Genomic DNA, 144,179 nt, shown 5'->3' on the forward strand with positions numbered 1-144,179 from the left:
TAATTGATACTTAATATACTTAATATAAATTAAAAGCTTATAATAAGTTTAAGCCTAAATGACAAATTAATCATGACTAATATTATTTTACATTGTTATAAAAATTAAATATAATAAACTAGCTTTTTCCATGTTGCGAGGGAGCTAGCTTGCACCTGAATTTTTAAAAGTAACCTATATTCTTCCTCAAGCTTTTGAATATCTGTGTAAGATATTTTATTTAAATTAATTCAGTAGTTTTGGCGTAAAAGCGTAGGAAATAGACAGTCTGACAGACAAAGGTACTCTTGCATTTAAGTATAATATTGCAAAAAATCGAGTATACTATGTTCATTATAATTTTTATGAAACAAAATTTCTCGACAAGATTTGTACGAAAAATATAATATCGAATCAAATGTCTAACTTCGATAATGCAAAGTTATTTTGTAGTTCCAGCCGTGAAATTGCAGCCCGTCGGTTAAATCGGTGATTTGACCTGTCATGAGACCTTATCCTAACAAATATACAAAAAAACTATTTAGTACTTAACTAAGGCCCAAGTACATCGACAATATTAACGTCTGCTCTTCCTAGCAACTATAGATACTTTGACAATTGAACGTGAAAACTCGTACTATGGTCTGACCTTTTGTACATAATATCGATGGACCGTTTTTTACACACAGTTGACGACTTTATCAGTCAATACAAAAACATCAATTTTCTTGAAAATTGACACCTGTCATCTCACAAAAAAATCCGTACGGTACCATCATTGTAAACAGTTGTTTTAAGAAAACTGACGATTATATTGCTAGAACTTGAGTCTCAATACATTATATATTACAATTACCTACTCAATACACAAACAGGTCAGGTCACGTTAATTTCTTCATCGCTCGCGCTAGCATCGCTGTCAAAATCATCTTCGTCCATATTCTGATACGTCACTTCGCGCGCAAACAGTTGCCCGCCCGCCATTTTGTCTTCGTAGCTACGGAACTCATTCGAAGTTGTTGCGAAGACCTTCTTCATTTCTTCGTTTTGTTCTTCGTTGGGGGAGAGTGGAGATAGTTTCTGTTTGTCAGCTTCGGCGTCTGATAGGTCTGGGTGTGGGTTGTTCTTGTTTGGTAGAGTTTGTTCACGGGATCCGCCTGAGGCTAGGAGTTCCCGCTCTTTCGAGTTGCGCCATTTCATGCGGCGGTTTTGAAACCATATTTTTACCTGTAGAAGAGAGGATAAAGGTTAGATTTTTGTTCAAATAGTTCACACGACTTCTGAACCGTGTTTTGAGGGTAAGACTTCCCGCATTGGGATAAAGGCTCTGAAACCACTCAACTGATCTGAAAAATTCTAAAAAGCTCTTAGACTAGTATCCCTCAATAACGTATGCTATCTATCGGGTGCGGGAAGAAGTTGCCCCGGGACGTGAGTAAAACAGCTTATCCTCACTAATAGAATAAAGAGGATTTTTTTTGTTTGTACCCTGAAGGCTTAAAAACTACTGACTGAATCGATTTGAAAAATTCTTTCACTCTTTTAAAGCTAGACTATCCCCGATTAACATAGTCTATATTTTATCCGGATACGGTAAAAAGTTCCTCCTGACACGGGTAAATCCGTGGGATATAGCTAGTTTTATATAAAACCACATCGATAGCAAAACATAAAAATATTGCACACATTTTCGAAAATAGAATCACAACAAAACAAAAATCGCGCGCGCGGTCAAACGTCAACGTTTTTTTTTTCTAAACAACGCAACGCAAAGGAACACCCGCGAACAGCCCCGCCTCCGACCATCAATAACATGCCACGTCAGACACAATGCACCGTTACTCGCTGTTTATTCCGTAAAACTGTTAGAATTTCTGCCCCAAAAATAATATAATAAAACCTTTTTTACGAAACAAATGAGAAATCGATTTGTGAAAAAAAAATTTTGACGGTAGCGTTGCATTTCGCGCCCTTTTCGCTGTCAATGTCAATAATGATAATTGTCAAAATTATGTGTTTTTTCGCGATTTGGCGGCAATATAAAACTATGATGGTTTTTTAATGCTATTGAGGGAAATGAATGATCGTCATTTGTATTAAATGGACGTATTTATGAGTTGGTTATCGCCCTTTTTGTATGGGGTAGGGCTTGCTGTTAATATTAGCAAAGCTTAGTGGATTTGTCAAACAATTGTTTTTTACACTCATGTTTCTGATGTTTCTAGAGAGAATTCTAGTTTTAAGTAAATTAGAACTTTCATTTTCCTTGAAATATCGATAAATAAGTTTATCGACTCCTGTCGTACATATATGTTAATTCGATTAAAATGACCATTGCACAATTTAATCACTACCACAAAATAAAATAAGGCCACGACAACGGTAGCCACAAAATACAATGAATTATCGAAATCTTTTCAACAATTGGTTAAAATACTGATCCGTCATTGCAATGATGATGTGTAGGCGGGTAGTTCTGGATATTAACGGGTATTTTATTGAAATGTTATCGTTTTGTGGGTACATTTAAACATTTGCTTTTTGCTATTATTACTTATTTTTGATGGACGCATGAAATCAAAAATACATCTGGATTCTCGTATCTTATTCATTCTTGACTAGTTTTTACGGTAAAAGGGGTAAAACAGGACCTTATTACTAAAATTTCGCTGTTCGTCTGTCACCAATCTGCATCTCAAGAACTCCGAAGGGGGTGCTATACAAAAAATGAGATTTTTGGAGAAGAAGAAGAAAGAAATAGATAACCCATAAAAATATCTATCTTAGACAAGTTCTTTAAGATTGTAAAGTGATTAATCACGCTACGAAAAATATTCACAAGGCAACATCTTAGCAGCCAAAATCAATTACCAAGAACACCGTTAAATTAAAAAATGAAACGATTTAAAAATCGCAAAAAAAAATCGTACCTATCACATTTTTTTCAAAAAAAAAAAAAAAAAACAAATTTCTTTAACTCAATGACAAATGGGATCCGCCGATTGGCCGTAACCAATCAAACTGATCGATGTTCGCGCCCGATTCAAATATCGAATCATTTGTCAAACTTTTTAAATATGGCCGTGCTTTTTTGCGCGCGCTTTTCATTGTGTCGGATTGAATCGTTAAAAATCTTGACGTTTTTTGATTCGATTTCAGAATGTAACAGATGCTGTTTGTAAGTAATGATTGTCGATTTTCATGGTTTTAATTTTGTCTAATTGAAGTGAGAATCGATGGGTAACTGTCAGTTTAAAATTACAATGGAGTAATGGTCTTGTCTTTTTACCAACTGTCTTCATCTGCCTAGCCGTTTCTCAACTATGTTGGGGTCGGCTTCCAATCTAACTGCATGCAGCTGAGTACTAGTGTTTTAAAAGACCACACCAACCCAGTAACCTAGGCAATTTAACCCTAAACCCCTAGGTAATACTACTTGCCCGACTTTCTAGCTTCTAACCACCCGTAACAACTGCCAATGATTTTCGATGACAACAGGGACCTGCCATGTAAAGAGCCCTCCGAAGCACATATATTGTTGTCCAAGATATATGTACTTAGAAAGTACATGCGCCTGACCTGGAATCGGACACACACCCGTACTTGAGAGGTTGGTTCTGTAGGTACTCACTAGGCCACCACGACTTTTTCTTTTAATTATAATTTACTTTTGTATTATAATGATGTCTTATAACTAAAAATGTCAGTAATTTACCTAACTAAATTACTACAACTACTACGGAACCCGTCCAAATTGGGGGCCTACAGATAACACCGTGAGTTACGGGTCCGTGAGTCTGAGCAAAAGATCTGTAAGTGACCCCCCTCTCTCCCTCCGGACCGTGGCGTGAAGGGTGGCGACAATATGCCGCGAGCAGATGACGCCGGCCCTTCTGGGGTTAGTGATGGGAAATGGTGAAGGGTTGTCGATAGATATTTTTTTGGATTTTGTGTAGTTTGTAGTGTAATAGTAGCGTTAAGAGACGCATCTGTTATCTGTTGTCTGTTACAGCCTTTTTATCGTCCCACTGCTGGGCACAGGCCTCCTCTCACACGGAGAAGGATTTTAGGATCTTTCCAGAATTAAGAGACGCATAGTGACTACAAAATAAGAAATTAATTAAATAATATTCTTATGACGCACGATTAAAGAAATCACTGCAAAAAAACTACACCTAACCTGTTTTTACAGCAAGCTTTAGTTCTATTGAGGCGTTATGACTAACAACAGAAGATCTAAAAGGCCGTCAAATTCACGATAAACATAGAAGTATACCTCAAATATATTTTACCAAATAAAATAGGTTTTAATCAATCCCATTAAATAAAAAATAATTAATAGAAAAACCCACCGATACAACTTAACATTCTTTTTGTTACGTTGTATCGCAGTACCTTTGTACTGTATACATCAACTGCTAAATATAACTCATCAAAACTATCGACTATCGACACAATTTCATCGACACTGCCCCCTCACTACAAGAGACAGGGGTTCACCGGCTAAGTATTAATTACTTTTAGACATATTCACTTTTATTACAATTTATACTGAATAGAGATGTAACGTGTGGCACTGACATAAACGGACCAAGGCGGATTATAGTTTATTACTTTGTTTTCATGTGATTGATATATATTCCTTCATATATAGATTTGTTTTTAACCGACTTAGAAAAAAGGAGGTTCGCAGTCCTGATCTAACGTTTGGTTAAACCTGTTTTGATATTGTTTTCAACTTGACATTTTTCAGACTTAGGAAAAGGTTATATTATTGTTACAGTTACAGCCTTTGTATCGTCTCACTGCTGGGCTGCGGCCTCCTCTCACACGGAGAAGGATTGAGCGTTAATCACCACGCTTGCTCAATGCGGGTTGGGGATTTCAGACTTTATAGTCCAGGTTTCCTCAAGATGGTTTCCTTCACCTTATTATCAGCCATTGGTGTTCAAGATATACCTTAGAAAGTACATACAAACCTAGAAAAGTTGCATTGGTACTTGCCTGAACTGCAATTGAACCCACACCCTCATACTCGAGAGGTTGGTTCTTTACCCACTAAGCCACCACGACTTATATTATTGAAGGCGGTTTTTTTATGAGTTCTTGTGGCTATCATTAAACATATTTGGCTGTCGTTATGGGTAGTCAGAAGCCTGTAAGTCTGATTTCAGTGTTACCTAGGGTATGGTAGGGGTATTATAAGGTAGCTATGTTGAGGAGGTTAGACAGTCAGTCGCTCCTTGTTCCACCCTGATATTGAGCTGCACCAGGTAGATTAGAAGCCGATCTCAATGTACCTACATATGTAGTAGGGAAAAGGCTAGGACGATTATTAAAGAATTTTGTAGGGTCCGGTTGACGGCAACCGGCCCTTTCTCATATAGGTAACAGTATTTCGCATCATTTAAACTCAAACTCTCAAACTCAAATTTTTTTATTTCAAATAGGCCTATAAAAGCTCTTTCGAAACGTCAAAGTTAGGTGTTTAAATTTTTTCTTACTCTACTCATTACTTATTTTTTTGTATCATAGACACTTACTTTTGACTCTATGTTTGCACTCATTTGCAAACATTTTTAATTTATTCAATAAAGCCCAAAATACTTTTAAAATCTTTTGTACAAAAATAAAACCACACTATTTGCTTTAAAAGTCATATTTGCAAAGGGTTAACAAAACATTTACAATATTATTTGAATACAGTTAAATTTAAATAATAGACATTACAAAAACATGACATCTGTCAATCAAAACGTCAAATTGTAAAAAGAGATGAACTTATGTCGTTTTTAAAAGAGTGAATGAGATAGCGGTTAATCATGTTGAAAAAGATCCAAGTTTAAAATTCGAAATTAGAATACCAAAACAGAGACAGAACATTTTTACTCAAAGAATGATAAGGACGCCAACATAGCAACGAAAAAAAAATGTTTTTGCAAACGGAACTCAGCAAAAAGTCCGAACAAAAAGGTCCCGTATCGTATCCATAAATAAATAAATGCAAATATTTGAAATTGGAACGCCGTGAATGTAAACAGAGAGCAGTTTGAATATTCATTCGAAATATGAATATTTCAAATATGGCGCGGTCCGAGAATGGAAAATCAGATTCATTGGTTATAGGTACCTATCTATTATACGTTTGATTAACAATACTTATACCTGAATGGGCATCTGTTGACATAGCCGTGAGTTAGTAATAGTAATTTTGATGATTATGCTGAAGTTCGGCGGATCGTAAAACTTATTTTTTTTTCAGTACTTGCTTACATGCAATATATAATCACCAAGCAATTGCTCAGACACTAGCGCCTCATATGGTACGAACTGTACATATTTCGATTTGAAGAGATAGGTAAAAGTCATTTTAATCAAATTAGGCTGAAAATCAGCACTTTTTGAAAATCAGATTTACAAAAGACAGCCCCCAAAACCTTCACCACTTCCTATGTGTTTTTGCTGGGAAGAAGAAGTGGTGGAACAAACTCCTCAGCAACACAATTCACCGACAACATCAACGGCAACGACATAAAAAAAATCATAGTAAACAGTTGTTTTACCAAAAAAGTACGTTTATAAACCTAGGGCCTTAAAGAATTATTTTAGTAAATTATTAAACCAGAAAATCGAAATTTTGGTTCTCTTCTCTCTTTAACTAAGCTCAAAACCGGTCGGTTAAGACACGGATAAAGTAATTCCATAGATAAACTTAGCGTAGGAAGCGAGTAAACCCACGAACAACAAAATTACACATATGTAAGTAAGACAAATAAATTAATCCCTGCAAACGCACCCACATATTAACCAAATTAATTACAAAACCATATTGTTTTTAACGCAAAATTAATAATTTCAGCAGATAAACCTTCCAAGGAGATCAAAAGCGTTTAAATTATAATCTATTGTTATACCATAGACGATTAATTAAGTCTAACAATGGCGGCGATAAGATGGCGCGTAGGGAAATGGCGGGAATCCGTCGATTCAAAATTATGTTGGATTTTGTTCTTAGTATTGAGTGGGTGATATGGTTTTGGTATATTTTGGGTGATTTGGAAGATTATTAAATTGATTCTTACTGGCAGAGATAAAGTTAACAATATGTAGGAGGTTCTTGGCCATTTTCAAATTAATATTTGGGTTGGTTTGGTTATGACCATATACTTGTTAGACTCATCATCATCTCCCGAGCCTTTTCCCAACCATGTTGGGGTCGGCTTCCAGTCTAACCGGATTCAGCTGAGTACCAGTGTTTTACTATAAGAATATTACTTGTTGGACTATAAGAATCATAGATATTTAATACTTAAATTACTTAAATATGGCTATATTAGTCAGGTCCATCTAGATAGGTCCGCCATTTTATTTCTGACCTTAGTATTTGACATTTAATGGTTACTTAAGCCATTCCTTAGTGAAGGATTTGTATGACATTCCGTCACTAAAGATTGACCTAAGTAGGTAATCATTAAAATGTCTCTGAGTGGGGAGGTAAATAATGTAAGTTTAATTATATGTGTATGAAACTAGCACACTAATATAGCAAGCCCAATGATAAATAGTAAATAGTCATTAGGCTTTTTATTCTCCTATTGACCACACAGGCCTCCGCTCAAAATAATAGTACAACAACATAATATGTAGTACCTAATACCATCAAATCAAAAACCAAACGCAACTCAAGCCCCTTCAGACGATCAAATATAAAAATCCTTCACCATCATTCAACATTCTTATAAATAAAGGTATGCTCCGGTATCGTATACAATCTTGGGCGCTGCTTGCAACTGACGTTAAATAATTGTTGGCGGTATTTCCGTATCCGCTCTATGAACGGATAGAGGCGGATATTATGGTATGATTGTGTTTTTTTTCTGTGTGGATATCCGAACGTGTTTTGTGTGGGAGGCCGTTTTGTTTATGGTTGGGCGGGAAATGTTTGAATTTGGAATGTCTTTTGTTTGAGTTAATTTTGATCTATGTATACTCCATTTGAGTAGGCTCTTATCTAAAAATAAATGATACGTATTTTTATTTCATAGTTTAAAAATAAATTATGGCAATTTTATGTCAATAAATACAATAATAACGATTACCTAAGTACTTACTAGTTCATTTTTTAAATATGTAGATATGTGTTTGTATAAAGAAATATAAAATAACCAATTCAATATTACAAGAACCTCAAGCATTCTCCTACATTTGACAAATATGATGTCGAAACCGCATGAAAATCAGTTCAATCAAACGTGAGATAATCGCTCACCAACATACATACACAGGTACAAAATAGTTCAAACTGAAAACCACCTTTTTTGAAGCTGGTTAAAACCTAATTGAGCCAAATAGGCCCAGTTAAATATTATCCCACAATAAACGAGTCTTGTCTGTTCGTAATAGATCTATGGCGAGGGGGAGGCGTCGTGGAAATTTATTTAATGATGACCAAACGTCGGTATTTTTGTTGGATTATGAAGACATTTCGTAAGAGTTTGTATTTTAGACGTATTTTTAGTGAAGGATTTCTGTTGTTATTGGATTTATTTCGTAATTAGTTGTTGTTCTAGAAATTTTACCTATAGTTAGATACAGCTTAAGAATTTGAACATTAAACAATATTTGTTAAAGGTTTCCCAACATGAAAAAGTTACAACGCTATGGTAATGCTAACTTCAAAACGGCTAAGCTGATTTTTAAGCATGTATAATGCTGGAAGCTAGAGCTTTCGCCTAAAAAATCGCATTCTTTGTTCATCAGTATAAGTATTACGTTACGGCTTCAGTTATCAAATGAACGATTAGCCCACTGACCTAAAATTGTTATAGAAGGATCATAGTGTTACCTATAGAACATAAGAAACTAGCCTTAGCTATGACGGTTTACAAATGTCTATAAATATCAGTAAACATTCAGAACCCACAGAAATAAAGCCTATTCTCCAAATAATCCAACATTCAATCCCAAAAACAATCCTAGCGTATAAAAATCAAATGATTTTCAAAATAACAAGCGAACCTACTAAATTCTACTAAACCATTCGGATACACACCACAATATCTGTTTGCAAGTACGTCATAAAATTCAGTTCTCGTAAAAAAGGCCCCGGTACGAATATCCGAACGCGAACGAGTAAAAAAATAATATAACCGACCAATAGGAGCGCTTTCACACTTTTATTCGATACAAATCGGCCAATAGAACCAGCGTTTTAAGACGTCGTTGTAGTAATAGTGACGTCTCTTTCTAACTTGTACGGTTTGTATATTGCTGTTTCGCGGGAATGGGTATATTGTCTCAAGGAGTCGACGATTTAGTGAAAATGTTCTCCTTATATTATGATTTCAAGTCTTTTCATTTTATGAACGTAGATTTTCTTATAAAAAAGGGTACTATTAAGATCTTGTTATTCTTTTGATGGTTATTAAGCACTGGCCTTGAAGGGTTTTGTGAAAAACTTAACCTTTTTTATACTTTTAGAAGCTTAGGTACGTATGTTCTACCGGCGCTGCGGGATTGTTCGCGCGAGTTACCGCGGCGCTGGTACATAAAGGGCTTAAGAAGGAACATGGTGGGTTTAAGTCAGAAAGAGTCTGACACTCCCTCACGCTGACTCCTCATTTGATGATTTCCCATAAAAGAAGACAAGTAGGTAGGAAGGTATGTCCGTCGGCTTTCGGAAGTTACGTTTCCGATCGTAAATTAATATAGAATTTAATTTACCTACTCGTTAACCGTTTTCAGTGAAAATTATCGTGTCAATGACCAAGATAGAGTTAGGAAACCTACATTGGTGCTTCCTGGATTTGAAATGGAACCTGCACACTCGTAAGTACCTACCTACTTGAGAGGTTGGAACTTTACCCACTGGGCCACCACGACTTCTCATGAGACCTATTTCTGAATTTTCACTATTTTCGAATAGTCGATGAGAAATGTGTAAAAGAATCTTATGTTTAGATTATTTTAGTGTTTCGGAAGGCACGATAAACTGTAGGTTCTGGCTGTCATTTGAACATCTTTGGCAGTCGTTACGGGTAGTCAGAAGCTAGAAAGTCTGATAACTAGTTATCAAAAGGTTATCCGGCCATCTGAATTGAATAGGTCATTTGTGTGAGATTGACAATTTCAGACTTCGTAGTCCAGGTTTCCTCAAGATGTTTTCCATCACTTTTACTCTGTCATTGATATTAAATACACATTGGTAACATTGGTTAATTGATTCAATAGTTAACTACACATAACTCTACCTATAAAGCTACATTACCTACTGACGCATATGTAGTTCGTTATTTTTACGTGCCTATAGGTAAAGCATTATCAAAATCTTTTCAAGTCTTTAAAGCATGATTGATCAAAACGAAAACCCTTATTTTCTCAATTAAAATAACAGAAACATTAAAACAAGAACCCTTAACCAACCCCTAAAAATGCCGAACCTATTGAAAAATAACCAAAAAAAGCGTTCTAATGTTTAATACTTAGTGGATTGAACGCGAATCAACCGCAGAGAATTCGGAGGGGAGGGCCGTTTAACTGAATCGCTAGGGGTTGTTAGGATAATTGCTGGCGTTTATCGAATTAGGGGTGAATCTGTGTCTTAGAGTACGCGTATACTAGCAACTTTTAGTCGGCCGATAGTTGGTTTGGATGTGTGATGTTACAAGAATGGATAAAGTGAGGAATGATTACATTAGTTAGAGGAAGTCTGAAAGAAGCACCAGTTACAGAAAAGATGAGAAGTACAAGATTGTCGTGGTATGGGCATGTAATGAGGAGGGATGATACGCATGCAACAAAGTGTGTGCTAAGTATGAATGTAGATGGATGGAGAGGAAGAGGAAGACCTAAGAAAAGATGGATGGATTGCCTGAAAGATGACATGAATAGGAAGGGAGTGAGTGTCAGTATGACGAGTGACAGGGGAAAATGGAAGGAAATGACATATTGCGCTGACCCCAAGTAAAATTTGGGAACAGGGCAGGAGAAAGAAAGAAGAGTTGGTTTGAACTCATAATGATGTCCTCCTAGCCGATTATCGGCCAGGGCAACTGTGTCCTCCTAGCCGATTATCGGTCATCGCGGCTGTTCTAAGGAGATCAGCCAGCTGCGCAGGACATATTATAATGCAGGCACATTTGCTTGGACACAGGTGCACTCACTATTCCTTCACTCTCATAGCGCGATGCGACGACAATCCGACACCACCGGAGAGAGATCACAAGCACAACCGACCCTTATTTACGAGCATTTGGGCTCATAAATCAGTATAAAGATATATGCATGTAAACGTTACAACGATTAGGTGTTTGTCCATTATCAGACTGATTAAATTTTTTGATTGAATTCACATTAATTTTTTTCAACCAACAGGCAACAGTCGGCCGACTGTTTAGTTTTCAGTCTGCTTGCAGGCTTAGAGGTATGATCTTAAGGTAATATGTATGTGGATGAGGGATGATCTTGTTAGGCGTTTGAGGGTCAAAATGTAAGTGGTCCTTTTCTATTTATTTAAGGCAAGGTTTAAAGCAGTGTTCAGCAGTGGACGTCCTATGGCTGAGATGATGATGTTGAAGATTTTCAGGTTTATGAGTAGGTACCTAAGATTGTACAGTCAACTTCAGGTCAGTGGTTACAGTTTTATAGGAAAATCGTACTTATTACTATTGAGTTAAGGTGCATGACAGTTACCACTGATGTGCAGTTTACTGTACTTACTAGAATTTAAGGGGAAATTATATACAGAAAAGTGTTTAAAAAGTGGTAAGGTATGATTGTTTAACTGAATCGCTAGGGGTTGTTAGGATAATAAATTGCTGGCGTTTATCGAATTAGGGGGTGAATCTTAGAGGGATGGCTTAAGGTAATATGTTTTTGGACGTGGTATGATTTTGAAGGTGTTTGAGGGTCAAATGTGATCGGATTTTTGGATTCTAATCAAGGAAAAGGAATTTTCATGAAAATTGAGGATTTTCAGAAAAAATATTAATTATGTCCTATTATTATTCTTTCGCGAAGTTTTTAGAATGTATCCATGTACTTTATATTGCTGTAGCAAGGACTTCCCTTGTGACAAGGCTGCCAAGAAGCCAATTAACAATTTCTAAAAAAAAAATGGTATTATGGTATGTTAATGGTTACCTAAGAATGCGTAAACAAATAAGGTTTTTTTCAAGAGTAGACAAGCCAAAGCTCTACTTCCTCTATCTTATGAAACATGATCTATGTCTTAAAAAAGAAGTATTGCTAGAACGCAATGGGATCTTAGTCCATTATAACACAACTTCATCGCACCTTTATAATAAAATAAAAACCAATCAAAAATAACGAAAAACCAACCATTAAAAAAGGCAACTCTAACTACCAACAGCCAAAAAGTCTCAATACGTACTAAAATTCAAATATACCCAGTAATTGTTTTAAACGCTTACAGGGACCGAGGGGTGGGCCATCTGCAAATGACAGACCCCTAGCTTACCCTAAGGGTAACAGTTTTTTGTAACACCCCCTTCACTCCCCTCTAAGGGTGAGGCCACACGATACAGACTTTAAGTTTGGTACAAATATCTGTACGGACTTAAAGTCTGAGGAAAAATTTATGTTAAGTGTATGTTAATGTTTTCTGTTTTGGTATTACATATGTAATTATCGGATGTGTCGTGCCTAATCACATTAAATTAAATACGTTCATATACTGGTTAATGTATATCGATTAGCGCAAAGAAAAAAAAAATAACTACTTAAAAATAAAAAAAAAAGATTTTTTCTACAAAGTAAATAGGTAGAACAAAAATATGCGAAAATTAGAATATCATTCTCCCTTGAAAACTGATAGCTGTCAACTGGTCAAAACGTTTGATACTCCTAACTGTATCACTGCTTTACACATGATGTTGTAAATTATGAAAACGAAAAGTGACTCCGTGGCTAAACCACTAGCCTGAGGATTAGGTAATTTTTTTACAATTCGCCGTAGAATATCATAAAGTATATGTGATAGGATTTAGATACGATACACCCGATATACCTAATCTCAAAACCATATCTCAAACACTCAAATAAACCGACAGAATATTGGACGTGCGAACAACTGTTAGTACCTACATACTTTGCCTAATTAGGTCTTACTTAACCACGGGAGAAGGAAAGAGGTTTCTTCTTCTTCCTCCTGCCCTGTTCCCAATTTTATTTGGGGTCGGCGCAATATGTCATCCTCTTCCATTTTCCCTGTCACTCGACATACTGACACTCACTCCCTTCCTATTCATGTCATCTTTCAAGCAATCTATCCATCTTTTCTTTCTTAGGTCTTCCTCTCCATCCATCTACATTCATACTTAGCACACACTTCGATTTATCCCTGTAAAATGAACTTGAACAAACTAACCTGACTATCTTTAAGTCCGAGTTTCTCCGCCAACTTCTTCCTATCAGGCTTGGAGATGTACTTCTGAACTTGGAACCTCTTCTCCAAGCCTTTGCGTTGAAGATCCGAGAAGACTGCCCGACGCATCATTCCTCGTCGCGGTTTACCTGGGGAAAGACCAGAGGATATTAAGTTAACGTGTACTAGCTTACTAACTTCTTACCGTGCTGAGATAAAACATAGCCTGTGTTACTCGGGGAGTGTTAGTTTTTTTTTTAGTGTCAGTTCAGTAGTGTCAGAACCTTTAGGGAAAAAGTACACAAAATAATATTACATATACATACGTATGTAGACAGTAGATACTATAGACCCTGGTAGAAAGTAGTCTATAGCCTTTTTGATATATGGGCTATCTAACACTGGAATATTTATTTGCATTAGTCTTATGTTTCCTGTGTTAGCGCGTTCATATTAGCAAACTCTCGAGCTTTAAAAACTTTTTGGGAATACATATTTTCTCGTTTTCATCTGCCCACTGGATAGATTTTGATGAAACTTGGCAATCATGTAGCTTATTAAATATGTCATTCGGATCTCTTTCACGCCCGTCTCACGGGGCGTGACTCTGAATGATCTGAATTAAATATGTCATTCGGATCTCTTTCACGCCCGTCTCACGGGGCGTGACTCTGAATGATCTGAATTAAATATGTCATTCGGATCTCTTTCACGCCCGTCTCACGGGGCGTGACTCTGAATGATCTGAATTAACTGTGGTCTTATTAGAACCTACATAATGATGTAAAAAGTAAAAGTAAGTGTAAATAAATACGAACCTCTTGAACTATGCGCCCAGGGGAATCCTCCAGGCAGTGGGAACACTTGTGTATGCGCTTGCGTTGGTCTCACTGTAACAATACAAACTATTTTAGTTTTGTGCGAAAAAAAAAATAACTTGGGATCGGGGCTGGTGCTAGTGTTTTTAAGGTGAAAGTTCGTATTTCGCAATCTTGCAGTATTATCTGCATAAAGGCAGTACTAGTGCAGACTTTTCCGCCTAAAAGAAAACCCTTCTTAGATTTAACCTTCTAAGAAAAGCTTAATATCGTTTATTTAAAGTCATTGGGCAAAGCTAGACAAGGTTTTTTTTCCCTTAATTAATAACTTAAAGAACCTAGTGGTGGTCAGGCGGGAGTGTCCCCGAATGTCGCCGAGAGAACATGCGTTCTCTTATATGAATACTTTGTAGAATAGTATTTAGATAAATAATTGGCAATCTAGCGATTTAGAGCCAAAGGAGAATTAAATCAGTTCAGTGACTTTTCACGTCTGAGTATGTACCTACTGATTTGTCAAAATATCGGGCAATTTGTCGTTTCCTACTGCGCTTATAGGTACCTACATTATAACCACCTCAGACTTCCAGAGTGTCCGTTTTCGGACTCATATAATGTTACAAATTGGACATTCTTCGTATGAAGCTTATGTCCAATTGCAATCTTAAATCACGGATAGATTGGTTTATTGAAATCCACAGATCTTCGGGCATTTTAAAATGTAATAAAATCCCGCGCAATAACCTGTCAAACGTTTTTTTTAACAAACAGCAAAAAAAGCAATGGTATCGATCGTATTCAGACTAGTACGAGCAAAAAGGGCGTGTAACGTATTGTGTGACTTTTTGCAATCCATCTTCTGTTGATAGGGTAACAAAGGAATTATGGAAAAATGTATTATTTGCTGCCAATTTTATGCCCATTATCGCAGATATTGAGCTTATTAATTTCTTTTATTGATGTTTTTGGATGATGGAATGAAAGAAAACAGCTGTTGTGTAGTAGACATCCAAAGAATTGAAATTAAATAATTGTGATTGACTCTAGTGTGAAGATAAATTAGATTAATATTATAGTATTTCATATGTATTTGTTTATTAATAAAGTTGCAGATTATGTACTGTATTATCGAGCAAGTACGATAAGAAACAGGTAAAATAACGCCGTCTTTGCTTTTCGTTAAGTAGATATATCTACTTAAATAGTAGCCAATACATACAACGACAATATACATATACATTTTCACATACAAATATGACGCTTTTCTGAAACAAAACATCTTTAACTCCAAGAATAATAAATTGAGTCTTCTTTCTGACAAGACACCCACGACTATTAAAAGAAGTGAGGTGGCCCTTTCAAGTACAAAAGCAAAGGTCTTAAAATGAGCAAAATAAATCTGAACTCGTAACAAGAAGATTAAAAACATTTAATCCACAGCAAAAACATTATATCTATGTGAGAATTCGATTTTTATTGCAACAAGGAATCGTCGCCATTTTTTTGATAACCACAGACAATAAAACACTCTTAAAAGTATGCGCACACTACAATCTTTTAGTCGGCCGATAGTTTGTTTGGGCTCATAAATCAGTTTGAAGATGAATGGAAGTATACACGTAACAACGATCCGGTTTTATCCAGCTAAAAACTTTGATTGAATTCACGATTTTATCAAATCTCCCGACCTTTTCCCAACTATGTTGATGTCGACTTCCAGTCTAACTGGATGCAGCTGAGTACCAGTGATTTAAAAGGAGCGACTGCCTATCTGACCTCCTCAACCCAGTTACCCGGGCAACCCAATACCCCATGGTAAGACCGATGTCAGACTTACTGGCTTCTGACTACCCGTAACGGATGCCAAGGATGTTAAATGACAGACGGGACCTACAGTTTAACGTGCCCTCCGAAACACAGTCATTGATGTCGATTTTCTAAAAACTTTTTTTTTCTAACCGGGCCAACAGTTGGCCGACTATTTAGTCTGCAGTTTGCACATAAATCCGCGGTTTTTTATCGATCATAGACAATGGATTGTAACCTTTTTGTAAACGACCTCCCAGTGTAGACTTATTGTTGTCTATGTCAACGTATTTTTGTAATGGCTACAGTTTTTTTTGGATTATAAGCCTGACACGCCCAATTTGACCGAGTTTATATAAAAACAAATCTATTGTTAAAGTAATCTGTAAGATAAACACAGTTTTTGAAGGGTGGTTCAAGTTTAATGGTTGAAAAATTAATATTGAATACATTTGATTTGGTTTTTATTCGTTTTGGTGGTTTAATTTGTTTTGTATCGTTATGTTATTACAGCATAGTAACTTTAATTTTTTTAATGGTAAATAGTACCTATGTACATGAAAGTACATGAAAAATATTTTATTAAAAATACTTAACATTAACCACTGCTCTCAAACATCATTCTAGTTCTGTCACAATTACCTTAACTGTGGCAGAAATACAAGGTGTTGATTTGCATTTGGGCCATACTTCAGGAGGAGGACATAAAATACGTAAATAATCGATTGGAATTACAGTAGACGGGGAAATAGCTAAAATGCACTGCTTTTTTGTCATTGTAATGTCGTAGTATTTCAGAAGTAATGCAATTTTATGAATGAAAATTATGAATAATCGTTGCGTATGCTTTATGTTTGCGTTTGTGTGAGAACGCAGCACGGTTTTAAGGCCAGTAACACACGCGCCAAGTTTAAATACGGCTAGATGACATTGACGGAATTCCGAAAAAAAAATTTAAAAAAAATTTCGTACCAATTTTTTTGTTGATTTGGGTCGAGTATCATTAGCATAATTACGTCCTTGAGTATGGCATGGATGCAAAGCAACAGCTTGTTTATAACTATTTCATAGAACTCAAAGTGGTGTCAAAAACCTAAGTGCGAGTCAGATTCCCGCACAACGGTTTCGTTAAGTAGTATTTTTTAGATTAAAATAAAATCATTTGACTTTGACTTAACTATACCATAAAACGATTTTTTTTCAGTTTTCAGTATTTGTTTTGTAGTAGTAGACCGACTGTGAAGTCCCGAGGAGTAAGGTTCCGTTTTACCCTTTGGGTACCTTAAACCTTTTCAAAAAAGAATTGCTACCATATTTTTCTAAAAGAAAGAAAAGGAGGTTATTTACCTAAATAAGGATGATGACAGTGCGCCAGTAGATGCTGTAGATGCTGATGCTGCACGGGTATCGGCCGGCTGGCGATCGGCTTCGCTATCGGCCAAGGACTGCCCATCATCGGCTGCCGGTATTCTGTCAAAGAAAATATTGTTTTAGAAGAAAATAATCACATTTAATAGTTTAATAGTAACATTTAAGCATTGCCGTCCAACGTGGCAATGTTGTTATCGTTAGGTTAGGTTAGGTTATGATGAAATGATGAAATGATGATGATGCAATTTAGAGAAGTAAAAGAAATAAATAAATCTAAAAACTTAATTTGTTTGAACACGAGTTGAGGTCCAATACTTATTTGTATTTTGTTCTAGTTACCGTCAGCCGCGTATATATATCCGCGTCCCCTGTGACCTATTCCGTGCACAATTCAATTTCTAAAAGAAGTGTAGGTAAATAAGTAGTGAGTGAGAGTAGGTAATTCCTGAGATGAGCGGGTTGAAGCAAACAAACTGTTCCTCAGGTTTATCTCTATAATGACGCTGTTATTTAAACACGAGGTAAGTTACAAATTGCAGAAAAAAATTCCGTACATACCTACATGAGAGAAAACTTGATGGAAAAAACTTAACCTAAGTTAGTTTTTGGTTCACAATGCAAGGTAACCAAAAGAAGTCTAGCGTTCAATATTACCTATTATTACATCAATCTACTAGAATATTCATCTCCCACTACGTCTTGCATACTAACGCAATTTGGTCAAACCATGAAATTGACCGACATACCCATAGAGAACAAAATGACTCGCAGAGATATCATAACGGAAAATCTCCTAAGAAAGTCATCACCTCCCGAGCCTTTTCCCAACTATGTTGGGGTCGGCTTACAGTATAATCGTATACAGCTGACTACCAGTGTTTTACAGGGAGCGACTGCGTATCTGAACTCCTCACCCCAGATACCCGGGCAACCCAATAAATACCCGTAACATTGTTTGTCAGACTTACTGGCTCCTGACTACCCGTAACGACTGCCAAAAAGTTCAATGACAGCGAAAAGTCTCCTAAGAAAGTAGCGTCACCAAAATGCGGGTGAACGAGGAATGTTACTTATAGCTCCGCCCTTACACGCCTTCTATAGAATCCACCCATTATTAGGTAACAAAACAAAATCACTAATCAATCAAGACCAATCTTTGACAGATTGGTTTTGAGGTAACAAGAAAACCAAACCCCTCGTTTTTTAAAATACATATATAATAACACCTATTTAATTCACTCGTAATTGATCGCATTTCAATCGGACTAGCAAGCGCAGCGTTGGACGTCCACCAACAAGGTGGACAGACGACCTTATAAAGGTCGCCGGAAGACGCTGGATGCAGGTTGCTGTGGAGATCTAAGGGGGAGGCCTATGTTCAGCAGTAGACGTCCTATGGCTGAGATGATTATTTATGAGTATTTGACCTACAAGAAGGCTTCTGACCTACCTGGCTTATAGCATCTCCGTTCTTACCTTCCTCCGTGCACAACTGATGGGCAATATGCCTACATGGTGTCATAATCTACAATTGACTACCAGTAGTCAGTAGTTTGACATGAACTAGTCTAGCCTAGACTACTGTCTATTCTAACAGTGTTTAAGTCAGAATATTGTAGTACCTAAGTGAATTCTGGGAAGCTATGAATAGCAGTCAATTAATACATGAATATGTCGTGATCAATTTGACTCGATTGAATTTGGAGCAATATTATATTATGGCTGAGTAATAGCCATGTGGCCAACAGACAATGTATTATAATTTATTAAGGCCCTATTTGCCATAAATGAAAGAATAAATAAAAAAGATACCGCGGCCCTGGCACATAAAAGGCCTATGACGGAACACGACGATTTTTAGTCAGTAAGAGTCTGACACTCCCTCACCGCTGCTAACCCACAGCGGGAGGGGTCATTTGATGATTTTTGACATCGTTAAAAAAAAGGTCATAGGATCGTGGATGGTTGTCATGGTGATTTTCCTTTAGGTAACTTGGTTGAGGAGATCAGTCAGCTAGTCGCTCCATGGAAGAAACACTAGTACTCTGTATCCGTATAAATATTGCTCGCAAAAGGCTAGGCTACGTAAAGAGTAGGTATAATTTACTAGGGGATAAAATAATCTAGTTAACGTCAACCAGGGAATTGGTGCGAAAATAACTGTCTTTTTGCCCATCAGCATTGCACGCCAAAACTACTGAACTGAAATTACTTATGGTCGGTTATGGTATACAGATAATCCAGAGCCTGAAAAAGGACATAGGCTACTTATTTTATCCGGATACGCGAAATAGTTCCAACAGGACGCAAGCAAAACCGCTGACAGAACCTAGTATCTATATACATAAAGAAGTGTACAAACAGACAGCCGGATCGATATAAAATAATCAAAGTTCAACAGCTCAGTAATAGGATAACGATGCGATTATAATACAATGCTGGGAATGGCGGGTACTGGGGAATTTATAAACTGATAGCGATTAAGATATTTATGTATTACGATAAGTTTAGGTATTTTCATAGGTCTTTTTTTAATTATAATTTTAAAAAATACAGTACCCATATTAAGTGGTAGATAAAAAAATATGTTCATACTAACATACCACACACCCTGATAAAAAAATGCGTATTGTTCACAATACCTATTCAAGCGAATTTTCATCAAAATTGTTTAATTGTTTCACACACAATGGTATTCTGAAACTTTCACCTTTATTAAATCTTTTTATATAAAAAAAAGCTCCGTCGTTTAATAACTACTTACGTCCAGATTTTCAGTGTTTTTTTCCTTTGATTATATTTTTATGGGAAAAACTTCTTCTAGGAAACATTTTATTGTTTGTTTGTTCTTAAAGCAAACAAACAAAAACAATGCCCTCTTTATAAAATTACTTGAAATTACACCCATAATCAAATCGCTACCGCCCCCGCCTTGTACCAACAGGCACCCCGATTTCTTACCACCCTCTGTCAAAGACACGCTCTCGATTATATATCGCGGACCTTTGTGAACTCATTAATCATCGCCACGAGCTTTACATTTATATAAACACAACTATTATGTGTGTGTGTGTGTGTATGTTTTAATCAATACATAAAAGGTTTCTTACAGATTATTTCTCGCACTCGCTGCATACGCCCCGTGCCAAAATCTCTAACCCCGAGTTACCTGATACCCAATTACATTAGCCGTTGCCTTACCAGGATAAAATATAGCCTATGTTACTTGGGAAGAGTGTAGCTTTCCAACAGTGAGAGAATTTATCAAATCAGTCGTGTAGTTTCGGAGTCTTTACAAACAAAAAACCGTAAAAATATTAATTACAACAATGAATAGAAACAAAAAAATGTTTCCTCTTTAGGTGTGTGCATGACATTGTCTCCCGAGCCTTTTCCCAACTATGTTGAGTCAGCTTCCAGTCTAACCGTATGTAGCTGAGTACCAGTGTGCCACAAGGAGCGACAGCCTATTTGAGCTCCTCAACCCTGTTACCTGGGCAACGTAGGTAAGACTGGTTGTCATACTTTTTGGCTTTTGACTACCCGTAACGACTGTTAAAGATGTTTCAAATGGAAACCGTTTAACGGGCTATACATTGTTCGGTAGCAAAGTACCCATGGAATTTATTTCGGGAACAAATATAATGACCACCATAAAATGCTTTGATACCCTAAGTTTTGCAACCAGAAATATCTACTGAACACCAGAAAAATAAAGTCTAAAAATGTAATAGTACCAGCTATTTTAGTCACGACTTCACTTTAAATTGTATTCGACCACCAAATTTAGTAAATGATCACCAACTCTTGACGACCAAATTAATGTATTATTTTTGCCTAAATAAGTCACTGTGATTGCCATAAAATGTAGGCTTATTACCAAATAAAGTATTATGATGCCATATTAAGTTATGTGTCCGGCTTGCAATGCATGCGTGAGTGTCAGTATGACGAGTGACAGGGGAAAATGGAAGAAAATGACATATTGCGCCGACGCCAAGTAAAATTGGGAACAGGGCAGGAGAAAGAAGAAGAAGAAAGTGTTTCTCAATACACTCTTATCGCACTGTTTAGAGGCATGCAATAGACAATTTTCCACGCTAGTGCAGGAAAAGGGTCCCCATAATGTTATTACATTTTTATTTTATCAGGCCGAACTTATTTTTTTGGAGTCAGTTTACTTAAACAGGATAGCAAGATGTAAAAACTTTTTTGATGATCATTTACTACTTTTGGTGATCATTTACTACTTTTGGGATAACAATGATTTTTTTGGACTCATTTTGCTTAAATAGGATAGCAGAATTTAAAAACTTTGGTTATAATCTTACTTTAAAATGGTGGTTTAATTTTGGTGATCATTTACTATTTTTGGCTTACGCATGATTTATTTTGGAGTAATTTCACTTAAATAGGATAGCAAAGTGTTAAAACTTTGGTGATAGTTTTACATTAAAATGCGAGTTTCATTTTGGTGATCATTTACTATTTTTGTCTGCTGTTTGTTACTATATCTGGTGATCAGTTAAACATAAGCCATTTATTTCCCTTATATATTCTTTTCTGCTGTATCTGTACTAATATGACGGAAAAAATGGAGAGTTTGTAATGTTGTAATCTCCGGATCTACTGAACCAAGTTTGAGAATAATTTTGTCAAAGAAAGCAACGTTGCTTGTTAGTGTAGTAAGCTATATATTATCAGGATACGGGAAAGACAGGTGAAACAGCCAGTTAATAAAATTCTTAACTAATATAAACAAATGAAAATAAAACACAAACAAGGCTGTGGGCAACAGCTACCTAGTTATTTATAAATGAGCACATATTGTATGTGTATGTATCAAAAACAGTTAACAAATTATCCCCTGCATACATCACCACATTAAAAAGGGGCGGGACTATAATAAATTTAACAGAAAAAATAGCCAATAATAACATAAAATAACAAAGCAAAGAAAAGCGAGCTTAAAAAGATATTAACAAAGCCCTTTGTGAACAGATCAAAACTATCTTTTTTTTATATTTTATTATGTCTATGGATTAAAGTCTGTTTGCTTTGCATTATGGTTTTATTGCCTCTATTGTCGGTGGTCGTTTTTTTTTGTTTTCTCAAGTGTTGCCAGTATTTTGGCGAGGTTGTAAGGACGTTTTAATATGGGCTTTTTTGCAGTTAATATCGTGCGGTTTTTGGCATTTCATTATTTCTTTTGTTGGGTTACTTGGTTTGTTGAAGAGAGGTATTGGTTTAATAAAATTTTAAGCTCGATTGGTCTTGCAGAAGAAGTAGTTTGGCTAATGAAAGGTGGTACCAGAAAAAGCGGCAATTTAAGAATAAAAAAACATTCTACATAGGTACTTCATACGAATTAAGACCTGACTGTGTTACACACATTTACAAATCCGTCGGGAAAATTCCGCTACTAGCTAAACGTCCACGGTCATTTTTCAAAACGATATCCTATTACTAAGACTTCCCTTTCCGTCTGTCACCAGGCTGTATTTCACGAACCATGACAGTTAATCAGTTAACATTTTCACAGATGATGTATTATTTTAACAAATACTCAAAAGGGAAATAAATAAAAATTGAGTTTTTTGCCACTTTCATACATATGTTTCGTCTGAACTCGCATCTATCCAGTTTTTAAAACACAAAATACCAATTTAGCTTACACAGTCAAAATCAAAGGTTGTTAATACATAATTATATACCTATCACAGGTGCTTAAGAAACGTCAATAGCTAGGTATACGGTTCCTAAGTGGGTCTTATCAATAGAAGAAGAACCGACAAGAAACTCCATAGTCACTCTTTTCAAATTCTTTTCTATCAGTCTCTATTACTTAACACCCTAGACTTTATAATTCACCTATTAAACCCCCGAAAATCCTGAAATAACCTATCAAAAACATCCAGAAATCAACCCCTGTAATATTACAATAAAATAATTAAAATCACACCGGGGGCGCAACGTTTAAAATCGTTATCCCGGGGTGTTCCCGGGAAAACTTTCCCGGGGTAACGCCTCCGTGTAGAAAAGGGGGATTTTGTTCTCCTTAATCGGTTAAAATCATATTTTCTGGATACGTGCTTTTCTTGGGGGAGAAAGATTAATTACTTGTGTTTTGTATAGAAGTATGTTGTGTCTTAATTTGTTACCTAAGGATACTTATGTAGCGTTAGGTCTAGTTATGTGTAAGTGAAATATGTATTAGTAGTATTTACTAGATAACTAGATAAATAGCTTCAGTGAACTCTATTTGATGCTCAATCCTTTTCTGTGTGAGAGGAGACCTGTGCCCAGCAGTGGGACGATAAAAAGGCTGTAACAGTAACAGCCTATAAGTTCGGCCATTCAGAGAATGCGTTCCTGACACGTCGCGATTGAACTGACGACGTAACTTTGCAATGGCGTTGCAGTTACGATAAAAATATTTTTGCTGGTTGTTTACCGTTTTAACAATTGAGGAGCATTAAAACAACATTATTATATCAATAATCAATGAATGTTATAATTTTGTGCCAAACTGAGTGTCAAATAACTTGGTAAACAATATTGTTCTAAATCTATACTGCGCTATTACAAGGTTATGTCAGCGGTTTATATTTTGTAGTGCTGTGCTAAAAATAACAGGCAAGTATCGTAATCTGTTCTTATACAGTTATAATATAAAATAATACGTTTTGATTTTCTTTTTAAGAATTGGAAAATAATGGACTATAAGACTTAATTATAACTTTTATGAAATATAAAAATAAAACTATGACCAAACCGCATTTTTATACTTAGATTAAAAATGGTAACCCCAAATGGCGTTATGGGCCGCCATTTTGTGACGCTAAAACAGTCGTCCGTTGTCGTTTCGTGCGCATAGACCACGTTTTTCAAGTGTTTTCGATCTGTTTTTATTTGATTACCCGGCTTTTGTTAGACCGAGATATCAGGATTGATTCTGTTATTGATAATAATATAATTATACATGTAGGCGAAGATGATGATGAAGACACCACCTCCTCAAGCAAATCGGAGTCTGATTAATATTCTGTTCGCACATTCAATTCAATGTACTTGTAACAAAGAATAAATAAAAAAATTTTATTATATGAATATTACCTATTTTTGGTTTCCACTTAAATAACTAAAATATAAAACAAATGATTCCGCCAATTTAAAACGAAAATAATCTTAAAATAATGCGGCGGTTCATTTTGAAGGAACGGTAACGAACTCAGTGTTATGTTGTGCCCATCACTAGTCGTGACTAACTGATAGGTGTCAGGAACGCATTCTCTGAACGGCCGAAGTATAGTTACTAGATACTTTCCCGCGGTTCCATTGCCGCACAGAAAGGAATAAAATATAATTTCACTTTTGGATAATGTTGCTTCCCAACAGTGCAAGAATTTTTCAAACCATTTTAGTGGTTTCAAAACTGAACCAATTTAAACGTTTGGTAATACTTACAAATAGCTTGAGTAACGTGCTATTTCTTATCCGGATGATGGAACAGCAAAGAACAAAGAACTGGTATTTGGAACAGATATATTTTACAGAGATTTCTTTCCTTGAATAAAACTTAAAGATTATATTACTAAGAGACGAAAGTTTGTTTTATGCAGGATGTTTGTTCCTGTAAAAAAATACTGCAAGAATTTCGACGAAACTTGGCAGTAACATAGCTTAAATATCACAAAGGCTACTGTTTATCCAGATATGACAAGATTTTTCTTAACAATACAACAAACACATAAAAGTAACAACATCATCATCATCCTCCGAGCCTTTTCCCAATCATGTTGGGGTTGGCTTCCAATCTAACCGGATGCAGCTGAGTACCAGTGCTTTACAAGAAGCGACTGCCTATCTGACCTCCTCAACCCAGTTACCCGGGCAACCCGATACCCCTTGGTTAGACTGGTGTCAGACTTACTGGCTTCTGACTACCCGTAACGACTGCCAAGGATGTTCAATGACAGCCGGGACCTACAGTTTAACGTGCCATCCGAAACACAGCCAATGGTGTCTAAGATATACTTAGAAAGTACATACAGACTTAGAAAAGTTGCATTGGTACTTGCCTGACCTGGGATCGAACCCGCGCCCTCATACTTGAGAGATTGGTCCTTTACCCACTAGGCCACCACGACTTTTTATAAAAGTAACAACATAAAACCCAAAAATAACGTTACCCAATTAACCGTTGCATTACAAAAACGATTGACCAACACAGTCACACCTGAAAACGTTATTTCGCGCCAATTTTTAGATAGGAAAGTGGGAAAATAATTGATTTTGGCGTTAGGGTCGCCATTTATTGGTCCCCAGAGGACGCCATTGTTGCGTTTAATTTCTGCTTTATTATGTACCGTAGTTCATTGTTTTGTGCGTTCAAATTGCTGTGGGATTTTTTTGGGTGTCGATTGGCATTATTTTTGCTGTTGAAGTGATCTTTTAGCGTTTTGAAATGACTTTTAAAAAGAGTTCTAATGTCTTGTAGTGTAGTTTATGTATGGGTTTTTACTTATATATGTATTAGAAATTTTAATTAGATATTTACTCATTTGTAAAAGAGAACAAAAGAAAATAACTTATAAAAAATTATATTTTTGCCGTCGATAACATTAAGTCCGATAAGTCCTCGTTTCTATATGTGAACATTATAGAGAATCATCCAGGTAGTTATCTAACTTCTAAACTTACTAAGCACTTAGAATAACTGTATAATATTAATATGATAGCCCATTTACCGAGGAAGGCTATTTTTTACCGGATTGCTTTAAGTAGATCTCAATGGAAGCGGGTAAAACCGCTCTTGAAAACGTATTGATCAATTGATTCGAGAAATAAATATTTTGAGTTTGAGTTTGAAAAATTTACAAAGGATGCAATTTTTATACCAAATCAGGCCCTACCATTAAAAAAAAATATTTTTATGTAATAACGTAGATTTTTTTGCCATAAATTTTCAATTACTAAATTTCTAGATAGTTTATAAACCCCGATTATAACAGTAACCATTAACAAAGCAAGCAACATAATATGTCGGCAACAGCAACGTAACCGCAACATATTGTGACGTTTATGCTCGTTGCAAACCGTTGCAGACGGTTGCAGGTGGTTGCGTACGGTTGCAAATGGTAGCAAACTACACGTTTTACAGTTTAATATACAACGTGTCACAGGTAGTGGTTGTGTTAATTGTTTGTTAATATGGTTATGTGTTTTACACTCAGATAATCTGTTTCTATACTAATATTATAAACGTGATACTTTGTATATAGGTTTATTACTGTTCCGCGCAAAAGCTAAAGGATAGATATTGACCAAAGTACCTAGTAATGTAGATTATTTTATGAGAATAACGCAAAGACTAATTTTTATCCATGTGCGGTAAGTTCTCTGAAGAAGTGGCTAAAACTGCTTTTTAATTGTTACAATACTCATCTGCGTAGCGTTTTCCCAACTATGTTGGGGTCGGCTTCCAGTCTAACCGGATGCAGCCGAGTACCAGTATTTTACAAGCAGCTACTGGGGATCTGATCTCTTCAACCCAGACACCCGGGCAACCCAATAGGCAATACCCCTTGGTAAGACTGGTTGTAAGACTTACTGCCTCCAGGGAGGCCCACCAGGGCCAAATCCTGCCGGGGCTGCGGGATTGTTCGCGCGAGTTACCGCGGCGCTGGTACATAAAGGGCGTAAGAAAGAACATGGTGGGTTTTAGTCAGTAAGAGTCTGACATTCCCTCACGCTGCACACACAGCGGATCATTAGATGATTTCTCATAATAAAAGACTTACCATCTTCTGACTACCCGTAACGACTGCCAAAGATGTTCAAAGGACATTCGGGACCAGTTTATCGTGCCCTCCGAAACATGATTTCCATATAAATATATGGTGAATAAAATTCACCTTAACCCGAAAACCGCAATCGACAATTTCCGTGGAAACCCGAACGCGTTATCGCATTGCCATTGGCTCGTTTAAATTCAGAACGCGTCTGCGGTCGTGTGCAACGGGCGGGAAGCTTGGAGTAGTGAACCTACTGGAATGGCTAGCACAAATGTTTGTGTGGAAAAGTCTTGTAGCTGTATTTTCCTAGGCTGCGCGCCTACGGCACTACTCGGTGAACGATTTTTGTAATCTCAATACTCAAGTCCTACAAAAAGTCGGTCGGAAAATCTTATAATAATGTCCTTCAAATAATCGGCCAGATATACTGTTCTACAAAAAGTCAGACGTAGGTTCATAGCCTAACACATCACCTATGCACGTAGGCGTAGTTCGCTACACGTAACTTTGCAATTCTTTCCAAATGGAAACAAATGCTTAGAAGAATTATTTTGTAATTTTTTTCTCGACAATTATAGTTAATAGTAGCCAACTTCAGACAAACAGAGCTTCTCGATAATATCTGTACAAGGAGTCTAATGGTTAACATTAGAATTTCAATGATATGTGGTGCAAACAATACACGACAAAATTGAAAAACACAAGCACAAACTTAGTACAACCTGTATGTTCCAACCTTTGTAAAGGCACATTCCCTATCCAGACAGTCACCCACTCTGAGCTGGCGAGTGTTTCAAAATTGGAACGCCAGCATTTAACAGGTGTAGAACATTTAGTAAGTGCGTCAGTGGTAATTGTATTGTAGTTGTGTGCGTGTGTAGTAACATGTGTTTACATGTGTGTGGGTTTGTGAAGTGATGTGATTGGTTCGTCTTTAAATTGAGTTAATTTTAGATAGATAATGAGTAGTTTTATTTTATACTATTTTTTTATTTACGAAATTAATTATTTTGTAAATATCTGTAAAGTTACTACTTATCGGATTTTTTTGAAATTGTCTGCAAATGCATAAAACAATTAAATATATCGCAAAAATTAATATTTTTTGTTCTTTTCGAAGAAGATTTTTTGTTTGTTTATTTGCATCCTAAAATCCCCGAAAAAACTGAGTGACATAAATATGTAGGTACTATGTTATATTTTATCTGGGTGCCGGAAGTAGTTCTCTTTCCCGCAGGTGAAATAGCGAGAAAGAGTTATTGACAAATAAAGTTGTCACTCATAAGTGCAATCATAAAATCTTGAAATCATCCTAACTAATATTATAAATGTGAAAGTAACTCTGTCTGTCTGTCTTTCTGTCTGTCTGTCTGTCTGTCTGTCTGTCTTTTCTTCACGCCTAGACTACTGAACCGATTTGTGTGAAATTTGGCACAGACACAGTTTGGAACTTGAGAAAGGACATAGGATAGTTTTTATTACAAAAAATGTAAAAATATTTTTTTTCCGGACATATAGCGCCATCTATTGGTCAAACCAAAAATCTGCAGGTCACTTTTCCACGCAAACGAAGTCGCGAGCAAAAGCTTGTAATTTCAATAAATGAATCAACCAAAACAATACCAACGTACAAAATCTTTACTACCATTTACATTAAAATAATATTAAATAGGTACTCCAAAATCCCGAAACTCATTTCTCCCCTAAACGTTTTCAAAACAACTCATCGAAAATCACGTACTCTACAGGCTAAACTAACAAAATAATAATTTCTACCACCTGTTACAATAATACAAAACCTTTCAAACACTCGATAATCGAATCGAACTCACTAAAACGATTATCGATTCTCGATTCCTAACTTTACGATCATCGTAAAAATCCGATTCTTAAAATCGACTAAAGTATATATTTTCCACGGAGTAAGGAAAGAACGGAGATGCTACAATGCAGGTAGGTCAGGCGCCTGCTAGGTCAAATTTGTGACCAAAACTATCAGTTGCAAGTGAACTAACGAGATGATTGTGTTCTTTGAGACATCTGTCAACGATATTTGGTATTATAAAAAATTGTGGCGTCCAAAGAAGGCGTATAAGGGCGAAGACAGTAACGTTCCTCGTCCCCCGAACACCCGCATGTTGTCGCGCTACTTTCTTAGGATATTTTGCGTTATGATATCTCCGCTAGTCATTTTGTTCTCCATGAAAAAATCCAATTCGGAAAATTGACTATAATATAGTTCGGCCATTCAGAGAATGCGTTCCTGACACGTCGCGATTGAACTGACGACGTAACTACATTCATTGATTATTGATATAATAATGTTGTTTTAATGCTCCTCAATTGTTAAAACGGTAAACAACCAGCAAAAATATTTTTATCGTAACTGCAACGCCATTGCAAAGTTACGTCGTCAGTTCAATCGCGACGTGTCAGGAACGCATTCTCTGAATGGCCGAACTATAATATATACGGTTACAAACTTATCTATTACATGTCACATAACCTTTATGGCATTTGAAATAAGGTTGAATTTTCCCTAACACAAATGTTGAAGTTCACTAAATTATATATCCTTCTACAATCTTATCTTTTACATATCAAATGACCTCTATAGCCTTAGCATTAAGGTTGAATTTCCCCTAGCTGAGTGTTAAAGTCGACCAAAAGAATATATGTAATCTTCTACAAAGCTACATTATACATATCAAAGAACCTTTATTGTCTTACCATTAAGGTTGAATTTGCCATAGCTGAGTGTTAAAGTCTACTAAAAGAATATATACTTCTACAAAGCTACCTTTTGCACGTCAAATGAACCTTATTGTCTTAGGAATAAGGTTGACTATTCCCTAGTTCGGGTGTAAAAGTAAGCTGGCAACAGAATCGAACGTTCAGAATTCAAATATAATTTCAATATGGCGCCGATGACATGTTAATATGGGCTTCAGGACCGATATACATAATTTTATAACTCTCGAATCGAAGATATTTCTCTTCTATTCTTATTCTTATTTCTTGTGTTAGCAGATGTTGTAATATATGTATATTTTTTGGCGAGTTCTCAGTTTGGTTATTGAAAATTGGTTGAAAGATGTATTTCGATTTGGTGGTTTAGCAAGACCAGTTTTTAGGTTTTCGGTCATATAGTTATTTCTTGAACGGAATCTATAATCGTCAGGAATTGGAATAACTCATATTATTCATTATCTTCCATCTGTTTTTCTATAATATACAATTATGTAATACATAAGTGTGCCTTAACTTTACGATGTTCTCAAAAAGAGATTTTATAGATCACTTTTCAATATAATGAACGAAAATGTAAGTACATACGCAGTACGTTACAGTAAATTAACTACGACCTCGCAGTAACAACAAAATGTATTTAATTGCACATCAAATTAGAGAATCCTAAAATGTCATTAATAATAAGCTATCCTATATCTGAAAAGTCAAAGTCTAACAAATATCTCAAACACGCAATCTTAAACATCAACATCCAATTCTATCGAACGGCCATCTTTGCTCCCCATAATTGCTTCCCTCCTAACATCCACAGACAATAAGCGCTTCAACAAAACGACAATAATACAACAATATAAAAAGCAACTCACTACCAAACGTTATCCCCGAAAAAGGACATATTAATTTCACTGGCAACCCTCATCTCTCACCCTCTCTCTCATACCACACCAATCTTGTATCGTTCCATCTCGCTCCCTCCCTCCCCGCTTAAGTGTCGGGCCAGATGTTGCCAGCGTTTTATTGAAAAACTCCCCGAAGCTATATTGGTAGTTCCCGTAACTGAATTAAGATGTTACGTTATAACGTTATTGAAACGTTATTAACGTGTTTGTAACGTTTTTATAGGGTTTTCTTCTTTTGGGTGTTGGTTAATTAGTTTTGTTATATAGATATGTGAGAACAAGGATTGTGTGTTGTCTAGAGTTTGTTTCTTCGAAGAAGCTTTCTGAGTTTCAGGAACATTTTTCACGTCTAATCGTGACTTCTACGAGCTTTCATACAAAAAACAAAGCCTACAGACATCCTCGATAAATAGCCTATCTGATACTGAAATATTTTTTCGAATCGGACCGGTAGATCTTGAGGTTAGCAAACACAAACTCTTTATAATGTACATTAATACAATAATGATGATTTTTTGTTAATTTGTATTCGAAATGCCCCGAAACTATTGAACCTATTGAAAAACCTTTTCACAGTTGGAAAGCTACACTCTTCCCGAGTAACATAGTGCAATCATACTTATCATCATCATCATCATCATCAGCCTATCGCAGTCCACTGCTGGACATAGGCCTCTCCAAGTGCACGCCACTGAGATCGATTTTCAGCTTCTCGCATAAAATATAGAATATTATATACGAATGTAACTCGGCGCTGTCATGCAAAACTACAGAACTACTTAAATTAACTACTAGATAAATCTAAAGGCTACATTTCTTTCAGGCCACATTTCATTTGGCTGTGGGAAAAATTTCAGGTGAAACCGCGGAAAAGAGCTGGTTTTAGTACAAGTATAAAATAGATGAAAAGAAAATTAACCCCTATTCACACAGTATACTTCAAACAAACATACATGGGTATTTCCAAAGTTATTTGAGTAAAATACAGGGTTCTACATAATTATTATACCAACGGCAATCAGATAATACATAAATGATGAGTCTCTTTAAAACAAAAGACATAAACGCGTATCGGTTGTCAACGCTTATTTACATAAACTAGCTATTCAGTGCGGTTTCTCCCGTTTCCTGAGGAAACTACTTTCTGTAGCCGGATGAAAATAAGCTCATGACCTTTGTCCGGTTCTAGGCTATATGTGTACTAAGTTTTATTTAAAAAGGGTCAGTAGTTTTGGCGTAAAGGCGTGACGGACAGACACAGTTATTTTTGCATTTACAAACCTCTCGCATTTAGGACAGCAAGTGAGGATCACACATTATATAAAAGCAGAATTATCTAAGGGCATAAACTTTCAATATTTCAAAAATCGATGAGGAAGATGAATCAAACCAGGACCTTACGCATACTTATTCGATTAATAAATAGCATTTTTAGATTTTAATAAAAATTGCGACCAAGGCACACTCAACTAGGAAATGCTTAAACGTTCTTAAATAGAAGAGCAAAAGTAATATAACGCCTAATTTGCAAATAACACAAATTGTTTTATTTCATAGATAATTAATTTTAAGACAGCTCTAATCGGAATTAATCGTCGGCGTTCAAGAGGCCTTTTAAAATGAAGGTGATTAAAAAAATACGGGTTCGGCGAACTGCCGACGGCGTATTTCCTAAACCCCACATTTTGAGAGTTCTTATAAAATTTACAGGAAAAAATATTTTCCGGTGGCCTGTCGCCGTCGGCGGTAAACGAAAATTTATTAATTTTGTTTGAAAGATTTTAAGGATTTAAGATAATTCGCGGTTCTTCCGCTTCAATGAACAGTAAATTATTTAATGTTGGTTCTCTTATAGAATTCCATAGATTTCGCCAGCAATTTCACCCGCTTACAGTGAGAATGACTCACCGCACACATGGATAAAAATAAATATAGTGCCTTCCGCGACAAATGAGCTATCTAACAGCGATTTTAAGCAAAAAGAAACACGAATGTGTTAGTAGTAGTAGTAGTAGCTATTATTTGTAATGTCGAGTAACAAAATTAATCAATACAAGTTAACGACTCGAGACAAAAAAAAAACTGTAATGATTCTTCTCTATTCCACTCACATAGGTAAATACATACCTTAGGAAAATTTCCCGTCGTTACTTCAACGCAAATGTCGCAGCAAGCAAAAGTCGTGGTGGCCTAGTGGGTAAAGGACCAATCTCTCAAGTATGAGGGCGCGGGTTCGATCCCAGGTCAGGCAAGTACCAATGCAACTTTTCTAAGTCTGTATATACTTTCTAAGTATATGTTAGACACCATTGGCTGTGTTTCGGATGGCACGTTAAACTGTAGGTCCCGGCTGTCATTGAACATCCTTGGCAGTCGTTACGGGTAGTCAGAAGCCAGTAAGTCTGACACCAGTCTAACCAAGGGATATCGGGTTGCCCGGGTAACTGGGTTGAGGAGGTCAGATAGGCAGTCGCTTCTTGTAAAGCACTGGTACTCAGCTGAATCCGGTTAGACTGGAAGCCGACCCCAACATGATTGGAAAAAAGGCTCGGAGGATGATGATGACTTCAAAGCAAATCCTGTTCATTTTAGTTACTTACAGTAAAAATAATAAGGTAACTGTGCTTACATAGCTATCCTACAGAATAGTAGATCTATGCACCATTTGTGGAAGAAGGCTGTAGCACAGATTAGCTGTAGGCTGTATCCGGGTGTGCAGAGTAGTTCCTAAGAGACGCGGGTTTATAACTGTTGGCTCAAGTTGTAGTATTTAAGTGGTATGAGTATCATCATCATCATCATCATCATCATCAGCCTATCGCAGTCCACTGCTGGACATAGGTGGTATGAGTATGTAAGGGTTTATTTGAACAAACGGCGCATTTGCCGTGCCGTCAAAAAACGTTATATCTCGTTCACGGTACGTTTTTATAGTAAGACATATAAAACTGACTGCCGTGCTTATATTCTCGTACGGTGAATTTACAGTAGATTTTCACGGTATATATAAAACGTGTGTAAACCAGAGGCCTTAGACTAAACTAAATGTTGCTTTATTATGTTGATTGAGTAGGTTACAGGTGTTAGGTATAATATTATACATAGTACAACAATCAGCCCATTTAGGTATACAATAATTAAGGCACAGTCGGGCAGTTACAGAATTAATTATTACAAAATTATATACCTACCTATTGTGAATGACCACTAGTGATACCTACAAGTAGTGGTACTCTTTTAGAAACACTACTAGTACTACATTTGTTTTTTTATTATATTTTTTTTAGTTTTAGTTTTATTAGTATGTAACGATTATGTGTGAATGATGTGGTCGCCTATAATTGGGAGCGCACACTTCACCGATACTGTCATAACTAATGTAATTGTGTAGCTTTTTTCAAGTAGGTATTTGAGGGATTAACGCATTCAAGCAAAAAAAGAGTACTCTTCCGCTTTATAATAGTAGCACCCACCAGTGGTTTCAAGCGCATCCCGAAAGACTACTTAACGTAAAAAGACAGAGACAATATCAGACAAGAAAAATATCCTGTATACGTTTCCTGGTTCTAAGCTACCTTATCACTATTTTCAGGCAAAAAGGTTCAACCGTTCTTGACTTATAGGTATAAAACTCATAAATAGTATAACTAACACGACTCTCCTAATACTCTCTCTTTTAAACTAGATACCTATATATATTTATAGATATGTTACTACAAAATAAAACTCACCATTAACATTGCTACTTTTCAAACTGTCTTCCCCCAGAATCGCACTGACACTAAACTTCAACAGCGGCTTCTTCTGCTCAGAAAAATCTTCACAGGACCGCACCAGGTCATCTGTGTACCCTTTACCATCATGCTTATCTCCCTCGTCACCAGAATTCTCATGATAATTCAAGTTAAATCGTTTTTCTAACTCCTCCAGTCGTCGAATACCAGATTTCTTACAAGCGAACGGGGGACAGTCAAACGAACCGCAGCTTGGACACCGCCGAATCAAATTCGGAACATTTAAAACTTCTTTTTCTGTCGATCTAGCTTCCTCACCTCTTTGGTAATAATCGTTATTGTAATAAACCTCATTTTTAACGAAATCCTCGTCCCTGCTTTTCGAATCGTCGTCCTCAATTTTCGATTCGTCAATTGCATCCTCCTGTCGGTTCTCTTCGTCACATTCGGCCTTAGATTCGTCAATTTCGGGAGTATTTTCGCGAGAACGCTCGTAGTTTTGACGAACGTAGTTCTCTATTTGTTGGTTTATGTACTGGTTGTGCAATTCGGTTTTTTGTTGGTGTAATATGTTATCGACTAAGAATGGTGACGACATATTGAAAGGCCCCGCACTATTTTTGTTGTAACAAAAGTTTTGTATCGTTTTCAACATAATGTTGTGGTCTAGAGTTTTGCCAAAAGTATTCAGCTTTAGATGTCCATTTTTCAAATCTGTTGGGTACATAATATATTTTGGTAAAAACAATTATAAAAAACACTAAAAAGAAAAAAATAAACTAAAGTTACTAATTGTGGGCATCACTATTCACTGTTCGATCTGTCAATTCAAATTTCGCGGTCAGATACACATCGGAAAAATTCATACGCGTCTTCCTCGCTCGGTGGATGAACACGAACTGAGTAAAAGGGAGTGGTTCAGAAAGGGGCGTGTATCCGAACGCGGGGTGGCTTTTTAGGCGCGCTTTTGTTAGTACCACCAATTTACGCTGACCTCTTAAAACCTTTTTTGTACAAGACTGCACGGGTCTACCTTATTTAGTCGTTTTATCGACTTACAAATTTAGTTACGACTGTTGTTACGATCTAAAATATGACTTGTTCCTCTAGAAATAAAGTTGATTTGTAGTTTCTAAAGTGTTGTAAATAAGTTTGTTAGATGATAGGTATGTGTAGGTATTCATAAGTAAGTAAAAAGGGTATAAGTATCTACTATCTTGGTTGTTTTTATCGAGTTAGTTTCTGCCCGTGGCACCGCCCGCGTTCATTGTTACAAAACCCGTTTACGATTGATACAAAACGTTTGTTTCTTTTATAATATAAAAATGGGCGCCATATTGGTTTGGCAAAATATTGTTTTTATTTTTATTGCGAAGATTTGTTTTTGATTTCGGGCTTTTGTTTGAAAAGATTGAAATGTTTTAGAGGTAAGCTTGTGATGTCAATCAAAATACTAATAATGGGGATATGTAGTCGAAATTGGTTTTTCTTTTGCCAATTTTAGATGTTTGATGATGAAAATAATGTCGTTGTGATTTCACTGAAAAAAGCTGCTTTTTATAATGGTATATTTTTATTTAGACTGACCTACTTTCAGGTATAGGTAATTCAAAAACATTTGAATTGGTCATGCCAATTTTAAGTCATTTCAACATTAAAAGGAAAATCATTTATCTTCTAAATTCCTCTCACTTACGGAAAAGTCACCCGTGTTTTTTGTACGTATCAAAGAAAAAACGATAGGTATCTAACAATGTTTTAATCTAGTAGGTATATAGGTAATTTCTTCTTCTTAGATTATATATCTTGGACACCAATGACTAACCAAAGATCAAAGAAAACATAATATTGAGGAAACCTGCACTATGAAGTCTGAAATCGCTAACCCACCTCGAGCAAAGGTGATAATTATGCACAATACTTCTCTTTATGAAAAGAGGCCTATAGTGGGAAAGTAAAAATAAACTCCAGTAAATCGAATTTTAAACAAGTTGTAAGTATGCCCTAGATGCTACTGAAAAAATATTTTCCTGATTAATAGCCCCCTCGCTACTATGCCCTCTAATGTTGATTTAAAATTCGTCTGTCAAGTCTCTATAAAGGTTTTCTACCTTTTGGAAAAAATAGTTTCAACGCTCTTCAAACTACTTTACTATAGTACGTAATTTTTATCAAGAAAAGGGATATTTGCCCAAACAATAAAACATCTACAACGTTATTAAATAAACTTCAAGTCCAAAACACAAGTTGGCAAGAACAGGCATTCAATTATTATCGTCTATTGCAAACGTTCGCCCTACTTCACCCCCACCCTAACAGCTGATGCTCTCCCAATTTCCTTTCTCCCCCCAATCAAACAAAAAAAGTAAGGAAAAATCAACAATAGCACCCTTTCAAATAGACCCCAAACATTCAAATGAGCAATTGACACCATTTTCAATTGAAAATCATATCATTTCGCGGACTCCAGACGTCTTTCTCTCTCAACGTCTGAACACCGACTGAGCGTAAAAGAAGAACGGTCATGAAACGGTGTTTTAAGAAAAAATCGTTCCAATTTCAAAATTGGCCCCGCCCCTCATTGTTATTGGCTGTTTGGGAGTCTATAACCGTTTTTGTTTCTTACATTTGAATTTGAGCTCTATTTTTTAGACGTTTAAGTGCGTATTATAGTAAAGTTTTTGGATTATAAAAAAAGATCGCATGAATTTTACTTCTTTGAGCTAAATATTAGATTTAATGAGGTAAGTCGGAACGGCTGGTTATTGCGGTTAAAGGAACTCGTAAAATATTGAATAAATAGGTTACTGTGGCTTTGGAATTGAAAAGAAATGAGATTTTCAATAGAATTTTCTGGTATTTTAAAATCAGTCCGATAGATGTTAGTAGGTAAAGTTCGAGAGTTATAGATTCTGTGCACCACTGGCTCAGTGGTTGCATAGCCGACTTCTGTGCCTGGGGTCATGGGTTTGATCGATTCCCAAGAGGACCGAAATCACTTTGGGGATATTAGAGGCTTTCGCAAAGGCACCACCTCAACCCAGTTACCCGATCAACCCGATACCCCTTGGTAAGACTGGTTGTATTAGGTACAGCCGGAACCCACTTTGATATACCCATTGGTTATTTACCTCATTTATCATCAAAAATGAGGCGTGACTTTATCATTCGCGATCATAAGACCAATTATTTGTGAAATTTTGTCAATTCTGAAAGTTCTTTCAACCCCTATACTTAATTCTCTTTCTTAAATGTTACCAACATATTTAAAGCTTTTAATATTTTGAGAAGTTAGTCAAAAATAAAAATTAGCGCAACTCCAATTTTATATGCACTAAATGCTGCTTAAATTCACATTGTCTATGCCATGCAAGTGTTGCTACTAGCCCCCTATTGAATAATATCACCATGGAGAACAAAATGACTATCGGAGCTGTCATAACGGAAAATCTCCTAAGAAAGTAGCGCGACAACATGCGGGTGTTCGGGGGACGAGGAAAGTTACTGTCTTCGCTCCTTATACGCCTTCTTTGGATCCAACCAATTTTAGGGTTCCATACACAAAGGGTAAAACGGTACCCTATTGTTTTCACTCCTCTGTCCGTCCGTCCGTCCGCCGGCCCGTCCGTCCGTCCGCCTGCCCGTCCGTCCGTCCGTCCGTCTGTCACCAGGGTGTATCTCATGAACCGTTGTAGTTTGAGAGTTGAAATTTTCACAGATGATGTATTTATATTGCCGCTATAACAACAAATACTGAAAACTAGAATAAAATAAATATTTTGGGGGTCTCACATACAATAAACGTGATTTTCAATAATGGGACGGAACCCTTCGTGCGCTTGTCTAACTCGGACTTGGCCGGTTTTTTGTAAAACCAAAAATCGTTGACAGATGTCCCAAAGAACCCTAACGCCTCGTTAGTTCACTTGTAACTTGTCGTACACTGTACGTATATGACCTAATAGATGGCGCATGACCTACCTGCATTATGGTATCTCCGCTCATCTCTACTCCGTGAATATTACGAACAATAGACTACAGTCCCCTTATTTAATATTATTTAAATCTAAACGATATATTTATGCAATAACAATGATTAGACACGGCCAGTTGTGAAAGGGTTGTCATAATAACGCTTTGTGAGTTTCAAAAGTCAGTTTTTTTTAATGTATCTATTGTTGAGAACTAGGTACCTAATTGATTTATTTTTTTGGTGTTTAGTAGCTCGTTAGTGGAAATAGTGTGATAATTAGATTGGAGATTTTAATGATTTTTTGGATACTTTAATTCTTCCATGGAGTTTCTTGCCCGTTCTTCTCCATAGGAAGCTACTTTTGTAATGGGCAACTAGAATCAACCTTATTTATATTTTTTGACATTTATAAGTGCTTGTAAAGGCCTAAATGAAATAAATTATTTGACTTTGACTTCATGTTTGAATAGTTTTCCACAGTCTTTAGATTTCTTCATTCGTGCCATTAAATAGGTATGCAAATGAGTAGGTTGCTTATCATTTAAAATAAGTCATAGTGGGCCAGTGGTTGAAGCAACAGCCTCTCAAATGAGTGTGCGGGTTTGAATACAGATCAGACAAGTAGGTACATAGCAATGTAACTTTTAGCTCTGATAGATAAGTGTGTCAGGCCTCTGTTGAATTCATCGCGTTTATATCCGACAGGTGTTCGTTCGCCAGTAAATAAGTAAGTACCCAATAGTAGATAGGTACCTATTTAAACAGCTACCGTAAAATACTGAAAACAGAACGAAAAGACGTAAGCACCTAATTAATGCCTATTTTGAAACTACCCACAATGTTTAGTACCTGTAACTGTAGTAAGTACCTAACGCGGTGTCCTGCGTGAGCGACGAACGCGACGCTGCGAACACGACGAACGCGATCAACTCAACGGCATGCCCTACATGCGGCCTATGTGACAGTCTGCGCTAAGATGCGACGTAACGCGCACTTGTTTTGAGGGCGACCAGACGCGACACCACGAACTATTCAGAAGCGTTGATCGCCGCAGTGCGTGAATAAAAATTGTTGTGGGCGACAAACATAAACGTTATAGAAATCTTTTATTAGTACAAAGAACTTGAAAGAATGTTGCTGTCTGTACTTTAAATATAAACTTCCAAGCAAAATTGTACTGTACTTCTCCATGATTTGACAAGTAATGACCAAAATCACGTAGGACATTTGTCGCGTATAGCATCGCGTCGCGTTACGTCGCGTCGTGTTGCGTCGCATCGCGTCGTGTTCGTCGCTCACGCAGGACACCGCGTAACTGTAGCGGCCGCGTGCACCTTCTTGTACCTATGTAGGAACTTATTTTAGAACAAGTGGCTTTCTCATTGTTTCAATCGAATTGTATACATACTGAAAATTTACATCTTAAACCATAAGAAACATTCTCTAGCTTCACGTAAATAAATCACACAAATGAATGTAACTCATAACAAAAATTTATATAAATTTTATTGAACGCATGCTATTGACACGCATTTTGGCGGCAAAGGGCACGCGCCGCCATCTTTTCACAAATCCGTCACGCTCCCCGTTCATTCGTCACGGCGAATTAGAATGATCATAATTATATTTTATTTTGGTATTTATTACGATTTAGACAAACTAATGGCGGATTTTACGCTTTGGTTTATTATTTAAATGTGTTATGCCGATTTTGGTAGATTTTAAACCGGTTTTCGGTGACAAATTAGACGGGCGATTTGAAAATTCAAAGGGTTGTTTTTTATGCTCGTCAAAACAAAAGTCTGAGAACAGAAAATTGTTTTATTCAACTTATTTTCTTCATTCTTGATATGCAGATTAACGAATGCACCAAACTTTATCTACTTATTTTCCATACCTAATTATCAGCCATCAGGATAAAACAAAACTGTGTTTGGATGACACGTTAAACTGTAGGTCCTGAATCTCATTGAACATCCGTGGCAGTCGTTACGGGTAGTCAGAAGCCAGTAGGTAAGTCTGACACCAAGGGGTATTGGGTTGCCCGTTTTAGTGGGTTGAGGTCAGATGGGCAGTCGCTCCTAGTAATAACTGGTACCCAGCTGCATCCCGTAGACTGGAAGCCGACCCCAACATAGTTGGGAAAAGGCTCGGGATATGATGATGATAATAAAGATTAAAAAAAAAATTACACAACATTCTCAAAGAAAGTCCCATCAATCCAGAACGGTTTAACTAATTCAACTGTACCAAGTCTAAGATTTCACTTTTAAAATAATTTGCTTAAGGCATAAAACACGAACTTAACTAAATGCTTGAACATGAATACTAGCGACATCTGTTGTCGAGTAGCAGTACATTTAACAAAGGTAAGTTTGCCACCACTCCCTAGATGGCGCTATTACACATTGACGATCATCACGCATCCCAAAATAATTATGACTTTGGAAGGTTGTTATTAAGACTTCGGAAAGTCGTTTAGGCTTCGATCACACTCTGGCATTCCAAATGACAATATTATTTTATTATAACTTTGAAAACTTTTTATTTTGCATACATACATAGTAACATTTTCTTATATCGCTTATTTCCTCTCATTATGTTGTTATCAATTTATACTGGTCAGTATCTGGAGTTTGTCATCTCGGAACCTTCGCAAATAAATGCATTTTGTTTCATCTTTCTTTCTAACTTATAAGTCACCAAGTTCCAGCGTTGCCTATTAACGTGATTATTCGCGCGAGTTACAGCGGCCCTGGTACATAAAGGGCTGAAGAAGGAACATGATGGGTTTTAGTCAGTAAGAGTCTAGACACTCCCTCACGCTGCACCCTCACCAGGAGCCGTCATTTGATGACCTCCCACCAAAAATCGCAAAATACCAGGGTAAAAACACCAATTTACACACACAAAATAAAACACGAAAAATAATTGAAACAAGCATTTATTACATTATCAATAAGCAAATATACATACATTACAAGCCCACACCTAGCTTTGGCGTCCAACAAACAATTTCGAGTCATATTTACAAAAAAACGGAAAACAGAATTTTGGTACAAGCACTCAACTTCATACTCAACTGCGAAAAAGTTCATATTTTTACAAAATATTAAGTTACATACGGTTTCAGTAAAAAATCCGACAAAAAAAAACACTGAAAAATTACACATTTAATTAAAAAATCAGTTAACTTGTATTGATTAAACAAAAAAAATATTTTAACTATGAAAATCTTGAAAATGGGGTTAGTAAGCCTTTTTCAAGAAATAAAAGTCAAAATAAGTCGGATTTTCTGCATCAACCATAGACAAAAAACAACATGATGGTGTTCGCAGCCGAGCTATACTACAGACAAAAAAAAGAAGAATGAGATCGAACTAAGATTAAATATTAACAAACCCACCATGTGGGTAAGTTTTTTGATTTATTATAAATTATTTAAAATTACACGGACGACGTATTGTCCCTTCACCCTAATATTTTTAAGACTTTTATTACATAGTTATATTTTTTTCTTTAGTGAAAATGCACTATTGCAAATGTTTGACAGACACAGAATAATTTGGCTAAAAAAACCATTTTAGGAAATAGAATTTACCAAATTATTTTTGAACATATAAATAAATTACTAAAATGGGCTTCAATTTTTATGACTAACGCCAAGTTTTACTTTTTACTGGTAAAGTGTTAATTAGTTATCTGATAGTTAAAACTATCCGCCAGATAAAGACTGCTTATAATTTCTGCCAAATATTGCTATCCGAGACCTGTGAAACCAAAAGTTTTAGTTTATCTGTCAGATAGCCTATTTGACACTTTATCAGTAGCCGCTAAAACTGGCCATATTATGGTATTTTATATGGAATTAGAGCAAATAAGTTTATTTTAATATAGCCTGGGTAAAATATAACTACATAACAAAAATATTTTGAACAGACAAAGATTCCTTCGCAAAACTATACTTTCAGAAACAAAAATCAATTGTCAGAAATATATTTTGACAGCAAATTTTTTATACCAAAAAATATAGTCAACCTTGGAAAATTTGCCTTTTTTTAACTTAAACATTATAAAGAAAGTTTATTTTTAATAGTTTTTTTTTTAATATAATTAAGTCATAGATACTATGGTATTTTGTCTACCAACTTTTTTTGTAGAAGACAAAAAAATTATGACTTTGTGTTACGAATAAAATAGTTTTGATTGAAAAGGGTTTTAAATACATTCAAAAACATAAATGAAAAAGTATATTTTGTGAGTACGATTGAGATTTGTTTTATTTTTAGCCGACTTCCCAAAAAGGAGGTGGTTCTCAATTCGTCGGGATTTGAATAATTGAACAATAAATATTATTACAAGTAAAAAACAAAGTTATGTAAAACACAATATTATGTACAAAATATTGTTTTTATAACTTGGATTTTATGTGTCTATTAATCTATACTATCTTTACTGATATTATAAATACGAAAGTTGCTAAGTCTGTCGGGTTTTCTCGCATAAACTAGTGAACTGTTTTAAATATATTTTTGTACAATGATAGGAGAGCAGATGGCCGATGGGGCCGTAAAGTGCTGGAGTGGAGACCACGGACTAGCAAGCGCAGCGTAGGACGTCAACCAACGAGGTTGACAGACAACCTTATAAAGGTCGTCGGAAGACGCTGGATGCAGGTCGCCTCCAACAGGTATCTGTGGAGATCTAAGGGGGAGGCCTATGTTCAGCAGTGGACGTCCTATGGCTGAGATGATGATGATGATGATGATAGGAGAACAACATAGACCACTTTTATTAGTTTACGGGACTGGGACGGGATGCGGGTTAGATTACCGGCTGAAGCTAATTTTCAAAATAAAGCAAAAAATATCAAATCTCAACCGTACCCACTAACAAAAATTTTGAGAGAACCAACTTAAAAGGTAATAATTCTTAAAGTGTATGTTAATTACAATATAGAACTATAAATTAAATGCCTAGGCGATTCCCTAAAGCGATTACTTGGCAACTGTATATTGTGGAATCTATACCAATATTTATAAAAAAATTGTGCATTGCAATCTATGGATTTACTGAACCGATTATGGAAATTCTTTTACCAATATGAAGGTCATAGATAAAAAAAGTAGTTCCCTCGGGTAATCAATAAAACGGCTGAAGCTACTGAGATGTAATTTGGCACACAGCTAGGTGATACTTTGGGAACAGACATCCTAACTAATATTATAAATGCGAAAGTAACTCTGTCTGTCTGTTACGCTTTCACGTCTAAACCACTGAACTGATTTTAATAAAATTTGGTACAGAGATAGAGTTGACCTTGGGAAAGGACATAGGATAGTTTTTATCCTGGACTTTTGAAGAATTCTCTTGGAAACGCGATATAACCTAACTCTACGCAGGCGAAGCCGTGGGCTGAAGCTAGGCTATATTTTAGGCAGTTATTTCTAAACAATGCGGGTGAAGTTTTTTTTTGAAAATACAGATTCCACAAGACACAATTTCCAAATTCGCTTACATTAAATGAATGATTAACTTAGAATTAATAATAATAATTTTATACACCTATTTTACAAGTTATTATTTACGTTTTATTCTGATATAAATATTATTACATTTTTATTTATTATATTTCGTTTTTTATTATTCAACGTAATGATTAGAAGCTGCCTTATATAGTAATAATTTTTGAGACATCGCGATAAAACAATATTGAACTTTGTTCGACTGCGCGGAATTGAGTTCGTATTTTTGTTATTAAGTATCTTAATTCAGAGTAAAGTATTCTTCATAAATGTTCATATTGAAGTTTTAGATATTAATTTTCCAGCGTAATCTAAAAATTGGTAAAAATAATAATTTTGAAAACTATGAGGCGAATGTCTCAAAAAAACCTTAAAAACTAAATACATTACTTTTTTTCCAAATTATATCACAAAGAACGCAATGGAAGATACAATGTTATTTAAAGGACAATTTTTTCCCAAATTATTTATTATTTTTATTTTATTTATACAAGTTTTTTTTTTCTAATATTTTAAATTCGATAGGAAAGCACTTAATAATCACAATTGTTTGAAAGGCACTCGATCTCCTATATATTATAAATTATAGTTAGTGCAAAAAGACTGCGATAATTTTTGACGAAAATTTCAATCTCTCTGTCAAAAAATTACATCGTTGCCAAAATCTATGTAATTTCTATCAAATTCTAATCAATTCACCAGTATAATTTAACATGGCTTTAGTGGAAGATGAAAAACTGGTCTAAATTCTGTAATTCTTAAGATATTTGTCAAATACCTTATATACTTGTCAAACATTTGACACATTCATCAAATATTTGACATTTTCATCAAACATTTGAAATATTCATCAAATGTTTGAAATTATACCCAACATTTCTGCCGATTTTAAATTACTACTACTAATTGTCTTTCTTGATAAATCTAACGCTGAAATATTTTCTCAAATTGGACTAAGTAAAATCGGCAGAAATGTTGGGTATAATTTCAAACATTTGAAATATTCATCAAATGTTTGAAATTATACCCAACATTTCTGCCGATTTTACTTTAAAAAATATTATCGTATCTCGCAGCCATTTGCAAAAATTAAGTATAGTGTTATGAAACTACGATTTTAAAATTTCGACTTCGAATCAAAGTCGAATTGTGTTGTGAAGTCGCTTAAATGTAGAAAAAATATTAATAAGTATATGTTTAGGGCAACATTTAAAGGTATTAGGCAAAGTATAGTAAAAATATATTATGTAGATATCATATGTTAGTCAAAATCAGTATGTTTTAATTTATGAAAATCTATACTATTTATGTGAATAGTATTTTTTTCACATACTACAGATAAAATATGTGATCACCTGGTCAAAAAATCAAAATGGTACCTAAAAAATTATGGAACAAAAATTAACTTTCTTCTTAATATAGACGCGACAGTAATTATTATTAAAAATCATATTTACTGGACAAAGATTAATATTATAGACGCGACATTTTCCACTTAATATATTAAGTTGATAATAATAAATAGGACTGGCCTTTTATTAGTTAAAACAACTTCATTTTTAACCGTAATTTCGTATAAAGTAAACATAAAAAATGGACTAAGAGTTAAAATTTTGAAAATGACAAAGTTATGTATGGATGTTTGTTATTTTTTCACGCAAAAACTATTGAATGGAATTCGATAAAACTTAGCAGTAATATAGCTACATATCAGAATAACACATAGGCTACTTTTTATCCCGATGCACGAAGAAGTTCCCTCACAAAGCGGGCGAAACCGCTAGCGGAAACTAGCAGTATATTATTAAGAATATTTCTTAGCCCATTTTTTAAGCTTACAACATACGAAACCCATTTTGACATTACCGTCAAAACGTCAACACATTTTGACATCACTGTCAATAATGTCATCACATTTTGACATTACCGTCAAAACGTCATCTCACTTTGACATAAACGGACATGGATTAAGAAAATCTCCATAGAGGCGACATTTGAAAAAACTACAAACTTTTTAGAGAAATATATTATACCTTTTTCGTTCTTCTGAAAGTCCGGTCTATTCTAATGGGCGATGTTACTGATTGTATCATTTCGGCAATGTGTGTGTCTACTCGAGGCTTCTGCAGTCTTTTCGCGGATCGAGTGCGAAATTTCGCTGATTCCTGATTAGCTACTAAGTTCGGCGTTAACGATTTTATGCATCTGTAACAAGGGAGAATTTATTGTTAGATTTATTTATATATAGTTCGGCCATTCAGAGAATGCGTTCCTGACACGTCGCGATTGAACTGACGACGTAACTTTGCAATGGCGTTGCAGTTACGATAAAAATATTTTTGCTGGTTGTTTACCGTTTTAACAATTGAGGAGCATTAAAACAACATTATTATATCAATAATCAATGAATGTTATAATTTTGTGCCAAACTGAGTGTCAAATAACTTGGTAAACAATATTTTTCTAAATCTATACTGCGCTATTACAAGGTTATGTCAGCGGTTTATATTTTGTAGTGCTGTGCTAAAAATAACAGGCAAGTATCGTAATCTGTTCTTATACAGTTATAATATAAAATAATACGTTTTGATTTTCTTTTTAAGAATTGGAAAATAATGGACTATAAGACTTAATTATAACTTTTATGAAATATAAAAATAAAACTATGACCAAACCGCATTTTTATACTTAGATTAAAAATGGTAACCCCAAATGGCGTTATGGGCCGCCATTTTGTGACGCTAAAACAGTCGTCCGTTGTCGTTTCGTGCGCATAGACCACGTTTTTCAAGTGTTTTCGATCTGTTTTTATTTGATTACCCGGCTTTTGTTAGACCGAGATATCAGGATTGATTCTGTTATTGATAATAATATAATTATACATGTAGGCGAAGATGATGATGAAGACACCACCTCCTCAAGCAAATCGGAGTCTGATTAATATTCTGTTCGCACATTCAATTCAATGTACTTGTAACAAAGAATAAATAAAACAATTTTATTATATGAATATTACCTTTTTTTGGTTTCCACTTAAATAACTAAAATATAAAACAAATGATTCCGCCAATTTAAAACGAAAATAATCTTAAAATAATGCGGCGGTTCATTTTGAAGGAACGGTAACGAACTCAGTGTTATGTTGTGCCCATCACTAGTCGTGACTAACTGATAGGTGTCAGGAACGCATTCTCTGAACGGCCGAAGTATAATCATTCAAAATTCTAGTATTTAGATTGTTTGTATGGAAGGACAAAATCAAAATCAAATCAAAATCAAGTACTTGTTCTGGCAAAGAGTTCTTTTAGGAAGCAGTAAAAAACCGCGAGGAGCAGTTAGTATATAACAAATCCAAAGGTCTGTCTGTCTGTTACACTTTCATAGAAAAAAAATGGGTTGCTAATATTGATTGTAATGAAATTCATACGTATATGAGCGTGAAAAATGCCAATTTCATTCGATTTTTAGCTTTTTTGACAGATATTTGTATGAATTCCTACCTAGCAGCCTCCTGCAGCTTCCTAGCAAGGAGTTCGTTCTTCATCTTGGCGGCGGCCAGCTCCCTGCGTAGTTGTGTCTTGGTCTTGTTGCCGGCGGGGTGCAGTAGCGGGTGGCGGCGGAGGCGGGCCGCTGACGGACGGACGGACGGATCGGGGTCTACCATTTTCTGTGGGAAGAAATTGAAAATGTTAGAACTGACTTTAGACAGTAGTGGAAGTTCTTATCTTTTCCAAAATAATATCTTTGGTGTAATTATATTTTATGTTTAAATCCATATTTACATGTTACGTAACTCTGATGTTTTATCTTCAGAAATATTAATTTACTATATGTAAAACAACAAATATTATAAAGAGTACTTAAGTATATTTGCAAAAAAGTCTTATTTCAGAATTAAAAGGTACATTTAAAATTAAAAAACCTAGCCTATAATAGTATTATAAAGTTTTTTTTGAACGCGTTAATCTCAGGATTTATTAGTCCAATTTGAGAAAATATTTCAACATTAGATTTATCAAGTAAGACTATTAGCTACATTTTATCCCAGTACAGGTGCACGGGTGAAACCTTCGTCAACATCTAGTAAAAAAGCATAATACTCACTCGTAGCAGCTGGTTAAACTCTCTAGAGAGGTTGGGCAACTCTGGCAGCTTGCCGTCTCTGTAGTCATGCCATTGTTGCCCATTCTTAGGCAAAGCACCGCCACCGCCCGCCTCGAATAGTGTTAGACCTGCAAATAGGAAAAATATGCTTGAAAAAATATTAGACTTGAAGCTGAAGAATGTTTGTGTACTTGAACGCCCTAATCTAAGGTATAGATGTTCTTTCCCATTTATCGATGAAGGCTATAGGTATTTTAGTCAAGATAAACGTTTATGGTCTTACTACAAAAACTTAAACATGTGTCAAACACTTGTCTAAAAGAAGTGTGGCTGCGAAACGGACCTTATTTCAACGTCATAATCTGTCATTTTTTTAGACAAGTGTTAAACTGACGTTTACAAGTTTTTGTGGTAAGACGGTTATACTTTTGGTGGGAATTATCACATTTAATCATTATTTAAGCTGTAGCTTCTTTGATTGCTAACACTTCTTCCCAGTAATAATACATCGGAAGTGGTGAAAGGTGAGCGTTTTTGGGACCGTCTCATGTCATAATGACGTTCGAAAAGTGCTGGTTTTTAGGCTTTGAATAAACGATTGTCGATTTTGATATTTCATCATCATCATCTCAGCCATAGGACATCCACTGCTGAACATAGGCCTCCCCCTTAGATCTCCACAGATACCTGTTGGAGGCGACCTGCATCCAGCGTCGACGGCGACCTTTATAAGGTCGTCTGTCCACCTTGTTGGTAGACGTCCTGTGCACGCCAGTTTGAGAATTTGATATTTCATTTACTAATAATTACTTACCAAAAGCAAATATATCGGCCTTCGTGAGCTGCGTCAAGTCTTCCTGTAGAACTTCTTTGGGGAGGTAACGACAATCACCTTCTTCTACTGATGGGGATGATACGCATGTCACGTGGCCGAGGTCTCCTGAGGGTTGATTAGTGGTGGTGATAAGTGAAAATGGTGATTAAAAATAAGAGAAATACTCTATTGAGTTATCTTATAATAATAATTATTGCATTTGCATGCCAACAAGGCAGAATGTACACGGATCTTTTTACGTTATTTAACATCCTATTTTGTATGTTACCTGCATTCTAAGCAAATAAAGACTTATTCTATTCCATTCTTGTTTCGTTAACTGACTTCCCAAAAAAAGGCTCACAAGGGTATCTTTTATTTAATAAATAAACTAAACGCTTCCAAAACGATATACAAAATTATTCAAATGTTTGTGTGTAAGAGATATAGGAATAAAACGAAAGTCTATACCCCTCTATCCATTTTTATTTTCACCCATAGTTTTTGTACGCTCTATCATTTTTTTTTCTAATATAAAATATATATTTTGATCAAGTCATAATAAAAGATGAGTTATTCTTGCATTCTCTCATTTTACTGTCTCCGTTAAATATAGTTAAGGTAAAAAAATATCACATTATTTAAATCTAGTATCAAAGTAAATTACTTACCAATCTTATACTTATGATGGTACAGAACCTCTTCATCATCATAACCATCATCAGAGTCGTGCGAGGGCTGACCTTCTCCGCTGCATATGAAGATATTACCCGGTTTCACATCCATGTGGACTAATTGGAGCGAGTGGATATAACTGTGGAAGAAAATATTAAGTTACAGCAAATGTATAATAGATGGGTAAAACTTTCATTTAGCATATTGACAAGAAAAGTGGGTAAAAACCATTTTTGAAGTGTAATAAAAAAAAATACATTTAAGACAATCATCATTTGCCATCATCATTTTAGCCTTTTCCCAACTATGTTGGGGTTGGCTTCCAGTCTAAACGGATGCACCTGATAAGAATCTTTATTTTCAGAGACACGGTATTAGGTACAGGTGTTTTGGTTAAGTTACACAAAGTACATGCATATCTCACTGCTCAATCAATATGCAAATTTTTAGTAGACACTTGTGCATACTACATTACATAGCATAAATTAGGACAAATAAAAGTGATCCCGCATCAATATTACCCAGGCACCCTGATACCCCTTGATAAGACTGATTGTCAGACTTACTGGCTTCTGACCACCCGTTACGACTGCCAAGGATGTTCAAATGATTGCCAAAGATGTTCAAATGACTGCCTAAGATGTTCAAATGACTGCCAAAGATGTTCAAATGACTGCCTAAGATGTTCAAATGACTGCCAAAGACGTTCAAATGACAGCTGGCCCTACATATTGTCGTGCCTGTCTAGAAAAATCTACACAGTACTCACGCTAATCCATCAGCAATATGAGCCAGCAGTAACAGCAGCTCGGGTTCGGAGAGTGGTCCGTTCTCCATCTTCTGCTGCAGCGAGCCTCCGTCGCAGTACTCGTTCTGAATTATCATGTGATCATCTTCCGCCCATGCTGAGTAGTATCTGCGAAAGAAATATATAAATTAGTATTGTACAAAGAGAATTGGTTAGAAAATAATTTGAAATTAGAATAATTGGGTCACAGGGTCATTGGGTGACTAGGTCAAAAATAAATGATTTGCAGTCTTACTTATAAACGTGAATTAAATAATAAGTTATACTTAAGGGGTGTTTAAGAAAAAATCTTACTTATAAACGTGGCTGAACTAAATCATTTTCTTAGCAATGTCTTAAAATGAGCTGTCAAATTAAGTAGCCTCACACCCTTGTTTAACCCGCTAATTAGCACAATGGCTCGATTCTTACCAGCTGATTTTTCATTTCTGGTTTATTGACAGCTCAACTTTTTAATTTTATATTTTAAGGATGCCATTGTTGCCATTACACAACGTTTTGATGACAAATATTTTTTTAAGCTACCAACATTCCGGTAGTGTTGAGAAATTAGTATGTTTTTATGTCATTATCTGTTCATTACTTAAGACATGCTTAAGCAACGTTTATAGGTCAAAATAATTTAATCACTACTTAAGGCTTTAAGTAGTAATTAGTTAAAACAATGATTAGAAGATGATTAGTTGATTTTTATAAGTAAGGCTGTTGGTTTCAAAGCATTTTTTAATGAAGTTACTTTCATGTATTGTTTTGGTACGATAAGCTTCCGCCAGCGGGTTCTCTGGCACAGATGGAACTACATGGGAAACAGTCGAGAAGCGGGTGAAATCGCTGGCCGGGTAGTACCTATTTTATGTTATGTTATTCTAAAGTATGAGCTACATCATCATCATCAGCCTATCGCAGTCCACTGCTGGACATAGGCCTCTCCAAGTGCACGCCACTGAGATCGATTTTCGGCTTCTCGCATCCAGCTCCTGCCAGCCGTCTTGCGCAAGTCATCACTCGTCAACATCATCATCACAGTATGAGCTACATTACTGCCAAAATCGTCTGCGTCAGGATCGCTGTCACAACTCACCGATCCTCTCGAAATACATATAGAGAGCTGGAAGCAATTGCTACCTAATTGCTTCCAGCTACCATTAGTTGGTACCAATTGCCACCCTCGGGGTTTTGAAGATATTTAGCAACTAAAGGTAACAGTCATTCTGATATCAGGATGGCTGCCGGCCACTGGTCGCAGGGACCGCTTGTTCACAACACATGACTCACCTCACAACATGAGGATGTTTCCCCAGCGCCGCATGCGCGTACACCTCGGTGAGAGCAGCCCGCTCGGCGGCCGAGCCGGCCACTGGTCGCAGGGACCGCTTGTTCACAACACATGACTCACCTCACAACATGAGGATGTTTCCCCAGCGCCGCATGCGCGTACACCTCGGTGAGGGCGGCCCGCTCGGCGGCCGAGCCGGCCACTGGTCGCAGGGACCGCTTGTTCACAACACATGACTCACCTCACAACATGAGGATGTTTCCCCAGCGCCGCATGCGCGTACACCTCGGTGAGGGCGGCCCGCTCGGCGGCCGAGCCGGCCACTGGGCGCAGGGACCGCTTGAGCGCATACACGCAGCCGTCCAGCTTGTTGACGCAGCGCGTCACGCGACCGAACTCGCCGCGGCCGATGACCCCGAGTTCAATGAACTCGATGTTGTAGCGGGATATGTTTGATTCCTGTGAACAGAAATTGGTTTAATTATTGAGTAAAGTTTCCCGTGCATCGGAGAGCACGTAAATGTCGGTCCTGCGCCTGATCTCTCTCCGGTGGTGTCGGATTGTCGTCCCATCGCGCTATGAGAGTGAAGGAGGAGTGAGTGCACCTGTGTCCAAGCAAATGTGCTCAAACTATAATATGTCCTGAGCGGCTGGCTGATCTCCTTATATGGGAACAGCCGCCAGCCGCCGTGGCCGACAAACAGCCGGGATGATGTTAGAGATTGGAAGGCCTTAACTTTCAATTTATGACCCCAGGACATAGGAAGTGGTGAAGGGCGGGCGTTTTTGGCGCTGTCTTTTGCAAACTTGACCTTCAAAAAGTGCCGATTTTTGGCCTATTTTGAATAAATGACTTATAAATGTTTATCTTACCCTAAGTCGCTTGGCAGGCTGTTCGGGCGTGGCGTCGCCCCATGTCGGTGTTTTGGATAACGCTCGCTTCTTCTTATTCAGTGCTTGACCTGAGGACAAATGTTTGGGTTAATATAGATATTTTGTAAGTGGTTTTCTGCAATGTAGAGTGTGTTTGGGTTTATTTGGGAGTAGCGATGAAATATTTAGAATGATTTTAGTTGGTATTTGTAATGAATAATTTAGGAACCTATACCTATCTATACTAATATTATAAAGCTGAAGAGTTTGTTTGTTTGTTTGAACGCGCTAATCTCAGGAACTACTTGTCCGATTTGAAAATTTCTTTCAGTGTTAGATAGCCCATTTATCGAGGAAGGCTATAGGCTACTTTTTATCCCGGTACGGGAAGTAGTTCCCACGGGATGCGGGTGAAACCGCTGGCAGAAGCTAGTGTTTTATATAATTTCAAATAAATAAATTACTTTGAAATTACGACGTTATTTCAACATACTGTATACTGGATATACTATGATTCAAACTAGTTTCTGCTAAGCTGGAAACCAATTTTATTGTTTCAGTATTATTTATTTTAAATCCTTTTATTTAGAAACTGAACATAAAAATGTCACATAAATGCGATTTGTCAGATCTCTTGAGGCAAAAAAAAAACCTTTGAATAGTTGCTTTGTTCCCATAGGCGGGTGCAAGTGGTGGCTGCACCCTGAGGAGTCAGCTAAACGAACTCACCATCAGGCGTGAAGGGGTTAATATTGGCGACCTGGCGCCTGGTGACCCTGGACTCGTCCAGCTCGTCGGGGGGGAGGCTGCCGAGAGCACTGTCCTCGTCTCCTGACGGCGGGTGCAAGTGGTGGCTGGACCCTGATGGCATGCCTGTTGGGGAAGGAATAGGTCATCATCATCATCATAATGATAAAGAAAAGAAAAAAAAGACAATATGGAAGAAATGCAAAATAAAACTGTTTGTTAGATTTGGCCAGTATGTATACTGTACGTTTTCTACGTGAATAATGGCCGACTGCGAGTCGAAATTTCACACAAAAGGTACAGGAAAAACGGACAAAAACTTAAAGTTTGGTGTTTGGGAGCCCCCTAAAATTATTATTTCATACATTTTGCCAGTAGGTAGTTGTCTTTACTTAAACTTTCTAACTATCACGGTTCACGAGATACAGCCTGAGAGTCATAAGGACAGACGGACTGACGGAAGTCTTAGCAATAGGATCCCGTTTTACCCTTTGGGTAGCCACAAATGTTTTTTTTTGTCAATTCAGTTTTTTCTACAAGTTAAAAATACCTTTTTCTTCCACTTACCCGACTGCGCATTTAATTTGGGTGGAAATAGCCGTGATCGCGGCGGATGGTGTGATGGCGTCGAACACTTCTCTAGAAGGGTCTTTGGAGTGTGAGGACTGTCGAATAATCTGGAAATAATGGAGAAAATAAAACATGATTAATTGTGTAAAAAGTTAAATAACGTAAGTAGGTATTATGAGAAAAAAATCTTGGTCATTTTCTCTTTTTTTTTAGCTTATTTCCTGTTTTTATTTTTAGTTCTTTATATACGGTTTCGCGAGTTTCTTGCAAGCACCGAGGGACCTACTTCGAACACGCGGATTAAAAGCCTATATGTTATTCTAAGCTAAGATATAGCTTTTTATTTATTGACGTGACAACGTCTTATAAATCGATGGAGCCGGCTGCACGCACGAAAAAACATGACTCATGCGGCGTTACCTCGCTCTGAGGCGTTCCGTTTAAGGCTTGAAGTGCAAGCGAGAGCACGCAACGAGCAACAAAGAGGCACGATCGGCCTCCGCGTTCGGCAACGTTCGACATCTGACAATCAATTTCTTATGACGTTGTCACGTTCGACTATCGTCAGTAAACCGACTTTACAGACAACCGTTTTTTATATACTGGTACGTGCGTTTCATTCGGGTCCCCAGGGAAATACTTCTCACACCCGGATAAAAAACCTGTATGTTGTTCTAAGCTATACTACTGCCAAGTTACATCAAAATCGGTACTTTTAGCATCACGGAAGAACAAACATCCATACATACATAAAAAATATCACGATTACAATATTAGCACGAAACTACAATACTCATCATCATCAGCCTATAGCAGTCCACTGCTGGACATACGCCTCTCCAAGTGCACGCCACTGAGATCGATTTTCGGCTGCTCGCATCCAGCTCCTGCCAGCCGTCTTGCGCAAGTCATCACTCCACCGTGCCTGAGGACGTCCTACACTACGTTTGCCGAGGCCGTTCGCCTCGGCAAACCACAATACTAATACCCGTCAATTTTAAGACCCAAAAACACAGCTGTAACATACGCAAAAACTTGAAAACCAGCCGTTTCAAAATCGAATCAAACCTACACCTTTGGTACCCTGTTTCATTCTTCACTTCTCAAGACATCTCAGGTGTTCAATTTACAAAAGAAACGCAAGTGTGTGCCTATTGTTACAATTTTACCAAGGTGTGGGGTGACCCTAAGGATACCTGTAGTTATTATTACCTTAAGAATACCTGTAGGTATTATTATTGAAAGATGCAAGTTGGTCCAGGTGTTTTGGAAGCAAGTTTTCTTAGGGGTTAATATTTGACAGGTTATGTATATTTTGGGGTATGTAAATTTGGTAATATTGATTTGTAAATGTAGCCTATGTTTAGTTTTTCGTTGATACTACTGTTGAATTTCCGTATTTAGAGGTCCTTATATTATAAAATTTAATTTCGACGTTTGTTTTTTACGCTTTCGCGACTAAAGAGGGCTACATGAAGTTTGATAAACTTTGGTATAGAGACAAATAAGATATGTGTCATTCGATGTATTGAAGAACTGTAACAATTTCATCCGAAACATACTTTTTATAAGAAATTCTTTTCCGTATGTTATGGGATTGCTATTAAAACATTAAAACATCCGAATTGAGAACCTCCTCCTTATTGGGAAGTCCGACAAAAATAAGATTTTTTCAAGGTAGTTAAAAGGATAAAGAATATGCGACCAGTCACACTTCCGCGTCACACTTTTAATCCGTAACGACCAAAATCCAAAACACTACCAAAAATGACAAAGAAAGTACCAAAAAATCGTTACAAACACACTTTTTTCGCCAAAAAAAGACAAGACCAATTTTTGCCAAAAAACCAGCACATACAATTCTACCACAAACATTTAAAAATAAACTCTAAAACTATCACTCTAAGATTCACTTTCGTATAACATAAACATAGATTGAAAAGCCAAACATTATATTCGTTGCAAAATACACCTTCTGCCGTTAACTTAAAGTCCAAATTCGCTTGTAATTCCAAGAACATGTGTCGTGGGCGTATTTTTTCACATACAAGGCAGATGTCAGCTGTTCGCATCATATGTTTTCTTACATAACAGTACTATAACTGATTTTACAACGAAATTCCTTTGAGTGATTCATAATAGGTCCTGTATCTTTTGTCGAAATTTTTTTTTGTGGAAGTATATCCGTTGAGTAAGTTTCAAGGTGAATTTTGGAGAATAGATATGTACGTAAATAATGTTGTTTGTACATTTTGATTTTATCATCTGCCTAGCCTTTTCGCATCTATATTTCAAACCAGATGTAGCTGAGTATCAAGTGTTTAATATGAAGCGACTACCTATCTGACTTTACCCGTGCAACCCTTTGGTAAGACTGATTGTCAGACTACTGGCTTCCGACTGCCCGTAACGACTGCCAAAGATGTTCAAATGACAGCCAGGACCCACCAATTTATCGTACCTTCCGAAACACGGAGGAACTCGTCATGACAAGATGGTCACGCATTCACGGACCGACCACGCCAAGCGTTGCTTAACCTTGTGATAGATCCACCCGTGCGGCTGTTACTTAGTCACGAGACATAAGTTAATAGTAATTAACTTTAAAGCAACTAAGTAAGTTATTTATCAAAAGGTAAGCGTACAAGAAGTCATCATCCTCCGAGCCTTTTTCCCAACCATGTTGGGGTCGGTTTCCAGTCTAACCGGATTCAGCTGAGTACCAGAACTTTACAAGAAGCGACTGCCTATCTGACCTCCTCAACCCAGTTACCCGGGCAACCCGATACCCCTTGGTTAGACTGGCGTCAGACTTACTGGCTTCTGACTACCCGTAACGACTGCCAAGGATGTTCAATGACAGCCGGGACCTACAGTTTAACGTGCCATCCGAAACACAGTCATTGGTGTCCAAGATATACTCAGAAAGTACATACATTGGTAAGCGTACAAGAAGTACCACAATTTAAAACCAACCAACAACTTAATACGACGCAGCACGAAATTAAAAAATCCTTGACATACAACTGGCATTATAAAAAATGGCAAACACGCATAAAATTAATTATTACTAAACCCTTCCTTTGCACGTAAACTACGTCGTATTTCTTTTAAAAGTACTACCCTTTAGGCATTTCCCAACTGTAGGTTTATCCTTGAGAAAAAGTACCTACCTACCTATGTATATTGAAACGAAAATGGCCTCCAATTAAAGGAACTTATAAAGGATTTGAGACCTAATACTCTTAGCAATAAAGGTCATATTCGCATTGTCTGCGTTGTTTCGTCAACTGCGCAGAATTTTTGTTGTCTGGTTATAAATGCGATAGTAACTATCCGTCTGTAAGATTTTGACGACAAAACTTCAAAATCGATGAAAATTAGTACACAGACCGTCTTACCACAAAAACTTTTTAACGTCAGTTTAAGACTTGTCTAAAAAAATGTCAAATTATGACGTTGACATATGGTTTATTTTGGAGCCATATTTCTTTTAGACAAGTGTAAAACAGTGGTTAAAGTTTTTGTAGTAAGGCCAAGACAGTCTAGACTCTGGAGTCTAAGAAAGGACATAGGCTTTATATCCAGATTCATTGTAAACCAATAAGTCTTACCTAGGCGTATTAGGTTGCCCGGGTAACTGGGTTGAGGAGATCAGATAGGCTGTCGCTCCTTGTAAAACACTGGTACTCAGCTGCATCCAGTTAGACTGGAAGCCGACCCCAACACAATTGGGAAAAGGCTAGCGAGATGATGATTGTCTTTGCATATAAAGCTTGAGAGCGCTCAGTAATGGCCGCCGGTCAATAACAACAGCTGTTTTTGTCTAAAATGCTGAGTCACGTACGCCATAAAGATACCATCGCTTAGACACGTGGCCTATCATGGTATTGGGAAATCCCATAGCGCAAATATGATGGGATATCCCGCATGGGGTAGAAGATAAATAACTGTTCCGATACCTGAAGGAATATTGAGTGATTTCCATATTTTTTTTAGGGTATGCTGCTCAATAGGTTCGTAATATGTGTAGACTTCCCAACTATATTGGGGTCTGTTCCTAGACTAATCGGTTGAAAATGAGTACTAGTGTTTTGCATTCATTAAAGAATCATAAAATTTTGCTAAAAAGTAACGGGCCAATACAATATTTATTGGGTGCTAATTAAACAGGCTTCTTTTTAATATCATTATTCGCCCCCAAAAATGTATGCTGCCTTCTAAATTACTAAGTCAGTTCTAAATTACAATTACAATTAATGAGCCTCTAAATAATACTATCTTAGCCACTAGTTATATTGCAATAATACAGGATGGGTGGGTAAATAATGTGAAAATTTGAACTTATAACATAACTATCACGATTCATAGAAAACAGTCTAGTGTCAATTCGGTCCCGTTTTTCCCTTTTGACACGGCACCCTAAAAAAACACCGTAAACTATTATAATCATAGTCAAATCACGTCCTATAATACGTATACAAAAAAGGTTATTACTATGCATTTAATGCTGTCACGAGTGCATTGCCTACCAATGCAGAGAGACATTAAAATTGGTCACGTGTAACTGGTCACGCATTGAAAATAATAATACTATTAGGGAACAATAGATACGCTGTCATTGTTTTCATTTTGATACAGATAGAAAGTTTTTTTTTTCACCTTTACTCTGTTATTGGTGTCCAAGATATACTTAAAAAGTACATGGGTATAATATTAGAAGGCTGCGGGATTGTTCGCGCGAGTTACCGCGGCGCTGGTACATAAAGGGCTTAAGAAGGAACATGGTGGGTTTTAGTCAGTAAGAGTCTGACACTCCCTCACGCTGCACCCACAGCGGGAGGGGACATTTGATGATTTCCCATAAAAAAATGATAACTTAGGAAAGTTACATTGTTACATACTTGGGAGGCGGGTACTGGACCACCACTTCACCAAAATTTAGTTTCATAACTTTTTTGTAAAAATTTCTAAATAGTTAATGTTAGTGTAGTTAATGCCGTAGTTTATATAGTCATAAAATTACATAATTTAAAAGCACGTGGCTCGTGGTTATTTTAATAAACGGCCGGAAGAATGAGGCGCCACGGCTAGCTTATCATAAACATGTATTAACTTGAATTTCCTGGTAGTTATTTTTTTTTTAATCAAAACCCATTGTCCTGCCCGTCTTCTGCCCGCGGTTTCACCCGCATCCCATGGGATGTTCTGTACGAACCCGGGATTGAGCAAGGGCACTGAAATAATTTTTCAAATGGGACCTGAAGAGATTAGCTTGTTCAAGCAAACAACCTTATACTATAGGTATTCGATTTTTTTTTTTTTTACAAGAACAAAGATGGAAAATTTTATTGATTAATGTAATACTGTTCTTATATTTTGCAAACGAGATGAGTTGAAAGCTCGACCACCTGTAGCTATCAACTACAACTTTGTGGCTGGTACCCTGACATGTCCGCAGTGTGCGCGGACTTTCACGCACAAAATTGGATACTCCAGCCACATGAGAGCACACGCACGCCATTAGGGTCGAAGTGGTCGCCGTTGCCGAAATCGGCGTGGAAGATTATTATCTTATATTTTGACGCTATTTGTCTTTAATAAATTGAATGCCAGTTAGTTCTGTTAGAAATTTTCTTGATTTTTCCAGTAACATAATCTGGATCCATTAAATTACTAAATGAAAGAAATTATTTTTAGTGGAATAACAATAAAAATATGTAATCCTTTCACCAAAAAAACATTTAAATCCCTTATTAATATTAACAATATTTCACCACAAATGACACAAGGTTTTTTGCTCTACAACGCAGGCAAAATAACAGTATTTGTGCTAAAACCGGTCAGACAAGTTCGGAATGAGGTCATCTATGTATAGAGAAGGGTGACATAGACTAACATGTTTCTACATGTCCAATTTAAGATTTGGAAGAACTTTCTAAGAATATTTATGGTGCGATTTCAGTTTGAATAAAAAAAAAAGAATTTTAATGGTAGTATGCCATTTGAGTATAAAAAAAGTTAACTTAATCCTGCAGAATATTTTTGCAAATGCAAAAATTCTTTTGATACTATTTATTAAAGCTCCCAATTCTTGGTGTATGTAAATTAGTTACTAGGATTTTAAGACTGGTTTTTATTTTGTTCACTCTCCATGACATTTAATTTAAAAAATCCATACTGTATTAGTAAAAAATCTTGATAGGACTTTAACTAAACAAATAAACTACCGTACTGCTTAAAATAATGGTTCAATCGATGAAGAAATTGTTAAAATTTTATTTGTACATGGATTTTTAGTCACATTTTCTCCGAAAACTAAGTTTTTAAATAAAAACTAATACAAAGATTGTTTATCTTCAGTTATTTGCCTACCCAAACTGCATCGTAGGTACCTATTACGTAGAAATTACTAGAAAAATCTTCAGTGGGCCAAATATTTTCTGTCCTACTCTAATACATAGAATTTTATAGAAACAGGAAGTACTTCCTGGTATTAATAATAGCCATTGTCCAATTCTCGAAGGGGACACAAATAGGGACTTGTTCAAACCTGTACCTTTTTTAAAACTTGCTTGAATTCAGGTAAAAACCTGTAAATGATGAAATTTTGAGGGTTTTCAGACCTGTTGGTACATGTCCATGTTAGGAATTGGATATTGTTAACCAACATCCCAAAAAGGAGATGGTTCTTGATATGTCAGATTCTGTAATTTTTTAATGATTCAGATTTTTTTTGCTGTATGGTACTCAGCTGCATACAGTTAGACTGGAAGTCAACCCCAACATAGTTGGGAAAAGGCTAGGCAGATAATGATTTACAATTTAGATATTAATCAAGATGGTCAAGATTTATAATTTTGATATATGTTTTTGCTATAGGTACTTTGAAAGTTTAAAATAAAGCGAAAGTTTAATGGAAAGCAGTATTTTTATAAGCAAAACTATTATCAAGAATTTTATTTAAAAAATAATTGGCTTTCTGATAAAGCAAACAAGTTTACTTTATACTTATTTAAATTACATCATTTACATAATATTTACATTTCCTTGAAATAGTGACCAATAGACAAAAACTAATAAAAACATGATCCTACTGAATGCATGTATGTTTGTTACACTTTCACACAAAAACTACTTGGTGGAGTTTGATAAAACTTGGCAGTAACATAGCTTATACATCAGTATCAAACTCAAAAATTAAGATTAGGTTGAAAAAGCACTTTCAAACATCAAAAACAAAAGACAGCCCCCAAAACGCCCGCCCTCCACCACTTCCTGTGTGTTTTTACTGGGAATAAACTGTGAATAACATATAGGCTACTTCTTATATACAGGTATAGGTCATAGTTCTTTTGGGAAACGGGTGAAACCGCTGGCAGAAGCTAGTAAAGATCAAATAGATGTTTTTTTTGCATATCTACCCTACACCAGGCTTAGATTATTGAAGAAAGTTATTGAAGTTATATGAAATTGGTTAATTGAATATCTTTTTAAACAGTTATAGTAGTAAGATTTACTATTTTGTACCGTAAACAAAGACGTTTTTATGTCTATACTTGGTTTTATAAATGGACATAGTTATCCAGAAACGTTCCAACCCACTGTATGCGTAAATGCTTATATCTCAAATTAAACTTGAATTTGAGATATAAGCATTTACGCGTTTCAGTTGTATTCTTTTTTATTCTAACTAGTAAAGGTACTAGAGGTTTTATTGTTGAATTATATTGAGTTTAGATAACCATATGCTAAATTTTTGGCTGTTCAATCACAATAACTCGATTTCGGGTGACTTGTGGGTTGGAACGTTTCTGCATAACTACGTCCAAATATGATTCTCAGAGTAGTTGATTAAATGTAACATAAGTTATGAGTATTAATAATAATTACAGTGAAAGCTTGATATATTAAGTTTTATTGAATTAGAAATGCTAAAACATGTATTTTTCTATGTTTACAATAACAAAAAGTAACTAATATCTATTTTGAAACAGTTAAAACTGTGAGTAGAACATTCGATTCGAGATAAAATCCTAATTACCATACAAAATGCATAATTAATATGACATTTACTCTCAATGTTAAACGAAAAAGTGAAAGTTTAGTTATTTTCGACATAAATATGTGCTCAAAGCCGTTATGGGGCCTCGAAGCGCCTCAAAAACTACATAGCGTGGTAGAGATGGGTAACTCAGGAGTGATAGATAAAAAAGATATGTATCTTTCCGTTCTTATCACTCACTCTTTGTATCAGTTCAAATCCGAATGTATCAGTATATCTTTAACAACTCATTCAATCCGTCGTCCGTTTGTATCTGTGTTTCACTCGCACACACAGCGTTGAGCGGCTGGCGTCACGGTTTCTCATCGGAAAGTCCAGACATCTCTTTCGCACTTCCCTACTTAGAATATTCTGTCTCACTTTCTCGATACCGAGAATAAGTGTTTGACCATTATTTTTATTTATTTATTCGATTTACACGGCGTTTACAGCCAATTACATAAATCGTAAACTTAAATTCAAAATGAAAAATAGAAACTTAAAAATAAAAAAAAAATAAACTTAAAAATATTATAAACTGATATACGAATCTATCTATCCTAAACGAATCTATCACTCTTAGTTCGTACTGATTTAGTGATACATTGGATTGAATTGAACGAAGCGACTCACTCTGAGCAACAGTACAATGTCACTCGCGGATTCGAAAGGATATAGAGATACAAAAGAGTGATACATATCCCAGTGATCAAAAGATACATATCAATCTTTTCTTTTCAATGATACGTTTTTCCCATGTCTATAGCGTGGTGATTTTCTATAGAAATTAGATGCTAAGAACTAGTTACATACCTGAGAGCCCTAACTCTTTTATACGGAGGGCTGTGTGAAACTGGAGCCGGCAATGCATCCCTCATGCCGTCGTCGTCATCCAAGCTACTAAAATCCAATTTCCTCGGTACTATTGACGATGGAATCGGACTCAAATTGTCCGAAAATATATTGAAAGAGTCTGACATTTCACACGAAGTTTCAGCAGACAATTCCGATGAATCGTGCTTGTTAATGAAGCCTGTCTTCATTCTGTACCACTCGGTCATCTTCGTTAACACATTAAACACTTTTACAACAAAAATATCACAATATAATCACTATTTTCTTTAACAATTCACAAAACGATCTCACTTTCACGCACTAACAACGTTATGGCGGATGACGCATAGCACCTGTTCAATTGCTCAGCCAATCACAGCGATTCATTTGACCGGTGAGTTGAATACTCAAATTCTATTGGCTGGAGTTATTTTTTTTAAATAACGAAGTAGCTTCGTCGCGCATGATTGGAGGAGTTATGGAAGCGTTCATTTTTTATTAAATAAAATATGAGTTCAAATTAAATAATGTGGTATAATCCTACTTATTTTATAAATGTGAAAGTTTGTGAGAATGTATGGATGTATGTTTGTTATTCAATCACGCAAACACGGCTGGACCGATTTGATTGAAATTTGGTATGTAGATAGGTGATACCCTGGATTAACACATAGGCGACTTTTTATCAACACACCACGCGGGCGAAGCCGCTGGCGGAAGCTAGTGTGGTATAATATTGTGCCCGCTCAAAAGCCATTCTTTTCAGATTTTGGGTTTATTTTACGGCAGCAATGTTTTAAAACCAAAAAACTTTAATCCCTTAAAAAAGCTAGATGAATATAAGTGTTCTGGCGATCTGGCATACGTAGTTATTTCAACGCGCTTAACTTTTTAGTTTTTTGCAGAATACTACATATTTAGCTTGATCAGGATTTTTATATAACTGTATTCGTACGTAGTCTTTCGGCTGAAACAACGAAACGCTGTTTTGTAGCTGAATATAACAAACGGATTCACCGCTAACCAATCATCACACAATTACGATGACCCTTTATTTCATGAAAATACATAAAGGTAATCCATAAAATCCACCCTCCTCCACATCTTTTAGTGTTACAAACTAAACTAAAATATATACACATAGGTATTAAAAAAGTAGTCGATTTTAAAAGCCCATCACTACATGACATATTATTGACAGATCAGTTTTGATTGAAAAATCCTCGGTGTTTGGGTTTCCATTTCGTTTTTCCTGATAAATTGCAAATTACAATCAAGATAAATTGTAAAGTTACATTAAAATACAAAGCAAATGACTCATTTCAATCAGTTAGCATTTTGACGCCGGTTCGTAGAAGATGGCGTGTCTAGGATGGTTGGGAATTGTGTTTTTAATTGGCCTACCGTACTTGTGTTTGCAAGAAAATATAAACAAAGGAGAAATTATATTTCATTACAACAACACGTGAGTTCTTTTTACTTTTAATTTTACAAGTTAATGCTGCCAGCCTCTTGGGCACGCTCCCAATCGACAGCGACGGGGACGAATTTTTTAATGCTTTTTAGTTTTTGGTTTCTTACTGGAATAATTTTTAATTTAAATGTAGATAGTTGTAAATGTGTTAATAAATAAAAGCTTTTAGTAACGCCAATAAAATTAACAGTCATCATAGTTACAGCTAATTCTGAGCACTAATTTATAAGTAGAACTTACTTTTTGCTTATAAGTTTTTTCTAAAAATAGTATGAAGTTGTTACTTACTTGCTAAGCAAGCAGTTACTTTACTTACTGTCTATTAATAACACGTAAACAAATAGCTTAGTCAGTTAGAATGGTATTGTTTTGTACTGAGAATGCATCTTAGCATTTTTACAATTTTAACAATGCCATATTGGTAAGTTCTAAATTATTTAGGTCTTTAATAAACTGAAAATTAGTGAAATATTGAAGACATACATCTTATAGTGAAAAAAAACATTATAAAAAAATAACATTTCTTAGACAGAATATAGCTACATAAATCTTATCTAAAGAACCCAAAACTACTGAAACAATTCCTAAAACTCTTACTGGTAGGAATCTACTCAATTCCTGAGTAACATAGGCTTGATCCCAGTATGGGCAGTAGTTCCCACAGATACGGGCCAAATTGCAGGAAAATAGCTAGTTTGCAATAAAATTACAGACCTGTCTAGTGTCTATAATGTTTTTTAAATTGCTAGTGTACTTCGAAAAAAGGCTTTACAACTTAAGGCTACTTTTTATCTAGGTGCGCAAAGTAGTTCCAAGGAACTCAGAAGAAATCGCTGGCATAAGCATTTATTTAATTTAAAAAACATTAATTTTAAATATAATAAAAAAAAACAAATGACAATAAGTATTGACGGAAGCTACGTCCCTTATCAGCATATTGACAATATTAATTTGCTATATTTTTCCAACAAATACATAAAGATTGTATTTTTATCAGTAAGCCTAGCCATTGGACTCATTATTGTTTGATAATACAATAATACAATATTGTTACTTATGACAAAGTAAAGGATAAATTGATGAGTCATTCTTAATGTGTTTGTGGTTGGGGATTTACTACAATAACAATACTTCCCTACTAATATTATAAATGCGAAAATAACTCTGTCTGTCTGTTACGCTTTTACGTCTAAACCACTGAACTGATTTTAATAAAATTTGGTACAGAGATAGAGTTGACCTTGAGAAAAAACATAGGATAGTTTTTATCCTGGACTTTTGAAGAATTCTCTTGGAAACGCGATATAACCGAACTCTACTCGGGCGAAGCCGCGGGCGGAAACTAGTATAATATAAGAACAAGTCTTAAGCTCAAGCTCAAAATCGTTTATTCAAACTTAGCTGCAAAACAGCATCTTTTTAATGTCAATATTTTCATGAGACAGTCCCTAAAACGCCCACCCGGGACGAAGATGTGGAGTAACAAACACCACAGCATTAATTAAAATTACTATAATTGCCATTTTCAATGTTCTATTTCTATGCTGTCTTTCTAACTAGAGATAAGAATTAGATATTACTTGTATGGAGATAATGCCAAAACTGTGAATGTGTTTTCATCAGTTAAAGTCATCATCATCATCCTCCTGCCCTTATCCCAATTTTAATTGTGGTCGGCGCAGCATGTATTCTCCTTCCGTACTCTTCTATCTGCTGTCATCTCACAAGTAACATTCTTTCTTACCATATTGACTTTCCCACAATCCATCCATAGTATCTTTGGTCGTCCTCTTCCTCTATCTATATCATTTCAAGTATGTTATTATTTTGTTATTACAGATATAAATACAATGTACCGTATACAGTGTCTGTCAACAAAAGTACGGAGTATATCCTGGAATTTGCTGGAGTAAGTATATTTATTTTGAAGATAATTAGCTATCTAATATTTAAATGGCTGAAATAATTGTAGTAATCATCATGCCTACTTATTGCCATCCACTATTGAACATAATCTTCACCAAAGAGCATCAACCATCTTGGTTTTAGACAGCATGCATTCCTCCACAGCCCGCAATTTTCTTCAAATGGTTTCTCTTCTGAAATACCAGTTATAAAAAGTTAGATACGTCACAAAAATAGAACTCTTGAGATTGTTTTTCACAAATACACTGTTCTCAATAGAACAAACAATTCGTAACAGAAACTCATGAAAAAAGAAACATGTTCTCTATGTAAAGCTTGTTCTGTTTTGTGTTTTTATGCGTCACAAACGCGAATAAACGTTTGACTTTGACTTTGAAACTCATTAAAAAAACATAAAAGAATGAGTTCACAACGATGTGCGTAATAAAGTTCTATACAAACTTCAAACAAAACTAGTACTAACTTCTCGCCAACAGATGATGCTGTACTCAATAACACATTTACTTGCAGGAGCTGGAAACGTATGACACTCCGGCCAGGGTGACCGTGGCCAGCGACTTCGCTAATAAGACTTACCCCTTGTTCATTACTGCTAGACAGCAGAAAGGTAATTTTTGTAGTATATGAATACAGCAAAGAAAATTTTCTTTGGTATATACTTTAAGTTCGTTTTTGGAGAGGGGTAGTTTTCACCCACGACTTAGAAGAACTCCTCTCCATATCTTTGTAAAAAGCTTATCTGTGTACCAAAATTAATTTAAATCAGTTACAGTTTTGGCGTGAAAGCGCGAGAAAGTTAGGATTTTCCTCATGAAATCTTAACATTTTACTGGTTTCCTACTAGCAATTGTTTTTTATGCTCATTCTAAGACAGTCCAAAGTTTTATATCAAACTAGCCTTTTATCCACGTTTCGTGAAAACTACCGCCCGACCGAGATTCAATATAGCCTGCCTATGTTACTCGGGTAAAGAGTGTAGCTTTCCAACAGTGAAAGAATTTTCAAATGGATTCAGTAGCTTTGCAGCCTTTTTGGGTACAAACAAAAAAGTTTTCCGTTTTTGTTATATGTATTAGTATAGAATTATAGATATTGATATTTAACCCCCATTTTTCCATAAAACTCCAGGGGTATTCTCCTGGCAGTTACCCATGATAGTCCAGACTCCGATCAAGTTGGAACAGTTCACCAACATATCCAGGACTCTATGTCCTCACAACAATATGTTTACGGAAGACGAAGAGACTTGCGGTAAGATAGTTACCTGTTTTTTAAATGTAGGTTAAGTTTCTTTTTGGTTTTTGTAAAAATAAAATTGGTTGGTTGATGAATGTGCGTTTATGTTTTAAGCAAAAGGGTCTGTTTTTGGGGTCGCCAGATAAGTCAATTTATTAAAATAAAGTGGTAATTTTTTTTTGACGTTCAAAAAGTGCTGTTTTGCAGCTGATTTTGAGTTGTTATGATAATAAATATGAAGGTTTGAAACTCCTTCATTTTAATGGATTTTAATTATCTGGCACCCCAAAAGACATCGTAAATCTTAGCTTATTTAATTAGAGCTTTACGTACCTATAGATATTTAGACCTTGAAAAAATATTTTCGACTTTTTTGTCTTTTACGACTTTTTCGAGTCCTCCGACTTTGTTGACTCCCTTTTAATTTAAGTTCTCTTTCTGTTCACGCTGTCTTAGTCAGTGGGAAAAGGATTAAAGTCTACTGTGGTCCTCTCATACGTAAATATTTATTGTTATAAACCATTTTTTTATATAAATAAATGTATAAAATATATATTTTAATATTATTTATATGCTAAATTGGGATTTAGATGTAAGCATGAAACCGGGTGTTTTGTAGTTGATATTTTTCCCTTGAAATACACAACAGCTTTATTTTCTTAAGAACCTAATATAATAGTTATATTTTAATGACTTTAATCGGCAGTGGTCATGGCACAGTATAGCGGCACCGCAACAGCACGGCTCCACACCAGCATTTAAGTTGTCATTCAATTTAGAGCATTAAATCTTGTATATTATAATATATTATTATTATTATTTCGTAATGTCAATATGAAAAAGCCAACGGCGAGCAGTCAGCGCGCTTGCCGCTACCACACAACTCGACTCGCCGCCCGCGTGCTGCAAGCGAGCGGACCTCATGCGTACAGCGCGCTTGCCGCTACCACACAACTCGACTCGCCGCCCGCGTGCTGCAAGCGAGCGGACCTCATGCGTACAGCGCGCTTGCCGCTACCACACAACTCGACTCGCCGCCCGCGTGCTGCAAGCGAGCGGACCTCATGCGTACAGCGCGCTTGCCGCTACCACACAACTCGACTCGCCGCCCGCGTGCTGCAAGCGAGCGGACCTCATGCGTACAGCGCGCTTGCCGCTACCACACAACTCGACTCGCCGCCCGCGTGCTGCAAGCGAGCGGACCTCATGCGTACAGCGCGCTTGCCGCTACCACACAACTCGACTCGCCGCCCGCGTGCTGCAAGCGAGCGGACCTCATGCGTACAGCGCGCTTGCCGCTACCACACAACTCGACTCGCCGCCCGCGTGCTGCAAGCGAGCGGACCTCATGCATACAGCGCGCTTGCCGCTACCACACAACTCGACTCGCCGCCCGCGTGCTGCAAGCGAGCGGACCTCATGCGTACAGCGCGCTTGCCGCTACCACACAACTCGACTCGCCGCCCGCGTGCTGCAAGCGAGCGGACCTCATGCGTACAGCGCGCTTGCCGCTACCACACAACTCGACTCGCCGCCCGCGTGCTGCAAGCGAGCGGACCTCATGCGTACAGCGCGCTTGCCGCTACCACACAACTCGACTCGCCGCCCGCGTGCTGCAAGCGAGCGGACCTCATGCGTACAGCGCGCTTGCCGCTACCACACAACTCGACTCGCCGCCCGCGTGCTGCAAGCGAGCGGACCTCATGCGTACAGCGCGCTTGCCGCTACCACACAACTCGACTCGCCGCCCGCGTGCTGCAAGCGAGCGGACCTCATGCATACAGCGCGCTTGCCGCTACCACACAACTCGACTCGCCGCCCGCGTGCTGCAAGCGAGCGGACCTCATGCGTACAGCGCGCTTGCCGCTACCACACAACTCGACTCGCCGCCCGCGTGCTGCAAGCGAGCGGACCTCATGCGTACAGCGCGCTTGCCGCTACCACACAACTCGACTCGCCGCCCGCGTGCTGCAAGCGAGCGGACCTCATGCGTACAGCGCGCTTGCCGCTACCACACAACTCGACTCGCCGCCCGCGTGCTGCAAGCGAGCGGACCTCATGCATACAGCGCGCTTGCCGCTACCACACAACTCGACTCGCCGCCCGCGTGCTGCAAGCGAGCGGACCTCATGCGTACAGCGCGCTTGCCGCTACCACACAACTCGACTCGCCGCCCGCGTGCTGCAAGCGAGCGGACCTCATGCGTACAGCGCGCTTGCCGCTACCACACAACTCGACTCGCCGCCCGCGTGCTGCAAGCGAGCGGACCTCATGCGTACAGCGCGCCATAGGCGTGCTAATTACGCGCCGACTCCGAGCCGGCAGCGAAACAACGTCATTGCGTCGTGTTCAATCATAACTGTCTTAAAATAATATTGAGTTTGCGGTGACAGCAAGCTTACACCTCGCGGCCGGCGCGCGGACGGCGAGCTGGCACCTTGCGGGCAACGCGTAGTTAGCGCGCTGGCAGCTAGCCGTAGTCTTAATTCGAGGCGACGTCGTGCTGCAGCCGTGCTGTTGCGGTGCCGCTATAATGTGCCATGACCTTTACAGTGTAATTTACACAACATTGCCAAAAAATTGAGAACTTATAGTTTTTGTCATAAAACGTTTTTTGCACTGTAGTAGTCAGACCAAGGGGCTTATCATAAGGACAACTAACTGATTGGCCGATTATTATTTAGGCTCAAAAGTAATCAGTCAAAATGATTCGTTTTTAGACAGTAGCTAATCTATAAGTATGTTTTTTATGCAAGAAAGAGACGATATTTTTTACAATTTAAATTAAAAGCTATGTTTTAGTGATATTAATACAGCATAATATATATCAAGTGTTCCTACTAATTGTGAGCTTATAATAAGCCCCCCGGCCCTAAGACTTTCATATTTGATAAAAAACTAGTCCGATGAGACATTATTAAAAAATACCTTAGTTTCAAACATGGACCTACACAAATGGTCATAAAGATAAAGATAAATTTATATGTTAATTTTATTTGTTAAATATATATTATAATATATTTATGTCATTAAATAATAATAAATAAAGATTCAATTAATTGAAAAAAATATATAATAAAGACTTGACTGACAGATCGGACAAGGTTTTTTTCCAAACCCCTTCACAATTTAGCCCAAAAAATCTCAAAATTAACCTAAAAATCTCTTTCAGACGTTTCTACGCAAAACACGCCGATTATCCACTTAACATCATCATCCCCAGACTCGATAGACGTCACCATTTTGGTAGAAACGGTCACAGATTTCTTCGTCCGACTAAATTCTACCACGAATTTAACTACCACGCCCAGTCAACCTATGTATTACTTCTTTCCTTTTGACCAATCAAATGACCTTGACTTGTCTTACCAACATGCAAAAAGGAAGTATATGTGTGACCATGAAAGTACGGGAGAATATTCGCATTTTCTACTAAGAACTAATTTGGAAACTAGAAGTTGGCTGTCTAGACCCAAAAGTGTGATAGTCATGATTGAGTCTGATGATGATATTTGTGCTGTGGTTTCTATACAGAATTTTTCGGTAAGTTTTTTTCTTTTTTATATTTTTTGCAATTTTGACCTTGAGATGACCTTGACCTTGAATTTTTTAAATTTCAAATTGCATTGCAGTTTTGATGGTACTCTAATTAATTTGTTTATTTTCAAATCAATTGAGTGTAACACCTAGCTTTCTTTCGCGATTTCGAAAAGAAATTACATATTTTTTGTCGAAATTGGCTGTCCTATTTAATCGCGAAAGCATAACATTCATCTAGACAGAATTTCTTTCATATGTTTTATTTAAGTTTAAATGTTTTTTACCTATTATTTCATTTTTATTTACAGTGTTTAGGAACTATTTTTGTACTACTAATGGTCTAACTACATATTATTATTTGTTTGCAGTGCCCAGTTTTTGACAACGAAAGAGATATATTATATGATGGATACTACCTTACAATGACTAGAAGAGGCGGCATCACACTCACTGTAAGTATTTTTCTGTACTTCTATGCTAATAATATTTAGAAGATATTTTTAATTGTACCTATTCGAACTATTAGACTATTCGAACAGACAACAGATTTGAAATTTTTTTCACTGTTTGGAAGCTAAACTATACAGGCTATATTTTATACGAATACGGGAGGGAGCTCTCCTGGGACACGTTAGAAGCCGCGAGAGATAGCTTTATTTCATACTGGCTGTTTTCTAGCAGTTTAACTCGCACGCATTCCTTCCCGTGAAAACAACTGCTCGTACCAGGACAAAATGAAGCTTCCCAAAAATGAAATAATTTCTCAAATCGGCTCAGTAGTTAAAGCTTCCAAAAACGTTTTTTTCTTTTTTACCATATTAGTATAGATAACAGTTAAGCTACTTCACAGTGAAACAAAGTGTAAATAAACAAACAAACTAAAACCTCAATTTACAACAATAATAATTGTTAATTCTGTTTTTTCTCCAATTCCAGCAAGACACATTCCCCATAGGTTTCTACATAGTGTTCATAGTGAAGACTACGGACGAGGATTGTTTGGACAAGGCCAGTAATGCCACTTTGCCGCAGCTGGCTCAGTATATCGGATGGACCGAAACGGAGCAAGTTCGCCTTGTTACGAATGATGGACGGGTGAAGAATTTTAGGTGAGTTTTTTATATAGATCATTATATCATATCATCGTTGTTTTTCTTGGCAGTTAGAAATACTCTTACGACGTTGTACTTTTCTGTCAGAATAATTTGTTATTTATGAAAACAGTGTGATTTCAATAGTAAAAATACTTGCAATTATAATCCTTTATATGCTTTTGTTGCAGTTGAGTAAAAAATAGGTTATCAAAAACTTTGTAAACTAATAAAATTGTTGGTATTTTATATAAAAATTAAAATCCTGTTCTTAGCCATTATGAAAGTTGGACCAGAAACCCATTTTCACTTTTCATTCTAATAATATATTGCTGAGAAGTTAGATTGTTTGAATGCGCTAATTTCATAAACTTCTGTATTCATTCCAAGTATTCTTTCAATGTTAGATAGCACACACACTTATCTGGGTGCGCAGAGAAGTTCCCATGGTACACGGGTGAAACCATACGCGGAAGCTAGTCATTGACATTACGATTCCAAAAACTTCATTTTACACACACCAACATATTACAGCAAACTTAACAACAGTTTCAGGATAATACAAACAATATCCTACCAAGACTACGCGATCGCGGCGGGCGCGGCGCTTGCGTTTTTCAGTTCATTCTACATCGCGTTTGTGATCGCCGTCATATGCAGGAGACGAGTGCAGGCGCATCATCAAACGATGCATGAGGAAGGTGGGTAGTAAGATATTGTAGGTTTGAAAATATAATAAATAGTGACAAAAAATAAAAAATATTAAAAAAAAAGACTGAAAAGGTAAAAAAGAAGAAAGCGCAGTGTATTTTAACAAAATGTGGACAACTAGTCAAGTTCATTAATAAGATGATGTTTTTTTCCGTAAAAATATAGTGAAATATTTGAATTGGTACTGTTGGGGTGTCAAGCTCTAAACTCTATTTCGATGTAAAGACTGTAATATTCACAAAAAAGTACTGGCCGATAAATGCGCACAGTAATGGTAGGTGAGCAAGAGTGGCGGGCGCGGCACTCGCGTTCTTCAATTCGTTCTAGATCGCTTTCGTAGTGGCCGTCATATGCAGGAGACGAGTGCAAGCCCATCATCAAACTATGCATGAGGAAGGTGGGTAGCTTGTTATTGTAGCTTGAAAATGTCACACACAAAAAAAAAATACTCCTATGGTCATCTGAATAGATTTTTTCGAGTATGTCGGGGTCGGCTTCCGGTCTTACATGGTGCAGCTGAGGAGTGTGCCACAAGGAGTGACTGCCTATCTGACCTCAAACCACCTGTAACAGATTTACCCGTGACTACCAGTAATGAGTGCCCAAGATTTTCAAATGACTATTTATCGCGGGATACTCCGTCCCGTCTGTCTCTGTCTGTCTGACAACCATTTTTACCAAAATGGTTATCGGGTTGCTCAGTTAACTAGGTTTCAAAAATTCAGATATTCAATTGCTCTATCAGGCATAGTAATACTCAGGTGCATCCTTTTAGACTGGAAGCCGACCCCAACATAATTGGAAAAAAAGCTAGGCAGCCTTGTATCTGAGACCTTAAAAAAACTCCAATATTTTCTGCCGTCCACAGAAGGTCTAACCCCCCCTCTGACGCCACACGACGTGACAAACGTGCCGACAGCGCGGCGACGTCACGTCAACGTTGTGGACACGAGCGGCGAGAGCACGTCACGACAATGTCTAGTCGGAGACGGGGATGTGTATAATAGTGGGAGGACAGGTAAGACAATATACCCCCCCGTCAATAGGTCTAACCCCCCCTCTGACGCCACACGACGTGACAAACGTGCCGACAGCGCGGCGACGTCACGTCAACGTTGTGGACACGAGCGGCGAGAGCACGTCACGACAATGTCTAGTCGGAGACGGGGATGTGTATAATAGTGGGAGGACAGGTAAGACAATATACCCCCCCTTCAATAGGTCTAACCCCCCCTCTGACGCCACACGACGTGACAAACGTGCCGACAGCGCGGCGACGTCACGTCAACGTTGTGGACACGAGCGGCGAGAGCACGTCACGACAATGTCTAGTCGGAGACGGCGATGTGTATTATAGTGGAAGGACAGGTAAGACAATATACCCCCCCTTCAATAGGTCTAACCCCCCCTATGACGCTACACGACGTGACAAACGTGCCGACAGCGCGGCGACGTCACGTCAACGTTGTGGACACGAGCGGCGAGAGCACGTCACGACGATGTCTGGTCGGAGACGGCGATGTGTATTATAGTGGAAGGACAGGTAAGACAATATACCCCCCCTTCAATAGGTCTAACCCCCCCTATGACGCTACACGACGTGACAAACGTGCCGACAGCGCGGCGACGTCACGTCAACGTTGTGGACACGAGCGGCGAGTGCACGTCACGACGATGTCTGGTCGGAGACGGCGATGTGTATAATAGTGGGAGGACAGGTAAGACAATATACCCCCCCTTCAATAGGTCTAACCCCCCCTCTGACGCCACACGACGTGACAAACGTGCCGACAGCGCGGCGACGTCACGTCAACGTTGTAGACACGAGCGGCGAGAGCACGTCACGACGATGTCTGGTCGGAGACGGCGATGTGTATTATAGTGGAAGGACAGGTAAGACTATATCCCCCCCTTACAGAAGGCCTTAAATTATTTATTTGCAATCGTGTTTGTAAAAGTATTTAACTTATTTAACTACTCCTAGTTAAGGTACATTGGATTTGGTCTTAGATAGTATGTTTAAAATAACTGCCATGTCATTTCAAGCAGTTTTTTTTCTCAACAACTAACTTTGTTTCTCCGAATTCGTCCACTTGACGCAGCACACAGACAGAATAGTTTATTTATTTATTTTCAACGTTACAACCACTAAACCGAAACTAGAAATCTATATATATAAAAGAAAGTCGTGTTAGTTACACCACTTATAACTCAAGAACGGCTGAACCGCAGGCACGGCAGGGAAGTAGTTTAGAGCCAGGAGAAGGACATAGGATAGTTTTTGTCACCATCCGCCTACGGGAAGCAGTTACCTCGGGACGCGGGTGAAACCGCGGGCGGAAAGCTAGTAAGTTAATATATCCCGGAACACATTGCTATTAAAATAATATAATTCTTTTGTCTTTCTATGTTTCTTCTAATTTTTATTTATGTAATATTTTTCTGTTAGACGGCAGTTCATCTTCCGACACTGAGTCTGATTTCTCTACGTTAGACGACGTGAACACAGACAAGGATATCTACAGGCTTGGCGGGAAGCTGTGTGTCGCCAACTTGGCTAGGTGAGTTTCATAGTCTGACACTGTCTGATTTTATATTTGAGCTTAAGAGGTCAAGTTGAGAAACTTCGGTATGGCTAGAACCTGGTCACAGTTTATAGGAATGACCTTAAGGGATAGATTTATTTGTTGCTTAAGGTGAATGTTAATAGTAGCGGGAAATTAAAACTATAAATGTTTTACCTAAGTTAAAATCACATATAAGAAGCGTGATCTTATTCGCGCTTATAATATTCCTCAAAGTAACTTTTGATGTCTTTGTTTTTCTCCAAAATTTATTTCAAATCAAAGTTAATTTAAATGTCATATTTTTTAACTAAAGTTTTTCTAGAAAACATTTAAATTGGAAGACCTTTGTAGACACGCGAACCTTTAAAATGCGAGTGAATTCACAGAAAACATCTATTTATATCACTTTTTTTTTCAGATGTCGTCCACGCGTCTTGTCAGCTAGATCTAAGATGTACTTGTGGAACGTACTCACGGTGGCCGTGTTCTATACGCTACCTGTTATACAACTTGTCGTTACGTACCAAAGGGTAAGTAAAATATACTACATTAATGTCATTTCGGTTTTGACCTTGACCTTAAAAATTTATACCATGTATGTGAACCATATACTCCATTTGGGTAGGCATTTAACTAAAATTAAATAATCAAAAGTAATAATCAATAATCTTGATAGAACCTTTTACACAAGTACATATTAAACAAATGAACTACTGCTGAAAATATTGGTTCAATTGATTAACAACATCATGACGTTATAATTATAATTGTATTTACATTAATTTTTTACTGCATTTTATTTTTATTTAAAATTATATCAAAATTGTTTAGAAAAGAAGAAAAAGTGCCCAATCAAATGGAATATAACTTCCAAAAATACGACCAACCTAACAAGTAATATGTGCATTTTAGAGAATGAGCTGTTTTTTTTTAGCAGAATAACCTTACAAAGGTCTACTTGACTTAGGAAATAAGTCTCCGCCTCAAAATAGCATCCCTAACCTATTTAATAAACATAAGTGGCTTAGGTTTTTAAAGTGAGCTTGACCTTCAAAAATAACCTTGACTTTCAAAAATAACCTTGACCTTTCAAAATGACCTTGAATTTTATTTCTTCTCACAGCTTCTGAACCAATCAGGGAATCAAGACCTGTGCTATTTCAACTTCCTATGCGCCCATCCACTGCTGGTGCTATCAGACTTCAACCATGTGTACTCGAACCTCGGCTATGTGTTACTAGGCTTACTGTTTTTGATGCAAGTCTGGAGGCGCCATAATACTCATCAGAATAAGACGCCGGCGCAGGTGAGTTAAAATGATGGAGTTTATATACTGGAAAATGAAAGAAACGTCATGTGTTTTTCATTATCAGTTGTTCCATGGTCCCACGTTGTCCCAAAGAATTCGTTTATTGTATTTTACATATATTGACATATTTTGACATATACGGAAGTTATTTGTTTAACCGAGTATCAAGGGGTATCGGGTTGCCCGGGTAACTGGGTTGAGGAGGTCAGATAGGCAGTCGCTTCCTGTAAAGCACTGGTACTCAGCTGAATCCGGTTAGATTGGAAGCCGACCCCAATATAGTTGGGAAAAAGGCTCGGAGGATGATGATGATTTGTTTAACCGAGTACTGATAGTATCCAACAGCTTGAATTTTCATTTAATTTTGAATAATCTATACTAATATTATAAAGAGGAAAGCTTTGCTTGTTGGGTTGTACTGGATAAACTCAAAAACTACTGGACCGATTTTAAATATTCTTTCACCATTAGAAAGCTATATTATCTGTGAGTAACATAGGCTATATTCTATGCCAGTGCGGGCAGTAGCTCCCACGGGACGCGGGTGAAACCGCGGGAAAACAGCTAGTATAATATAAAATAGATTTGGTAGTATGGATAAAATGGAATTGATATTTAGTATGGAATAAGGTCCGAAAGCAATTTAATGCGCCTTTGACAGGATATTTTATCGAATATACTGTACCTATCGTTATTGACAAATAATTTCAAATATATCAGAAGGCATTTATACTAAACGTTATGACTAGGTTATCTAAAACATGAAATTTAAGGTTTTTTTTTATTCAATATGGTTATTCTGTTGCGCAGAAAGAGCTAGGCATCCCGCAGCACTTCGGTCTGCTGTACGCGATGGGCATCGCTCTCGTCAGCGAGGGTCTGCTGTCAGCAGCATACCACGTGTGTCCCAACAGCATGAACTTCCAGTTCGGTAAGTATTATATTATATACTCATGTAATTTTAGTTCTATGTCTAATTATCATCATTCTCCTGCCCTTATCAAAATTTTATTTGTGGTCGGCGCAGCATGTTTTCACCTTCCATACTCTTCTATCTGCCGTCATCTCGCAAGTAAAATTATTTTTAGCCATGTTGACTTTCACACAAATCATCCATCGTTTCTTTGGTCTTTCTCTTCCACTATATCTGTTCACGTTCATACTCATCACCTTCCACACAATATGGTCCTCATTCCTCTGCATCACATGCCCATGCCATACTATGACAGTCAGTTTTCACAAACATTTTCAGTTATCAGTGCCACTTTCAAACTTTCCTCTTACTTACCTATTCATTTCTCTATCTATCCATTCACATATCACCACACACGTATGTAGACCATGGGAGTATCCCTAACGAGTTTACCAAGCTATAATTTTCCGTGTGAGAGGAGGCCTGTGCCCAGCAGCGGGACGGTAAAAAACAAAAAAAAAGGCTGTAACAGGAATTTTTAGATCTCGAATATTGTTAATATTAGCTTTTTAGTCAGAATAAAATAAGTTACAAACAAAGGTGTAAGTCCTTTGCTGTTACTTCTAAAAACTAAAAAAAAAGCTGTATTTTGTACTTTTCAAAAGTCATAATAAAAATTGTCTTCTCTTACAGACACATCGTTCATGTACGTGACATCCGTACTGTGCATGGTTAAGATTTACCAGTCACGTCACCCCGACATCAACGCCCGAGCCCACGCCACCTTCGGCGTACTCGCGCTTATTATATTTATTGGTAAGTTGTCCAAAAAGTCGTGTTGGCCTAGTGGGCAAAGAACCAACCTCTCGAGTATGAGAGTGTGGGTTCGATTCCAGGTCAGGCAAGTACCAATACAACTTTTCTAAGTTTGTACGTACTTTCTAAGTAGTCTTAGACACCACTGGCTGATAAAAAGGTGAAGGAAAACATCTTGAGGAAACCTGGACTATAAAGTCTGAAATCAGCAACCCGCATTGAGCAAGCGTGGTGATTAATGCTCAATCCTTCTCCGTGTGAGAGGAGGCCGCAGCCCAGCAGTGGGACGATAAAAAGGCTGTAACAGTAACAGTATGTAATCATCATTCTCCGAACCTTTTTCCCAACTATGTTGGGGTCGGCTTCCAGTCTAACCGGATGTAGCTGAGTACCAGTGTGCCACAAGGAGCGACTGCCCTATCTGACCTCGTTAACCCAGTTACCCGGGCCAGTTCGTGTAATCATATCATCATATCAGTGTATATACTATCATCATATCAGTGTATATGTCACCGGAAAATAACAAAACTCGCCAGTTGATCAATTTTCTTGGTAGTTGATCAACTCTCGGAACATAATAAACGGCATTTGAAATGGACTATTTAAGTAACGTATGTATTTTAGTAAGTTGATTAATTTACAGCGTGCCGTTAATTAATCCATTTAATTAGTCCATTTCAAATGCCGTTTATTATGTTCCAAGAGTTGATCAACTACCAAGAAAATAGATCAACTTTCGAGTTTTATTTTCCGGTGACATACTACCTACCATCATATCAGTGTATATACAGTCACCCCATAGACCAGGAGTACATAAGAGGAGTACATAAGAGATGTACATAAGAGAGTACATAATAGAGTACATAATAGAGTACATAAGAGAGTACATAAGTGGAGTACATAATATAATACATAAGGCGAGTACATAGGAGAAGTACATACGAGGAGTACATAAGAGGAGTACATAAGAGAAGTACATAAGAGGAGTACATAATAGAGTACATAAGAGAGTACATAAGTGGAGTACATAATATAATACATAAGGGGAGTACATAGGAGAAGTACATAAGTGGAGTACATAAGAGAAGTACATAAGAGAAGTACATAAGAGAAGTACATAAGGGGAGTACATAAGAGAGAAAATAGGTGGAGTACACAAGTGGAGTAAATAAGAGAAATACATAAGAGAGCTCCACCTTAACTCAATAGTAATAAGTACGATTTTCCTATACCACTGTTACCGCTGACCTGAAGTTGACTGTACATAAGAGAACTATATAAGTATAGTATAGTTTTAAGCTAACTCAATTATTTTTATTATATCCCAGGTCTAGTAGGAGTATTAAACGCGAACTTCTACTTCTGGATCGCGTTCACGGTGCTGCACCTCGTCACCTGCCTCATCATGACCTTCCAGATATACTACCTTGGACGGTTCCGACTTGGTGAGTGAACGAATGACTTATCTGATTAACAATTATTGTATGTACGAGTATTCATATACTGTATAGAAAAAAAAGTTTGATAATTAATAAATAATTGTCCAAATTTATTCATTCATTAACTTATTTTTTTAAGCAGATGCATAACATTAAAATCGTAGTTCAGAAACTTCATCAATATCGCGTTTGCAGTTTCAAATGCTATTTATCTTACTTAATATTAATTATTTCTTCTTCACCTCGAAAGTGCAACAAATTCATGGAAATAGTGTAAAAAAAACGTAATATGGACACCTGTATGTACCTATGTGCAATAGGGTTGTTTCCAATTTTCGGAAATCTATTTAGATAGCTTCTAAATAATTTTAAGATCACCCTCTCTTTCATTTTTTGTTTCAAATCTTTTTATTTTTTATGTATTACATTTTTTTCTATTTCTCTTAAAATATTGCTCAGAAAACGCTAGATCACGTGACTGTGACGTCAACGTTCTCTGTTCATTCCTTTACATTTTAAAGCACATCTAACGAGAAAAAACTAACATACCTAATGGATTTCTCAATTTTAATAATGTATTTTTATAAAATAGCCACAAAAACTATAATATTTTATACATATAGATTTTTTTATACATTTGCACTAAAATAAAATACCTCAAATGTTTTGAGTTGTGTACGCGGACAAATGAAACGGTGCAAAGAAACGTAAAGTTTGTGTTTATTTATATTGAGGTTATGTTTGTGTCCGCGTTCGAAAAGATTTGATGCTTTTTCAAAAAACTTAAATTAAACTAATGTCTACAAGGTTTGTGTTGTGCGAGACTGTGGAAATACGACCATTAGTGCTCCAAATAAACTGTTCATCCACGTTCCGCTGAATAAAAATCTTGGTTATTGGCAAAGAATTGAGCGACCATAAAAGAGTCTACTCTTGGCAGATTGGAACTATCAGCTTTCATAAATCCTTTCTCCATAATTCTTTAGCAGTTGTATCACTTAAATGCAATTAACACACAGAACTTCACAGAAGCAAATAAACAAAACATTAATTCTGAGGTTATTTCGATATATCTGTCACTGTCAAATACTTGTCATTGTCAAATATAGAAAGGATGACGTCATCGATCTCTACTCGTCGTTTTTAATGGCGTGACGTCATAGGCTCTAAATTAAAATTTCATAAATTAATTAAAAAATATATGGTCAGTTATAAATAATATAATATAGCTTATCGTGTTTTTAGTTTTGTGAACTTTCGGTGCATTTATTTATTTTTGACTAAATGAATACTAGGAAACAACCCTATTGGAAGAACATTTCAGTACAAAAATAATGTATCCTGAAATTTATATTTAATAAATTATCTTTATTTTTGGCCTCATAGGCCTGTAGTATCTGGCTTTCGAGCGCGAACACAGCATTTATGCTGAAGGCTGACTTTGTCGCAAAAATATTAAAGATTGCGGTTTTTATTTTTTTTAGATATATTTTCTTCTGTATTTTTTCATTATGTGTTGTACCTCTATTTTGTATGAATAAATGGTTTTTCTCACCTTCTTTCTCCACCAGACGGCGGTATAATCTGCCGTGCAGCCCGCGAGCTGGTCTCCCGACCCTTAGCCGCCATCACGCCGACGTACTGCGGCCGCTGTGTGCTGCTCATCATTGCGAACTTGGCGAATTGGGCTATCGCCGCTTACGGGTGAGTTCCAAATCATGTTTGTGTATTATGCAATACTTCTACACAATCCCGGGACTATCCCGGGATTCCGGTATTAACAGTTGCTAATCCCGGGGCAATCCCGGGATCCCAGTATTAACTGTTGATAATCCCGGGACCCCGGTATCCCTGGCGGCCATCACGCCGCGATGCGGCCGCTATCATTGCGAACCAGGCGAATTGGGCCATCGCCGCTTACGGGTGAGTGTACCAAACTTCATATTTTTTGCATACCATAACGTTAAAATGATGTCACAAGGGGCTTAAAGCTGGGCTGCGGGATTGTTCGAGGGCTGCGGGATTGTTCGCGTGAGTTACCGCGACCCTGGTACATACGCGGCCTACGACGGAACACGACGGTTTTTAGTCAGTAAGAGTCTGACACTCCCTCACCGCTGCTAACCCACAGCGGGAGGGGTCATTTGATGATTTTTGACGTCGTTAAAAAAAAAGTGGCTTAAAGCTATGTACATATTATGGAACCTGTTAGGGCACAGCAAAAACAGGCGGCTGCCTTAGAAATCATGTTAGAGGTGTATTAGGCGTCGTCCTAATTGACAGCGATTGTACGATGACACGATGCGTTCTCGTCGTTCGATGAGTTCAAATATACAGATTTCATCAGAGTGTCCTATTTGAACCTCGCAAGTGAGATAGTGAGATCGTGAGATGAAAAACGCATCGCGCCATCGTGCGATCGCTGCCAATTAGGACGACGCCTTATGGCTGTAAAAACGGGAGCTGGCTAAGTAACAGCTATATGTATAGATCGATCATAAGATTACGCCATGCTTGTCACGGTCGGTCCGTGGATGGGTGACCATCTTTCATGTTACGGAAGGCACGTTAAAAGGTGGGTCCCGGCTGTCATTTGAACATCTTTGGCAGTCGTTACGGGTAGTCAGAAGCTAGAAAGTCTGACAACCAGTCTTATCTAGGGGTTATTGGGTTGCCCGGGTAACTGTGTTGAGGGGGTCAGATAGGCAGTCTCTCCTTGTAAAGCACTGGTACTCAGCTGCATCCGGTTAGACTGGAAGCCGATCCCAACATAGTTGAGAAAAGGCTCGGGAGATGCTTTATCATAAAGTTAAGCAATGCTTTGCGCGGTCTGAGCGTGGATGGGTGACCATCTTTTTTTTCAGAATACTTTAATTTAAAGTAGTAGGTCAAACAAATGTCATTGAATAATAACAAAGAAAGTCTGACAACCAGTATTGCCAATTTTAATTTTGAAAATGTACTGGTGTTGCCTGTATCCATTTTTCACAAATATTGCCAGCCTTCAAGTTTATTTTCCCACATTGAGATATTGTAATTTTTACCGCCGTTTTTCCTCAATGTTGCTGCATATGTTGCCCCGCAGAGTTGCGCAACACAGCCGCGACTTCGCGTCGCATCTACTACTCGTGCTGATGAGCAATCTGTTTCTCTACACGCTATTCTACATCGTCATGAAGTTATTACATCGAGAGTCTATACGGTGGTACAGGTAAGAATTATTTGTTATTTTATAGTATTTATTTTTCGTCAAAATCGCTGTTACTCCTCACCAATCCCCTCGTAATACATATAGAGAGTTGTTTAACACGTTCGCGTGAGCAGTCTCATTTTTAAATGTTGGTACTGTGGCGCATCTTTTTCCCATACAAATTTAACCAAGTCTTAAGACGTCCCGCCGTTATACGTAGTCTTATAATCTGTTTTATGTGGCGCAACGTTATTTCACGTCCAACGTCTATAAACGTTGTCGCCACCACATAGGTCTGACATGGTCGGTCAAAATAAATATGACAATCTAGAGGCCATCGTACGACGTTGCGCCTTTTCATACTTATATCAATACCACGTTGTAAGACGTTGCTCACGCGAACGTGTTAATGCTGGAAGGTAGCAATTAGGTAGCAACTCTTGGTGAAAAACAAATTGGCAAAAGTGATAATTTTAGATGCTGATTATCTTCAAAACCACCAGGGTAGCAACTAATGGTAGCTGGAAGCAATTAGGTAGCAACTCTGTATATGTATTTCGAGGGGATCGGTGAAGAATGACAGTGATTCTGACGGCAACAGCCTTAATATTATATGAAATATGTACATTGAGAAGTAACATTGAAGTGAATAAATGAATTCGTCAAAATTAAAGGCAGTCATCGGTTAACTAAGATTTACATTCATATCAATAACTAATATTGTTTTTAATTTACAGCTGGGTGTTCATAGCGATGACATACTCCATATGGTTTGGATCCAGCTACTTCTATTTAGACCAGAACACTAATTGGGCGGTAAGTTTTATTACAATCTAATTCTTTATTTACTTAATTTTTACTTCAAGTTTTTTTTTAAACATTTTCAAAAACAATATAATAGACAGTAAAAAAATATTTATTTTTAGTTTATTTATTTTGTAAAAACTACCTGACTTTTAAGGCCCGTGTTTCCTTAGACGTTTCCTTCACCTTTAATCAGTTATTGGTGTCCAAGATGTACTCACCATCGGCCTAGCCTTTTCCCAACTATTTTCGGATCGGCTTCCAGTCTAACCGGATGCAGCTGAGTACCAGTGTTTTACCAGGAGCGACTACCTATCTGACCTCTTCAACCCAGTTACCCGGACAACTCAATATAGTTATCGGCACGGATATTGAGCCCTGACCTTCACCAGCGCAGAAGCGATTTATTGGTTTATTGCCTTAAGTGTACAGTGCGCAAAGCGATCCCCACGCTTCCGCCGAGAGCTCAATATCCGTGCCGGTAACTATATATACCTATTCGTAAGACTGGGTGTTCGATTTTCTGTCTTCTGACTGTCCGTAACGAATACCTCTTACTGTACCTTAACTATTTGTAGAATGAATTTGACATATTTTTTATTTAATTTCGTTTCACAGCTAACCCCAGCACAGTCCCGGCAAAGCAACCGCCAATGTTCGCTACTCCAACTATATGATTCTCACGATATTTGGCACTTTCTATCTTCAACCGCCATGTTTTTCTCATTTAACATGTATCTAACTATTGACGATAACCTCTCTAGAACGCCTAGAAATAATATCATGGTATTTTAAAAACATGGTATTTTAAAAAAAATTAAAAATTTGAAAGTAATGTTTTTGACCGATTTCATAAAAAAGAAGGTTCGCAGTTTGGCCGCGTATGTTTGTTTGCCCGCATAAAAATTTTGAAGTATAGTTATCGGCACGAATCTTAAGCTCTGACCTACATCTGCGCAGAAGTGATTTATTAGCAAAGAACCAATCCCGAGTGACGGCTATGACGCGATGCGCTGCGGGCCAATCACCGCTTTAGCCCGCCCCCGCGCCTCACTTCATACCACAAAAGGGACACAATAATTCACTTCTGCGCAGGTGAAGGTCAGAGCTCAAGATTCGTGCCGATGATTATACTATACTGTTTTTAACCGACTTCCAAAATAAGAGGTTCTACATAAGTTTGACCATTTTGTATATGTGTTATATTTGTGTGTGATTACCTCGCGTTCGGTTGAACCGATTTTGGTGAGGTTTTCAGTATATTATTATTATTTGTCAGTTTTAAGTGTATTCTTGAAGTCGGTATGATTTTTCTGAAAAAATATTTTTTTTGGTGAAGTTAAGTCCTGTTGATCGGGGTTTTAATATAATGTGTGATAGTTTGGCAGTTAAATTATTGTGGAATTTTAATTGTTTTTTGAATGGGGTATTTACCCAAAATTTAGGGCTAGTTACCCTTGATAATAAGGGTAATTACCCCTAAATATGGGTAAATATCCTCATAAAGGTTGTTTTACGTAGTGAAAAAAATTGGCTAGTTTCTTAATTTTATTATGATTGAAGAATATAATTAAGTTGTTCGTAAAATATATGAAAAAAGTGTCAATGTGTTAATTTTGAAAGAAAAATTCCGAATCCATGAAGTATGTAAAATAAGTACAGCTTCAAATAATTATGCCATTCTGAACTTAGCTGCGCAAAAGTCAAAATATGCTCAATGTTTGAAAATGTCCTCTTAGCCGATTCGGCTACGGCGGCTGTTCTCATATAAAGAGATCAGTCAGCTGCGCAGGACATATTATAGTGCACGAGCATTTGCGCAGACACAGGTGCACTCACTATTCCTCAAAAATGTTTGTATCAAATGGCTGACTTTAGAAAGGCATAATTATTTGTTGAAAACTGTACCAATGTGTTCCTATTAATGTATGTATTTTTTAGTGATATAACGGTTGATATTTATAATTCAACTGTTTGTAGAATAAATACGATAATTTGACATATTTTCTTTACAAATTCTGTCGAATGGTTATAAGTTGTAATATGACATTAAAGGTATGTGCTATTCTTTTAACCGACTTTGCAAAAGGAAGGAGGATTTCAATTTGACCGCGTATATTTTTCTTTTTTTAGGTAGTTCCCAACTATTATTATAAATAAAATTCCCATGACATAATTGTGTGCTCAAAAAAAAGTATTTTATTGATAACATGAATATGTATTACGATGATTCGACTAATATGTTTCCGTAGCTTTAGTCGACTTTTTAGTTTTTAGACGAAAAGTAACGTTTTTTTTATATTTTTTCTTTTTAAATGTATTTTTTGGGTTTATAAAAAAGTAGGGTTTTTTTATTTCAATGTTTTTTTTTTATTATATTTTAATCTAAGTGCAAAAACATGGACTCGAAGCTAACCATGTCAGATTTGAGGTTCTGATTTCTGACAGAGATGTAAATGAACTATTCTATGCTTGAATGAACGTTTTAATAATTAATAAAAGCGAATTTATAATTTTGAAATGTATTTAGTTGTGTATTGATTACTAATTTAAGTTATTTACAGACAAATATGATCTTTGCTTGCAGTGTGTGAGAAAAATAGTTTATACGTAGTCTTAAAATAAATTATCACTCCATAGATTTTATTATAACCTAAATATTAATAAGTGAAAAGTATTGAACGTTTTAAATTAAACTAAGCTTCCCGTCACGCCTTAGTAATTTTATAAATTGAAGAGTTTTTAGTCGACCATTTCATTTTAGGCGATTTTTTCGAGTCACTAAACGTATAAGTTGATTTTTAAAATAAGCATTAATTTATAGTTTTTAGTAAGTTTTATGATTTGAGTGTTTTTTATAGTGTTGTCGCCTAAAATATTCGAATAGTCGACTAAAATTTATTCGATTCAACACCAAAGCTTGATGAGTCAAAAAATTATCAATTAGTGAAACGAGGTGCTATGAAATTGTTAAATTAATTTTTTTAAAAATTATAATAAAAATGTCTGCTTGTAAGCTTGTTTGTAGGACATTATTACAGTTTAAATAAATATCGATTTTTGTTTTAATAAATAAAAGTATTAAAATAATTATAGAAAGCAGCTCTTTCAAAAATCTAAATATTGTTCACGCTCTGCAATCTTTAGAAGATGCACTTTACGATTAAAAAAAAAACATAAAAACAATATTTGTCTTCAAGTAGATATTGTGTGACTCTTACACTCCTTACTATAATGCAATAATTTATTCTAAGATTATATCAATGTTTTATGAAGTTTTAAAACCATTGAATTATGTTTAAAATCACCATATCATCACTTGTCTAGCCTTTTCCAAATTCCTTCAGTTTCGAGTCTAAATGGGTGCAGCTGAGTACCAGTGTGCCACAAGGAGCGACTGTCTATCTGACCTCCTCAACCCAGTTACCCGGGCAACCCAATACCCCTTGATAAGACTGGTTTTCAGACTTGCTGGCTCCTGATTACTCGTAACGGCTGCCGAAGACGTTCAAATGGTGGCCAGGTCCCGAAGCACGGAAGACAGTCACCCATCCACGGAGCGACCGCGCCAAGCGCTGCTTAAACTTATGATCGATCGACCTGATGTGGTTGTTACTTACCTACGAGCTCTTCCTAATAAAATAATTAAGTCAATTCAGTACATTTTGCCGACTAGTCAATATTGATATGGTTTTAAAACTTCATACTTAAATCATTTTTTCCTGAAAACTGTCTCGCAATGTAGTTTAGCATAAAGATCAAGTTTTTAAGACTGTTGTCATTCTAATAGGTATAGTATAGTTATGTATAACTCCACTTGTGTAAATAAACATTGCTTTTATATTTTTCAAGTTTTATTTTTATACCTGAACTGCCTTTTGTAAAACGATTTGAAAAATCTTTATACAAAATTAATCGGTGAAACGTCAATGCCTTTTTTCAATTAAGATATTTTTTTAATACTAGATGAAGTAAATAAGTTATTTTTCCCATATCTTAAAACATTATTTCGCTTATCTATACTAATATTATAAAGAGGAAAACTTTGTGTGTTTGTTTGGTTGTAATGGATAAACTCAAAAACTACTGGACCGATTTTACATATTCTTCCACCATTAGAAAGCTATATTATCTGCGAGTAACATAGGCTATATTCTATGCCAGTGCGGGCAGTAGCTCCCACGGGACGCGGGTGAAACCGCGGGAAAACGGCTTGTAATAAATAAAATAAATAAGTTATTTTTCCCGCATCTTAAAACATTATTTCGCTTATTTTCATATAAAAAGTAACACAAATGAGTGTCATTTGATAATTTCGCTTGGGTTTCTAAATTGGGTTTCTTCCACCGCCAAAGACAAAGCTGCCATTCGCATTGTAACGAATACACATCGCTCCGCGTTAATAATTCCCTAAGGCATGTGTTTAAACGCCGCCCAAAAAAGTACCTATTTCGCAACCAAAAAAATTTTCTAAACGGTTACCAAAATGGATTAATGGTCACCAAATAACGTTTCCTAAAATATTACGAAATAAATCCATTTTCTTCCTATTATTGTCTGTCATAAAAATATATATGGACGCCTTAAAAATACACTAAATATTATATATTGTCACTACTTAGCTGTTACCAATTATGTAATACCATGAGTTCTAATTTGGTAATTTTTTCTAGGCTAAAAAAGCTAACGATCGCTAGAATATTTCCCAAATACCAATGAATATACTGGGGTTCCCAAACGTACGTCGCTTATTTATTGTTATATGAATTTGGGTGTAACTCAGTACGTTTAAAATGTAAGCACGCAACATGCAGCAAGCATGGCTTCTGTCACGGCTCCGGCGCTGCGGGGCTCCGGCGGTCCCATGCGAGCTTATCGTCGCAGATGGTTTTACGCTCACCACCGCAGCTTCGTCTTGCTGGCCGGCTTTGGTAGTAATATTAATCTTTGAGTTGGATAGAATTTGGTGACCGTTGATCCATTTTAGGAACCAAAAATAATATTTGTGATTCTTCTGATGTTATTTCATTTATTTTGGATCATATTATATAGTTATTAGGGCCCTCATAATAAAGTAAATTGATTTTTTTTGAGTTGTTTATTTCATTTGGTGCCTAGGCTTAGTCTTAAAAACATTTTTGGTGGCTGTCTAAATTATACCCATTCCCTAAATGTTGAATTTCTGAGGATTCTCGAGTAATCAGTGGACCTGCTGCTGTGAGACATTGAGGACTTATAGTGCAGTGTTGATTTCACAAGTTTAATCGGTTCAGTCATCCTTGAGTTATAATTACTGTAGCCAATACAACTTCTTATATCGGGTGTGTCGTTCACAATCACATTAAATTATATCGCATATACTTTATGATATTCTATGTCGAATTGTAAAAAAAATAACCTAATCCATTCAGTGGTTTAACCACAGGAGTCAGTTTTCGTTTTTATAATATACAACATCATGTGTAAAGCAGAGATAAAGTTAGGAGTATCGTATGTTTTGATCAGTTGACGGCTGTCAGTTTTCAAGGGAGAATTTCAGTTGTTTGTAATAACTGACTTTTATATGGTGTTCTAATTTTTGCACATTTTTATTCCATTTACTTTGTTTGGAAAAATCATTTTTTTTATTTTTAGGTATTTTTCTTTTATCTTTGTGTTAATCGACATATATTAACCAGTATATTAACGCATTTCATTTAATGTGATTATGAACGACACACCCGATATATGTATATTTAATTGAATAATGAATTTTATAGAAGATAGAAAATGCAGGATTCCTAAAATAAAAGTCAAAAATTCTGCAATATTTTTTATTCGTCATAACCTACGATCTACAAGCTGACATAAAGGATATTCATATATTACACGACAGTACAAGACGCCCTCGCGACATCCTCATAAGTGAAAACGCTTAAAGCTCACCTTTTTTAACTTAAACATTGAAACAACACTCAATTTAGTACATTTCTGAAGAAATTGTTCATAAAAATCAATGATAGATTTCGTATTTTATGTTAATTTACTTAAAATACTGGCTTAAATATAAAATTAGTCACTCAATCAAATTCTACCATAACACAAAGGTGTTGCCATATGAACGAAAAATCTACCAAACTCAGTGTTCCCTCAACAAAAAATACAAGTTTTATGTTACATTTTTTTTACATAATAATTAATATTTATTTATATACGCTTAGTTTAAACATGGAGACTTAGCTCGCGTCGCTTACAATACATTTTGAAAGAGAAACACGATTTGGCAATGACACAGTCGGTTATAAAGTATTTACGTGCACTTAAATTCTGTTATTATTTCAAATAATAATCATAGCATCTTTCGTACCAAATTAACAATATAAAATGGCCAGTTCCACCAATAGCAAGTACCATTTGGGCACAACTTAATTTATATGCCATAATCGACCAAAATGGAAGATTTGAAACAACCAATAGAATTTCTCCTTTCAAGGAAACTACTGAGTGGTCGGAGACCAATATTATTTAAATAACAAAATCCTATTGGTTGTTTAAAAACTCCCCTACTTTAGAAGACTCTGGAAATTAGTTTAGTCATATTATGATGTTGATAATCAGAAAATACGTGATGAACCATGCCACTAGATTTACCGATTACAATTACCAATCCATCCATGTGTTGTGATAGGATATTTAATTTTGACAATATCTTCATATATTTTATGTCCAATTTCAATATTTAATCGAAAAGTAACGGATGGATTGGCAGTATATTAAATACTTTGTCAAATAAACAATAAACATACTTAACAGATGATTTAAAACAAGTTATATACCAAACCCATAATTCAATTTTACATTGTCATTAAGAACTTCTGTTCAAGCAATTTTTTTTGTATTTTTTTATTCAATGCAATTTATATTACTATAAAATTCAAATTATTTTGAAGTTCATTAAAATCGTTAATCGGCCGTTCCCAATATTTAATCCATCTGTTGTTGCTTACTAGAGATAAGAATTTGAAATTGCTCATAATATCAAAATACTATCTCTATTTGACTGTCATTGCACAGCTTTGGCAGTCGTTACGGGTAGTTAGAAGCCAGTAAGTCTGACAACCAGTCTTACTAGGTATTGGGTTGCCCAGGTAACTGGGTTGAGGAGATCCGACCCAAAACAGTTGGGAAAAGGCTAGGCAGATGATGATAGTAAGCAAATCAACTGATGGATAAACAGCCGTAAATGATAAAATACAGATGACTTTGAAAGATTATTCAGTATAGGTACATTTTGGAACGAAGCTTTTAATGTATAGATAGACTTGTATTATTGTCCGCATATCAGAATTGAGTCGAAAACATATTGAGTGTCAATTCCGATTAGGAACTATTTCATCATTCAGAAAAAGATGAACAAAGTAAGTATGTCTTGGACACCAATGGCTGATAAAAAGGTGAAGGAAAAACATCTTGAGGAAACCTGGACTATAAAGTCTGAAATCAGCAACCCGCATTGAGCAAGCGTGGTGATTAATGCTCAATCCTTCTCCGTGTGAGAGGAGGCCGCAGCCCAGCAGTGGGACGATAAAAAGGCTGTAACAGTAACAGTATCCTGCAGATGCATCAGTGTATAATTAAAAAAAGACCTGTTTAGTATATTCTAGCGATATGTTTTCGACTCAATCCTCCGACTTTACAAAAAGATGTGCTTAATTTTATATACAAAGAAAGCTATGTCATAATATTGAACATTATTTAAATATAAATTGACTAAACATTTAAATTTTTATTAAAAAAACAATCCGTCTACCGTCTGACATATTCAGAAAGCGTCAGAAATTCTGACAAATGTTAGAACCTTCAGCATTGTTCCCGAGATTCCGAGTAGCAGTATTTTTAATATATTTTTCTAGTCTTTTTTATATTTCTATAAGATTCAAGTATTTAATGTAGAGCCTCTATTCTATTGAATAAATACAGCTTACAAAAATATAGTAATAAATGCATTTTTATTATTATCATTTACCTATATTTTTTTTCAATATGGCAACACAATATTTCTTTTATGTGGCAATACTGCAACAGATTTCAACTAAGAATACTCTTATTTGGAAAACATGATTACGACATAATAGTGGATTAATTTTAATCAACTAAGTATAGGTATTTTTTTTTAACATGATCCATCTTAGAAGTTTTCAAAATTGAAACCCGCTACAATATGCATTCCAGTCAAAATTAATAGGCACCTTTTCCATGTAGATTCTCAAATACTTTCAAGTATCATATTAGAACCAAAAATCTGTAAGGGCCGACCATTAGTGACGAGGTATTTTCAGACAACTGAAAATATAACTTAATAGTATGGCAATAAAGTTGAAATTCCAATATACGGTAGTTGAGTTTTGTTCTTAACCACTTACGGAAAAAAGAGGGGTGTTATAAGTTTACACATATGTAATGTGGTACCGTAGCTCTTAAAATGGATGATCCGATTTGGACGCGATTTAGGATGAAAGTAGGTGTCTAATCAGGTTCTTGGACATATTTCATCAAAATCGACTCAACCGTTTTAAAGTTATTGTACTAACAAAAGTTAACATTGAAATATCAACCTTTTTTCCAAACTTTTAAGTTATATTTCACTTTCTCATTAAAATTTCTAAGCTATTTTGTCATCCATATAGAAAAAGGCGCCAAAATCGAGTCCATTGTTTTTTCGAGAAAACATTGAGAAATATATATAGAGATTCCTTGTCAACAACTTAACGTATGAGAATTAATTTGTTTATTTCATAATATAATAATAATACTTGTTTAGATTCAGTTTTGAAGCGAAATAGACAAAAAAAAATGGTTAATATTTATACATGCATTTTCGGGAACACGTTAATGTCGGTCGTGCTTGTGGTCTCTCTCCGGTGGTGTCGGGTTGTCGTCGTATCGCGCTATGAGAGTGAAGGAATAGTGAGTGCACCGCAGTCCAAGCAAATGTGCCCAAACTATAATATGTCCTGCGCAGCTGGCTGATCTCCTTACATGAGAACAGCCGCCGTGGTCGATAATCGGCTAGGAGGACATCATTATAATTTCATCTATTTTCCGTTGTGGAAATATTTTGAAAAAAAAAAATACTCTCTGTTTTTTTTATCATCATCATCATCATCATGAGCCTATCGCAGTCCACTGCTGGACATAGGCCTCTCCAAGTGCACGCCACTGAGATCTATTTTCGGCTTCTCGCATCCAGCTTTTATATATCGCTTCAAAACTTGATCAAAATTGTGATGATTAAACAAGAAATTAATAATAATAAGTAAAAATAAATTGTCAATAAATAATAATAATATAACGAAACAAGTGACTTATTATATAATAACTAAAATATATTGGATTGTATACTTTATACATAATAAAAAATACAAATTGCAGATTGGACTATACAAGAAAAAAATAAAACCCGCTTTGAAAACTCCTCCTTTTCGGCAACTTGGTGAAAAACGATTGGTGTTACAATTTTTTTTAAGTGAACATTTTATTAAAATATTTTTTTTTATGCCTTTCTTTAAACATTTTATATTTGCCATGTATAGATTTGTGTATGTTTTCCTTTTTAATTGATTCTGCAATCAATATTTAAGATTATGTATAAAGTATACAACAATATATTCATAATACAACTTATTCATAATACATTTCACAATAAAAATGAGTTTGTTTGTTTAATATACAAGATAACAATTTAATGGCTAAATGTAGTGAGACTGCGGGGTTATTTTTTATGTTATATTTTTCCAATTATTCATAATTTTGTGATAATGTCACCTTATCATGGTTTTTTAATCATTTGTATAATACGCATATAGATTTTTGATACACATTTTTTTAAAAAACTTCACAACTTATGCATAAGTAACAAATCTCACCAAAAAAGCAAGCTTACAAACAATTTTACAATTTACACACGGTTGCTTTAAAAATGGGTCAGTGTTAAAGTATTTTTTTGTATAAGACTGTAATAATGGGGATAAGCAATTAGTATATTTCGTTTACAATATACATTTATTACTTCTACTCTTTTAACACGATTTTTCAGTGTAAGTCAACGTTTATGTCTAATTTTAATTTCTGACCCCAGAATTTTTAATTTAATATTAAAATACCTCATTTCATATTTATGTACCTGACACTTAACCAAACCAAGAAAATCCACCAACCAATTCTCCTATAAATATATTTTTTGTAACATTCACAAATACTAGCAAAAAAGAAAACGTTCTTTACAATTTTTTTTTTCAAGATGGCCGACTTAGCGTGACCAGAGACAACCGCCGCCAGTCTCACCACAGTCTATGGTACATTTATGAGTAATTCTGTCAATGTCAACCGTTATGTTGAGATTTTTGCTCGAAAATCGCCGTCATATCTCTTATATTATATGTGGGGGAAACTTTCTCCTTTCTGTAAATAAAAATTGATATATTTTATTAGTAAAATTTGTAGTTTTTTTGTATTTGGTTTACGTAGTTATAAAATTTTGACAAAGATGAATCGAGTATAGTTGGTGCCAAATTAATGGCGTACACTTAGTTATCTTAACTTCGTTACGAACCGCCAAGAAGTTTGGCGAAAAGTATAGATTTTTCGTAACTGATTATTTGTATTACAAAGTGGATACGATAGCATACATAGACATACTTAAATATTAAAGTATCATATCCATTTTGTTAATATAAATTCACTTAATATTAGAAACTGGTGCCTCCTTATATATTATTTAAACAAAAATTTCGTAAAAAAAAAAAAATATATATATATTTAGACAAATAATTAACAAAAAATAATAAAGAAAAAAAGAGTTGCCAGATCTAAAAAAAATAGGTGCAACAGTAACTTACTAAGCTTCAAAAATACACATAAATTTTGTGCAAAACTAAAATAGTTATGATGTTATAACTTCACAAATTAAAAGCCAATTGTACACGAAAATCAAAACAAACGATTTTACTACGAAAATAAAGAGACGTGGGAGATATCTTTTTTTATAAATATTTTTCTGTGTAAGAGTGTTTTCAACCATTCGTAAAATCAGTATCATTCATTTATTTATCATCATTTAATATTTGGTCTAGGCCAAATTATGGCCAAAACCAAAAAGTAATTGACCAAGCTTTTAAAAGCTGAAGTAGTTAAAGGCTAAAGTTTTTTATAAAGGTAAACAAATTTTTCTTACTTTGGCAATACCATTAGTTTCGATTTTTTTTTACTGGTAATTCATCGATAAACGAAATCCAAAGGAAAAGTTATATTTGATTTTATAGACATTGATCTGAATTATTTGCTGAATTATTTTAATTCTATATATTTTCCAGTAATTTGTATTTCTTTAACTTTTTATGGGTGTATGTGGTACCCCACATAATTGATTATTTTTTAGTGCCTTACCGACTTTCCATAAACGTTCTCAATTCGTCGGGATCTTTTTTTATATTTGAAAGATATCCCCCACCGCATATATACACACTTACCTATCAAACTGGCTGCTCTCTTGATTGCCCTCACACCGAAACTCTTTTTCAGGACTAGAAGGTGACGGGATCGATTCCAGGTTGTTGCTACTCTTAGCCAGGCTGAATCTCAGCCTCTGCCCTAAGTCCACCGTATTCCGCCTCTCAAACTTAGGCAATTCATCTTTTAACCTTTCACAATTCTCTATTTTATCATCTTTATCTTTCCGTATCTTTATTCGCGTCAACTGTTCAGGACTTGAACGAAAAGATTGCGAACTGTATTTCTCTCGGAGAAAATTTCTCCGTTCTTCCTTATATTTCTCTATTCTTTCTCTGCTTAATTTCTTGTCACAGTCTAAAGAGATTAGGTTTTTAATGTCGGGCCTATCGAATCTTTGTATCAAAGAGATTTTGTTCTCTGTGGTCGGAGTTATTATTACTTTATGCTCGTGTTCGGTATTTAAATTTAAATCTGGAAGTTTCTTGTTTGACGTTTTAACTTCTAGACTTTTTCTTCTATCGTTTGATTCGTCGTTACCAAATTCTTTTATAAACGCGTTCTCGTCTAAAGATCTGGCATTGCAAGAATTTTTTGATAATTTATAAGCCTTAGGCGACGCTGTGGGAATTTTGACGTCGATTTTTTTGACTTCCAATATCCGTTTTTCGTCTTTTCGTTCCAAACTTGGGTATTTGATTTCAGCTTTGAATTTATCGAAGGTGAACGCCGCTTTTTGTTCCGTAGGACTTTCGAAACGGATGGCCAATTCTCTGACATTCATAGTTTTGAAATTGCCATTTTCACCATTTTCAACATTTTCTTTTGTGTTATCAACATTTATAAGGTCTTTGTCACAAATTTTGAGAGTGCCAACATTAATATTTTCATACTCATTTTGTGTTTCGAACGCAATGTTTTCATAATGCCTGTCCTCTGGTAGCAACATTGCATTAACTTCATCAATACTCTTTTTGAAGAATTTAACTTGGCTATAGACATCTAAATCGTCATTAAGATTGGTTTCAGTCGGAGTTTCAAGTATGATTAAGTCCTCAAGATCATCAGGTTGGCAAGCCTGTTGGGTAGGCAAACTTGCATCAGTTTGAGGTACACTAGCGTCTTCAACTATCGACAAATTCTTTTCTAAATCAATATCTTCGTAGACCGAATCCCTATCATTTGTGGGTGTGTCTTCAAAATTCTTAGATTTACTTGGAGATCGGAATGTAATACTAATGGTAGATTTTAGAGGACTTTTTAAGGGACTCCCTGGCGAACTTTTACTTGTACTAGACGACTGTAAATTAATGTAATTCGGTCGTGTATAGTTATAACATTCGTACAACTCATCGGCTTTTGTTAAACTGACGTTGGAATAACTTGACGAGCTTTCGTGAGATGACGTCATGACCTTCATTGCATCATTGTCATCTTTTTTCTTATCCGTGTGATCGGAGTTGGATGAATTCGAAACTGCAGACAATCTATTAAGATTCTGATAGCTAATATCGGTGGAGTGTAACGGACTGTGTTCTAAACTGTCATGTAAGCCTTCGGAGAAATCTTTAAGGTTTTCGTAATCAGTAGCTTTGAGTTCACATTTTAAGCATTTTTCTTGATCACAGTTGTTACAAATTTCACTTTTAATCTGTATAGTATGTTTATTTGACTCGCTGATTTCTGAATCGCTTTCTAGAGGGTCATATATAGGTGTGACTGGTGTTAGAGGGCTAGAATTGATAGTGCTTGTAGTTAATGTGGAGACGGAATTTTCTGCAGGCCAATCAATTTTGATGAGGGTTGAATGGCCATCTTTGCCGTGCCAACTGAGCCTGTTTGTCTGTTTATCAGTGTCTAAGTGCATACCACTGTATCGAGCTTTGGATTTTCTGGGCGAGTTTCGCTCTCTGAAAGTGTTAATGTTAAGTTTAAGCGGAAATTTAGGTTGTTATAACATTTATGTGGGGTTTGTTATGTTCGGCTTGGGAATTTGTTGCTTTTTTGAAAATATATGAGAACATATTCTTAACTTTTTTTTGTAAATTGCAGTGATTCGGCCTCAAACTCAATGGTGCGGGATCGAATTCTATAATTGTTTGATATTGAGACCAAATATGTTGTATTAAAAATCTTGATATTTTAGTCGATTATCCAAAAATTGACATTTTATGTGTGTTTAAAATAATTGAAATTGATGATATTATATCCGATAATAGTATGGCTTGGAAAGTACAATTGTATCTGTATTTTTTTTTACCAATTGATTGAAAAATCCTAATTAATATTATGGGTAGGTAATTTAGTTAGAAAATAAATGCAACAAATCGACAAGACAAGACTAAATTAAATGTAAGAGATTCAAGTGGCTACTCACACAACTTGATAATATTACATGTTACTGAAAATGTTCTGAATATAGCTCTATTTATAATTTGTACGAGTTTCAGATTGTGGGTATAACAAAAACAAATGTTACCGACTCTAAATATGAATAAACGGTTAAAAGTAAAAAAAAATATAAAGCATCTATCTACTATTTAATTAAAAGAATATCTTCAATAAAATTCTTTAACTATTTTTTGAAGTTGTTTGTGCTAGACCCACAATCTTTTTAGTGAAAAAGTAGTAATAGTTCTAAATATGTATGTACTCGGATCAGAAATAATATACATGAACAGTTTCACCATATAAGGAAAAGGATAAAAGTCAAAATTGTTAATTATCATTTTTTTTTAATTTTTGACAAAAAACTAAAGCTTTAGAGCATTCATGTACTCATTTTTAACCGACTGTCTATAAAAGGAGTGTTTTTTTTAGTTCAATCAAAATTGGATTTCAATTGCCGCATCAAACCAAAACTGAAAATGGGTGAAACTGTTCTATGACTACATTCGATCTCTATCTTCAAAAAATAATGAAAACTAACTTATTAGTCTAGTTTATCATTTACCTACAGAAAAATGGACCCAAAGCAATTCTTCTTTTTTCGTTAATCTTATTCTCGTGTATTTTAAATACATTTATTGTTCTATTGCTAAATATATAATCTGGTATAGACACGTGATCTCGCGAAAGCGGGTGAGGAATACTTGTGTAAATGTATGTGCACATTGTGTTTGTATGTGGGTGGAGTCGCTGATTCATACATAAAAAGTATGGCTGACCCGCTTTCGTGAGATATACCATCAATACCAGATTATATGATCAGCAATATAACAACAAATTCATTTGACAAAGAATACCATGTTTTAATAAAACTATTGTAAAACAAGTCTATTTTTCCACAGAGGAAACAACAACTAGACACGGCACTATGTATACAGAACACAACTACACACAACTATGTATAGAGAGTAAGTATATGTATGTATAATGTATATGTATATAATATTATGTTTGTGTCACATACCTGAGTTTCACGTTGCCTAGAGAGGTCGGGAAGTCTGTGAGTGACGCTAGTGGACTATCTCGGTCTTTGCATAGTCTGTGGACAAATTGTTATTATTTTGATATTTTAAAAGTCAAGTATAGTAATATTTTAAAGGAGAAAGTTTGTTAGTGTGTGTTCGTAACTTCTTCACGTGTTTTGATGAAACTTGGCAGTATGTAATGTAGCTTATTCATTAGAACAACGGATAGGCTACTTTTTAATCGGATGCGGGAAGTTGTTCCTATGGAGGGTCAAACCGCTGGTGGAATCTAGAAATAAAATATTGGAGGTTGCGGAAGCACAGTAATTTTTTATGTGGAACTTTTAATTATTATTTGAGGGGAAATATTATCTGGATTTTAAGTTTAATCACATTTCTAACAAATCGCCATTAAAATGAGTAAGTATAAGATCCAAAAATTGCACATTATTTCATAGCTGTTTTTTAACCCTGCTATTAGGCACTAATACACATTTACACTAGATTCTATTTATGTTGGTGTCATACTTACTCATTAAGGAAAACTTAATCTTCTACCTCTCCTCTCTTGATAACACAAGGGTCCTGTTCTCACTCCTCTCCTTTAAAAAAAATTGCCTATTCAGATCCTTACCTCTTAGCAATATCGGAGTTGGGCGGCGAGGCAGGGCGGGCGGAGTGACGCTTCTCGGGCGGCGGGCGGGAACGCGGAGACTCGCCGTCGATGTAGCCGATTGAGGAAAGTTGCTCCTCTAGGGCTAGGCGACGACTGGGGAGAAAAAATAGCATATTAAAATTAACTTTGTTTATTGAGGTTGAAAAGCTAAAACGTATAAACAGGTAATACTCAAATACACAGTACAAAATAGACTACTTGAAAAACAACAATAGTTGAATACCTAACCAGAGTACAGGAGTATTTCGATTTCAGCTAATAAATATTTACAACCCGTGCCGATAAAGAATGGGATTAGAAATCGCGACAGCTGTATTTGCCTCTCGCTCATACACTATAGCACATGAGCCAGAGTTGAATACAGCTGTCGCGATTTCTAATCCCATTCTTTATCGGCACGGGTTGTATTCATTAAACACTTCTATTGAACACACAAAAGTATGTACCATAGTTACGTTCATCAATTCTATGCAAAATATGTACTACTAAGTTTACTTATAAAATAAAATAATATCAAACTTAACAATCAAAATAATATTTAACTAACATTAAGAACAAGTCCACAATTCAAGTTTGTAAAGTATATCCAATTCGACAAATCTTGTAAAAATATCTTTAAACCACACACTGTGACATGCAGCGTGATATTTTAAAAGACTTTCTGAAAATAATACAATATTTTTACTTTATGTCGATGTCTTAAGGTTGAGTAAATAAATGGGGTATGAAATCGACCTTATGATAAAGAAGTTAAGATGCATATTTGAAAGAAATGAAAATCTGTTGAAAATAAAATAAATAATCGATTTTGATGCCGTTTTCGGCATAGTATTTGTCAAGTCAAGTTTTTAGCGAGTAAAGTATATTATAATATTTTAGATTTCATAAATGAAAATGACTTTATAATTCCTAATTATATTTTTCCTTGTTCTTCTTCTAAATCCTATGTTTAATAATTTTTGATTTATTAATATTATATTGCATGCCAATTGGTAAAATATGGCGGATCTTTTTACCCTTATGTAACAACATCATTGTAACCCGTATTTGCAATAATAAATATCTTTATCTTTATCTTTATCTTTAACAGTCACAGACTTAGCAGAAAGTTTTAGGTACCTATATTAACTACTGCCAAGAAGAGTTATTATTAACAGAAGTTCGTCGGAATTAGGTATAGTTTTTTTTATGTATTTACATTGATTTCATATATGTCTCAAATACCGAGATTAAATGAAGATAAAGTTATGTATATATTTTTTTGTAAAACATGGTAAAAGCATATGCCTCTCATCTTTTACATGGCGTACAAAATAAAGAACAGACAAAATCATGACGTAAAAAGTTATTTACTAATTAAACAGGTTTCAAAACTCACCGTTCAGCCAATTCGTTGGCTTGGTGTATGTCGACGCGTAAGTTACGTCTCGGACTGGGCTCCGCGCTGCATAGACCGGATTCTGGCGGCGTCGAGCACAGGGAATCACCCTAGAATAGACAGAAAGGTGATTAGGTTATTTTGAATTAAAATGAAAGATAAGTAGCATTAAAAAAATGAGAATATGTTGAGATTCTCTACAAAGGAGATGGCCAAAAAAAAACCCAGAGTCGACAGAAACTTCGTATGTATGGTTGGATTCAGTATAATTTGTAGATTACAAAAAGTATTTCATATCATCTAAAAACCATGGGGTTCTCTTTTTACAAGGTTATTTCGATTAAGATTTTAGTACAAGTAAAAAAGCTTAACTTTTCTGTTTGCCATTTCTTTAGAAGTTGTGCGTCTAGGATAAAAACTTTACACTCAGGTGTATGTCTGTTAGCACTATACAAGTGAAGGTTTAGAGCTGACCTGATGATGGAGAAAGGGAACTCGGCAATGGTGAATATTAACTACCTCGTGTTTGGGCTTATATTATTCGCATACTAAAAATAAAAAAAAGTAAAACTTCTTTTTTTTTCTTTTAAGTTTTTTTTTTTTATCAACCTTTGCCAGTTCAGAAGTTTCCACATAACAGGGAAACCTCTTCAAGTAGGTAAGGTCGGTACTTAATCGTATCTGGAGTGGTTCATAGGAATAGTGCAATGGGTGGGGGTCAAACTCAAGACCTTTTAATTACCAGGCAAACTCTGCTCTGTAACTATTCGCATGTATAATGTTAGTATACATTGTTTTTTATGGTCCTTTATGTAAATAATCTTTAAAATCAACATAAATTCAACATAACCTATTTTTGTGAAAATGTGATATAGCTCCTATACCCCATGGATTTCAGGCTTGACTTTTTGGCACCATCAAAGGTCTATCATAATGAACCCATTGGTACCCATTTCGTTGCTGTCGATTCTGGGTTATTTTACTATGAAAATTTGGCCATCTCCTTTCGTTAATCACCACATGAACAAACAATAGAACATACACAACTGTATATGGTATTCTTTGCTGAAAATTTAATGACCATCTCATACTAAAAAATCACAATTTAACCAAAAAACTACGCATGGATCGTGGCTGAACATTTAGTCGAGTGAAAGGTGATTGATAAGTACCTTTCACTCGAAAATCACCACTCGGATAACAATCACCACTTGATCAAACATAGCTGTGCGTGGTTCATCTGCAGCTGCGTAACATGCTCTTCCCTGTAGATGTGGTGATCTCTCCCTTGTCACTAATCACCGCTTGATCAAACGTACCTGGGCATGGTTCATTTGCAGCTGTGTGTCGTCCTCTTCGCCGAACATGTGGTGATCTCTCTCCTGTTACTAATCTCAACTCGTAAAATAATCACCACTTGACCAACATACCTTTACATGATTCACCTGCTGTTACCTATCACCTGTTCCGCTGAATTCGTGGTCGCTAATCACCACTTGATCAACTGACCTGTGCGTGGTTCATCTGCAGCTGCGTGTCATCTTCTTCGCTGAACATGTGGTGATCTCTCTCCTGTGGTGATAGACGTAGTCTCATGTCGGCTAACTCGGCTTGCCACGGCTCAAAGTAGGAGTCGCATGATGATGACCTGTTGGCGATGTGGTGATTAGTATTTGTTAAGGTTTGACTGGTAGCGGGAAATTTAATATACATTTTATTTTAAGAGTATAATGATGTGTTATTTTGTCATTGGCGGTAGTAATATAACTCAAAAGTAAATTTTGATGTCTAAAATTAATAACACCGATAGTTTTTTCGATCCAAATGTTTAAATAAAATATATTCCAAACTTTTTATTGCAAAAAATAATTAGAAAAAGAAACATTAGGGGATTGAAAGAACTTTAGGTAAATGCCTACTCAAATGGAGTAAATGTGTAGTCAACTGTTCCTGTACTTGGGTAAATAATAAAAGACTTAAACATCCGGATTTCTCAATCGTTTAGTGTTTTAGAAATGAAAATATTATGTAGTTAACCGCTTGGATTTCTTAGTTTAATAATCAAATTAATTTATTTCATTATTATCACCACGCTCAACAAAAAATAACCATGCATATTATTTTTTATATTGATTCATGCGAGATTAGTGAGCAAACGAGTTATTATAATGATGATGTCCTATTCTCATATAAGAAGATCAGCCAGCTGCGCAGGACATATTATAGTGGCGGCACATTTGCTTGGACACAGGTGCACTCACTATCCCTTCACTCTCATGGCACGATGCGACGGCAATCCGACACCAGCGGAGAGAGATCACGATCATGACCGACATTTACGTGCTCTCCGATTGCAAACGAATTACTATAATTTAGTAGGTTTATTAAAATTCAAGTTTATATGTATGTACCTAGTATGTTAAAATGATCCGCAAATGAGTATTAGATATTAAAATGGTGGATGAGGCACACAAAACGCCGAAATTAGTTGTCCAAGCGTTAGTTTTTACCTTAAGTCCACATTGGGCGACTGTTGCGCAACAGTTGCCGGCAACATCGCGCTGTGTTGCCACACATCGCACGATGAGCGGCTTCTTTGAACAAAAAACTTGACATAAAATGTCATTCTGGCCGTACTTAGCTACTGTACTCATTTGAGTACATACGTATGTCCGTCCTTGCCTGGGCACACTTTTTTAAGATCACTTTTATTTTTCGTACTTTTTTTGTTTTTTGTCTGGGTGTTTTTATTTGAAATTCTAATTTATTCAGCGTGGTGATAACAAGAGAAATAAATATTCATCTCTTCCTAACCATTATGGGATATTTTTCTACTCTCAACGGGATGCAGTTGACTACCTAATGGGTGGGTTGTTGTTGTACATTTCATGTTTAACCGACTTCTCAAACAGGAGGTGCTTATCAATTCCGATGTTTATTTTCTCCGTTAATTACATTTTCAAATAAAAAAATTCTGCACCTGGTAAGAATATATTTTATGTAGATTCTGTAGCTCGAAACCTTAAGGTAGGACATAAATTACTATTCATCAATACCTATATCCAAATTATTTTTTCGAAGCCAGGCCCAAAATGGCCCGATTTGAACGCAAACAAAACCAAAAGAAAAGTTAGTAAATCTACATTCAACATAAAACTTACCTGGTATGATGTTTCAAAGCGACAGCAGCCCTGTCGGCTAGCGGCGCCAGGGTGTCCGTGTCCGAAGTGAGGGACTCGCACGACTTCACGGGGCGAAGCCCTAGGCCCGACTGGCACATTGGTACGTCCTGTTGAAATATGTCTTCATTTTAAAGAGGAATTAAGATTATTTATACTAATAATGGATTTTGGCGGCTGTCCTCATATAAGGACATCAGCCAGCTGCGCGGGACATATTATAGTGCAGGCACATTTGCTTGGACACAGGTGCACTCACTGTTCCTTCACTCTCTTCACAAAGCAGCCCATAGTCTGGAAGTATGTGATCGATTCACCCGTGCATCGGAGAGATGTCGGCTTGTCGTCCCATCGTGCTATGCGAGTGAAGGAATAGTGAGTGCACCTGTGTCCAAGCAAATGTGCCTGCATTATAATATGTCCTGCGCAGCGCAGCTGATGTCTTTACATGAGAACAGCCGATGATCAGCTAGAAAGAGCTGTATAAAACAAGTTATATATCTAGTGTATATATGCATACGGGCGGCGGTGTAGGAGACGGAGGCAGCGTGGGCGCGGTGTCGCGGCGACTGCGAGCTCGCTGCTGCTTGCTGCGCGTGAACAGGCCGCGCCAACCGCTGGGGGACCGCTTTAGACCACGCTTACCTGAGGAAAATGCAATAATAACTTGAGAAAACATATGAAAAATATTTTTTTTAGGGTCCGTTCAGATAGACCGGCTGGGAGAGCATCAGCGCGCATTTTTCTTTTCACACAGACCGGAGTCGGCTCCGATCGGCTGCGTGAGATGCAATTGGACCCAAACGTCAGCAAGACCGAGAAAAAGTACACGATCGGCGTCGGTCGGCTCCTCTTATTATTTCACCCCGAGCGCCTTCGAGCATTCTCAATGACAAAAGCAGTGCGCGTGCAAAAATAAACCTTACTACAAATACGGAATACTCGATTTTCAACGTGTTAAAAATTTGTGCATACTACTAATATTATCGACAAAATAAAATATGTTTTTTGCCAAACGTACGTGACGCCTCCATTGATAATTTTTACAATTATTTGAGAAAAAAAAATCGTTATGTGCGCATTATAAAATAGGACTGAATATTTGGACAAAGCGTCTAGAAACCTTTTTTCTTTCAAAACATTTAATAATTTTTAACCGACTTCCCAAAAAGGAGGAGGTTCTCAATTCGGCCGGTATGTTTTTTTTTTTTTTTCTATGTATGTACATCGATTACTCCGAGGTTTATAGACCGATTTACGTGATTCTTTTTTTGTTCGACTTGGAATAACTGCCAGTTGGTCCCATAGTCATCAGGTCAGGATCTGATGATGGAAACCCTGAGAAATCGAGGGCAACCTTCGAAAGTTGTAGGCATACATAGGGTAAAAACTCGACACTCAGGTGTACGCCTAAAAGCACTATTCAACAGTGAAGGTTTGGAGCTGACCTGATGATGGAGACCAGAAAGGGCCGAGAGAACTCGACAACTGAATATGTAAACTACCTCGTGTTTGGGCTTAAATTATTTGTATTGACAAGACCTTTGCAACATTGAAGGTTTGGAGCTGACCTGATGATGGAGACCAGAGAAAGTCGAGGGAACTCGACAACTGAATATGTAAAATGATGATGATGACTCCAGACCGATTTCGGTCACGGCGACTGCCTCAACTCCGTACAGATAATTGTCGCTGGTGTGCTCGCATATGACTACAGTAGCCAATCTTCTTTGAGAAGGTCCGCGCACATTGCGGACATGTGAGCACACCATTATCATAATTGTAACTGATTGCCGCGGGTGGTCGGGCTTTCAGTTCGTCGCGTCTAGAATCAAGCTCTGACCGACGACGCTCCTCAAAGTCAGAAACTTTGTTTCTAACTAGAGCTCTCCAATCAGGCCGTTGGGCTGCTAGCCCTTCCCATTGCGAAGGCTCAATGTCACATTTTTTCATGTGACGTTTTTGCACATCTTTATATCGGAGGAACTGTCCGCCCTGCTTTCGTTTGCCCTCCTTTAGTTCGGAATAAAAGATGCGCTTAGCCACTCGCTCCTCCGCCATACGTGACACGTGACCGCACCATCTAAGCTGTCGCCGCATAAGGTAAGCCTCAATGCCACCGACATTGGCTCGTCGCAGCACTTCGGTGTTTCGCACACGATCAGACCATCGGATCTTAAGTATTTTACGTAGACATTTGAGGTGGAATTGGTCTAGTGTGCGGATATGCCGGCGGTACACAGTCCACGTTTCAGCAGAGTATAAGATGTTAGGCAATACTATTGCCATATAAACCGATATTTTTGTAGCCAGTTTAAGATCATGGGAACGGAAGACCTTGGCATCCAGCTTGCCGAATGCTGCGGCAGCAGCACCGATTCTGCTGTTGATCTCTACATCAAGGTCGCACTTCGATGTTAATGTGCTCCCCAAATAACGGAATTTATCGACCTGCTTTAACGAGTCCTCACCGAGTCTTATAGTCAGTGTCTCGTGACCGTTATTGTCCAAGGACATAACCTCCGTCTTCTTGACACTGATCTTCAGGCCAAATTTTTGACAAACCTCGTGAAAATATGTAAAATACCTCGTATTTGGACTTATATTCTTTGTATTGATGAGAACTTCCCACTTATATGGATAGTGACAACTATTCGTATCACTGAGAAGCTGTAAATAAAAAACTTTTTTACAAAAAAATTAAACCGACTTCCCAAAACACTAAAAAGCAAAAAAAAAAACTAATTTTAGGTTTATCGGCCTAGAAGTCGGTGGCAAAATTAACTTAGTAACATCCATTAGACACCGACTTCTAGGCCGATGCACCTAAAATTAGTTTTTTTTTTTTGCTTTTTAGTGTTTTGGGAAGTCGGTTTAATTTTTCTTTCAACTAAAAATAATACTTACCGGGTGCAGGTAATTCTAATACGGTGTGGTATTGCGGTAAATTGTTGGGACCTGATCCGACCTGTAAAAAGAAAAAATATATTATAACAATCACATTATTTTTTCACATAAAGAGATACTTTCTAAGTATATCTTAGACACCATTGGCTGTGTTTCGGATGGCACGTTTAACTCTAGGTCTCGGCTGTCATTGACCATTCTTGGCAGTCGTTACGGTTAGTCAGAAGCCAGTAAGTCTGACACCAGTTTAACCAAGGGATATTGGGTTGCACGGGTAACTGGGTTAAGGAGGACAGATAGGCAGTCGCTTCCTGTAAAGCACTGGTACTCGGCTGAATCCGGTTAGACTGGAAGCCGACCCCAACATAGTTGGGAACCCTGTATAAGTACGTACCTCGATATACTTGGGGCGGAGGTGCGAGGAGGGCCGCAGCTGTGTGTTGGCGGCGTGTACGTACCTCGATATACTTGGGGCGGAGGTGCGAGGAGGGCCGCAGCTGTGTGTTGGCGGCGTGTACGTACCTCGATATACTTGGGGCGGAGGTGCGAGGAGGGCCGCTGCTGTGTGTTGGCGGCGTGTACGTACCTCGATATACTTGGGGCGGAGGTGCGAGGAGGGCCGCTGCTGTGTGTTGGCGGCGTGTACGTACCTCGATATACTTGGGGCGGAGGTGCGAGGAGGGCCTTGCTGTGTGTTGGCGGCGTGTACGTACCTCGATATACTTGGGGCGGAGGTGCGAGGAGGGCCGCTGCTGTGTGTTGGCGGCGTGTACGTACCTCGATATACTTGGGGCGGAGGTGCGAGGAGGGCCGCAGCTGTGTGTTGGCGGCGTGTACGTACCTCGATATACTTGGGGCGGAGGTGCGAGGAGGGCCGCAGCTGTGTGTTGGCGGCGTGTACGTACCTCGATATACTTGGGGCGGAGGTGCGAGGAGGGCCGCAGCTGTGTGTTGGCGGCGTGTACGTACCTCGATATACTTGGGGCGGAGGTGCGAGGAGGGCCGCAGCTGTGTGTTGGCGGCGTGTACGTACCTCGATATACTTGGGGCGGAGGTGCGAGGAGGGCCGCAGCTGTGTGTTGGCGGCGTGTACGTACCTCGATATACTTGGGGCGGAGGTGCGAGGAGGGCCGCAGCTGTGTGTTGGCGGCGGCGGCGGCGGCGATGGCTCCGGAGGCGGGCGGCAGGCGCGGCGACAGCGCCGGGGCTCCGCCCGCCTGTCCACGACGACGGGCTTCTTCCAGACTGTAAGTGGAGATAATTTCAAGAAATAAAAAAAAACGTAGAGATATCTTCAAATAACTGTGCTTTGAAGTTAAACATTTGTGGTCTTACTACAAAAACTTAAACGTCTGTTGAACACTTATCTAAAAAAAATACAGATTATGACGTTGAAATAAGGTCCATTTTGCAGCCACACTTTTTTTAGACAAGTGTTCATTAGACGTTTAAAGGTTCTTGTGATACGACGGTTGATGTCTGAGACTTCCGTTGTAAATGTTTTATGCATAAACGTTAACTATTGTGAAGACACAAGTAACAAAACCAATAGTGAAAACTAATTTTTAGTTAGGTATAAAAATGAGTATGTCAGAAACATATCACATTTAAAATAAAATAACTTATAACTACAATGGTCTGATGCACTCTTCGATAGGATTTTCCAAGAATAAGTTAACAAAGCCTAAAAATCTGCTTCTATATACACACACTGCAAGAATTTCGTAAAAAAAATATGAAAAACATTTAAGGAACACAAATTAAGACTTATTTACTCACATGAAAAACACGGTATACAAAGGAAGTACATTTGTTAAAAGAACATACTACCCGTGCCGATAAAGAATGGGATTAGAAATCGCGACAGCTGTATTTACCTCTCGCTCATACACTATAGCACATGAGCGAGAGGTAAATACAGCTGTCGCGATTTCTAATCCCATTCTTTATTGGCACGGGTTGTACATATTATTATCCTTACCTCAATAACTTAGTAGGCGGATTGATGGGCAAACTCTTAGGTCTCCGACACGACTCCGTGCCACGAAGCTCCACCTGAGATTCACAACGTTCCTGAAACAATCACATCAAAAATCTTTATAACCAAAAATCAAACACTTGCTAAAACTTTTTTCTAGGCAATCTTTTTGGCAATTCTATACTCTATTTAATTAGGTACTAAAATAAAGGCAAACAATCCAGATAAGACTTTCTGTACAAATACATATCAAACAAGAAATGACTGCTTAAAATAATAATTGAGTTACACTCCATTTACTTATCCGATAACATATTTTTTACATAAAAACATTAAAAAAAAAATTGTATTAACATTGAGTGTAAGCCAAATTAAAATTATATTTTAAACGTAATTTTTAATAATGAGTTATATCAAGATTATTAGTCTCCAGTTAAGTGCTTACTTAAATATAGTGTAGTTACAATCCAGTAAAACACAATATACTTAACCAGAAAATCAACTTCAATAACTAAATAAATAGCCATATAAATATATTACCTGTTCAAGAGATTCAGGCCCCGAGTCTTCGCCCTGTTCTTGAGCGAACAATTCCTCCGCGTAGCAGATTAAAAACTCTGTCACCACCGCCTGTTAACAATAAATACATAGTACATTATTTATTCAAATATACAATCTATTAATCACATGATTTTTGTAACACCTTTAATTTAAAATTGATGTCCTCCTAGCCGATTATCGGCTACGGCGGCTGTTCTCATGTAAGGAGATCAGCCAACTGCGCAGGACATATTACAGTGCACTAGCATTTGCTTGGACTGCGGTGCCCTCACTATTCCTTCACTCTCTGCGCGCGATGCGACGGCAATCCGACGCCAGCGGTAAGAGATCAGGCGCAGGACCGACATTTACGTGCTCTCCGATGCACGGGTGAATCAATCACCAACTTCCAGACTACGGGCTGCTTTGTGAAAGTTTAAGAAAACCCACAAAGCGATTTCGGCCCGACCCGGGAATCGAACCCGAGACCTCAGGCACAGCAGCCGCGCTTGCGACCACTAGACCAACGAGGCAGTCTTCAAATATACAATCTGTTAATCACATGATTTTTGTAACACCTTTAATTTAAAATTACAAAATAGCTACTGTCTCTTTTTTGGCATATGCATGATTCCTTATTCTTTATTGCACACTTACGGCCAGTTTCTTCATCAAAAGTTAAAGTTAAATTAATGTCTAAAGTAAAAGTAACGGTCAAATTCGTTTTTTCAAGGCTAAAGTGACAGCAAAACTAATAGAAAAATTGAATTTGACCGTTACTTTTACTTTAGACATTACTTTGGCTTTAACTTTTGATGAAGAAACTGGCTGTTAATACACGAAATACATAGTGAGAAAGTTAATATACAGGATGACCACAAATTGACGGTCAATTTTTTTAACATTTCTCCTGCTTAGGGCTGCTATCCGTCCGGGTTTCCCCGGATTTGACCGTCCGGGGGCGGGGTTTGAACAAGTGTCCTTGTGTGTTCCAATTTCAATTGTATATTTGTGTGTTTTACAGCCAAAGAAAGCCAAATTAAACTAATTGGATCATTGAAAACTGTTTTAAATATTTTTCACCATTTCATACAAAGAGTGGACTCCATACATTTTGAAACATCTTTAATAATTTTACCATGATTTTTACTAATGTCTCTGAGCTACATTACCTGCACAGCGACGCCCTACAGCGCGTGCAAAGTTTAATATACAGGGTGACCTAAAATTGACGGCCAATTTTTTTGACATTTCTCCTGCAAAACGTATTAAATTAATTTGAACATGATTTTGAGTAATATCTCTGAGCTGGGTTACCTGTACGGCGACGCCTTGCAGTGCGTGCTGCGGACGCGGTGCTCGCAGCAGGTTGGGCGCCCACACGATGGCCATGTTCCGCGCCGTCATGCCCGTCTGCGAGCCCAGGAGTGATACTCGACGGAGATGACGCATTAGGTAGGCTAGTGTCCTGGAAGAGGGAGAAAATTGTAAAATTTAAATACAAAAAATAAAATATTTTTGACACCCTGTATAATACTGTATAACTAACAAACTATATTACTAACAGAAAATATACATATAAATGTCTTATTACTGTTCCTGCACTCGTACTCAACGTAAATGATTCATTAGGTAGGCCAGTGTTTTGGAAGAAAAGAAAAAATAAGTATGTAAGGCTAAAATTACAAAAAAAAGTGTCTAGGGTTTAAATTAAGAAAAAAATATATACATGTATTTTTGACATCCTGTATAATACTGTATAACTAAACTGCCTCGTTGGTCTAGCTGACGCAAGCGCGGCTGCTGAGCACGAGAACTCGGGTTCGATTCCCGGGTCGGGCACAAATAGCTTTGAGGGTATTAAAACTATTCACCAAGCAGCCCGGAGTCTGGAAATTGGTGATTGATACACTCGTGCATCGGTCCTGCGCCTGATCTCTTTCCGGTCGTGTCGGATTGAGTGTCTGCGCAAATGTGCGTGCACTATAATATGTCCTGCGCAGCTGACTGACCTCCTTCTATGAGAACAGCCAGAGATATTATAGCTACTCACCTATAGTGCGGCGGAGGCAGTTTAACGACAGTATCTCTAACGGCCTTAAGCCTGGCTGCCTCGTCTCCAGTTTGGACTGCGTTCACGAAACTCTCGTATAGCTGGTACGTGCATAGAGGATTTGGTAGCTCGCTGTGGACAAGTATTATTGTAATTGGTACGTATACTAAAGTTTAATGAAACTAAACAATACAAACGACAGAAAAAATACTGAAAATTTTTTTACATCATATATGCAAGTGACGGTAGGTAAAATCTCATATTCATAAGGCGATTAACACACGGCACCGCGCACCGCCGCGGTAGGCGGTGAAGCGGATCTCATGTCGCATTGTATTAAATCCGTTGATGCCTAACACACGTACACCGCCTGACCGCGCGTTCGAGCGGTGCTCTTACCGCCACCGCCCATCCACGCGGCCGGCCGGCGGTGCATAACACACGGGGCGCTGCACTTTTGCCACTGTCTGTGAATAAACTGGTCAAATCCGCGTTAAATCCAACCGCGCGGACAGGCGCGTAAACCGCCTTACCGCGCGGGGTACTGCTACGAAATCCGCTTTACCGCCACCGCCCTCCGCGGCGGCGCGCGGTGCCGTGTGATAATCGCCTTAGTTGTATGATATTTTTGTACCTTCTACGTTACTGGACCTTTGAAAAAATTTCGAAGTCAAAAAAAAAACATTGCGCCAAGCCCTTTAAGTGGCTTAAAGTGGTTCAAGAAAGTCAGATTCCTGGACCAATTATTTGAAAATCTCTCGGTACATTTGGATAATAAATCGGACTGACATTTTTCTTCCTTTTATTCCCTATTTTCTATTTATGTTGATGACAAGTACGATTCATTATATAACCTCAAAATTATATGACTTTGATAAGATGTGACGTATCGATCCTTGAAGCTATGTACCAAAGTTAGCGCCACCTAGGCCGCTATACATGCCGCCCATTACACTAGCACAGACTCACCGGAAGTACATCTTCAACAGCGACGGTACAGCATGCGGGTCCCTGGCGGCGGCCGGGGCGCAGAGGTCGGGTGCTTGCCCCGCGTCGAAAGCAGCTCGCAGTCTCTGTGTGAGCCCCGCGCCGCCCGACAGCCGGTACACCCCGTCTACTGGGCCCCGGGCCTCGATGCAGGCCGCGCATGATACTAGCACCGCTGGCACTGAGAGGGAAAATGCAAACACTTAAGAGCTGTCGTGAGACACCCGGATGGAACGATGATCCTCCTTTTATTATTTATTATGTAGCAAAAACCTGTATACACTCCTATGTGCTTCCCCCATTATACTCCCTTATGTGCTACTCCTATATACTCCCCTATATGAAACTCCTATATACTCCCTTATGTGCTACCCCTATATACTCCCCTATATGAAACTCTTATATACTCCCTTATGTGCTACCCCTATATACTCCCTTATGTGCTACCCCTATATACTCCCTTATGTGCTACTCCTATGTACTCCCTTATGTGCTACCCCTATATACTCCCTTATGTGCTACTCCTATGTACTCCCTTATGTGCTACCCCTATATACTCCCTTATGTGCTACTCCTATATACTCTCTTATGTGTTACCCCTATATACTCCCTTATGTGTTACCCCTATGTACTCCCTTATGTGCTACTCCTATGTACTCCCTTATGTGTTACCCCTATGTACTCCCTTATGTGCTACTCCTATGTACTCCCTTATGTGTTACCCCTATGTACTCCCTTATGTGCTACTCCTATGTACTCCCTTATGTGTTACCCCTATATACTCCCTTATGTGCTACCCCTATGTACTCTATTATGTGTTACCCCTATGTACTCCCTTATGTGCTACTCCTATGTACTCCCTTATGTGCTACTCCTATGTACTCCCTTATGTGTTACCCCTATGTACTCCCTTATGTGCTACTCCTATGTACTCCCTTATGTGTTGCTATTATCGATATCGAGCAAAAATATCACGTTTGTTGTATAGCCCCCCAAAATATTTATTTTATTCTAGTTTTCAGTATTTGTTGTAATAGCGGCAACAGAAATACATCATCTGTGAAAATTTCGACTCTCTATCACGGTTCATGACATACAGCTTGGTGGCAGACGGACGGACAGAGGAGCGAAAACAAAAGGGTCCCGTTTTACCATTTGGGTCCGGAACCCTAAAAACTAGTATTATAGGCAAAAACTCACCATCATGTCCACAATTCAACAGGTGTTCTCCCAAATCGCACCCGAAGACCCTCTCTCTCAATATGCCTTGCTGCTTCAGGCTGCGGCGCGAGGGTCGAGAGAGTATGAAGCTACGGAAGAGAGAGATCAGCTTCCCGTGCTTGCGGAGAACCGGTTTTATTGGGGCTACTGCTACTGAACTGTTGAGGAAGAGAAGAAAGAATTGCATAAATAATACAAATTGCGTTTTCATATAATACTTATTTTTCAAACTTGGATGCGGAATTTTTCTTTCAAAATTAACACATTGACACTTTTCAACATACTTTACGAACTTATTATTTACATTTATCAATCATAATAAAATTAAGAAACTAGGCAATTTTTTCTCAAAAATCTTTTTAGAGGTATTTATCCATTATTTGAGAAAATTACCCATAAGGAGATCAGCCAGCTGCGTAGGAGGTATAACAGCGCTCGAGCATTTTCTTGGGCACAGGTGCACTCACTAAGTATACATATAGTTTGTATGTACTAAGTATACCTTAGACACCAATGACTGTGTTTGGAAGGCCTCGTTAAACTTTAGGTCCTGGCTGTCATTGAACATCCTTGGCAGTCGTTACGGGTAGTCAGAAGCCAGTAAGTCTGACACCAGTCTAACCAAGGGGTATTGGTTGCCCGGGTAACTGGGTTGAGGGGGTCAGATAAGCAGTCGCTCCTTGTAAAAGACTGGTCCTCAGATACATCCGGTGAGACTGGAAGCCGACTCCAAAACAGTTGGGAAAAGGCTCGGTAGATGACTAGTCATATAAGGAGATCAGCCAGCTGCACAGGACATATTATAGTGCAGGCACATTTGCTTGGACACAGGTGCACTCACTATTCCTTCACTCTCATAGCGCGATGCGACGACAATCCGACACCACCGGAGAGAGATCACAAGCACGACCGACATTTACCTGCTCTGACTTAATATTCATCCTATTGAATGTCAATGTATGACTCTTATTTCGGTTAAATAAGTTAGCTACATGGCTATTGCTCGTCAGACATACATACCCGACAATAGGCGGTGGCTGCGTCATATGGCGCGGCACCTTGTCCCCGATGACGGCGACACAGTGGTGCGGGAAGAAGCCCACGCGGAAGCCTCGCTTGCCGCGCCACCACAGGGATTCGGCTGGACCTGGTAGAGCTTGGTAATATTAATATACACATGGCATTTTTAGTCATTCAAATAAAGGATCATGGTCCCTTATCTATGAAAATTTTAACCTAATTTATCAAAGTTCCAACGCGATGAAAACTATGTCATATGAATGCTATTGAAAAGGCATTTATTTCATTCTACGGCAGTCAAGTTCGATTCCAAATCGAACAGCTTTCATCAATGATCCCACAACACAGGGAATCCTAGTGTGGGATCTAGGGCCTCAACCATTGTAAACAATTTTGTTGGTTAACAAAATATTTTTCATTTCTCAATGTTAAACTTTGAACAAAGAACGAGCACGCATGCGTTGGCTACGTCAGTGTAATTGACGTGCCGACACAACATGCGCGGCAGTATTGTGTACGTTAAACCCAGTGTAGTCTAACCGTATATTGTACAAAAAGAGGACCAACTGTTTTTATAGCAATAACACATAGGAAGTGGTGAAGACGGGCGGGGAGTCTTAAAGTCTGGTTTTTTGTATTTTTTTGTGATCAAAAATGTGCTCATTTTCATTCTAATCGGAATAAAATGATTTTCTGGTTTTGCTAAGCTTAATTTCTTTGATCCATCAATTATCATTCGAGTATCAATTTTCTTATTAATTTTTCGTTTTTAATATTATTTGTTTGTGAATGATATGTGTAAATCAATGTAAAAGTGCATGTAAGCAAAAATTTTTTTTTTTTTACTGTTGGTAAAGTACATCATCCCCGGTAAAAATGGGTTATATTTTATCCTGGCAGGGAAAAAGGTCCGTGAAAACGGGTAGTATATTGATAAAGTAAAACTTACCAGGCATATCGATGATAGATATCATGTCGCCAACTTCGAAGCTTATTTCGTCTCGAGCCTGAAAACAAATTCAATAATTAAAGTTCTATTCTTGTATTTTATTAGATTTTACACTCAAATACGACTGGTTCGGACTGATACTCGAAAAAATGCAAATGAGTAAAAGGAAGACAGAATTTCTCTATATGTAGAATTATTTTTATTTCTTTTTCTCCTTCTTTATATATTAGAATATATTTTTACTTCTGTATCTCGTGTTTGCGCTTGCGAAAAATAATTGGTTTCACCATCATTGACTGGCGTGTACTAGTTTTTTTATTATTTAAAATTATACTTTATGACACTTTTATTTAAGTGTATATGAATGTTAAATATTATATACCTGTGACACATATTTCCTGACGGAGTAGGCAGCGGCGACGGCTGGCGTGTTGATCGACGACGAGTCTTCATTCGCCACCAACAGCTTGTGACCTGCAAATAAAATAAATAAATAATCAATTTAAATAATTGGTCGTTCACTGGTCTAAAATTTCTTTTTTTTTATCCAAAGGTTAAATCTATAATTTCTCGTAGAATATTTGATACGTAATTGAAGTCCAGAACATAAAGTTGCACAGAGATATACCCCTCTTAAAGTACCAAAAACGCGTTTTTTTTATGAAATTTGATATAATTTTTTGAGGACAGCAATGGGGCCGTTTCACGTGGGTGTTGTGTCTCTTTTTGTAATTCGTCTTTCTTTTATGTCTAATTTTTTGTACATTTTTTTTAAGTCCATGTGTCACACGCGTGAATAAATGTATTGTCTTTCTTTTCGTCTTTCTTATCTATACTAATATTATAAAGCTGAAGAGTTTGTTTGTTTATTTGTTTGAACGCGCTAATCTCAGGAACTACTGGTCCGATTTGAAAATTTCTTTCAGTGTTAGATAGCCCATTTATCGAGGAAGGCTATAGGCTACTTTTTATCCCGGTACGGGATGTAGTTCCCACGGGATGCGGGTGAAACCGCTGGCAGAAGCTAGTCTATAGTAATATAATAATGAGGAAAACTTTGTTTGTTTGGTAGTAATGAATAGGCTCAAAAACTACTGGACCGTTTTTAAAAATTCTTTCACCATTCGAAAGCTACATTATCCACGAGTAACATAGGCTATATTTTATCCCGGTACGGGCAGTAGTTATCATGGGACGCAGGTAAAACCGCGGGAAAACGGCTAGTATTATCATATTAAGTAAAAGCCTAGGTTACCCTTATTGTCCATCTGCAGCCAGTTAAGCACGGGCCCGCAGTTGATAGAGTCGTCCGCTATGATGGACAGGTGATGCACGTAGTCTGATATCAGACGCTGGTATTCTGACTCGGACCGGGAGAGAGCTGGGGAGATTTTCTCTCGAAGGTTCGGTAATCCGGAGACTTTGCGATCGTATATGCATCTGGAAAGATGAAATAGTTACATTAATATTATTAAATGTTTGTGAGTTTGTGTTTTTGTATGTTTGTTACTTATCTACATATACATAGGTCTATTTGTAGATGTGATAAAAAGCTCCTCCATGTTTCAAAACTCACGTAAGGGTGCTTACCAATACAGACAAACCTGTATGGGTAGGTACCGATCAGTGCAGGTATAATATTTCAATACAATCCTATTCACTCATTTATAAAGAAACAGGTAAACCTGTTTCTGTTTCAATAGGATTGTATTGTAATATTATACCTGCACTGATCGGTACCTACCCGTACAGGTTTGTCTGTATTGGTAACCTGTTTCTTTATGTAAGCACCCTATATCTGGCCAGTTACGGCTGTCTTTCCAATTGGGTTACCCGGGTAACTGGATTGAGGAGATCAGATAAGCAATCGTTCCTTGTAAAAGCACTGATATTCAGCTGCATCAGGTTACACTGGAACCCGACCCCAACATAGCTGGGAAAAGGCTAGCTAGGCAGATGATGATTTCGCAACTTGTCAGTGCATACGAATGATTGTCATAGTTTTTGGAGATACCCACTTTGTAAATCTGTTACATTATGCTACAATATGTTCTACTTTATATCAATAAAATAAAGAGATAATAATCATCATTTAAATATGTATATAGATATATCTATTTTGCAACTTTTTGTATATATTTCCCTACTTTACAGCACATAATTGACATGTTTAACAACAAATACTTCAACTCCTCACCTATGCAACATATCATCCAACTGCAGCAAGTTATCCCTGTTCCTCGTGAGCGTCCACTCCCGTACATCGCTGGCTTCAGTCCACGAGGAGCTCAGGGCTTTGGACTCGGAAGCCTCTTCAGTTGAACTGACGTGGGACCGCACTTTTAGACAGATCCAACCTGGAATATGGACAGGAATATTGAGTAATTGAAATAAAATTAACTATTCAAAATAGGTTAAGAATCTGCAATTTTCTAACGTCTAATTTCGTAACGTAGAATTGCATGAGACTGCCCCCTAAAACGCCCACCCTTCAAAACATCCAATGTGTTTTTGTTGGGTAGAAGTGGCGCAACAAACTCCCCAGAAGAACTTTTCAACAATCTATACTAATCTTATAAAGAGGAAAAAAAACATATTTTCCTTGTTTTTATGATAATAAACTCAAAAACTACTGAACCGATTTTAGAAATTCTTGCATCATTAGAAAGCTACACTCTTCCTGCGTAACATAAGCTATATTTTATCCCGGTACGGACAGTAGTTCCCACGGGACGAGGATGAAAACGCTGGCAGAAGCTAGTTTTTTATATATCTATATGTACATCTGATGGTCTCCCACAAGAAAAAAAAATGGCATACCTTCACCGTCTTCCATGGAGTCTTGGCACTTATCCTCACAGCGAACAGTCTCAATGCTGAGTCCGCCGAGAGACACCCTCTCGTAGTGAAAATGGGCACACTCCTCGAGCTTGGGGAAGCGGCACGAAGGTACGGGGGGAACCGGCTGTAAAGAAAAGTTCAACAATGTAATCAAAGACTATAATAATGATTTATTAGTATACTACTATTGACGAACTCGTAGTTTAAATAGCCACGCGGCTCTATCGATCATAAGGTTAAGCAAAAATGGCGTAGTCTGGTCCGTGGATGGATGACCATCTTGACAAAACGAGTTCCTCCGTGTTTCGGAAGGCAAGTTAAAATTTGGACCAGGCTGTCATTTGAATATTTTTGAAAGTCGTTGAGGGAATTCCGAAACCAAAAAATATGACAACCAATCTTATCAAGGACTATCGGGTTGCGTAGATAACTGTTGAAGAGGTCAGACAGGCAGTAGCTCCACGTGGCGCATTCTATGAGACTGGAGGCCAGTCCCGAACGACAGCGAACAACAAGTAGTTGGAAGAGGTAGTTCGCTAGGCAGATGGTGATAGATACTGGAAGCCATCCCCAACATAGTTGGGAAAAGGCTGGATGATGGGGTCAGTCATGGACAGATGATGGGGTCTTACCGAATCATCATCAGCATCGTAAGTTGCTGATGCTGAGGGTGCTGACTGGCTCATGGCTGATCCCTGTGACGTCACGGGCGTCACTGACAGCGCCGTCAAGGATATGGAGCCTGAAAAGAGATAAAATACAGATCTTTAGCAAAAATTATAAAAAAAAAATGAAACGTCCCTTTGGGACCAAGTTTTGGAACCATAGATCAGTTTTCATAAGAGTCTGCAAAGGCCTATGTAATTATTATTTTTTGGCTTTCAAATGTCAGTATGCCTGTGCATTTTCTTTAAAATGAACTTATATTATCAACTAGCTGTTGCCCGCAACTTCGTCTGCGTCTTCACCTTCGTCTTCGTCTGCGTATAGAATAGTCAAAATACTACATATCCCGTAGGTGCATTCTTTCACGTGACAGTATAATTAGGATTAGCACTTAGCAGTCGCATAGATTCATTGATCAAGGTTGTGTTGTGGATGTGACCACTTATCTAAACAAAAGAAGTAAAGTTTGTGACGTTGTGAATATCTCTGGATCTAGTCAGCTATTTTGGAAAATTATTACGTATGGTGCGTAAGTAATTTTCACAGGAAACAGTTATAATCTATGTCTATATGCTTTGAGTCTGACAAAGCTGTCATTTGTACATTTTCTGCAGCTGCTGCGACTAATCAGAAGCCAGAAAGTCTGTCAGTCTTACCATGGATATCGGCTTGTGTAGTTGACTGGATTGAAGATAGGTAGATAGGTAGTCGCTCCAAGCAAAATATTGGTACTCAAACAGATTCGGTGACTGGAAGCCAACACCAACATAGTTGGGGAATAGCTGGATGGATGATAAAATGAGTCATCATCATCAGCAGGCGCATAGGGTAGGATAGTTTCACTACTGGGGAGAAACACTTGTATGACGGGGATTTTCTGTGCACTTACTCACTATGGTAAGGCTAACCCCACATTAGGCGTGCGCGATCCTCGGGCGTGTGAGTAGCGCGGGCGTCGCGAGCGCGCTGCGTGAACGTCGCGTTTTGCTGCCCTGCGGCATGTGTGAAGAGTGCAAGCAACGCGCTCGCGGCGAGCACGCGGCGCTCGAGTTGCGTTCTTACCCCTTCGCCCGCTATCCCCGCCGCCCGCTAAACGCCTTAGCAGTTAAACGTCAAGGAGAGCGGCGCGTGCGTGCTGCAAATGCCGCAGGGCAGCAAAACGCGACGCTCACGTAACGCGCTCGCGACGCTCACGTAACGCGCTCGCGACGCACGCGCGGCGCCCGCGCTACTCACACGCCCGAGGATCGCGCACGCCTAATGTGGTGGCCTAAGCCGGGACTCCACCGAAATGTTTGCATTAGTTCACGAATAGGCAAAATGTACGTATCTGTGAGAGACCACTTCATGTGTTCGTACTTGAAACCTGCAGTTGCACCTGGGGCCAATCAGAGCTCTATGAAGCGATCATATGCTTTGGCTCCTACTGTTATTGTGGTTTCTGAAAATTTATTCACCTCATTCAACGATGAATGTAATTCTGATGGTACTATTAAGAACACTTGCTTAGCGCAGAAGCTGACGTTGGCAGGTCGACTCTTTTGACTTCTCGAATAGGATACCATTGGTTTTTGTGCAATGCACACCTGCAATGCATGCTGGATTAGGATAGGATACAGGTGGATAGGATTTGCAACAGAAAACAATTCTGTCTTTGTGATTGAATGACATCAAACGCAGTTTTATATAAAAGGTGTTTTTTAAGACTTGGCTCGGGTCTTACTGAGACTGTTCGTAATCGTGACCAGTGTATTTGTGATCAGAACTTGAAAGTAAGCATGTCTCTGGTATGCGACGCGCAATTTGTACGTTTTCAGACGCATAAAGCATTGTACGTGCGTATGGTATTAAATCGAGAAAGCTCCCATTTCTTATCTGCACTTTGTATCTGGGCTTGTTCTTAAAGCTACAGAATCCTACATTACCTACCTACCTCACGCTTAGCAGCGCTTGCGAGAGACAGATCCTCCTTTCTTCTAGGATTAAGTTAACATATTTTGCATCAGAAAAAATAATGAAGGTCTACTTAATACTACTCACTCAAAGTAATTTGTTTTAAGGCCACCACATTAGTGGAAGATAAGCTAAACTATGTTTATGAAAAAATCCTGATATAAACTCCATCTGTAACTTTAAATGATAATTAATTGTTATACTAAAGTCATCATTTTTGACATAATGTTCAAAAAATAATTTAGATGGCACCGTTTTAAATTTGGCTGAGAACTATTATTTTCCTTTCATCAAGGTAATAATTATAATTGGATTTTGATGTGGCACGGCAAACTGACAAACACTTTTGAAATGTCTATCGAAAAATTACACTACGTGTTAAAATATGGTGAATTACGGAAAATACACAACTCCATTTGTTGAAATAATAATCCTCTATAAAGAATGTATGGTTATTTATTGTCACTTACCACCTCGCTCCTTTGACAAATTTTATGTATTTTATTTAACACAGATTACCACAGATGGAGCTACTTTAACCTTGGCTAAACACAATTTTCATTTTTTTTTTTCTTCCGAAGTTACTTATGAAGGTGTGCTTTTCTGTGTAAAGGTTAATAATAGGCCGATCAACTAATATAAGTACAACATTCAAATGTACAGTTTTGACAAACAGATTGCGTGTCGTAATATTTTACATCTTGAATTCACAAAATTAATCATATCTTTTGATAGAGTGAATCGTTTTCGATGAAACAAAAACTAAGTAATACCCCAAGTTACGTAGAATTTTTGTATATAAGCATTGTCTGCATTGAATTCGTAGATTTTACGTGAATCCCGAACAAACAAACAGATAAACAGACAAACAGACAAACAGACAAACAGACAAAAATGACAAAAATGATGGAAATGGGTTCTGTTAGTTATCCTTTAACATGCTGGCTATTTTTTTTGCCAATTTCTTCAATGTACAAAAATTACTTTTCTACAGATTTATTATATGTATAGATGATCATGACTGTTCGATGTAATCAAACTAAGTGGATACATAATATATGTACCTTCGATGGATGTGGTACTAAAGCATGCTACAAAGAGTGTGTTAATTGTAAATGTGGATGGATAGAGGCTGAAGAAGACCAGGGAAAAATGGATTGACTGCTTGAAAGAGGACATGAATAACAAGGGAGTAGATGTCAATATAACGGCTGACAGAGAGGAATAGAAGCGCAAAATTTATTGCACTGACCGATCGCAAATAACTTGGGAACAGAATACGAAGAAGGAGAAGGATGTAGTACTCACCAGGTGTCTCCCTCTTGTTTTCCGCATCATTGGAGGCTCTGGTGGAGCTCCGAGAGTCAGAACTGAACCGTACCGATCTGAAAACAAAAATATATTGTGTTAAGTATTATTTTTCATTGTATACTTACAGAGGTTCCATAGTTCTTACAGAAATCCCAATGGTACGGGTAGCATTGCGATTTTTTGTGAAGGAACGTGAAATTGTGGGTCTTTGCTGTCATTTTGGTAGTTCATTCATGCGGGTAGTCAGAAGCCAGAAAGTCTGACCACCAGTCGTTCGAAGCGGCGTTGGCTTACGAAGGTATTTTAGCTCTGCCATAGGCACATTAGATTCATCAGCTTTCAGGATATCAAATATCCGAAGGATCTGGCAATACTTGGAGTTAATTTCTACTATGTCCAGTTACTGACGGCACCAGTTAAAAGTTTTGAAGATAATGAGCATTACCTGTGAAAACTGCTGCATTGTGTCATATCCTTGTCGGGCTCGGCGAACGCGCGAGCGGCGAGCGACTGGCACGACATCACCGAGCCGTGGGGGGAGCCCTGCGAACAAACAGGAATAACCTATGTTTAGACGGTTATGTACAATCTTTGGACAGGTTACTTTTCCCATCACGATATGAGAGTGAAGGAATAGAGTCTCTGTAGCTGTGTACTATAACATGTCCTGCGCAGCTGGCTGATCCCCTTATATGAGAACAGCCATCGTGCCCGACAATCGGCTAAGAGGACACCATCATCATCAGCTTTTCAAGTCCCCTCTAAATCCCCTACAAATCCTATCTAAACCACTTAACAGACAATAGTTCATAATCTAAGCTAACCACTTCAGTGTTATCATCGCTAACTGTAGTTACTCAGCGCTATCTCTCAGATAACATTGAATGGTTAAACGACTATTTATCTGAAGAGTTTAGAACAATAACTGGTGGGTTAAAGTGCTTTGTTGTGCGCTAGACCCAGACTGCAAAAGAGAAGTTTTTGGCCGACTTCAAAAACAGGAGGTATGACTAACCTGTGAGTATGTACATACATGCATATTTGTGCGCGATTATCTCATGTTTGAGTGGACAGATTTTCATGCGCTTTTCAGCAAGTGTTTTTCTGACTGATGCGGTTTAATTCTTTGTAATACAGTTTTTTAAATATAATATTGAATTTCTCCGATTAGGGATACTTCGGAGCGGGTGGAGGCGAGATGTTTGAATAAAAAAATTATATTGGTCACTCAGTTTATGTGGAGTTAAGGCCTACCCTGCAGGTGATATGATAAGAAGAAGACTGACGATCAACTCGACTCTACAGAAGTTGGGAAACGAACCTATGATCTAAAATTCTAAAATCTAGGACCCAAAAGTAACACTTTCTAAACTAACTCGTCAATCCTTCTACTAACTAAATATAGAACTATAATATTAACTAAAAATTAACCAAGAAATCATGCAAGTCCGACACATCACAAGTAAGAATAAACGGCCGAGATAAAACATAATAATTATTTTCAAAAAGAGAACGCACCAGTACTGGCATAACATTTTATAATGCCTATAAAATGCTCTCCAAGTAGGTTAACTGTGTCTATGATTTTTGGACGCGGTAAGGCCATGGTGCGACTGTTAGCGGATTTAATAATTAAGGAAATACGGAATTGAGGCTTAAATCTGATAGAAACTATACCAAACTGTGTGTTTTGTAGGTATATTTGATGGGTTAAGGACAGGAGAATGATGATGATGATGATGATGATTTGTTTACATCCGATGATGTTCCGTAACCACTGAAGCATTATCAAAATCAAAATCAAAAATCATTTATTCAAAGTTGGCTGCAAGACAGCACTTTTTGAACGTCAGGAATTTACATAAGACAGCCCCCAAAACGCCCACTCTTCACCACTTCCTATGTGTTTTTGCTATGTGTATTCATTTAGATGAATTGTACATAATCGCAAAAAGGCAATATTTTATATGAGTACTGGAAGTGATTGTGTCAGGAAGCGGTTGGAACCGTTTGCGAATCAATTTAACGTGGCTTCAGAAACACGAAAATAAATTCACCTCCTATTATAAATGTTTCTATTCTACTCGCTACAAGCGACTTCCCCGCTCCCCGCTATCAGAAAGACCTATACTATCCTAAACTTTAATGGCGCATAAAACTCAAACGCAGTAAAAATATAGCATAGGTGTAATATGATATATTCTCTTCGAGAAAAGGAAATATTTCGACCATCGCGTAGGAAATAAAATATTTAATACCATTGTTTACCTATTATTTATAGAAATGAAAGGGTCATTTATCTATTGTTATAGTCTTCGAATGTAAGTAAATAATGGGGCTGCGGGATTGTTCGCGCGAGTTACCGCGGCCCTGGTACATAAAGGGCTTAAGAAGGAACATGATGAGTTTTAATCAGTAAGAGTCTGACACTGTCATATGTTAAGACATATTTTTCCCCCTTCTGTTTAATGGGTAATCATCCAATGACCCCTCCCGCGTGTGCGATAGTAGCGTGAAGGAGTGTCAGACTCCATCATCTTCCGAGCCTTTTCCCAACTATGTTGGGGTCGGCTTCCAGTCTAACCGTATGCAGCTGAGTACCAGTGTTTTACAAGGAGCGACTGTCTATCTGACCTCCTCAAACCAGTTTTCCGGGCAACCTCTTGGTTAGACTGACGATGATGATAATTAATACATGAAGAAGATACTCTTACTAACGTGTCCCGGACGCAAACAAAAGGCCCAGTCTAAGCATGATGTTATCACGCAATGTGCATTGTGTTCACAAACAAACACTAGTCACACATATAGGGAACAATTGTGTTTGAGTCAGTGGATATAATTATTGTAAGATTTGACCGCCATTGGGTAGTGATGACGTGCGTATTGGTATTTTAATTATAAAATCCGGCCACGCAAGCGTTTTGTACCATTAACTATAAAACGGGCAAATATTTATGTTTCTTGTGAGTATGGGAGCAACGGAAATACATCTTCTGTGAAAGTATCAACTGTCCAAGTATCAGAGTTCATGAGAGGGACCGTGATGGTTCAAACCTGGTGACAGACGGATAGGTCTTAATGATAGGGTCCCTTTTTACCGTTTTGGGTAGGAAACCCTAAAAAAATAAAGGGCTAATTCACCAATTCCAGGCATTTGGTTAGATCTCTTGGACTTCTAAATTGGTAATCATCAGATGACCCTTCCCGCTGTGGGTACAGCGTGAGGGAGTGTCAGACCTTTACTGACTAAACCACACCATGTTCCTTCTTAAGCCCTTTATGTACCAGCGCCGCGGTAACTCGCGCGAAAACCCACAGCCCCGGCAGGGTGGAAGACAAGCCTGACTGCGATTTGTTTGATGACGATTGGAAGACGATTCCGTGCGTGAGTATAAGTATTGTAAAATGAGCGTGTGAAAGTTTTTATTGCTTTTATCAATATTCTCATGTTTCTAAAATATTTTATTAGCCAATGGCCGTTTAAGCTAGATTTTTTGACGCAGTTCCATGGCCACCATACCTGTGCATGTGGGCCAAATGAACACCATACACGCAACAAACGGCTGTAATCTAAGATCATCAGCTTTATGTAATGAGGATACCGCGCGGTCTGTCATACTAACTTACTAGATATTAGTTTAGAATGTTTGTTTAGAATACACCTGCAATTGGATGCAAACTTGATATTAAGTTACTGCTAGGCAGCTGTTAGGGAAAACAGCCAAGAGAATACAGAAAATAGCATTTATACAGTTACAGCTTTTTATCGTCCCACTGCTGGGCTGCGGCCTCCTCTCACACGGAGAAGGATTGAGCATTAATCACCACGCTTGCTTAATGCGGGTTGGTGATTTCAGACTTTACAGTCCAGGTTTCCTCAAGATGTTTTCCTTCGGTTCGGTTGATTAAAAGGAACCGTCTTCAAAAAATTTTGATAAATGACGTTCTCGGTTTGACCTGTATGTTTGTGCGATTATCTCACGTTTTACTGAATTGGCGCGGTTGCGGTTTTCAGCATAGTAGGTATATCTCAGACTTAGAAGTTTTTACTTCATTATTGCAGTAGGCTTTTTAAAAAACTTGTTTTTATATTAAGAACTAGCTTCCGCCCGCGGCTTCGCCTGCGTAGAGTTCGGTTATATCGCGTTTCCAAGGGAATTCTTCAAAAGTCCGAAATAAAGACTATCCTATGTTCTTTCTCAAGGTCAACTCTATCTCTGTACCAAATTTGATTAAAATCAGACAGACAGACAGACATTTATAATATTAGTAGGGATTAAAAATGATGAAAGCCTAGCTTCTTGAACATTTTGGATTCACGAAATCGCCATTTTTTACATAAAGTATGTGCTAGTCTGTTTTACCGTATTAAATTTTGTGTTACCGTTAAAATTACAAGTACGAGTGACATTCTTAACATTAACTCTGGGTTAAAATTAAAAAAAACTTTAATGATTAAGATAAGATCTACTTAATGGGTAAGGCTGCTTTTTAATTTTGTTTATAAGCCTTAAATATGCGTGGAATGGAATGCAGTGCAGTTTAGGCATGAGGGAACAATATGGTTGACTTGTAGAACTGCTTCTGACTAAAGTGGAGTTATCTATTACATTCAAATAACAGTTATTATTCATAGTTAATAATAATGGCGTCCAGACCAATTTTCACAATTGTACAGTGCAGGCACATTTGCTTGGACACAGGTGCACTCACTATTCCTTCACTCTCATAGCGCGATGCGATGGCAATCGGACACCACCGAAGGGAGTTCACAAGCTGGTCTAATATTTACATGCTCTCTGATACACAGGTGTATCAATCACCAACGTTCAGACTATGGGCTACTCCCTGAAAGTTACTAAAAACCCATAAAGTAACTGTCCAAGCTGGGTATTAAAACCAAGAATCTGGACACCATTATAATTATTACTCTAATCTTTATCTAACATCTAAAACCAATACAAAATGCACTATACATATATGTATATTGTATTAACCCATAGCATGCCGGAGACACTCACAGATTTATTACTGTGTTATAATTTACCGGCATACACAGACGGCGGCTAGGTATAATTTGAAAAATTAAAACACCTACATGCAAAAATATCAATTACTAAGCACATAGAAACAAGTAAAATGACACCCATATAGAAACAATTGTTACTATTTAACAATAAATGTAGAAAATAAATACATAATTATAATTTTCCTTAATATAGATTTTTTGAAAATAGTTTCCTTGTCTGCACCAGGTGTTACCGATTAAGGGAACCACATAAATATGGGTTATTTATAACAATGCAAACCAACTCATTGCGTCACAGGTTAAATTATTAATAAATAAAAATCTATTGTTGTGTGAAAGTCAGAGTATACTTGATTATTAAATTATTAAGAATCAACATTAAAATCAAATAATTTGGACCATGTTCTTGATGCAGATGGAGAACTATCTTTATATTTTTTTAACAACACCTATTAAAATCAAATCATGCACAGCTTTACTTAGCTTAAGGAAAATAAAAACAAAAAAGCTGGGTACAGAAAACCCTGCATAAAACCTCTTTCTAAACACGGGTGTCAATTCAAAGAAAAAAAAACAAAAGAATTCAAAAAAAGAACAAGACATACAGACAACATCTAGGAGAGCCTGGAATGATTATCCGCTCACATTCTGACCACAGAGCATCCAGCTGTCAGTGCATACGCCGAAAACCCGCCTCATCTTCGATTTGCACTAATATAAAGCAATTTACCGCGATAAAATGCCATTTAGTTAGATTCACTTCACTTTTACAACAGTCAAAAACATACACAACCTCATTTAGAACACTCCAAATTCAAATGTTGTACACTATAAGCGTCTTTAGTAACTTTTAGCGATAATTACACACGTAACACTGTAAAAGGTTGCATTAGAACACTTTGGCACTACATTTTAAGTACACAAATCCGTTTTTGTACTAACATTGGCACCAGACGTTGCTCAAACACTAAATTTCGAAAGTATTTTTGTAACAAAACGTTTGAACGTAATTTTTTCACGGTCCGTCGATGATCACAGTCAAATAGACTAAGAAATAAGTTCAAAAAACAGTACTGCACCACTGTTTCGACACATAAAAACAATATTTACAATAAAACTGGGCTAAATAAAAATAGCAATTCCTCGGGCCGTGATCGCGACGCAAATGTAGCAGAGTCTTTCGAGTTCGCACTATGTTTCATGTTCGCCAACCGTTAGCGAACAGACAATAACACTAATACAGCGCAAATTAATTCATGAAAAAGCTTTTTTTCTAATGAAATGATCGCGAAAATATAACTCAAGAACGTAATTCGATTTGACAGACGGCACGCCCCCCTCCCCGCGTGTAGCAAACTGCGGGTCGATGACGATGTTGCCAGCTCGCGCTCACTATCACGGCAACGCGGGAGATTTTCGTAAATAGAACGCAGGGGAAAATGATGGTAAAAAAATAATTAACTTTATTGCCAGTGTTGAAATATTTAGATCTATTGGTTTCGTTGTAAAAAGTTTGAGGTTTTAATCGAAATCGATTGTTATGGTTAGATTATAAGTGAGAGTTGTTTTAATTTAGAGATATCTTGCGTCTATTCAGTTAATCTTTTATCGATTTTATTGTACGAGATGTACTCTTTATCAAAGATGTTGATTGTAAGTGCATTATACAGATAAAGTTGTTAAGTCATGCAGTATTGGTACATAACTGTATACTATTACATCATGACCTTATTTTAGCCATAGTTTCACTTACTGAAAGCAATATTAAAGTAATTAAAAGACAACAGAATTGTTTTCTTTACACTGTTTACATCGAAAGTGAAAATTGATAGTAAAACAGTTGTTTCAAGGGAAACGGGCGTTTATGTAGTCAGGGACAATGGGCTTAGAAATTATCGTGATTAAATGGTCTTTTCAGCAGTTTTCAGTTAATGTAAAAGTCATACATCAGCTACAGCTAAAATAACTTTTCTTCAGTGAAAGTCAATTTTACACCGTTCAAACAACTACTAAGTTGGAAAACTTATCGATAATAGTGACTTAACTCAATATTGCGAGAGAAATTCATTAATTCGTTTTCATAGCGAGACGATTGAACATTTTCATTACTTTGATACTTTCTCTGGCCACTTAATATATATTTTACTGCCATTTGTAAACTGCCTCGACGGTCTAGTAGTCGCATAGCGGAGCTGTCGCGGGATCGATTCCCGAATTTTGTAGATTTCAGAATCTTTCACAAAGCAGCCCGGAGACTGGAAGTTGGAGATTGATACACCCGTGCATCGGGGAGTACGTTCCTCTATCCTGCACCTGATCTCTTTCTCTCGAGTCGGATAGACGTCCCATCGGATTATGAGAGTGAAGAAATTGTGAGTGCACCTGTGTCCAAGCAAATGTACGTGCACTATAATATGTCCTGCGCAGCTGGCTGATCTCCTTATATGAGAACAGCTGCCGTGGCTGACACGGGTAGTACGTCATTACTAAGAGAATTTCATGACGTCATTAAGTCATCATTCTCCGAGCCTTTTTTTCCCAATCATGTTGGGGTCGGCTTCCAGTCTAACCGGATTCAGCTGAGTACCAGTGCTTTACAAGAAGCGACTGCCTATCTGACCTCCTCAACCCAGTTACCCGGGCAACCCGATACCCCTTGGTTAGACTGGTGTCAGACTTACTGGCTTCTGACTACCCGTAACGACTGCCAAGGATGTTCAATGACAGCCGGGACCTACAGTTTAACGTGCTATCCGAAACACAGCCAATGGTGTCTAAGATATACTTAGAAAGTACATACAAACTTAGAAAAGTTGCATTGGTACTTGCCTGACCTGGGATCGAACCCGCGCCCTCATACTTGAGAGGTTGGTTCTTTACCCACTAGGCCACCACGACTACATGACATGACGTCATTAAGTCTCATGATGTTATCATACTGTGACGGGACATATTTATGGTTTTAATATGTTTTATTAATTTTCTATTTACGACGAGTTTTAGTAGATTCTTCTGTCAATTTATTAATTTGTGTGTCATTTTCGGGTCACGTCTCAAATTGTCATTTGAGGATAAGCATTGATAGCGGGACGACAGTAGTGTTTGATGACACATGACAACAATAACCAGCGTGCATCTAAACAAAACCGCATCCAAATCTGTTCATCCGTTTAAGAGCTACGGTGCCACAGGCAGAAATACATATGTAGCGATTAACATCAACACTGATGTTAAAAACAGTAGATTTACGCGATAAGTTGACGCGTGACAAGAACCAATTACACATTAATTATAATATTTAATAATACAATGTAACAATGTTATGATTTGGTTCAAATCAAACATAACATTGTGATTATGTAAGTGGAGGTAAATGTCCTTTATCAACGCTAGACATTTTAATTGCCTATTAGATCATTATTTTATCAGCAATGTTAGGGTGCATCCACATCTGGCGAATGTGCCGCGAATGCGCAGCTCGCGAGCCGTTTGCGACCTGCCCGCGAGCTGCGCGCGTGCAGTCACTGCAATAGCTTGGTGCGCCTCTTTAGCGCAACTCATGCAAGGCTCGTATAGAGCGCGCGAGCGGCGCGCGATCTGCGCGCACTCAGTTCTCGCCCTTAGGGTGCGTCCACATCTGGCGAATGCGCCGCGAATGCGCAGCACGCGAGCCGATCGCGAGCTGTCCGCGAGCTGCACGCGTGCATTTTTGTTCGTGCGCCGCTTCTGCGCCGCCCGCGCGCAGCTCGCACGCGATCTAAGCGCCGCACGCGAGCGGCGCGCAGGCGGCGCGCGACGTCTGCCATCTTCGATAGTACTGAGCCAATATACGGAACTGTAAGGGCGAGAACTGATTGCGCGCAGATCGCGCGCCGCTCGCGCGCTCTATACGAGCCTTGCGTGAGTTGCGCTAAAGAGGCGCACCGAACTATTGCAGTGACTGCACGCGCGCAGCTCGCGGACAGCTCGCGATCGGCTCGCGTGCTGCGCATTCGCGGCGCATTCGCCAGATGTGGACGCACCCTTACAGTTCCGTTTATTATTTAATAAAGAGCGCGTCGCTTGCCGCCTGCGCGCTGATCGTGTACGGCGCTTAGGTCGCGCGCGAACTACGCGCGGGCGGCGCAGAAGCGGCGCACGAACAAAAATGCACGCGCACAGCTCGCGGGCAGGTCGCAAACGGCTCGCGAGCTGCACATTCGCGGCACATTCGCCAGATGTGGACGCACCCTTATATTTAGAGTTTGCCTTAACCTTTAAGTATAACGAACTATACTTCCAGTAAATTCATTCGTGTAATATTGTAACAGAGGATGGAATTGGACTACTGGATTTTGGGCTCCAGAAGGAACATGGTGGGTTTTAGTCAGTAAGAGTCTGACACTCCCTCACGCTGCTTCCTTGCCTCACAGCGAATAGGGTCACGAAGAAAAGGGTTACAAGATTGTTTGAAACAGTGACCAGGGTCCTGAAACAACTGTCCTATCCCGGACTTAAAAAGCTTCTGTAGATGCACAGTTGTTTTTGACAGCAACAGTCTGCGTCCCAGGATGAGTCACACTACCATTTTCCCTAAAAAAGTAGGTTATATGGCGTCAAACAAATCTGTATCCATACTTACCACGTAAGTTGTCTAAATATGCCTATTGAGGTGAAAAAATCATACTGCGCGCTCTATGACGTCGCCCGGCAGTGAAAACCTCGGATGTCTCATTTCCTCATTTTTTTTTTTATTTTTTCTTTGGATTGATAAACTCGATAAGCACAGATTACTCTAACAAACTTTCGAATCAGATACTCCTAGCGCCATCTATGACGTGCTATGAGAACCTTGTATCAAAATAGGATCCACCATTTTCGTCTGAGAAACTCGCCAGTGCGGTTGATACTAACGTTGTTCCGGATTAAAAATTGAAGAAAGTGTGTAAAAAGTGCCCAATTTGTGTTGTAAAGTGTCAAAATACATCGAAAAGTAAGTACTCTTTATGATTTAATAAGTTTTATAAAGAATTTACTACTATTTCTAACGATTTTGTCTTGAAATGTATTGCTAGCCTCGTACTCGTTGTATTATACATATGAAAAGCTTGTAAACTGGGTGACGGGTTTTTCACTGCCATCATACCACTTATAGATAATCTCGTATGAACCTTTACGAGGTTTTCACTTTGAATGCAACCATCTATAACCACGTTTAAGCCTTAACAAGTTATTCACACTTATAGATATAATCTTGTATGACCCTTTACGAGGTTTTCACTTTGAATGCAACCATCTATAACCACGTGTAAGACTTAACAAGGTATTCACACTTGTAGATATAATCTTGTATGACTCTTTACGAGGTTTTCATTTTAAATGCAACCATGTATATGCCTTAACAAGTTATTCACACTTCCGGATTTTTTTCACAAACCTCGTATAGGTATACCTATACGTAATTTCTTAATATAAAATCACGCAAATTAAATTTTCGTATGGGCAAATGCGTGTTTAATATTATCATTCACTTATACACATCTGAGTTCTGATTTCTTATTTTTTCATTACAGAATGCAAGAGTCTGAAATAGAAAGTGAAGAAAATGATCAGAATTCCTACATTGTTGGAGACGATGTTACATATTTGAAAGACTCGGGCAAGGAACCTTCTATCAATACATTAATTCAGCAAGATTTAATGCAGTTCCAACTTCCAGAGCCCATCTTAGGTTCAGCATGTTTTATTTCTTCAAGTCGTACTGATTCGCCAATTTCTGGCGAAATATTACCATTTTCACAAGATCCCATGCTAAATGCAGCTTGCAAGTTGACTACCTGTTCTAATTATGATCTTGGAAAATATTCTCCAGAAATTGTACCAAATCCACGACGGCGTCGTCGTCGCACAAAGAAACCCACATCTAATCAGATGGCTCCAGAAAATGAGCCACTGCAGCAGCTGCAGCTACAAGCGCAACTAAATAAAGTAGATTGTCATTCTTCGAATGTTTCTGCACCAAAGGACTTAGTTTTAGACAGTAAAGGACCAGTCATAACTTCACCTGAAATAATACCCGCAAAAAAACAGTGCACTATTCAAATAAAACCTACGAATACATCCCACAAATCTCGTTCACCTGATCTAGAAATACAAGATCATACAAAATCTTCGCAGTCACGAGCTTTGATTGAAAAACAGCATGACACCGACTATCACATGACAGACACTAATAATAGTACACCACAACCAGAAAAAAAATATCACAGATCATCCACTCCCATACCAATTTCAATAATTACTCTAAATGCCCCGCGAAACAGTAGTTTTGACGTGGTTGTTGATGAACTTCCCTTAGATTTAAGCATGAAAGAATATATCACTCAGGATAACATCAACAATAACCATCAACATTTACCTGCATGTGAAGGAAAAATGCCAATACCGCCAGTTTCTTCAACTTTTCACACGCCGTCATCGCTTATTTCACTATCGCTTGCAGTAATTTCAAAGGAGTCCTTAACTTTGCTAGTGCACTCTTCAAAGGACTTATTACCAACGGTTGAAAAACAAAGCTGTCCTATACCTTCTACCAGTAGAGCTGATTCGGTGTCTCCACGTCCTTCCTTCAACTTTGATGATCCGTGGAATAGTGATTTTTCTCCTGACGATGGGGATCCCGACTATCAACCAAGTGAACAGTTAAATACATCACATACTTCAAATGAATCGTTGACCCTAGAACCAGTTGATGAGACAAGAGTGAAGCGAAAACGGGCCAAGCGAGGCAAAGCAAATAAAGAAAACTGGACTTATAATCAAAATAAAATTAAAAGAATGAAGGGAGAGAGTTACAGTGGGAGGAGAAAAACAGAAGACGGCAAAATTGTGTTCGATCTTGAAAAAAATGAGCGTAGTGTTCAGCCTCGTTGTGATCATAATGATTCTTGCAAATATTTTGATTGCTACAAATTAACAGAAGAAGATCGAAATATGTTATTTAAGAATTACTGGAAGCTATCCTGGGATACAAAAAAAATTTGGGTACAACAAACTGTTCAAAAACTAGGTGTTTCCAAGCGGAAGTGTAGCGGAAACAGTTTTCGCAGAGGTAATACTTTCAAGTACTCATTTAATGTGTTGGGAGAAAAATACAAAGTTTGCAAAAAAATGTACTTAAATACATTGAATATTGGCGAATGGTCTGTACATAACTGGGCCAAAAATGAAGACAGAGATGAAGTGGCGTCGGAGTCTGACAAAACCCACAGAAATAACAGCGTAAAAGCGTTTGAAAACATTGGAAGAAATCATGCAATAGAATTTTTAAATAATTTACCAAAATTAGAGTCGCACTACTGCAGGAAGACGACAAGCAAACTTTATTTAGAACAGATATGGCAAAGCAAAGAACAGCTATACAGAGAATACGTGAAGCAGCTTTTAGACAAAGGCATTAATGAATATAAAGTTTCACAGAAGATTTTCTTTCAAGAATTCGATGCTATGAATCTGTCACTATTTTCACCAAAAAAAGACCAATGTGACTTGTGCTGTGCCTTCAAAGTCGGGAACATTGCAGAAGAGGTATATACAGCACATAGAGAGAAAAAAGAAAGAGCAAGACAAGAAAAAACCGCAGACAAAAATAATCCCGATCCTGAGACAATGGTATTTACTTTTGATTTACAAGCAGTGCTTCTATCACCCTCATTAAAAGCATCTGCACTTTATTATAAAACAAAACTCAAAGTACACAACTTTACTTTGTTCAATATAAAAAATAATGACGGGTATTGTTATATTTGGCATGAATGTGAAGGTGGTCTTTCTGCAAACGAATTTTGCAGTATATTGCAGCACTTTATTAAGCATTACATTCCACAAAACGTCAAGAAGATTATTTTTTGGAGCGATGGATGCACGAATCAGAATCGAAATGCTATACTTGCAAATGCTTTACTGCAAATCGCTGTCCAAAAAGAAATTACGATTACCCAAAAATACCTTGAAAAGGGACACACTCAAATGGAGGCAGATTCTATGCATTCCACAATAGAACGACAACTAAGAAATCGAGAAATTTACTCCCCGGCCCAATACATAGATGTCTGTCGAAATGCACGTTTGAATAAACCCTATGTTGTAAATTATTTAGACCACAGCATTTTCCGAAAGTTTAGCTCAATGCCATATTTAAACTCTATAAGACCGGGCAAGAAAGCAGGAGAAGCAACTGTGTTTGATTTGCGTTGCATTGAGTACAGAACTGACGGAACTATTTACATAAAACAAGAGTTCTCCGAAGAATTTGAACAATTACGCAGAAAAATTAAAAAACCAAGAGACTCAGACTCAATGCCTCGTCTGTATGACGCAAGGATTCCTATACCTCGAACTAAATACATCCATTTGCAGGAACTTAAGGAAGTTCTACCCCAAGACGTTCATTTATTTTATGACAGTTTACCCCATGAATGTCCAGGTAATGGGAGAAATGGAAATATCTGCACGTGCAGAAAAAATATTTTGAGCGAAGAGTCTTAAAATATAATTAACAATGAGTACTATTTTGTGCAATGAGACTGCTTAATTAAGACTGATTATTTGAGATTAATACTAGTTCGTGCTATTGACTGATTTAATTAAGAAACATGAATGGATCTCACTATTAACTAATTATTAAGTAGTACTAACTAACTAATATTAACTAGTTTTCGTTTTGTTCAAAGTTTTATTTTTTATCGTGTTTTTCCTAAACATTTTACTTATTTAGTTTAAATAAATTGCGTAAATTATTTAAACTAAATTACACATTAAAATCTTTGCTAGATTAAGTACCTATTACGACATTTAAATCAAGAAATTAAAAAAATCTTTCTTATTTTGTTTTGTTTGTACAAGTTTATACTTTTGGAAGAAGTCTTTTCTTTAATAACGCCTTTAAATTTAAATTTTATGGTGTGTTTTATTGTTCCCTTACGTAATACTATTGTTTTTTTTGTAAACATGGCAAGAAAATACAAACTGATTCCCAAAACTGTACATTGTTTTAATTTGAAAACCTTACATAATCTTTCAAAAAAATATTAAGTTATGATGAAAACCTTGTAAGTCACATCAAACTTATTTAGGCACACGATATAGAAACCATATGATACGTACCTAAGGAATGCACAAAATCTAAAAAAAAAACAAAAGGTAATATCTTCCCCACTCATACATTTTTTTTCAGTAGACAGTTTTTTCTTCCTCCTGTAAAATTTTGTTATAAACACTTACGTGGTTTTCACTGCTGGGCGACGATGATTGACGTTAATTAATTCACGCGTATATTTGAAAAGGAAAACAATAAGGAAAATTATGTGAACAATTAATTATTTCTGAACCAACGGCTATGACGCTGCGATGGTATCTGAAGGTGTGTTACACTAGTACCACGGTGTAGAATGTATTGTATGCCTAGTAAGTAAGAGTCTACTACATCAATGCACTAACAGACTATAACTTTCTGAGTTTTATCTATCATATCTAAAAAGTTCAAATCTAACAGCCGAACAGCATTCGTCAAAATTCATGACAGAACTGAATATTTTTCACCCGCGTCCCACGGATACCTACTCATATGTATTGTACATCCAGATAAAAAGTAATTTATAAATGAGCTAACACTAACTGAGCTAATTATTTTTTCAAATCTGTGAGATAGTCACCAAGATTAGCGCGTTCAAGCAAACGTACAATCTAACTCTTCAACTTTATAAATTAGTTGTATGTAGTTTCGATTACCAAAGAAAAGAAGTTGTATTTTTCATCCATCAAAAAACAACAGACAGACAGACAGACCAAAACACATGAACTTCGATGCAACCAGTCCTTCTATCTCCGGCATCCAACGATATTAAAACCAACGAGACCTAGATACGAACAATAGAGGAACGATAATGGAATTGAAATAGATTTTTCCCATCCCCCCGATACCCCGTTATATTTTTTTTTAGTTCATTTCTACAGCAGGACAGTTCCTTTGGTATATTGAATAATGATCCCACCTTATCGCAATACAAGATGGTTTCCCGCGGTTCTACTCCCATCCCGGATAAAACGTAGCCTATGTTACCCAAAAGTGGAAGAATTTTTCAAATCGGTACAATAGTTTGGAAGCCTTGAGGGGACAAACAAACAAACGAAAAAACGTTTCCTGTTTAGTATAGGTACATAGATATATTTATATCTGCAACTTGGTGATCAAGCGGAACGATTACCGAATTGCAATATTTAGATTCAGTAAAGATGTTTATGCAGTATTATGCAGTATAAAATGTAAAAAAAAGATAAATAAAACTATTTCCAGAAATCTTGAGACAATCTTATCATACGTTTCATCTCAGCGTGACTTGCATAGATTTTGCCAATCAAAACGTTATGCAATGTTGCTGTTATGGACCATGTGATTAATTCGGGCATTATAAATAATGCCCGAGCATTATGAATAATGTCTAGCTTTATCGGGCCAAGTGATTAATAACTATCTTAACTTCATTATTTATCACATTGCACGGGCATTATTATATTGCTACATGACAGCTGGGCAATTTGATAATAAAGCTATATATTACGCGGTGCGAGGGCGGGGAGGGAAGTACGCATGGCGTGACACGCTTTGACCAATCAGAGACAGCCATTCTTAATTTTATTTTATGTTATATTTTTAATATGACTTTCCTTAACATTTATATGCAAAAAATAGTGGATTTTTAAGGCAGAAATCCTTGTGAGGAGGCGCCCGGGTGTCAACACTGTGCGGACAGCCCCGAGGACACGGTGGACCACACAGTCCAGGAGTGCCCTGCGTGGGAAGAGCACCGCCGGGTCCTAGTCGAGGCTTTAGGCGGCGGCGACCTCTCGCGTCCGGCTCTGGTTCAGGCCATGGTCCGGGGCGAGAGGGAATGGGATGCCGTCGCCTCCTTCTGCGAAGCAGTCATGCTCGAGAAGGAGGCGGCGGAACGTCAAAGAGTTCGTCGCACCTCTCATCCCGGCCGCCGCGCTGGACCAGGTAGATCACGGGCGCCGGGTGTCGCGAGACGACTCCCGGCCACCGTAGGCGTGGGTCTGTGGGCGGTGAGTTCGGGTGGCTCACTCATGTCTATTTTTAGGCAACAGACCCGTGTCGGTGGCGCGCGTTGTTCCACGCGCTCCTCAAAGAGATGTCAGCAACCCCAGCGGGGCCCGTCGGCCAAGGTCTGCCGGGGCTGCGGGATTGTTTGAAAGACCGCGGCCCTGGTACATAAAAGGCCTACGACAGAACACGACGGTCAGTCAGTAAGAGTCTGACACCCTCACCGCTGCTAACCCACAGCGGGGGGTCATTTGATGAAAAAAGGCAGAAGTCCTTCATAATTAATCCAAATCATGAGGCTGATTATTTAAGTGGTTTAATATTTAGTTTATTTTAAGTTAAATGGCAATAACAATAAAAAAATTGAAATTAAATATGTTTGTATTACTTTGCCCAAAACGTCACGGGTAATATGTACGGTGCCCGGTCAATTTGCTTATTTAAATAATTATTATCAAATTGCGCTCTCATATTGGGCATTTTTCATAATGACCGGGCATTATGTATACTGCCCAATTTATCACTTGGTCCATAACATTGCCAGGTCAAGTTTCTCAAATACCCGGACCGTAAGTATGGTGGATTTTTGGGAGACACCTTACCTTAGCCACATTTTATAGGTACGACATATACTTAGTACTTTAAAATACTGTTTATTAACAATGATTAAGGCGTCATAAATCCTGCCTATCATTAACACCTCAATCACATTCATTAATCTATCAAGAATTTTCTAAATCCTTTTCTGTAACAACTTTCAAATGACGCCAACTAAAGTCAATTTGATTGATAGCTGGTCCATTCCGATTCACGACAAAATATTCTGTTACAGTCGTCTTCCAGATAAGGGTATCAATGACTACTGCATATAAATGAACATTTTCACTTTTAATTATAACAATTTATTATATGGCTACACTGGTAGAGTGGGAAAACTTTACTGAGACCGTAGTAAAGTAATCCTTACTAATATTATAATAAATACGAAAGTAATTGTCTGCTTTCACTGACTTAAATGTGTGGGTGTCACGACACGAATGGTCTAGCCAGAATCTGAGAGAAGCCTAGGCTACTTTTATCCAGATGCCAGAAGTAATTCCTTCGAGACACGGGGAACAACTGGTCCATTAATAATATTTTTATATCTAAAAAAACGTCAAGTCTTTTAAAGTGGTTTCTTACACAAATCTCGTCAAATAACTTTGCCACTCCAAAGATTGACTGTTCAGCCATTCGACAGCAAATATCAGAAAGACAGTCGCTCCATATACTCAGCTTTCATCAGTACTCAGCTGCATCAAGTCTAACAGACTTCTTCATAATGGCTAGGCAAATAAAGAGTCCCAAAGAGAGCTGTATTATTCAACAGCGTAACTTGTTACCGAATAGTCATTAAGACTAGTAATGATCATAAATTATGATCATGTTATTGTTATAAAATATGGCTACGATTTGAAAGTGACGGATCGCGTACGCTGTGTTGCCAGCACTATTAATCATTAGTGATCTATCTATACTAACATAATGAAGAGGAAACATTTAATCGTTTGTTTGTTTAAAGGCTCCGAAACTGCTGGACTGATTTGAAAAATTCTTTCACAGTTGGAAAGCTACACTCTTCCCGAATAACTAGGGTATATTTTATCCCGGTACGGGCAGTAGTTCCCACGGGACGCGGGTGAAACTGTGAGAAAATGTCTAGTCATTAGTAATGCTAAATAATGGTTTTAGATCGATCTAGTATAGTTGTTTTGAGCTTTCGGTTTTTGTGCTATGTAATGGTTGCATTGTGTTAATGATATTATGAGTCACAAAATTAGGGCTTATGTTTAACTGATCACCAGATATAGTAACAAATAGCAGACATAAATAGTAAATGATCACCAAAATGAAACTCGCATTTTAATGCAAAACTATAACCAAAGTTTTAACACTTTGCTATCCTATTTAAGTGAAATTACTCCAAAATAAATCATACGTAAGCCAAAAATAGTAAATGATCACCAAAATTAAACCACCATTTTAAAGTAAGATTATAACCAAAGTTTTTAAATTCTGCTATCCTATTTAAGCAAAATGAGTCGAAATAAATCATTGTTATCCCAAAAGTAGTAAATGATCACCAAAAGAAGTAAATGATCATCAAAATTATACCAGCATTTTAATATAAAATGATAATCAAAGTTTTTACATCTTGCTATCCTGTTTTAGTAAACTGACTCCAAAAAAATAAGTTCGGCCTGATACAATAAATGTAATAACATTATGGAGACCCTTTTCCTGCACTAGGGTGGAAAATTGTCTATTGCATGCCTCCAAACAGTACGATAAGAGTGTGTTGTCGAGGAAGTGTATTGAGAAACACATTCTTCTTCTTCTTTCTCCTGCCCTGTTCCCAATTTTACTTGGGGTCGGCGCAATATGTCATTTTCTTCCATTTTCCCCTGTCACTCGTCATACTGACACTCACGCATGCATTGCAAGCCGGACACATAACTTAATATGGCACCATAATACTTTATTTGGTAATAAGCCTACATTTTATGGCAATCACAGTGACTTATTTAGGCAAAAATAATACATTAATTTGGTCGTCAAGAGTTGGTGATCATTTACTAAATTTGGTGGTCGAATACAATTTAAAGTGGAGTCGTGACTAAAATAGCTGGTACTATTACATTTTTAGACTTTATTTTTCTGGTGTTCAGTAGATATTTCTGGTTACAAAACTAAGGGTATCAAAGCATTTTATGGTGGTCAGTATATTTGTTCCCCAAAATTAGTATTCAAACTTGCGGTTTCAAACTTTCTTTTGGCAATTTTTGAAGGATTTCAAATGATTCATCATCACTGGTCTAATATACGTTATTTCTCAGCAGTGAATTAAAAATGAAGTATTAGGTGTTTGACTATCGTGATTATTGTGAAGTCAGTAGAAGTCAATTCAGTAGCGTTCTTTGAATGCTTCAGGGCTTTTAATCATGATGATACGAATAACCTCATTTCTTTCAAATAAAAAGTCAATACTAACATTTAAAATATACCACTCGATACCGCATTAAATTCACATCACACAGAAAGGGAAAGGTATCGCCACAAATGCATAATAAATGTATATAATTTAGTCTTCAACGACAGTCTGGCAACACGGTAGTTTGTTTTTAAACTACTATTTCATAGCAAATGACTACTGGACACAGTTTTTGTTGTAACATAATCGCTGCTTGACGTAATGATTGCAAAATTACGGTGGTATATGGACTCAGGTAATTTTGTCTGTAATAGAGGTACATGGATACATGTATAATGTACAATTCTTGATACTTTTCAATCTACACAGTTTTATCTACTACGAGTAGCTAGAGATGGATAAAAATGTTATTATATAAAAGCTACATAAGCTGTATTACTGCCAGTTTCATAAAAATCCGCTTGAATCGAAAGTTTTTGAACATCAAACAACAAACTTGTTGGGTAATAATAGGTATTTATAGGAAGCAGGATTAGTATGATGGCCTACCAATTAAGTCGAATTTTGGAAACCTAACAATTTTAAGCCTAAAATACATGGAACCAACTCCGAAAACCCATCCTACCATGCCAAACGTGAAACTGCAATTTCAGACAGAAATAGGTCAACCCAAATCGAGAATCAAAAGGCTTTACAAATCCAAAAACCAGGTCCGAAATTCAAATGCACAAAACACAATACCCTTCAAATTGTAACGGTGCAAATGCAACAGAAACCATCTGCTGTTGCAAAAGTAACCTTACTGGTTAATAAGCAAAGGTGGTTTCTGAGTGAAGGTTCCCTACCCTCCAAAAGAGACAAGAGTCCAGCAGTCACCCTTCAAAGGAAGCATAACAGGTTTTAACTTTTAATTGCTTGCAACCGTGTGAAAAGCGTCGACTTGTCAGTTTGTTAGTAATGGCGTCCAGACCGATTGTCGCTCACAGCGCTGTTCCCGGTAAGGGAAGGTTCATATAATTCAGACAAATATACGGTAAAACATTCAATCATTCACGCCTAACCGATAATGCGTTAGTGCGTCGGTCATACATTTACTATACGCTAGACACATTCTGCAGATATGAACCTTCCTAAGGAGATCATATACTGGACATATTATAGTGCACGCACATTTGCTTGGACACAGGTGCACTCACTATTCCTTCACTCTCATAGCGCGATGCGACGACAATCCACCGGAGAGAGATCAGGCACAGGACCGATATTTACATCCTCTCATCATGCATAATGAAATAAAGATGAAACATTTGTTTGATTGCTCTAAAATTACAGGACCGATTTTAAAAATTCTTTCACTGTTGGGGCGCTACACTCTTCCCGAGTAACATAGACTATATTTTATCCCGGTAAGGGCAGTAGTTCCCATGGGACGCGGGTGAAATCGGCTAGTCAAGTAAACATACATATAACGTTTTCCGATTGTTTTGATAGCTACGGTGCCCTGGTTTCATGTTTAATTTTGACGGCTGGCTTGAAGGAATATATGTAAATGGGTGTTTTAAATGGCTTCTGTTTTAACTGTTCCTGAGTCAGAAATAGTTTGTTTCGTAATATTGGGAAGTGTTTCTGATTGTTGCTGATTTATTTTGTGTTAATGGGTTTCATAATAGCTTTGAATGGTTGTGGTTTTTATCTTGTAGTTCGATAATAGGAGAAGATGTTAATCGTTGTAATATCTTAAGCTTTATAATTATTTTATCAACTTCTAAACGGCTGGACTAATTTGGTTGTTTTGAACGGATTCCTGGATATTTTGAAGACACTATTGGACCCGGAAGGTGGTGTTACTGATGATATAGTCTGTTTTTGCGGTAGGAGGTTCGCCAGGACCGCTATAGTTATACATAAATATGGATGTAGGAGTGTAAACAAGAACTTATCACCAAGAGTCTCTGAATGAACCTGAGAAACCACAATAAGTAGTTCTAATATCATTTGACACGAGCCAGAAAGCGAAAATATAATCTCATAACAGCACAGCCTATGACGTTCAGACATGAAGAACGACTTCCGACAAATCCAAGAATTACGAGGCATAAAAACACTTATTAAGTTACTTAAAGTTTCTTTGCGGAAGCCAAATAAACTAGCTGGTTCTGCCAAGCGAAAACAATCCGATAACGGCAATGCTGTGGTTAAGCATGACTTAGTTTTTGACACCCTGGTTATATAACACCTGCTTATGACAATTGGCTCAGGCAGATGTACCTATATTTAGAATGTACACATATTTTGCCGGCAATTTTTTTTCTTCTAGTCTCATCTACGTTACATAGACTGTTAAATAAATTAATAAACCTTTCATGTAATAAATTAAACTTCAAGTACCTTTGTGTTTAGGAAGACAAGTAAAACTGTAGGTCCCTGCTGTCATTTAAACATCTTTGGCAGTCATTACAGGTAGTTGGAAGCCAGGATATCTGATAGCCAGTCTTATCAAGGGGTATTTGGGTACCCGGGTAAATGGGTCGTGGAGGTCAGACAGGCAGTCTCCTTATAAAAGACTGGAAGCCGACCCCAACACAGTTGGGAAAAGACCCGACAGAAAATAATAGTCTTTATGTCAGGACCGACACCAAATCTAAAATTATAAGCCTACAAACTATTTTAAACATTACATAACACAGTAAACAACATCAAAGACATTCCTTTGAGTGTCAC

At 37.3% G+C, this 144,179-nt stretch overlaps 5 protein-coding genes and 1 long non-coding RNA gene across 7 annotated transcripts; 2 read left to right on the forward strand and 4 right to left on the reverse strand.

The window, feature by feature from the left end:
• Positions 1–855: 855 nt before the first annotated feature.
• LOC124643846 lies at positions 856–35,266 on the reverse strand. Its single transcript, XM_047182954.1, has 5 exons — positions 34,537–35,266; positions 17,335–17,457; positions 14,182–14,253; positions 13,367–13,512; positions 856–1,206 (listed from the first exon to the last, which is right to left on the reverse strand). Exons 1-5 carry the CDS (start codon positions 35,264–35,266, stop codon positions 856–858), a joined length of 1,422 nt encoding a protein of 473 aa, XP_047038910.1.
• A 9,755-nt stretch (positions 35,267–45,021) lies between these two features.
• Positions 45,022–63,127, reverse strand: LOC124643748 (wee1-like protein kinase). Its single transcript, XM_047182810.1, has 11 exons — positions 62,762–63,127; positions 53,902–54,011; positions 53,317–53,460; positions 52,588–52,676; positions 51,956–52,173; positions 50,400–50,546; positions 49,627–49,769; positions 48,956–49,081; positions 48,142–48,269; positions 47,538–47,704; positions 45,022–46,242 (listed from the first exon to the last, which is right to left on the reverse strand). The coding sequence occupies exons 1-11, from the start codon at positions 63,007–63,009 to the stop codon at positions 46,065–46,067; spliced, it is 1,698 nt and encodes a 565-aa protein (XP_047038766.1). The 5' UTR covers positions 63,010–63,127; the 3' UTR covers positions 45,022–46,064.
• Positions 63,128–63,995: 868 nt separating this feature from the next.
• On the forward strand, positions 63,996–84,805 carry LOC124643746 (SID1 transmembrane family member 1-like). Of its 2 annotated transcripts, XM_047182808.1 has the most exons (19): positions 63,996–64,247; positions 66,096–66,165; positions 66,693–66,789; positions 67,311–67,433; positions 70,591–70,961; positions 71,327–71,410; positions 71,895–72,067; positions 72,599–72,750; positions 73,629–73,778; positions 75,210–75,321; positions 75,746–75,857; positions 76,451–76,633; positions 77,447–77,567; positions 78,243–78,365; positions 79,694–79,810; positions 81,376–81,508; positions 82,890–83,015; positions 83,732–83,810; positions 84,417–84,805. In XM_047182808.1, the coding sequence occupies exons 1-19, from the start codon at positions 64,141–64,143 to the stop codon at positions 84,591–84,593; spliced, it is 2,610 nt and encodes an 869-aa protein (XP_047038764.1). In that variant the 5' UTR covers positions 63,996–64,140; the 3' UTR covers positions 84,594–84,805. The 2 variants fall into 2 exon arrangements, with proteins under 2 accessions (XP_047038764.1, XP_047038765.1); XM_047182809.1 differs by lacking the exon at positions 73,629–73,778 and having other exon boundaries at positions 84,417–84,799.
• Positions 65,753–66,547, reverse strand: LOC124643747. The gene is made up of 2 exons (XR_006985981.1): positions 66,278–66,547; positions 65,753–66,056 (listed from the first exon to the last, which is right to left on the reverse strand). It is a non-coding gene; the product is annotated as an uncharacterized LOC124643747 (long non-coding RNA).
• Positions 84,806–89,597: 4,792 nt separating the features above from the next.
• LOC124643844 (GTPase-activating protein CdGAPr) lies at positions 89,598–128,735 on the reverse strand. Its single transcript, XM_047182952.1, has 26 exons — positions 127,995–128,735; positions 122,803–122,900; positions 122,355–122,431; positions 119,060–119,169; positions 118,407–118,551; positions 117,784–117,943; positions 116,842–117,026; positions 115,969–116,060; positions 115,587–115,644; positions 114,638–114,764; positions 113,597–113,775; positions 112,379–112,577; positions 111,410–111,541; positions 110,674–110,824; positions 109,357–109,446; positions 108,820–108,911; positions 107,936–108,083; positions 106,839–106,899; positions 104,452–104,576; positions 103,914–104,041; positions 102,262–102,400; positions 100,753–100,862; positions 99,333–99,467; positions 98,698–98,772; positions 95,306–97,195; positions 89,598–94,238 (listed from the first exon to the last, which is right to left on the reverse strand). Exons 1-26 carry the CDS (start codon positions 128,001–128,003, stop codon positions 94,160–94,162), a joined length of 4,794 nt encoding a protein of 1,597 aa, XP_047038908.1. The 5' UTR covers positions 128,004–128,735; the 3' UTR covers positions 89,598–94,159.
• A 3,347-nt stretch (positions 128,736–132,082) lies between these two features.
• LOC124643842 lies at positions 132,083–136,568 on the forward strand. The gene is made up of 2 exons (XM_047182951.1): positions 132,083–132,361; positions 132,942–136,568. The coding sequence occupies exon 2, from the start codon at positions 132,943–132,945 to the stop codon at positions 135,913–135,915; it is 2,973 nt and encodes a 990-aa protein (XP_047038907.1). The 5' UTR covers positions 132,083–132,361; position 132,942; the 3' UTR covers positions 135,916–136,568.
• Positions 136,569–144,179: the final 7,611 nt, after the last annotated feature.

Source organism: Helicoverpa zea, chromosome 28, assembly GCF_022581195.2.
Source record: "Helicoverpa zea isolate HzStark_Cry1AcR chromosome 28, ilHelZeax1.1, whole genome shotgun sequence".
Lineage (NCBI taxonomy): Eukaryota > Metazoa > Arthropoda > Insecta > Lepidoptera > Noctuidae > Helicoverpa > Helicoverpa zea.

What these genes read in the sequence shown, in the direction of transcription:
- LOC124643846 (XM_047182954.1), bottom strand. Translation starts at nt 35,266, where the DNA reads ATGTACCCAACAGATTTGAAAAATGGACATCTAAAGCTGAATACTTTT. An exon ending in GAAAAGTAGCAATGTTAATG is followed by an intron (nt 17,458 to 34,536) that starts GTGAGTTTTATT and finishes TTTCTTTGACAG; the next exon opens with AATACCGGCAGCCGATGATG. An exon ending in CTGTCATCATCCTTATTTAG is followed by an intron (nt 14,254 to 17,334) that starts GTAAATAACCTC and finishes GTATTGTTACAG; the next exon opens with TGAGACCAACGCAAGCGCAT.
- LOC124643748 (XM_047182810.1), bottom strand. Translation starts at nt 63,009, where the DNA reads ATGACCGAGTGGTACAGAATGAAGACAGGCTTCATTAACAAGCACGAT. An exon ending in AAAAGAGTTAGGGCTCTCAG is followed by an intron (nt 54,012 to 62,761) that starts GTATGTAACTAG and finishes CATTATTTCCAG; the next exon opens with ATTATTCGACAGTCCTCACA. An exon ending in CCATCATAAGTATAAGATTG is followed by an intron (nt 49,082 to 49,626) that starts GTAAGTAATTTA and finishes ATCAACCCTCAG; the next exon opens with GAGACCTCGGCCACGTGACA.
- LOC124643746 (XM_047182808.1), top strand. Translation starts at nt 64,141, where the DNA reads ATGGCGTGTCTAGGATGGTTGGGAATTGTGTTTTTAATTGGCCTACCG. An exon ending in GGAAGACGAAGAGACTTGCG is followed by an intron (nt 67,434 to 70,590) that starts GTAAGATAGTTA and finishes AATCTCTTTCAG; the next exon opens with ACGTTTCTACGCAAAACACG. An exon ending in CCTTGGACGGTTCCGACTTG is followed by an intron (nt 79,811 to 81,375) that starts GTGAGTGAACGA and finishes TTTCTCCACCAG; the next exon opens with ACGGCGGTATAATCTGCCGT.
- LOC124643844 (XM_047182952.1), bottom strand. An exon ending in CCGCCTACTAAGTTATTGAG is followed by an intron (nt 108,084 to 108,819) that starts GTAAGGATAATA and finishes CTCCACTTACAG; the next exon opens with TCTGGAAGAAGCCCGTCGTC. An exon ending in ATTAGAATTACCTGCACCCG is followed by an intron (nt 104,577 to 106,838) that starts GTAAGTATTATT and finishes CATTTTCCTCAG; the next exon opens with GTAAGCGTGGTCTAAAGCGG.
- LOC124643842 (XM_047182951.1), top strand. Translation starts at nt 132,943, where the DNA reads ATGCAAGAGTCTGAAATAGAAAGTGAAGAAAATGATCAGAATTCCTAC.